This window comes from Diadema antillarum, unplaced genomic scaffold (assembly GCF_040938485.1).
Source record: "Diadema antillarum isolate AM-2024a unplaced genomic scaffold, OU_Dant_1.0 scf00000027, whole genome shotgun sequence".
Taxonomy (NCBI): domain Eukaryota; kingdom Metazoa; phylum Echinodermata; class Echinoidea; order Diadematoida; family Diadematidae; genus Diadema; species Diadema antillarum.
The window spans coordinates 1368185-1480539 of NW_027270916.1; the positions used below are offsets into that span (position 1 = coordinate 1368185).

Here is a 112355-nt window from a genome sequence, read left to right on the forward strand (position 1 = left end):
AAGAGTGTAGGTTAACAGTTATGCTATGGTAAGTAGCAGCCAGAAAGGAGATGTCCCTTATTTTTAGCTGACCTGAAATCATTCATTTAGTTTCAATTATCTATGATGTGTTCAAATGAAAGTAAAACGTAAGAACAGGACCAGACAAGACAAAACAAAACACACAATGACAACAACAAAATGCAGGATGTCTCGAAACACAAGGAAATAAAAGATTATACTCTTGACCTCAGTGAATTTGGCTGTAATTATGGAGGAGAGCTTTTTTGTAACCAGATTTAAACGTATTCAAAGAGTAACCATTACGAATTGCACAGGGGAGAGAATTCCACAGGGTAGGACCAATGTAAATTTATAAAAAGAAGTACGAGATAGAGGTATGTGAAAATTATTCGCGGATCGCGTGCTATAGTTATGAATTTGATTATTAAAAGTGAAAAAATGTAAGAGAGTCTTAGGTAACAAACGATTTTTACACAAATACATAAAAATTTCAGCTTGATATTTGTACATATCATTCGACTGCAATATCTTTAGGGATAAAAAAAAAGTGGTTGGGTATGGGCAAGAAAAGTGGCATGGGAAATGATTCGTATTGCACGTTTTTGAAGCACTAAAAGTCTTTCAATGTAACATTCGTGAGCATTACCCGAAACAGTTATTCCATAATACAAATGAGGTAAAATTATAGCATTATAAATTGATTTTAAAACAGACTTTGGGAGAAAACTTAGTTTATACATTACACCAATATTTTTGATAATTTATTACAAACAAAATTAATATGATTCGACCAATTCAATTTATTATCTATATGAACTCCAAGGAATTTCAGTGAAGACGTCTGCATAATTTGAGAACCACACATGTTAATGCATACAGTGTCAATGTTAAATTTTTTCTTTGAAAATATAAAATTAGTGTTTGATATATTGATTGATAATTTGTTAACTCGCAGCCAATTTGTAATATAATGTAATTCCTTATTAAACATCTCCTGGAGAGAATCAATATTATCATGAGACAAAAATATACTTGTATCATCTGCAAATAGAATACATTGTAAAATCGTCGGCATTTTCACGAACCGACGCTATTTCGTTTTTGAGCGAAAATGCAATTCTGAGAAAATCGCGTTTAAAGATCTCACAAGTTTTAGACAACGTTTTCAATGACTTTTCCTGTCTTGTGTGTGAAAATTTTGACAGGGTGATGAGAGTGGAAGTTGTTCTTCCTATCCATAGTGTAATTTTAGTGTGAATTCAAAAAATTTACGATATATCTGTCTTCAAACTCACTGCGTCGGTTCGTAAATCCATCGTTTCTTGCGCGCACCATAGGTTATGTACTTAAGCGCGGGTCTCACGAACCGACGTAAGTTGTATTACGCCGGTTCGTGAGACCCGCGCTGTAGGGCCTGTACAATAGGTAACGTGCAATACGCGTGTATTTACGAACCGTCGCTATTTCATTTTCGTATGTGTTTACACACAAATACTATTAGGGCTATACCTGCTTATCAACAATAACCTTATTAATTGAAATTAATTGTCATGTAATGATTGTTGTGATGATTACAATACATTTAGTGATAATTAAGATGATAATACAAGCCAGTTTCTCTTAAAGGACAAGTTCACCTTCATAAACATAAGGATTGAGAAAATGCAACAATATTAGTAGAACACATCAGTGAAAGTTTGAGGAAAATTGGACAATCGATGCAAAAGTTATGAATTTTTTAAATTTTTGTGTTGGAACCGCTGGATGAGGAGACTACTACAGCTTGTGAGTCATATGCGTACAACAGTATAAAGAAAATATAAAAGAAAATTCAACATATTTTCACTTTTTTCGCATAATAAAAGAGCAATTGACTTGCCTCTTTCTAAAGGCAGGGGGAATAATATTACCCATAACATTTATCGGTTACGAGGTAGGGGAATGTGTACTTTTTTCAAAAGATGGAATTTTGTGAAATTCTCTTTATATTTTCCTTATATTGTTGTACGCATGTGACATCTAAGTTATTCATACACTGCAGTAGTCTTCTCATCCAGCGGGTACTGCAAAAAAACTTCAACAATTCATAACTTTTGAACGGATTGTCTGATTTTCCTCAAACTTTCAATGATGTGTTCTACTAATATTGCTACATTCTCTCAATCCTTATATTTATGAAGGTGAACTTGTCCTTTAATTGTTCTAAAAAGAGTGTTGTCATTGTTTTCATCTTCATTTAGTTCACGCATGTATTGTTATTATAGCTGTGGTTGATCGTTCCAAAGATTTCTTTGCCCCCCCCTTTTTTGTGGATATATTATTATTTAACACTTTTGCATGTGGACATCTATCATTTGGTAATACATGTACTCGGTATACTGTGTTTCATATTTTTTTTACTTTTTACTATTTTTTTATAACTTTTTTAATTTACTTTTTTATTTTTTCACATTATTTTTAATTCAAATTCAGTTCACTTCTTTCATAATAATTATGAATGTTTGTTCTAAGATGAAGGATACCGCTAAATCTTGGGAAAAAGACGTGCCAGTCAGTAATAATTACTTGTATTTACTCATCTTTCATACTCATGCATGCACTCTGTTATTTCTTTCTCTGAAATAATCTATTAATTTCTTTATTTCTTATTATTCCACATATTTGTGACATTTACTTTGTCACAATTTTTATCAGTGTCATTATTGTCATTTGGCTCGCATGCGAATTCACTCATAATTCCTCATTTTCCATCTTTCTCTTTCCTGCTCAACAGATTCTATGATAGCTGCACCTGATCATATAAAAACATAAAACTCATCCTGCATGCACTCTTCGAAACTGATAAACTCCTAAAAATACATAAATATCAACACTATCAGAATTTCAAGCTTCATTTTAAATATATAATAATGGTCATGTTTTATTATGCCTTTTGCAGCAATATATTGAAGAGGTACATTATGTAATCGAAGAAACATAGGTCCTCAATAAAATATCAAATTTGAATTATTCAGAGATGAGTAATGACAATGGGAAGGATAACAATTGTGGAAGAGCTCCATAAATCAATACATATCTAATGGCAAATGGAGATGGAATCAAGATTCAAGAATATGTGTAATTCAAGTTCATTATTATATCTGTTCTTGTGTGTTCACAAAAAGAGGAACACAGTTCGAACATGCACACCAAATCTTACATCGTACATTTACATCTATAGAGTGCGGACGGAACATATACAAGAGAAAGAATAACATTCTCAAATTAATATATCAAGCATAACTATGTATATGAACACACAAAGATGTTGCTGCATATGCATGAAGCTTGAGAGTGCTGCAACACCCATATGCTCAGATAAAAACTTGATGTATATCATACAAAAGAGAAGAGGTACTGCATGTACATGTAGTTACACTATTCACAGGACAGTAGAGAAAAAGCACGAGAGAGAAGGAAATGGGTGTCTAAAATAGGTCGATGTAAGGAGTGCCAAGCCAATTAATTCTCTAATAGAAGTCATACATATATAAGGAAACAAATTAATCACAACATAAATGATCGTGCTCATGTTAACCAATAATTAGCATCTAAAAATGTGTGTAGAAAGCCCATAATATCAGCCTTTCGCCCCGTAGGCTTGTTACATATGAGAAAAGAGAAATTTTGGCCGACCCCCCCCCCCCGTGAATCCTTAATCCACCAGTACTATAAACACATTCTGAGAATGTGTTTTAGTACATGTACTAGCAATTTCACAAGAGGGGTGGGGAAATTCGGCCAAAATTGTGTGTGGCTAAAATAATTAAAAAGAAAGGTCATCAGCAAAACTACGGGGTGGATGCAGACGAATTTTCATGTGATGACTAAAAAAAATGCAGCTAAAGGAAAAAAAAAAAAGACGGCGGAGAGGGGCCAAGGCTAATTTGACTCCCCCCCCCCCCCCACCAAAAAACAAACAAACAAACACCACTGTTTTACAGCACCTTTAAAGGACTCTTAATTTTTTGTTTGTTAAAAACAAACGTCTCGAAGTAAAGAATTCCATATTGTAGGCGAAATGTAGACCGATACAGTGTATAAAGTATACATCCCAAGCTATTAAAGAAAAAAAAAAGATTATGAATATCATTTAAAGTAAGAATTTCAGTGTGTTTAATCATCTTTAGTTGAGTTGCAAATGACATGTACACATTTAATAAGAGCAGTAAACTTTGAAGCGCCCCCAAGCCCTTCTATACTTAATTATTCATGTGTAAAGGTAGCGCCAGGGCACTCCGGTGGTCTAGTGGTTATGACGCTGGTCTAGTAATCCAGAGGTCGTGGGTTCAAATTGTGCTTGGGCTGCCTGTGATTTTTTTTTTTTTTTTTTCACAGCAGCCTACAAACTGCACCCTGCAGTTGCGTGCGTTACTACGGATGGAGACAAATGAATAATCTATGATTTTAATATACAATGTTTGACATCCTTATTGCAATCACTTTCTTTAATTGTAAATTTAGAGACATAATGAATTATTATTAAAAGAAATCATATTTCTGTATTTTGTTGTGTTTGCATGGGAACATACACGTATCATAATTTACAATTTTAGTTAAATAAAGAACATCTTATAACAGAACTGTCTAGTGATGGTTGAATAATTATGTCAATTTGTTATAAGTCCTATCAGTTACATGGAGTGCATGTTCCCATGTTTATAAGAATCATAAGTGACACATTCAAAGTGGGTTGAAGACAACAAAATAATAAATAAAAGAATAAAGGAGAATAGAACTTAATCTGATTACAGCATCATCTAAATATTGCCAATGTGCACTTAGAAATCTATCAAGATTTATCACAAGGTTATGATTACCACACAAAACCTTCAAGATTTATTATCATGAAATACATACCAATGAACACTTAAAAAAATCTAACATTCCATATCCACATGAAGCTTTCCTTGATATAAATGTCTCTCTGTAGTGTTATTAAAGTGTAGCAAAATTGTAATTACGACATCACAGAATGGAATGCATTGTTTTCACCTTCAATCTTAGGCTCTCCTTTCATGTTTCCACTTCACAATCACATTTCACTGTAGATATACCGTACTTATGTTGTCGCCCTTCATCCCAATTTCTCCCTTCTATCCTATCTGTAGATTGTCTTCTTTCCTAAGCCATTGTATTCACATTCCTTGATGATCAGCACGATGCTGTACTTTTTTCTTCTCTGAAATAGTCCAGCTCTTCGCTACTGCATGGCATCAGTCATCTGAAAGAAAAGACAGAAATTAAGAACTTTCGATTAAAATCAAACATCATGATACAAGATACAACTTTCATTTTGAGAAAAAGAAATCAGCCAACTAAACTGTAGTTGAAATTATTTTGCTCTATTTATATTAAACATAAAACAAAACGGTATACAGGATCAAAGAATGTCAAAAAAATACTGCTGTTCGTCTTTGATGCATATTCAAATTGTCTCGCCTTTTACATATTTTAATGATGCAAGATGTTATGTCTAGCACTTAGTAAGTCTCATGTAGAATTTAAATTATTATTCACATGAATAAATCTACATGTCCTTGTAAACAAGGCATTGCTTTGAAAAAGCTGAATAATACTAACTGCATTTGGGAAACAGTCTACGACAATCAAACTTGTTTATTATCAGAGACTTTAACATCTTAATTAGACCTAGACTCTACATTACCATTGTATTCACATCCGTTGGTGATGTACACGACCCTGTACTTTTCCTTTTCTTTTCTGAGACAGTCCAGTTCTTCGCTACTACATGGCACCAGTCATCTGAAAGAAAAGAAAGAAATTAAGAACTTTTGATTAAAATCAAACATCATGGTACAAGATACTTTAATTTTTAGAAGAAAAAAAAATCAGCCAACAAAACTGAAGTTGAAATTATTTTGCTCTATTTATATCAAACATAAAACAAAATGGTAGGCCTATGCAGGATCAAAGAATGTCAAAAAATGCTGCTGTTCGTATTTGATGCATATTCAAATTTTCTCGTCATTTACACATTTTACTGATGCAAGATATTATGTTTAGCACTTAGTAAGTCTCATGTAGAAATTGAATTATCATTCACATGAATATAAATCTACATGTATTTGTAAACAAGGCATTGCATTGAAATAGCTGAATATTACTACTTGTACCTGCATTTGGGAAACAGTCTATGACAATCAAACCTGTTTCTTATCAGAGACTGTAACATCTTAATTAGACCTAGACTCTACATTATCATTCAGCTTTTAAAGGTATTAACCATTCACCTATAAAGCACTGGCATTGTCATGTGCATCATATTTCTTTGATACTGCACATATTTTCATGAAGTCTGTGCAAGAATGCAAATGAAACACGTCTGCTGTTTGGTATTTATGAAAAAAAAAAATCACTAACCCGGAAGTCCTTGGCCTTAGGAATAACACGTGGCGAGTTATTAGGAATTGACGTTAAAATAGAATAAGAATAGATCTACTAAATAGGCCTTTGCCTCATGAATGTCTGGTCTAATTATAGACTAAGTGAAGTCTAGACCTTTCACTTTTAAGTTACCAGTGGTACACAGAATTTATATTATAGATCTAGACAACATCTAGATCTAGACATCTAATACTATTAGATCTTGGCAACTTTTGTCTTTGTGACACGAAATTAAAACGTCACGGATGATATTGCGGCGATATCCAACAGGATGACAGTACCACTATTACTGAATCAGTAAGTTGACATAGATAACTAACATCAACTTGTTAACGTACGTTAGCGATGGCACCATATACAATAACCGGTGACACTGACACTGACAGAAACGACTACGTTTAGACTAACGTTAAAGAGTTAGACTCGCCATCTCAGTAAGTCGGCCAAAGACAAAGTCAATACAGGGCTAAGTCAGTGTTACTGTTATGTTAGGCCTAACAAACGTTAACGGTTACTCGGTTAGGTTAGGTTTACCAGGACTCAAGAGTCCTGGTTAAATCAGTCGAGGGACATTTCTTAGAAGTCCTTCGATTCCAAGAATAAAAAGGGTGAAAGAACAAAGGGGAAAAAAGGAAAGAAGAAAGGACAAAAGATTATGTATGGCTGCTGTGGATAACGACAGCGCTACTGTATCACTATCAATCAGGCGTAAATATGTAAACGCCATTTGGTTGGGCCGCATTCACAAGTTTTAGGGAAAAAAAGCCCCACCGCTGTGCTTCAAAGGTACTCCACTCGAACTAACGTTAGACATAACGTCACATATCTACACACAGTACGGTACTAGGGCTGAATTCACAAGTATACTATAACACTGCACTGTACAGGAAAGCCACCTAACCTGTAGAGTACTACTCGTAGTGTTTAGCATACTGTCATAGATGACATCTACACCAACGCTGCACACTGGCACTGGTCCGACGGTCCCTGACCAGGAAAAATCACTGTTGGACACTGACCAGTAACTTTTTCAGGAATGGACCAGTAAAAATTGGGGGGAAAATGGGTGGACTCTACCTACTATTACCACTAGTCTAGAGATGTAGATCTAGAGCTAGTTAATTTGACTTGGTCTTAGACTTCAGCTGATCTTAGTTTTAGTAACTGGTATTACAAGTAAAGTCTTAACTTAGACTTAATAGTTAAACTTGAAAGTTAAAGTCTAACATGTCTAACTTTATTCTTTACTCTTCCTTTGAGTTTTACTTTTAGACTTTTTACTTTTTTTTTTAGTTTAGTAGGCCTACAGTACTTTGTCAATCTCATGATTTCATTTTCAACTCAAGTCAAGGCATAGCAATGAGTGTCTTCGAGACTTTGACATCTTGCATGTCTTGCACACAGACGTTACGACTACAGTACTCAGTAGTCTCAGAAGTAACGACATAAGTCGAAAAGAAACTATAAATAATATGATTTGGGATCTAATTTGAAATTGGATGGCGTTTACAGACTAGGCTTCATAAGCATCACGCGATTGAATACATGGGACTACACTCTACCGCAGTTAACGGTTATGGTAGTCCAACTGAAACTGTTATTTTGAGCATGATTTTAATAGGATTATAGCTTACCATTCACTTCACTAGTGGACAGTGGGCTGGCTTAGGTCGTCATTCATCTTTCAGAAGGTTTGGTTCTCACTCTGAGATCTGGATTAGGGCCAAAACCTAATTCTAGGCCAGTAAGTTGAACAAAGCTCAAAATAGTGCAACCGCGACGGTTCGTAAAACCCGCATTGCTCTTGACCCTCGCAATTCGGGTTTCACGAACCGGCGTATCTTTACTGCGTCGGTTCGTGAGACCCGTTTTTCTCAATTTCTCGATATTTCGGGTACCGTCGTTTTTTTCTTTCTTTGATAAAATTAAGAATAATTAATTTTGTGATCTAAAATTTTGGGATTTGGTAGAGTTTTGAAAGCACTTTCATTTGGTACCAATATCTCGATTTTGAAAATTTTGACCAAAATCGAAATAGCGTCGGTTCGTGAAAACGCCGACGAAATATTAGAAACATTGGGTAAATCATTTATATACAAAAGAAATGAAATAGGCCCAAGGATCAATCCCCAAATCGTTGATTGTCTGCTTATTTCTCGCTTTAAAACGACAATGCTTATGTTAAACTACAAGCTTAAACATGAACAAACATCATGGAAACATTTTGGAGTCAGCCGTGATCTAATTTGTAATACAAATTATCCTGATTTATAAAGTGAAGGCTAAATAAAAAGCAAGAAAATATATATATTTCGACTTAAGATATGTTACCCTAATTCAACTTTGTACCTGCATTTGAATTAAACATAATGAATAAGTATTACACTTCTCATAAATAGCAAATGCCAGGTAACATCTCTGCTAGATTAAATACATTCTGGATCGGAAGAAGAACGCATGTGTGGTAACGTATATCTGACGCATCAAAAGTTCCGTTTGCATACGTTTCAGACCCAACACCAATCATGCCAATAAATTCATTTTAACCTGTAGGAACATCACAATGTGACTAAAGAATGATTTCATCATAGGTAGAAGATTAGATAGCTCTTTGATAAAACTGTGACAAATACGTGAAATATGAGAATCAAACAAACACAAATCTATGATACTTTTTATGGCTCCGCCACGAAGTGGTGCCGGAGGCATTATGTTTTCGGGTTGTCCGTCCTTCCGTCTGTCCGTCCTTCCGTCCGTCCGTAATGAATTTTGTGGACAGCGTAACAAAAAAAAAAAAACTTTTGAGGTATCCTCTTGATACTTGGCATGTATGTGTATTAGGGGGTGAAGTTGTGCCTATCAACTTTTGGGTGCACATGCTCAAGGTCAAAGGTCAAAAGGTCAAGGTAAAATGCTCAAAATTTCACTATTTTCCCCATATCTATGCAATGCCTGAAGATATTTTCTTGAATCTTAGTGTATGCATACATGTATTACCCAATTACGATTCTCTGGTGAAAGTTTAGGGTCACGAGGTCAAAGCTCAAAGCTCAAGTAAAAATGTTAAAATTTCACTTTATCTCCATATCTTGGAAATGGTTCAAGGTATCTTCATGGAACATAGTATATATGCATGTAATGACTGGCAGTGGTTATCTAGGGAATTTTGGATTCATGGGGTCAAAGGTCAGGGTTAAAGGTCAAGGGTAACACTTCAAAATTTTATATCCCTCATATTTTATATGCTATACCTGCAATATTATTTTCTTTTTTAAACTTGGTGCATGCATGTTTAACCCAATAGAGATTCTCTGGGAAGTGTGTTTTTTTGCCAAAAAGGTCAAAGGTCAAAAGTCAAAGATCAAGTGAAAGTGCTCAACTTTACTTCTTCCTACATATCTCGGAAATGGCTCAAGTTATCTCGAAACTTAGTACATATTTATGCATGTTCTGCCTGACAATGATTCTCTTATGAATTTTAAGGTCAAAGGTCAAGGGTCAAAGGCCAGATGAAAATGGTAACAATTTACTATTCAATACAGAAATTGCACTTTTTCCCCTTACCTTGAAAATTACTCAATGCATTAACTTATGAAAGGGGTCAAAGTCAAGTAAAAGTCCTAAAATCCCCAAATACATGCTCTCTCATTCATCCAATTAAACCTAGGTCAAGGAAGGTGAACATTCAACACATTTGTGACAAGCGTGTCATTTTAATATTTTGCCAATTTCGTGACAATGTAATCACACATTGTCCACATGTACTATATACCTATTAGGAGAATCATGCATTATGGCGGAGGCATACCAGTCGCCATAACGACATTTCTAGTTTTTTTCTGATATCCACATGTAGTTCCGAAATTTTGTAATTACACTGAAGACGGGATAAATATGAAGTTGGAAAAGATATGCACATAATACGCACGAATTCAATTTTCCTTTGTTCCTGTCTGTAATAAATTAGGTCTCACGAATCGAAAAACGATGGTATGTTTATTGATACATTTAACTACCGATTTAAATCAAACCCAGATCATTCAATCATGTGATTAAAAAAACCTGATGCAAAACGTTAGACATCAAATCCTATAGTCATTTTCAGAGCATAAACATGTAACCAAGGAAGTGCTCTTGACTTTAACCATAATACTGAGCGCATTTTATGTACATAAGATGCAAAATTATAATGAACAAAGGTATAGACCGTTCATGTAGCCTCGTTTGCTGTGAAGTTGACGACATAAGGTGGGTACCAGACTTCAGCCCTTAAAAGTCTTAAGTTGATTTTTACAGACAAAAATGTATTTTGATACAAAACACACATTCACAAAAAAACTCAACAAAGCAAAAATAAAATGGATTTGTAACGTATATCTGACGGTACTTTTTGTAAATGCCAGCAAGGGATAATTAAAGTTCTGGTTTAGATATGAGGAATCAGTTTTTAACCTTTTGCAAGATAATCGAAATCCACTTATTCACGAAATACTTAAAAGTTTATTTGATGAAAATCGGTTTAGAAATGGCTGAGATGTCCATTATAAATTAACAGAAAGATGTTCAAATAAAAGTAGATCGGCCATCACATTTTGTTAGGACCTCTTTCTTATACTTAATTTGGGATATCTCGGCCACTTTAAAACTGATTTTTCATTAAATAAATTTGATTCCTTTTAGAACTGCATGTTTTCTTAGCAAGTCATGTATAGAGCACGATGTCAACCGGATAAATCCTCGCACAAAAGCTCGTCGCGGTTAACTTTGCTACACGATTGGTAACGTATCTGACATGTTTGATGGTATAAACGTATTTTATGTGCCGTTACCGTTCTCACACTATTATTTACAAAAATATTCATTTTCTTGAGCAATTTCTGTTGTGTGAATAATCGTTCCCTTAAGTATTAAAAATTACCGAAGCTTTACTTTCATATATCAGCATATATAAAAATGATGCAAAGTTTAAGTAACGTATCTGATATCAGCTCATCGTAACATCAGGTTTCCACGGCTTCGGATCAGTGGGCCGGATGCATAAACGCTAGCAATTGCTTGTGGTAGGCTTTAACTCGAATCCGTATGCATAAAAACAAGCAATTGCTTGCGAGCAGAAGCTTTTGCTAGCAAGCACAAGCAATTGCTTGCTGCCCGCAAGCAATTGCTTAGAGACCAAACATTTAAAAACGTATGCATAAAACATACCTTTTGCCTTTTCTTCGTAGCAATTGCTTACGATTTTCCAAGCTCTGTAAAATGAGTTTGAGCTTTTGCTTAACTGGGACGTATTTTCATATTCATAAAAGAAAGACCACACTTGTGCAGGAGTGGTATAAATCTGCAAGAAATTACTCCTAAGTAATGTAAGAAACTTCTTCGTTTCAACAACGGGAATGTCCAGTGATTAGCACGCAAAATGTGATGAAAAACAGGTATATAGGATGTCTGACTTCGGTGGAGAGCAAGGAGACCTCTCTCCACGTGCGATTCTGGCAGATCCGGGCTACTATCACAGAACTCTTATAAGAGTTCTGTGGCTACTATCAGCAGTGATGGGAATCAGCCAGTACGTGTGTGTGCGTGTATAGATGTGTGTGTGCGTCTGTGTGTGCATCTATGAGTGTCATTCCATAGCTCTTCTGCTATGTCAGGAAATGTTTCCGCACACACACGCCCTTTCAAATACATGCTGTCACACTCGCCTTTGTTCTTGTGTTCGCACAGGCGAGACATCCCTTTTGTTGAAAACGTAAGCAATTGCTTGTGCGGGACAAGCAAAAGGTATAAACACAAGCAAAAGGTTATGCATAGATTATGGATTTAAGCAATTGCTTGAGCTAGACCTTTTGTTAGACGAGCTTGTGCTGTTGCTTGAAGCAATTGCTTGTTTTATGCATTCGGCCCAGTATATTTTTTTTAAAACAAGAGATTCCATGAATAAATCATGGTTCTGTGTAATGCGTGAGGTTGACTTTGTAACACGTTAAATTACACTGATATGCGGCATTACCTTGATCTTCTCTTAAAGGGCCCCTGAAATCCAAATGCATGTTGATTTGTGTTGATTTATGATACCCTCAACATCACTTTTGCGGTGAATTTTTTACGAATACCTGGAAACATTCCATGTATTTTTAACGATTTTGTTCTTCTATTTTTCTTCAGATTACTTGGGAACGCCTACAAAAAAAATCCTTCGAAACCAATATTCCTCAGATGACCTCATCTGTCAATCATTGCTAAAGTACTAAAATGTTTAACAAAAGATATTGGAATTCACCTTCCCCTCGACTCAGCAGAACTTGCATGTTTCTGTGATATTAATGTGACTAACAAAAGACTTGCGTATGCCAAGTTTCATTAGGATACCTTAAAAGAATAATTAAGTTATGCAGTACACAAAAATGATTACGGACGGACGGAACCCGAAAACATGCCTGGCGACTCTTCGTGGCGGAGGTATAAAAATAAACAACCCATAACTCTGGAGTGAATAATAAGAGAAGTTGTTCCAAAAGATGTATAAAAAGGATATGCATCCCAGCTAACGATTGGACGTTTTTTGAACGTTCTTGAAATGTTCCAAGTTCGTTATTCGGACGTTTTGTCAAAACGTTCTCACAACGTCTTTTTGTGGAAAGTTTTCAACGTACAGTATTAAAACTGTTTTAAATGGGACATTATTAAAACGTTTTTTAAACGTTTAAAAAACCAATAAAAAACTTTTCAGAATTTTTAAGGACCTGCAGAAAACCTTTTGGACGTTATAGACATCAGAAAACCTTTTAAGAATATTCAAAACGTTCTGTGGACGTTCTGCGGACGTCCAGAAAACCTTTGAAAACCGTCTAGAACGTTCCAAAAACGTTTTAGGAACGTCTAAATAAGTCTTATGACCCGTTCCAGAATGTTTAGAGAACCTTTCATATCCGTCTCAAACGTACAGAAAACCTTGTAAGAACGTCTATAATGTTTTTTTTTTTTCCTATGGGGCATTAAAAAAAGTATAGGTATGAGATTAGATACAGGCACAATCTGGGGCACAATGTACCCTATATAGGGCACAATATACCCTATCCTACATAATCCTATCCTAACCTGTTCCTAATATCCTGCCACCCATAGGCCTATACCTACTACATCATATTCCCAGTTGATGAATCTGTATCACATTCTTTTATATACCGGCAAAAATTTTGTAATGCATGAAGACATGGTTACTAAAATTAAATCACATAGACCTATTAACGTACGAAAATACCTCTTCATAACGCAATTTGAAATTGTGAATAACTGAACAGTAACGTATAGGCGCAATCTTTAACACAGAAAGTTTGAACCCAGCATAAATACTTTAGATTGAAATGTCTTATATCTAAACACTAAACAAAAGGTAAGTTCGCCCTAAAACGAAGGAGTCATCCCACAAGACCGACACCCACGAGTCATACAGCTCATGAGTTCGACATTGAAAAGAGGTCCATGAGTCATACAGCCCATGAGTTCGATACTAGGCAAATAAAGCCCATGAGTTCGACACTAGTATGTAAAAACAGCCCACAGATACAACACGGGGCTTAATGTGTCGGTCTCGTGGGCCTTGTTAGGACATTGTCAAACTCATGGGCTGTATGACTCGTGAGCTGTATAACTCATGGGCTGTACGAATCGTGAGCTCTATGACTCGTGGGTGTCGGTCTCGTGACGTGCACCCAAAACAAATCGCTGTAATTTTTTAATCAGGAACCTTTGAGGAAATCTAAAGACAGGGGCAAGTAGCTGTACTTCCAAGCTACCTATCATGTGGAATTCAGTGTATATCGAGTCACGCTTAAGTGAAGGCAAAATGGTCACTTTTTGAAGTTCACAAGCCGTATTTTATATGATTTAATGATATTGGAACAAATTTCAATTTTCCAACATAAGAAGGCATGCAACGCTCAATTTATGTGCTTCCTATCATACCATATGACTTGTGGGCAAAATTTCACGGTCGAGTGATCACTGGGTAAAAATTGCCAAAATGGCAGTTTGGTCATGTTTCCCATGGTACATTTGTACCAACAGATGGAATTTATGTTTTGGAAAGCTAACAACGACTTTTGCACACAATTTTGGTCAATTTACGATTGAATGAGCACATCATAAAACAAACAAAAAATCATATTGAAATTATGCAGGAGGTATAGTGCTTTGATTTTGAGCGTTTGAATCAACTGAGTGACATTTTTTTCATTGTGCTTAAGACCGATGTGCATGTACTGTGATCCTGTGGCATTTCCTTCAAGGACGTGTCACGCTTCAATGAGCACGTTGGGCTGCTGAGCCCCTTTACCTTATAAGTGGACTAAATTAAGGTCCTGTGTTGTGTAGACTTCAAAATTATTTGTGGCGAATTTGTGTAATTTCATGTTAATAAATATTCCGTTGTGTTATGCTTCAGTGAGCACAAGAAATGTGCCTATCAAAAGAATTTGTAAGGATTTGAAACTGCCACTAGGAACGGTTTTGGAGGTAAGTTCTTGGTTCTTGGTGACCTCAATTCATGTAGGCCTATCCAGTTACTCACTGTAGCATGAACACAGGCTGTCAGTACAATAAGTGCTACATTTCAGCATCAGTCTTCACCACTATTAAGAAAATGTTCTTACAGGTCATGTATGGGGAAGCAGATGTTTGATATAACGTCAGCCCTTTCATGACTGAATGACCTCAGAAAATCAAAATGGAAATGTCATTTAACTTTGCATTTCATATTATTCATGTTCAATAACTACCTTTGGTTGAGTATTGAAGCATTCTTCTATTCTGATCTTATTTGGATAAAAATTCCAGTGCGTTACTTCTTCACCATGGGAAACATGTCAAAACTGCCATTTTGGCAATTTATACCTCGTGATCACTCAACCGTGAAATTTTGCCCACAAGTCATATGGTATGACATGAAGCACAAAAATTGTGGGTTGCATGCCTTCTTATGCTGGAAATTGAAATTTGTTCCAATATCATTGAATCAAAGTTACAAAATACGGCTTGTGAACTTCAAGAAGTGAACATTTTGCCTTCAAGGCATGCTCACTGAAGCGTGACACGACGATATACACTGCATTCCACATGATAGGTAACTTGGAAGTACAGCTTCTTACCCTGTGTTTAGATTTCCTCGAAGGTTCCTGATTCACAAATGACGGCGATTTTGTTTTAGGGGGAACTTACTTTTTGTTTAGTGTTTAGTTTTAAAATTTTAGATTTTCTTATTTGAATATTCATAAATATGCATGAATATTCCTGATAAAGAAACCAATTACGTAGACGTAGCGGACCAAATAAAAACGTTTTTAAAAAAGTTCATTAAAGACGAAGTCAACGTAGCAGACCATAAAAACGTTTTAACGTCCATTACCGTTTTTTCAAACGTTTTCAAAAACAAAAAAAAAAAAAAAACCTGTGTTTTGCGGTAAATTCTAAGTCCCAACTTTGACGTTATATATTAGTTTTAAAAACGTCCATATGAAGTCGTACGGAACCTAAAAAAAAAAAAAAACAACAACCCCCCCCCCCCAAAAAAAAAACAACGTTTACGACACGTTCTGAAAACGTTATGTGTTTGCTGGGATGCGGGGGGCAACATGGGCGTCAATCCGAGACAATCAGACAATACTTGGTCGTTATAGGGGACGACATTTTTTTTACAACATTATGTTGCCCAACCAGAAGTACACTCCTGCTCGACTTACAAGCAATAAAGAAATGATGATGAAAATACTAAAGCCCAGCTCACACCTTTGCGGTTTTAGCTGCGTATAGCTGCGTTAGCCGAACGCAGCCTTAACGCAGCACTCCGCGGCAAAAATATTCTGTAGCAGTCACATTGTTACGTTGTAGCTCGTTTATTTTTTACAAAATGATTGCCTACGGTTGCCTTAGGTTGCTTTTCACCTCGCTCCAGCTCGCTTTTGCTCGCAACAGTACGATTCAATACGAAGATTGCGCTTGTACGTGTTGCGTACGTGTACCCGTTGCGCGTGTACCTCGTTCGTTACTCGTTCGTTGCTCGCTAGCAGCTCGCATTAACTCGTTTCTCCCCGTTTCACTCGCTTAACTAGACTGTTGCTCGTTCCGCTGCGTATCAGTTCGCCCCGCTGCGAGTGAGGTCGTAGAGAGTTGCACTGGTATAGGCTATAGGCCTATGTTTTTGACATTTTTACAGCCAGTGGGGAGTGGGGGGGGGGGGGGGGGGGGCACAAAGAACTTTTTGGTTCAAATTCTTCCAAAAGCACCAAATTTGGTACACATGTTGCCCTAACCATACAATTTCGATTTTTTTGATAGGCGCCAAGAAGGGCGCCATATTAGCCAAATCCAATATGGCGCCATCTGAAATTCAAAAGTCACTTACATCGTTTAAAAAGGTAAACATTTCACAGTCATTTTCAAAATCTGTATAAGAGGTTTTTCTGGGTCAACGAAATCGATTCTGATGTTGTTTTCATGGTCTGAAGTCAACTTTTCCTTATAGGGTCACCCTAAATGTCGCTTTGGGTCTCGAGACAATATTTTCATAACAGGTTATTTCAAAATGGCTTGCCTATATTGTCACTATAGCAGGAATGACAACCTTGCTAATAAGATTATACCTGCAGTTGTTGAAAACTGAACAGAGCATATTACTGCAGGTTTAAAAAATATATATATACTTGTCTGCGATACACGTGTGTGGTAATACAATTTGAGAAAAACAGGATTTTCCACAAAACCTATAATAACAGCGGGAAACTCAGAGGTGTTTTTTTAAAAATGTTTGGATCTGATGTTGCTGAAAAGCACACAATCATTACAAAAGCTTCATGATTTGATAAGCATGTTGTGTTTCTTACGTCAGCTAAGTGAATTTTAATAATAAATCAAACTACATAGATTTTGTTTTCACAGATATATATATATATATATATATACAGTATATACAATATACGCAGTCATAGCGAGCTAAAGCGAGCAGCATCGAACAGGAACAGGGAGGAACGAGGTAAGGCGAGGAGGAACGAGGGGGAGCGAGCGACGGACGAGCTAGATTCGCAATGTAGCGAGCAACATCCGCAACGGTCCTAGTCTTTTGGCAAGGCCTCGTGGCTGAAAAAGAGACTAACTGCGAGAGAACGGGTGAATGCGAGACCGAGCGGCGCAGCCGCGAGGCCTTTTGAAACCTGACATGAATTCTCTTAACTTGAGCCTTGTTTCTCGCCGATTCTCCTACCAAAAAGGGTAGCGGCCAATCAGCGACCGCATTGCTCACCACGCCGTCGAATCTAATGAATACGCATAAGCATGCATGCCGGCGGCTCGCTCATCCGTAGCTGCACGCTGCGTTGACACGTCCTCATTAGCATACCAATTGTGATCTGACTCATGAATATCTGAATTATTCGCACAATGTATTCACCTTCGTCGGGAGGCGGTAGGGGAAAAAAAAAACCAGGTTTCAAAAGGCCTCGTGGCTGCGCCACTCGGTCTCGCGTTCATCCGTTTCTCGCAGTGCTCGGTACGTGTGGCGAGTTAGTCTCAATCTTCAGCCACGAGGCCTTAATTGACAAAAGGCTACAACGGTCCTTGCTAATGCGAGGAGAGTACCAGGAATAGCGTGTGGTGATGCGAGCTAAAGCGAGGTAATGCGAACTAAAGCGAGGCTATGCGAGGTGAAGCGAACAGGTATCGCAACCATACGCAGTGAAACGCAGTTCAAAGTAAAGCTGCCTTTGGCCTGCGTTAAGCAGCTCGTTGTCGCTCGTCCTTGCTCGTGATTGCTCGCATTTGCTGGTTGCCCCTCGTCTAATGCCCCAGTTACACAAAAAAACCCAGGTTTCAAAAGGCCTCGTGGCTGCGCCACTCGGTCTCGCGTTCACCCGTTTCTCGCAGTGCTCGGTACGTGTGGCGAGTTAGTCTCAATCTTCAGCCACGAGGCCTTGACAAAAGGCTACAACGGTCCTTGCTAATGCGAGCAGAGTACCAGGAATAGCGTGTGGTGATGCGAGCTAAAGCGAGGTAATGCGAACTAAAGCGAGGCTATGCGAGGTGAAGCGAACAGGTATCGCAACCATACGCAGTGAAACGCAGTTCAAAGTAAAGCTGCCTTTGGCCTGCGTTAAAGCAGCTCGTTGTCGCTCGTCCTTGCTCGTCCTTGCTCGCAATTGCTGGTTGCCCCTCGTCTAATGCCCCAGTCACACAGTGCCTTACGATGGGTTACGTCCGCCGCGGATAGATACGCATGAGTGGACGCAGGGGGACGCAGCGTGGACACAGGCATCCGCAGGGTCGTATGTAGACGTAACTGTCCGTAACTAATCCGTAAAGAAACGCAAAACGACGGGGCCAAGCCTGCGAAACTTTGAAATGTTCAAAATTTCGCAGACGGACTCCACGGATGCAGACTTACGCAAGTAACCGTAACTAAGCGTAACTATCCGTAACTGAATGTAACGATCCGTAGCTTAGACGCGGACCATCCGCAAATAAGTTTACCTCCCGTCCATTTTGCGTTCATTCTCGTCTACCGTAAGTATCCGAAGTTAACGTACCACAACACTTTCGACCGCTTACGGACATTTACGGACAGTTACGGATGCTGCGGGACAATTGCGTCCTTTGGCGTTTTTCCATTTCCTTTCCCATGGGAATAGAGACTCATGGTAAACTACTAGTACACCACTCGTGTTGCTAAGCTGCAGCGCATTGTATATCTGAAGGAATACTGCAACACAGTCGGAGCGGTGGAGTGGCAGAACCGCTGCATGGTCGAGTTATAAATTTCTCCCACAAATGGTCATTTTAAGTGGCACCCATATACAAAATGACATTGTTGACCCTTAGTGCTGAACTTATTTTTCTTGCACTCTCTTAATATATGTTATTCGAAAAAGGTCAATATTTTTGGTAGAGAATGGGGTTACAGCATTTCATTTACTTTTCTGGCCGGGGAGGATGTGGGGCAGTGATAAACAGTTACTCTATAAAATGAGAACGTCTTAACCACTTTACACTTCTTGGAACGGTATTACATTTTTTTATTTTTTTTATTTTGGAAATGGAGGGGTATTCTAAAGTCCAGATGTTTATCTTTCTATATCTGGTAACTTATCGAGCATTACGGTAACTTTATTATATCAATCTCCTTAACATAACCCAGTAAGTCATGACTATCGATTACAATTACAGCTAAATCAAAGTTTGTCTATTCCATGACTGGATTTTTTCTCACTCTATTTTCTAACCTATCGATCTATATTATATTTCATTTATGGTATAATCATGCAACGCATACTGGACATTGATGATGTATATTCATATTTGAGTTGCACAAAAATCAGTTTAAACTTAGAGTTCAAAATTTCATTTTTCTTCTATTGCTGTAAAACAAATCAAAGGAATGCGAAAAGTCTTCACAAGTTGTACGTGACATAATTTCAGCTTTTCCCTAGTGTACAATATATTAAGACAGTCCGATATGTGATAACCTTAATTGTTGCCATAATACACTATAACTGAGCAGGGATCGTCAGAGAAAACCATATTGTCCATAATTATTCATAACAATCTGTAACTATCCGTAACTCACCGCAAGTATTCAGAAGTATTCGGAAGTTTACGCAAGTCGAAAAAACAACAGGTGTCAATTCGTAAGATTATCCGCAAGTGGACGCAGGTGTCCGCATGTGATCGTATCTGTCTGTATTACCTGCATTTTTCCGTATTTTTTTTTGCAAAAAAAATTCTCGTCAGTCTTGTGACGGCAATTAAGGGATCCGCGAGAGTCCGCAGGAAAATGACTTTTTTGGACGTGACTCCGGACGCATAGCATTATGTGACTAGGGCCTTAGCTCGTATGGATTTTTATCTTGCGGTCAGTTGCGGATGTTTGAAAAAAAAATCAAACTAGCGACCTAGAACGCAAAGCCTCTGCGTAAGTCTGCGTATTGACCTCGTATTAGCTCGTTTCATTGCGTAGTACTACGTTAGGCTGCGGTAGACTGCGTTCAGGCAATACGCAGCTGAACGCAAGCTCGAAACGCAAAGGTGTGTTTAGTAGGTGTCCAGCACATCGACACTGCACGTACAATGAAACCGACACCCCTCTGTTTATAGCATTGCGCGTACCAAAAACGCATGATGGTTTTTTAAATTCACAAAGATAAGCATGTCATACAATGATTATTCATGCAATGCTTAGAGAACTACATATTATACTTGCCATTACATCCACCTCACTGCAAACCTGGTGTTTGGCAATACGAATATAAACATGTTTTAATGCATTCAATACAAAACAAAGAAATGGATGCTTCCCCCGAGGGTTCTTTGACGGACCATTCTGGTCACCTGGTCTCGTTATGCAAGCAAGATAAACTGCTACGCCGGGCAGAAATACCGGTACGCATTATGTTGCTTTGTGTGCCTAACCAACTGAGAAAATAGAAAGGTCATTTGTACCAACGTGTACATGAGCTTATTAATGGCTAATGGCTTATTGCTTGTGCGAGACATGCAAAAGGTATAAGCACAAGCACAATTTTATGCATATGGACAAATGGAAGCGGGGGGGGGGGGGGGGGGGACAGAGGGGCACCTGCCCCTCACCCCCAATATATTTATATATATATATTTTTTCCGTACAGCGTCCCCTGTATAACAAATAGTAAATCAATTATCTTAAGACCAAAATGAACAATGAAGGCACTTTTCTTGTCTAAAAGTTGTCAATTTGTAACTGAAAATCATAATGCACTATTACATTATTATATCTATACACTAATATTAACTTATGAGTAAATTTAGTTTATAGATAGTAGCCTTGCGTCCTCGAGTGTGCCCCCTGAAAAAAAATACCTTTAGTAAACCTTACATTTTCCTTTTCTTTTATACTTTCTAGCGATATGTTACGACCAAAATCACACTGAGAATGATCGCACAAAAAGAAACAATCAACTAATGTTCAGGTGGTTTATTCACAGTGATATTGTGGGTACAGACTCGTAATCGGTTTTCACATCAGTACAATAATGATCAATAGAAACAGTTATAAATCGGTAATGGAATCACTTACACGTATTACAGCCAAATCTTAAATCACAAGGTCCATGTAATCCTCTGGGGAATGTCCAAATACGATGTTCGATGCACAGATGAATGGTCCTTGATGCACCGATGAATGATTCCTCCGACGTAAGCCCCCGTTCCACTATCACGATTTGGACCCCGATCTAGCAGATCGGAGAGAGAGCGGCAAAAGCGTACGGGGATCGGAAGCATCGTAGCAGCAGCGTGTGGAGGTCGGGGTTGGAGCGGGCAGTTTTTTCAGATCGGGAAGAAATTTTGAACCGGTCCAAAATTTTCTTCCCGATCTCCCCGATCAAAATTGACATATTTTTAATCGTACGGCAAGCGGGGAGAGCGTAGTGACAGCGTAAACGCAGCGGGGAGAGCGTAATGACGGCATAAACGCAGCGGGATGAGCGTAACAAGGTCTTTCTGAGCGTAGTAACATCGGCACAAGAACGGGAAGTAATTTTAGCTGTAATTTTCGAAGAAAAAGAAGAGATGAAGAAAAAGAAGAGAAGAAAGCAGCGAAGCAGCTACCCAAAAGGCGAAGAAAGAGAGACTGCACGTCATGCTGAAAGAGGAGGAAGAGGACATAGTAGAATTTTGAAGAATATGAAATCATCTACAACTGGAGGAAGACGGACTATAAAAGCAAGGACATCAAGAAAAATCCTTTGAAAAATCAGCACGTCCTTGTTTATACAATGCATTGCTGCAAAAGAACCGTGAGTTGAGGAGGCTCTTCAAGTTCAAGTTCAAGTTGATTTATTTCACTTCCAACAAACAAATAATAAAAAATACAAAGAAACGCTCATATACACAGACGTCATGAAATCAGTACCACAATGCGATGAACAGAATAACATTGTAAAAGAGATACAGGCAAATTATCAACAGAGATACAAATAACAGTTACGTCACTGTGGTAAATGCATACAAAATATTGCTGGAAATGGAGTGGACTGCTAAAAAGCAGAGCTTGTAGTATTAGAATGCAGTCCCCTCATAGAGAAAAATATATAATTGCAAAAAACAACAATAACAAATTTCCCTAAGCGGTAGCAAAAAAAAAAAAGACAGACAGAGTAATACACACATACATGCACACATACGGACGCACATTCACAAACACATGGCGGCTCTCTTGTAAGGAAAAAAAAATTGATGAGAGGATAGAAAGATATAGTAGTGAAGAAGGTAGTAAGTTCGAGGTGGACAGGGGGGGGGAGGAGGAGGGAGAGGAGAGGGAAATGGTGGGTCATAACCAGGGCACTGGAGGCACAGAAGCACGGGCTCGCTGATGAAGAAAGAGTAGTGAGAATAACGAAGCAACAACAACTTTGAAAATCAAAAGTAAAAAAAGAAGAATGAATCTTCGAGGTCCACAGTATATTTCTTCGGTTCTGCATGCTAATAAGTTGACTGACTGCTGACCCACAGTCGAATCGGGGTACATCGGGGCACATCGGGCACTTTTCAGCTCTCTGAACGGGGTAACAGCGTGATAAGATCGTATAGATCGTTCAGAGCGTAGATACAGCGTGCATTGATCGGATAACATCGGCAACATCGCACTGACAGCGTAGCTACATCGTTCTAAAGCGTACCGGCAGCGGCAGAGATCGTAATGTCTCATTCCCGATCATCGTAGTAAAGAGCGTAGCAAGCACTTGGTAGTCGTAACTGCAGCGTACTTAGAGCGTTCTAACATCGTACTGTGTCCAGATCGGCTCAGGTTTTACTCGATCCGTTCCCGACCTGAGAAAATTGTCAAATCGTAGCGAGAACGGCATAGTGGAACGGGGGCTTAAATCCAGAGGCGCTGGTTACGATAGTCCACGTTATAGATCCACGGTATATGTTCACGTTATAGATCCACGGTATAATGTCCACAGGGAAATGTGCAGAATCCAACGTTACGACGACCACGTCCAGTCGATGCGTTGAATGACGATTCAGCCAATAATATCTAGCTAGGAATCCAGCCCGTCACAGCTTTGCCGTAGCAATGTCCATTGACATAAAATGGAGTCTATCTCCAATGTAGGCAAATTAATTCTCTGCAGGCAAAATGTCTCCCAGGCCTTATACAAACATAAGAGGTCAGCAGGTAACACAGGACTGACTATAACAAGTCGTTTCAGAGCCAGAAGTGACGTAACTCTCAGAGCAGAGGTGTTGGGTACTCTGCCTACCTCAGAATTTCTCCGGCTTATATACTATCCATTCACCCCTTTCTTGAACATTCTGTAATTTTCTCCAACCCGGGGCCACACACTTGAACATACTAGCAAGTCCAAGACTGTTCCAGAAATCCTAGCTGACTCACTGCCTAACTTATATGTGCATAACATCCTGCCAAAAATAACTATCAATCACATTGGGCTACAGGGGCAGTGCATCACTCAGCCAAATATGTAAGCACTTGCTAGAACATTCTAGATTGGGTGAAATCATTCTAGATTGGGTGAGCTATAATGTATTAAAAAATTTCCTGTCACTGGCATGTACCGTAGCTACATTGTATACCACCTAGAAAATTCTCCGCTAATCTGGTCAGCCTGTATGTACTATATCTATATACCAAATAGAATGTTCTCCATTAATCTGGTCAACCTGTGTACATACACATTAAAACAACTATGCATACAGTACATCATACATGTACATAACTACTAGTGTGTACATTTGTGACACCATCCCCCAGGGGAAAAAGAAAGCCTTGCCGTATTAGCAAGGGTTTCTTTTACCTTTACAATTTCTCATTATTATTTACAACGAATGTGGGGTAAAATCCAAGTCAAGCAACAATAATCACATACTATCACTTGCCTTTTGAATAGCTGCATTAATTCCATGTTCTCTTTTCATGGATACCATTTACAATGATATTGCTTAGATTTTCGGAGCTTACACAATCATGTCAAACTGTTTTGCATACATTAATGGATTGAATATGCTAAACACATACATTTTTTACACTGTAAGTGATATGCGGTGAAAACTTTTCACCTTCGATACTCTCTTCGTGTTACACTCTTGACAGAGCGTCAGCAATTACATTGTTTTTGCCTGCCACATATTGTGTGATTTTGAGTGCGTACGGCTGCGTCATCATATACTCCATCTGAACAACCTGTTCCTCTTCATTTTGAACCGGTCTAAAAAGACCGCAAGGGGCTGTGGTCAGTATAGACCGTGATCTCCCCTTTGCTGTTTGTCAAATACACTTCGTATTGCTGGAGGGCAAGGATGAGATTGACAGCTTCCTTCTCAATTGTGGAGTACTTCTTCTGGTATGCGTTCAATTTTTTGGAATAGTAGCTAACCGGTCATTCAGTGCCTTCTTTATCTTCTTGGAGCAAAACTGCTCCCACTCCTACATCACTAACATCTATTGCCACCTTGAATGGCTTTGAGAAGTCAGGAGCTGCCAAAACAGGCTCATTAGCAAGGACTGCTTTTAGTTTCTCGAAGGCTCTTTGACACTCATCACTCCAGGTGTACTTTGCCTTGCCCTTCAGCAGGTTTGTTAGGGGGATGACTATGGTGCTGAAATTCGATATAAATTTCCTGTAGAAACCAGCCATGCCCAGAAATCTGAGCAACTCCTTCTTGGATTGGGGAATGTGGGAAAGCCTAACAGCTTCCACTTTGGCTTCTCTTGGCAATACCTGTCCCTGACCGACTACATGCCCGAGATACACCACTTTGGCCTTTGCAAATTCACTCTTTGCCAGATTAATCATCAATCCGGCCTCATTGAGTCGATCAAAGAGTTGCCGCAAGTGTGTAATGTGCTCATCCCACGTGTCACTATACACTATAGGATGTCATCAATGTATACTATACAGTTGTCAAGTCCGGCAATGATTTGGTTTGTCAACCGTTGGAAGGTGGTCGGAGCATTTTTCATGCCGAATGGCATTACTTTGCATTGGAACAAGCCATCTGGTGTAGCAAAGGCAGAAATCTCCCTGGCTTTGTCGGTCAAGGGCACTTGCCAGTATCCCTTTAGAAGGTCTAATTTACTGACATATGCAGAATTTCCGACCCTGTAAATGCAGTCTTCTAGTCTGGGAATGGGGAAAGAATCTGTTTTCGTCACGGCGTCTACCTTTCGGAAATCTATACAGAATCTTTGAGACCCATCCGGTTTGGGCACCATGACGATTGGGGAGCTCCAACTGCTTTTACTCGGTTCTATTATGTCATTGTCTAGCATGTATTGAACCTCTTCCCTTACTTTTTGCAGTTTGCTCGGGTTTAATCTGTAAGGGTTTTGCTTGATAGGGTCAGCATCTCCAACATCAACATCATGTACACCCAGAGGGGTGCAGCCTGGTTTGTCTTTACACAATTTTTTGTACTCATGTAACAGATTAGTCACATCTTTCCTCTGATTTTCAGGTAGGTAGTTCAGTGCCTCATCTACTTTCCCTAACATCTCTGAGTTAGACAACCTGGCACTAGAGGGCTCACTTCCACTCTCATCTTGAGCTTCTCCCTCTTTCTCTACTTCCACTTCTACCACCTGAGCCACGCCTACCGGCTGACTAGCCTTTCTCTCATAGTACTCTTTCAGCATATGACACACCCTCTGATCTTTGCGTCTGTCTATAGCGTACTGATCACATAGTTCACATCATTGAGTTTCTTTTTGACGCAGTATGGGCCACTGAATTTGGCTTTCAGTGGTTCACCTTGTATGGGCAGCAGTACAAGAACTTTGTCACCTGGGTTAAAGGTTCGTGCTTTGGCATATTTGTCTGCCTTTCTCTTCACAGAGTCTTGTGACACTTTCAAGTGTTCCCTAGCTACCTCACGTTCACGAAACTTTGACACATAGTCAAGTAAGTGGACCTCATCATCCTCAGTCATGAATTTCTCTTTGATGAGCTTCAGTGAGCCCCTAACTTCATGACCGTACACCAACTCAAACTGGGCTGAAACCCGTTGACTCATTTGGGGAGTCCCTCGTTGCGAACAGCAGGAAAGGGATGCCCTTATCCCAATCCTCGGGATACTCCTCACAAAATGCCCTAATCATTGTCTTTAGGGTCTGGTGGTAGCGCTCCAACGCACCTTGGGATTGGGGATGATAAGCTGACGACTTCAGCTGCTTCACACCCAAACGATACATCACCTCTTGAAATATGCCTGACATGAAATTTGACCCTTGGTCACACTGCACTTCCTTGGGCAACCCATACCTAGTGAAAAACTGCACTAGAGCATCTACCACAGTCTTAGCAGTGATATTTCGCAATGGGATAGCCTCTGGAAACCGTGTAGACATATCCATGATTGTCAAGAGGTACTTATGACCCGACCTAGTCCTAGGTAAAGGTCCAACACAGTCAACTAGAACCCGACTGAATGGTTCTTCAAGACGCAGGTATCGGAATCAATGGCGCCGGCTTCACTGAATGCTGTGGTTTACCAGCCACCTGATATGTGTGACAAGTCTTGCAAAACTCAGCCACATCCACATTCAACCCTGGCCAATAGAAATGCCTCATGAATCGATCCTTTGTCTTTCTGACGCCTAAATGGCCGCCAACAGGTAACTCGTGAGCAATCCTCAAGATCTCACCGCGGTAACAGGGAGGGACAACAATTTGACGGACCACTGTCCAATCCTCATCAGCTGGCCTATGGGGAGGTCTCCACTTCCTCATCAAAATGCCATCTTTGACATAATAGCACTCAGGGACCTTTTCAGCCTCAGCCTCAGAACATGCTGTCGACAAGCCTTTCAACTCACAGTCTGCCTGTTGTGCTTCAACCAAGGAAGACTTGCTAAACAGCCCATCACTGTTAGTATCGGAGCCTAATACAGCAACCCCATCATTCAAATCCTTGAAAAGGTTTCTGCCAACCAAACACCGGAATTCTCCTCCACATCAACAGAATTCGCATCATCTCGAACAGCTCTACGAGCCTGAGACCTAGTCACAACACAATCTGGGAAAATCCCAGGAAACTCCTCCTGCAACTGCTCAGTTTCAGCAACCACCACTGGCTTATCCGAAACAACTGGAGACGCAACCACCTTGTCCCCAGCCAAGTCATTCCCCAACAGGAAATCAATCCCTGCCATAGGCAACTCAAGAACAACTCCAACAGTGACAGGACCAGAAACTAGGTCACACTTCAAATCCGCTCTATACAGTGGCACTGACATATAACTGCCATCAACCGTCTGAATCAAGACTTTGGCATTCACTGCACTATCTGGTGGAAAAGTCATACCACCATCCACCATCAACGACTGAGAGGCCCCCGTATCCCGCAGGATGACCACTGGTTTACCTGCCTCACCAGAAGTACATGGGGTCACCTCACCATCAAACAAAAAGCTACGATAGCTCTCATCCACCTGCTTCAGCCTATCTTTGAATTTGGGAGATTGACTTTCAATGGCCTGTGTTTCACTGAACGGGACACTGTTTCGGGTAGGACACTTTTTGACATATGTCCTTCTTTGTTTTGTTTTGCAATTTCCAACATTGTGACTTTACATGCCCTGTCTTGTTACAATGAAAACATTTAATGACATTTGCACTTGTGACTGGACCCTTTGTCAGACTGAGGCTTTGGCGCCGATGAAGTTTCAGAACTCGTGCCTTTTTCAGAACCAGCGTTCTTTGGATTGCTCGATTGATTTTTGTCTCTCTTGTTTCCAGAGAAATTCCTGAAAGGTGGTCTGTTTTCATTTCTGTGGGTCAGCTCATAGTCATCAGCCATCAAGGCTGCTTTATGCAAACTTGTCACTTTCTGATCATCCAAATGCGACCTCACGCTGAAAGCAACACTCTTTTTGAATTCTTCCAAGAGAACAACCTCACGTAGGTTATCAAAATCCTGATCCACTTTCAGGGATCTACACACCACACCACCTATCAAACATCATTTCTTTTTCACGAGCAAACTCAACATGTGTCTGGCCTGGTTTGCGGTACGAATTTCTGAACTTGTGTCTGTATGCCTCTGGCACCAATTTATATGCCGTCAACACTGCCTTCTTGACTAGCTGTAGCATAGTCACGTGATTGCTCTTCAGAGAGAGATGAGTAGGCCTACACATCAGCTGCTTTGCCGACACACTTTGAAGGAGCATGGGCCAAAATTCCTGTGGCCATTTCAAACTGTTTGCCACCTTCTCAAATGACACAAAATATGCATCAACTCTGTTTTCTTCAAACTTTGGCACCAATCGAATGTTCTTGGCCAAATCAAATTCAGAGGGAGCCCTTCACGATTTCCAACAGTCTGTGCATGAGTCAATTCCATTTCACGCAATTTCAGTTGTTGCTCCACTTCAATTTTCCTTCATTTCAATTTCTTCCTCCCCTTCTCTAGCCCTTTCCCTTTCCTTCATTTCCATTTCTCTTTGTTCTCTTTCCCTCTCTCTTTCTATTTCTAATCTCATCTTTTCTTTCTCCATTTCCAATCTACCAAGCTCAAGCCGTGTTTGATCTGAAATTTGAGCTTGATCTGGAGTATGAATTTCTTCTTTGAGCTCCATGTGACCAGCTACTAAGTCAAGAATTGCTGCCTTTCTTACACCTTGTGGAACATCTAGATCCACATTCAAATGCTGTGCAATAGCAGTCAAATCACATTTGCGTAACCTTTGCAAATATTTGAGGGACAAATCTGTCCTCTGAACAAATGCCTGAACATCCGTCGTACTGATTGACATTGTCACAATGTATTAAATACAATGTACAATTGAACAATCAACTCAACTGATATTATATCTGTACCAATATTCTCAGTTTCGGAACGTTCCAAATTCTAAGTTTTGGCTTTAAATTCACTTCTCGGACACAAGCCCCCAATTTTGTTACGACCAAAATCACACTGAGAATGATTGCACAAAAAGAAACAATCAACTAATGTTCAGGCGGTTTATTCACAGTAATATTGTGGGTACAGACTCGTAATCGATTTTCACATCAGTACAATAATGATCAATAGAAACAGTTATAAATCGGTAACGGAATCACTTACACGTATTACAGCCAAATCTTAAACCACAAGGTCCATGTAATCCTCTGGGAATGTCCAAATACGATGTTCGATGCACAGAATGGATGAATGGTCCTTGATGCACCGATGAATGATTCCTCCGACTTAAATCCAGAGGCGCTGGTTACGTTAGTCCACGTTATAGATCCACGGTAGTCCACGTCATAGATCCACGGTCCAGTCCAGCAGACCACGCCAACTGCGGAATGGAGTTCCTCAAGGCTCTGTACTATCCCCCTTGCTCTTCAACATATACATCAGTGACATCCCCTTCACAACCTCACGACAGTATAGATGGCTATGCAGATGACCTTGCCCTTCTTCACTCTGACAGAGCCTGGTCAAATGTAGAGAATACCCTCACTGCAGATATGTCGCAAATCGCGAAGTACTTCAGGATCTGGAGACTCAAGATTAGCATGTCCAAGACAACGGTAACAGCCTTCCACCTGAACACCAAGGAGGCTAATCGGCAACTCAGTGTCATTCTTGATAGAACACCTCTTCCATACACTGCTACACCAACCTACCTTGGAGTGAAGTTGGATAGGCAGCTGACCTACAAGGAACAACTCAAGGCCATAAGTGCAAAAGTGTCTTCAAGGAACAACCTCCTTCACCGACTTGCAGGCTCAAAATGGGGTGCCAGTGCAACCACTCTCCGCACTAGTGCGCTAGCACTGGTATACAGTGCCGCGGAATACGCCTCCCCTGCGTGGTGTAGGAGCTCTCACACCAAGAAACTTGACTCAGTTCTGAATGACACCATGAGATTAATAACAGGATGTCTCCGGCCTACACCAACAGAATTCCTACCTGTTCTCTCAGGCATCGCTCCTGCCCCCATGCGCCGAGAACATCACACACATAGGCTGGTAACCAAGGCCTCCAGCAACCCGGACGACCTCCTCCACGGCGTAGTTGAGGGCTCTGTAACTCTGGGTCAGCGGCATCAGCGACTGAAGTCTCGCCGCCCTTTCTCCCGCCATGCAGCAACGCTGAGAGGATCAGACTTCAACATCTGCCAGACATGGAGAACACAAGCTGGGAAGACACCCAACGACCTGCCCAACTCGTTGTCACGCCCAATACATCTGTCCCCCCAGGAGCAAACCTCCCAAGGAGTGAGTGGGTGTCTCTAAATCGGATTCGAACGGGAGTTGGGCGTTTCAATGCAGCCATGCATCGTTGGGGGCTACGCCCGTCAGCAGCTTGCCAGTGTGGTGCACCAGAACAAACTGCTCAACACATCTTGAGTGAGTGCCCTGATCTCCGCCCTCCTGACAACATGGACCTGACACACCCTACTCCACAGACTGTAACTTGGCTACAACAATTGAGGGACATTACTTAGCTGCTGCTGCCTCATAAGCAAGAAGAAGATAGATCCACGGTATAAATGTCCACAGGGAAATGTGCATAATCCAACGTTATGACGACCACGTCCAGTCGATGTGTTGAATGACGATTCAGCCAATAATATCTAGCTAGGAATCCAGCCCGTCACAGCTTTGCCGTAGCAATGTCCATTGACACAAAAAAATGGAGTCTATCTTCAATGTAGGCAAATTAATTCTCTGCAGGCAAAATGTCTCCCAGGCCTTATAAGGCCTGTTATGTTTGTATAAATACAAACATAACAGGTCAGCGGGTAACACAGGACTGACTATATACTAGTAAACAAGTCGCTTCAGAGCCAGAAGTGACGTAACTCTCAGAGCAGAGGTGTTGGGTACTCTGCCTACCTCAGAGTTTCTCCGGCTTATATACTATCCATTCATCCCTTTCTTGAACATTCTGTAATTTTCTCCAACCTGGGGCCACATACTTGAATATACATGTACTAGCAAGTCCAAAACTGTTCCAGAAATCCTAGCTGGCTCACTGCCTAACTATGTGCATAACATCCTGCCAAAAATAACTACCAATCACATTGGGCTACAGGGGCAGTGCATCACTCAGCCAAATATGTGAGCACTTCCTAGAACATTCTAGATTGGGTGAAATCATTCTAGATAGAGTGAGCTATGTATTTCCTGTCACATGCATGTACTGTAGCTACATTGTATACCACCTAGAAAATTCTCCACTAATCTGGTCAGCCTGTATGTACTGTATATCTATACCAAATAGAATGTTCTTCATTAATCTGGTCAACATGTGTACATAATACGCATTAAAACAACTATGCATACAGTACATCATACATGTACATAACTACTAATGTGTACATTTGTGACAAATATAAGAATAATTTTTATTGCTCGATCAATGCAATCACGTGTAAGCTTTTAATGAATACTTTCAGATGAATGGCAAAGTGAAAGCAACATGGCTCACATAGCTCTGCCCGTACTTATACGGTGAAATAAATAGTATTAAAGTTATGATCACAGTCCTTCGCAGTGATTTTTTACTATGTTTAATTCCCTAGAAATTTGAATTAAAATGCTCTATAAACGCGATTCTTTAACTCTGTTTTTACAAAAAGCCACTACGGGGGGGGGGGGGGGGGGGAGGTACCCCCTCCCACACCCCCTCCCCCCCCCCCCAGGTCGCTTCGATCCCTCACCGAGGATCTCACACCGTGTCATAATGTACCCCGTATGTTATTATCATAATTATAGTCCTTCGCAGTGATTTTTTTTTACTATGTCTAATTCCCTAAAATTTGCTTTCAAATGCTCTATAAAAAACGCGACTTTTGTACTCTGTTTTTTAAAAGGTCTCTACCGTGGGAGGGGTGGGGGGGGGGGGGTAATCCCCCTCCCACACCCTTCCCCCGCTCGGTCGCTTCGCTCCCTCACCGAGGTTCTCACATAGAGTCCGTCACTTAAATGTGCCTCTGTCGAGATTTTGCCCCCCCCCCCCCCCAAAAAAAAAAAAAAAAAAAAAAAATCACCCGAAGTGTTCCGGCGCGCTTGAAATATCCTGACCTTTCCTCTCGAGAAAATAACAACTTTTGTTTTACTGACATTGACTTGGCGAGACCATAACTTACAGTATAGCCTATTCACTGAGAACATTTAAAGCTATAACTAATTCATTTTCGCTTATTGCTATCATAGTACTAGTATCAGCGTATCGTCTGCATACAGAAGCGAATAAAGTTTTAAAAGAACGTCTATGCCATTGTCGAACATGAGCTTGTTCATATAGCAGTTTTTGGTCACAAATGAACACCATTAAATCTCTCATGTACAATTCAAAATCGTTCAAATATCAGATGGCAAAGAGAAGAGGAAATAAATTCTCACCTTGTCTGACACCCATATTGCAATTGAAAAAAAAAATCAGACTTCTCATTATTATTTATCTATACGCAAGATTTAAGATGGGGGTACATTATATATCACTCTGAACACTTTTCCCAAAACGTTGTTTTGTATAAGCTTATACAAAAAAAACCCCACAAAAATACCACAAAAATATTCTGTCTATTCAATCAAATTATGCCTTTTTTGTAATCTGCGAAGGCGCAGTATAATCTTTTCTTCTGGGAAAGGTACAAATCTATGACAGAATGCGGCACAAATACGTGGTCAATTCATAGTGGAATAATTTTCTCGAAATCCTGCTTGTTCTTCACCAATAAGATCTAAGGAATTAAGATATTGATTGAGTCTTTCATTTATCATGGAAGAAAATAGTTTTTCAACACAACTTAATAATGAAATACCGCGATAATTATCTGAATCATCAATGGACCCTTTCTTTTCTATATAGATTGGACGAATATAAGACCTATGGACCATTCTGTTGGTATGATCCCTGTATCAAGAATGACATTAAACAATTTAGTTAACACACCTATCAATGAACCATTGCTATTTTTCAAACACTCGTTCACTATTAAATCACTTCCAGAGCTTTTATTTTTCAGTAGCTTGATATGCTTTACTATTATACTTCTTCCATTATAGATAGGCCTATTGGGTTGTTAAAAATGTCTGCCTTTTGAAGAAATTGAAACATTAACATTGCGATCAATCAGGTTACTAAAACTTATACTGTTTTGATTTGGTAGACCATTATCATTCAAGTTTTCAAAGTGCGCCTGGAATGTACCAATACTGATAGTGCAAGTATTTACTTAGTATTTTCTTTTTCTTTTTCGGGTTTAATATTTTCATTATACGCTGCCTGCCTAATTTCGAGTTTCTGGTTATAAGAAATGGGTCTCGATCGGTGCCCTTCAGTGAACAGTAGGCCAGCTATTAAGTCACCTCTGCCCACAGTTATGATAGATAGTAAAATATCAAGTCAAAGTATGATCTGTAATGAGGATTTCAGCCAGCGTGTTGGTTTCAGTACCAAAAAAAAAAAAAAAGTGAAAAGAAGAATGCATTATTAGAGTTAAATCTAAAGGCCGTGTCACACCATTCCAGGCAAGTTACGCGGGCTTGTGGCGAGGAGGTAGTTTCCAGCACGTAGAAGATTTTCAGCGGGCGAACAAGAATGTTTGCAATTTTCATTCATGCCTTGTCATACCGTACGGGGGAACTTCTGCGGCTTGACTTGCGGGGAAACAAATTTACTCCCCGGAGCTCTCCGCAGTTGGTCCGCACCTGACAGTATCTAGCGCGTAGTTGCCCGGAGGTGCTCACGCAAGTCCGATTTAACCGCAGCCAAGTTTTGCGAGTATGACCAAAACTTTTTCCGGGTGAGTCGCGGGAATGCCCGTAGAGGTCCACGCAGAACGCCAGTAGGAGACCCTTAGCGGCAGTACTTCCCAGGCAATTCCCACGCAGGTACTTCGCAGTCCCGTATGCAGCCAAGATAATGAAATTCTGTGAGATTTCAGCCATTCCATTAGAGGAATTCCTTCACTGAGTTGTCAGCCCCCACGCGACTGGTACAAAGGTCACACAGTACATATACTCGCAATTAGTATAACGCGTCCAGCAAGTAAGACACACGCGCTGACTCGCACAAATCCTTTTCCAGCCTCAGGAATGTTCGGTATATGCTAGAAAATCCCTACACGTAACAAGCCCGAGTAGCGTGCCCGGAAAGGTGCACCACAGGGCCTAAACACGGTTGCGGGTAAAAAGATATGCGTGCGCACCTCCGGGCGACTACTTTTGAGATACATGCCAGGTACTGTCATGTGCGGATCATCTACGGGGACCTCCGGGTAGTCAAAATCGTTCTTTGCAAGTCGCACGCAAGGCTGGTGTGACACGGCCTTTAGACGTGTCGCGCATCTTTTTCGGGGTTTCGGACAGGGTTTTTCTAATGAGCGCCATCTGTCGTACCAGGGAGGTTCCTCTCACCTCCCTGGTCGTACCTAGTTCAAATCGTCAGTGGTCCGAGCTTGAGTAGTATACTAGTAGCAGGCAAAATTTGGAAAAATGTGAAACTATGTTAATAGGATCTAAAAAAAGGTTAAACATGTGAATTTGAATGTGATTGTAAATGATGTTAGAATAACTCAAGTTCCTTATTGTAAATATCTCTGTGGGGGTTGGACAACTCGACCGCGGGATAAGTCGTCCCTGGACAAGTCGTCCCTACCCCTGGACAGCTCGACCGGGTCGAGTTGTCCAGGGTCAGGTTTGCGATTGGACAACTCGACCCAACTTTATTTGTGCCAGATTTTTGCAGAATGAAACACATTTTAGTCATTAAAATGGCATAGGTTAGTGGAATGATGTATGAAAAAATGTTTTATCGCATTTTTAAGGCAATTCCTATTTATTTTCTGATGCTGCGAAGCAATATTTCACGGTATCTTCCCTGCTCTGAGAATCTCGGTGACTGAGCTTTTTCTTGTGACGACAGCCTGTATGGTAAGGTGACATTTGTTGAGAAATTTCCATTAAATGCTTATAACCAGCAATAAAATATAGTATTTTACATAGTTATACGTGTTTTCTATCCTTAGTGACATTTTCATGAGCAGAGGAATCATTTCAGTATGAAAAATGAAACAAATGTCTACAGTATGTCGATTCGTCTTCGTTCGTACTTGTTCGGTTTCCATATCGTGGGACGCGCGCTGCTAGCTAGCTGCTAGCTGAGAGGCTAGGCTGAGCGTGGCGCTCGCTCGCTCCCTGGCCACCAGACCCCCTCCCACCGATACCAGCCCAACTTGTGACGACATCCTGTTTGGTAAGGTGAAATTTGTTGAGAAATTTCCCTAAGATGCTCATAACCAACAATAAAATATAGTATTTCATATAGGTGCATGTGTTTTCTATCCTTGGTGACATTTTATGGGCAAAGGAATAATTTCAGTAAGAAAAATGAAACAAATATATCTATGTCGAATCGTCTTCGTTCGATAGGTGTCCACACCGCGGCACGCTGCTGAGAGTGGCTCACGCTACCACCGATACCAGCAGAACGGGATACCGGCTCGCGGGCCCCGCGGGCCGTAGGGCTGGCAGTCGTGGTGCTCGCTCGATGGGTGGAGCGAGCTGTGTCGCTGCGTAGCTACGAAGTCGACCGTGATCTTTTCTTCGACATTTGGACTAAATTCCAGTCAATGAAACTATTTCATACCTTTCTCTTAACTTTGAACGATGTTATACTGACTAAATGGTTTGAAAAGTGTCTGGAATTCACCGGCACTGTATTGATTCATAAGTAAGTCATCAACAACATGACGACCAGGGGCCTGTTTCACAAAGGTCGCACTTAGTAAGTCAGACTTAGCGCTAGTCAATCTTAGTCTAAGTGCGACTTTTTAAGTCTGTTTCACAAAGTCAATCTTAGGCTAAGACTGACTTATTCGATTTGAATAATAATGTACGAGCCAAAAATATGCAAATTAGCCATTTGTTGTCTGCTGATGATTTTTGAGTAATTTCTGGAAGGGAAATTGCTTTGATTTTCTGCAACTACGATTCATGACATTACTGTATCATTCGTTATTCACAGTGCTCATTTACTGACTTATATTATTTCTCTTTTGTACATGAATAGCCGCTCGTTTGATGATTATTTTGATATAACAGATGTTTTGTGCATGAGGCCTCTTTAATCCAGTCCCACATGTATTGGACTGTGTGAAAGTTACGATGAATGGGGTTGCTCGCGCAGCTCGCAGCAGCTAGCTGGCACTGATGATATGATCTCTGCATTCTGTACAACCATTCACATTGCACAATTGGTAACTGTGGACCTTGGTAGAAGAGGATTCTGGCTAGCCTCTTGTTGCACACGAAGAGAAGTTTTCTTTTCCAACTAGCTAGGGTTGGTCGTAACTACAGAAGTGAGTGTAGCTTAATCTGTTACTACTGTTAGTCATTAGGTAGGTCCTTGAAATTATGTAATTTGAGCAAGAGATGATTCATCGAAGGTTAGGAAGGGACTGAATATTATGAACTCTGTGTGTGTTGTACCGATACTTTATTACTTGTATTGTAATTTGTAGAGTCTGCTCATTAGTAATATCATGTCATTAGACAATGTCTACATTAGCCCGACCAGACGCTGTTAATACGATGTGCGAATAACTGGGCTGTGTATAGTTATGTCTACATATAAACTCTTATCAGTTCTAGTATTAGTATGACTATCAATTAAACATGACTATGCCTAACAGTTAGTGTAGAGTCTGTGCACTGTGTTATTAATCAGGATAGGGGCACAGTGCCACATCTTCATGATTTTGAAGAAAACAAAGTGCATGATTGCCCTAGACTGCATGTATAAGGTTAGTTAGAACCATAATAAATCATGGCTATGGCTATCAATTGGTCGAATGTTAAAGTCCAATTGCTGGGCCCTGAGTTGAATTGGAAAGTAATTGATGAATTTATGCATTTTCGGATTTTGGAATGTGTTTGAGAACTGCATCAATCAAGATTAGGCATAGAAACTACTAGACCTCTAATGTTTTCCGTGAATACGTTTAATACTGTAGCCTTTGATGCGAGGCAGAGGTGACTGTCTATTGGCTAACCGTTTCCTCTAACTGACACAAAATGCTGGGGGGGGGGGGTTGTTATGTCTTATTTTGTTTTGTTTTTTGCTTCCAGGAAAAAAAAAAGCATTCATTAAGATGTAACTGGTACCGTAGAAATGGAACTTGGCTAATTTCATTGGCAGTCTTGTGTAGAGGTACTGTAGACCAATAAATCTGCCTCTTGTTGGGTAGCCTCTTTTTAATTGTATGATACGGTCGCTAATGCAGTCGACCGTATTACAGACTGTACAGATACAATTAGGCTACCAAACAAGAGACAAATTTATCGGTCTAACCAGTTAGTGTAGATAGACACAGCCCTGTCCTGTACACAAGAGGTATGATATTTCTAACAAGTATAGGTTTAACTAATTTGTTGGGTTTTTCTAATTTGTTGTGAATGCATGACATCTATAGTATAATAATAGGCATGCATTAATATTCATGGGTAAGCAGCTAAGAAGATAACACAGGTAAGAAAGGATTGGTAGAAATATAATTAATTTCCAAAGTCCAGATACATGTAGATTATATAGCTCTTTATGAGCTAAAATTTTGGTTTAACTTAACAGTTCAAACTACCAGTACATTTGTAGGTAGGGATCTATTTTTATGACTATTTTTAATTTGGACCATTGTTCAGTGAATAGTGTAGGAGTAGACCCTCTACGAAACTAGTGATTCTCTAGTTTGTTAAAAATACTGCCATCTCACTCAGGATAAGATAAAGTGGAAGAAATTAATGAATATTAGGAGTTGATTATGCTTTTGAACTTCCCATTTTGGAATTTAAGTCTGACTTTACGCATGGCTTCAGGCCATGCGTAGAGTTACGCAGGACTTGGTGGGACTTACGCATGACTTAAGCTCTGTGAACCAGTCTTATCTTGCAATCCCAAATTCTCTGTACTACCACACTACCCACAAGCTAGTATGGAGAACCCGACTCCATATTGATACACTTATTGTTTTACTGTACTGTCAACAAATAATGGGGAAAAAAATATAGTGACAAATAAAGGAAATAAAATTTCTCACTCTTTTTCTTTTACTTTTTTGTGGTTGGTTTGTTTATGTTTTTGCCAAAAAAAAGGAGAGTTGTTCTGCATGTCCTGCATGAAATTCATAAAAAAAAAAAAAAAAAAAAAAACGGGTGTAGGACCTACTGTAAAAGTGGATATTTTCGCGCGACTAATTTTTCGCGTTTGGCCGGGTCAGAAGAGTTTCGCCTGTTTTTAATTCCGCGGAATCCAGACATCATGCACAATAACATATGGCAAGCAAAAATATTTGCATGCTTTTATTTTCGCGCTAGTTTCTGGTTGCGCGAAATGCACGAAAATTTCAACACCACGAAAATTTCCACGTTTACAAATATTGTCTGAAAACTCTTTTCTTTTTTTTTTTTCTATGCACTTCTCTCCCGGTCTTTGCCGAAGATATTTTGAAAAAAAGAAAATGCCTACCGGTAAATACTTACACTTGAACACTTGTAACTTATATTTACTGGTGATTTCTGACAGTACTTTTCTGAAGTTGATGATATGATCTGAACTAACCCTTTTTAAGAAAAAAAAAAAAAAGGGATGAAAGGGGGGGGGGGGGCATCCCAGGCCTGCGTAGAACATCATTCTAATACCCTGGACAGAGTTGTGTTAGAAAAACAGAAATGTATAATTCTTAATTTCATTTTGTTACGTATGCATCATACAGGTTACAATGTCTCTCTCTGTCAAACTCAAAGGTATTTTTTTTTCTTAAAATAGAATGATGGCCATAATAAAAAAAAAATCTGTATGGTACGGTATATACTTAAACATCTGTCTTTGCCAAAGATATAACTTGCGAAAACTGTTTGACGTTACAGACACTTCACTACACATTAGTTACAGTGTAACATTATCCTAAATTCCTAAGGCCACGTTAAAGTCCATCAAACCATCCAGATCTCTCTAAACCTTAGTTTCATCACAGAAAACAATGTCACACCTTTGTAGCAGCACGTACCCCGTTAGTTTGACAGTAAGTCACTGGCCGAGAGAGGGAGCCATTTCAATCGGTAGTATAGTCATGTTACTCTCTCCGGACGCTCCCTGATGGCAAAAAGAAACAAAAGAGCTCATTTTCGCTGACCAGTCCTTTGACCACGGTTACGTAAAAAGGTACACGTAGGCTTATCCCATAATACTTGCCACGTAGCCCCTTTTTCCTAACATTAACCGTGGACAAAGCTCTTTTTCTCACTCTGGCTCCTTAACCTCCAAAGGAGATGGACATACAGTAGACCATAGCTCTCCTGCGTCCAATACAAAAAGGAGATGCAATATTACTTTCCAGAGTCACGTCCTTTCCTTATTGAGACGGTTTTGATAAATTCTCTAAGTTCATACATGTCTATTTTACACCACATCGGTGAGGTGCTTGGTTCCAGCAACATTGATTTGAAATAGTTTTGGAACAATTATTACGGAAGAGGAGTTGCCTTCCTGTCACACTTGCGGATGCTGCATGAGGCTATTGCATCAGAGCTCGTCTCGCATCTCCTCTCATTGTCAACCCTGTCATCAATGACTGAGGATGAACTTCATCCATTTCCAGCTCACGACGAATTAGCGCAAATGTGAATCTCCAAGCTGGGATCGCATCATTGACAATCGCATTAGTGTCAGCGCTAAGTGATGTGAGTGCCAGGCGACGACCAGGCGGCGAACACCCGTTCCAAACAGTGTACACGTCAGCATCTCGACCCGGAGCTCATCGTGGCAGTGCGCACTGCAGTTCGCGATCGCGATCGAGATCCTCTTGGAGAGTGACGTGGCCATATTTCACCCTTGACGCGACCTGGGACTCTGCTCGGACTGTCACGGTGGTTCTATGAATAAAGGGAGAGTAAAATAGTCCTATTTGGACAAGTCAGCCATTTACGAAAGGGGAAGGGTACATTAAGGGAAACAAAAAGAATACTACCTTGGTCAAGTCAGCACATTGCTGCTACTAACTTTTGTTTTGTCTCGATTCCACACAAAGACATAACATGGAAAATAACTCCTGACCAATCACACCACTATCCCTTCTTACATAACTTATGTTACTTCTTGTCTGGAGTGAGAAATAAAGAGTCGTATAGCATCTACACTTCTGACCAATCATAAAGAAGGTCATTCTTACATAACTTATGTTATTCATTGTCTGAAAATCTATTCAAAGAAACACAAAAGAAAATTACTTTTAACCAATCATCTCTCTGTCTGGACCAGCAATGTATATCTCTATTTCCTGCTAGCCTCCTACCCTAAGGGTTAAGACCACCCAACCTTTGAGATGTTTGTCCCTGGACAGGGGATTTATCTTACATTAAGCTCCTGGGGACTGCCACCTGTTGTGGTCTGGAGATGGGGATGTACTATACAGTGCTATACATTTAAATGTGAAATGGACACTACTGTACGCATGGGGTATTTCCCACAAAATAATTGGGCTGACGTGACTATTGTGTGCATCTCACAATTATCATAATCACTATTGCTATTGACTGACTGTGCACAAATTGGAAAAGAATTTCACCGCTCTGTCGGTATGGCTTCCTGATTTTGAGGCCATCAAAAGTGTGCTGTTACCATGACACCACACTTTCCTCTTTAAGAATGCATCTTGCACTTCAAATATCATCTTTTTTATGTGTCCTTTTTTCCTGTCATTTCAATAAAAAAAATGAAGAATTAAGTCTTATTTGCTAGTCCTTTACTGCATTTAAAGGGTTATGATTTGTTGTTGCCATGACAACACAGTTTCTACCACTGATTAAAATGTGTCTTTCTCTTTCTACCACTGATTAAAATGTGTCTTTCTCTTCTTCTGGCTAATGCAAACAGGACTCCACAGCTATGGGATGTTCAGTTGCAGGCGCAAGGTTAGCAGTGCATAAAAAAGGGACCCCCCCCCCCCCATGGATTCCTTGTGCATTTTTGTTGTTGTTGGTCTAATCAGCAATGGCCAACACAATTCTAATTATTGTCATAATTAGATATTTCTATATGGTAACATAGCATACAAAACTGTGTTAACCCCATTCATTTTATTCCAAGAAAGTGTTTCTATGGAGCTGACAGTAACAAACTGACAACCGATGATCATGGCATAAAAGGTGAATGCACCAAACTTTTTAGGTGACACTGATTAAATAGATGATGACTCGATCCCTTCACGCAGCAAATCGTCAGTGTAAACCATTAGGGTCAGGGTAAATAAAAAAATGCATAACATGGACAGATTGATGCAAAAGGACTCGTACAATCAGAGACACTTCCTCTACTTTTTTTCAATGACTTTGATCTTTAGTTTTGTCATGGATTCCTTGTGCATTTTTTTGTTGTTGTTGGTGGTCTCATCAACAATGGTCAACACAATTCTATATCAGGGATCCCTGTATAATTTTGTCAGGTAACTGGACAAACAGGTTACAGTTGGACTTTTTTTGTGATAGGTAACATAATAAATTGTATTAACCTTCCCCACCACCACCACCACCACCACCTCATCTCTCTTTCCAGGCTCTCTCTCTTGTATCTCTATCTCCCCTTCAAATCCTCCACTTACAGATTAAAATAGTTTTTGAATACCAATTCTGTGAGTTATAACTATGTCATTTTGGATGTCAGGTAGTCAAATCACATTCATTTGCAATCTTTACACTATGGATACATGATTGAGTTTTTTTTTTTTTTTTACTGTAATGTTCTGATTGTTCGACCGTTTCCCTCCTTGTGTGTGTGTGTGAGTGTGTATGCAATATGAACTTTAATGAGGAAAAAGATAGTAAAGTCAATGAGCCTGGTATGTTTGACATTTTTATGGGGGGGGGGGAGGGGGGGGGGGGGGGGGGGGGGGGCAACATGACTGTTATATATTCTGATGATTGAAATGATCACATGATATTTCTTTGCTGCTAAAAGACATTATGTGGTACACACACACACATGTGCATGCACAAATGAAAAAAAAAAATACCGTGACATCATAACTTGACCAAAAATTTACCATCTATTTTCAGCCTTCTTAGTTAGTTTTTTAAGAATACTGATCGTCTTTTAATCAGATTGTGTTATGTTATCAATTGTATGTGAAAACAAACAACCATATATGCCCTATGGGTTAGAAATGTGAAATTGCTCATGTTATAAAAATGCTTGTGTGTTTGTCCTATAGGCATCATAAAATGAAATGTTTTCCTAGTTCTACAGCATACTCCTACGTACACACTTTGTTTTTTCAGTGTAGCAAAAAAAAAAAAAAAAAAAAAAAGAGAGAGAGAAGAAAAAAAACAACAACTGCTGTTCAAAAACTGCTTAAATCCAATTGTGGAGAGCCAGTGGAGTAAAATGGAGTCAAATGGGCCTGAGCTTTCAATCCTAGCAGAATCTCTGTCAGAGGCAAAACGACAAACAGGCAGGGAAAGCAATCATATAATAGGACTTCACCCATAAAGAACAGTCAGAGACTCGCTAGGGACACAGAACAAGGAAAACAAAAGGGGAGGGTAGGAAGTCATGGGCAAGGAGCCCAACAGGTATAGGGAGGGGGATTAGAGTGGGAGGTTGACAGACAAAAGGCTGAGGAGGGTCAGTGATGATCCAGATCTGAGGACCAAAGGGGGAAACCTTGAAGGAACAGGATGAATAAGGAGGCAAAATCAAACAAGATAAAGAACAACAGAGGATAAAGAAAGGAAAAGAGTGAAAAGCATGGGGGGGGGGGGGGGGGGGGGGCTGAGCAAGCAGTGAGCCTTAATAAGGTGTACCAAGAGGAGGCAACAAAATGAAAGTGAGTGTCAACCAACCAATGCAAGTTCTCAATCATATCAAAGGCAATAATAATAATAATAATAATAATAACAATAATAATAATGATGATAATGATAATATTAATAATGAAAATGATAATAATAATAATAATAACAAAATAATAACAATAATAATAATAGGGACCTAATAATAAGAGTAATAATGATATTGATGAAAGAAATAAAAATGATAATTAAAAAAAATATGTATAAATATGAAAAAGGGAGGAAATACACAAAATCCCTGGGAGAGAAAATGCATTTTAGGTTGAAGCTGGCATAAATACGCATAGAACCACATTCAATTTCATTTCATGAATCCGGACTATCTGTGCAGATCAGACATCTCCCCTTTTGCTTTATATTCCACAATTTCTATCAAACTTTAGTGACCACTTCATTCTGAAAGGAGTTTGCCTGTGTTGCAACAATTTTTCCAATCAGGTCGTACAAGACAACAGCAATGTATTAGTTGAAAATGTGACAAGCATTATTTGAGTTTGTGTCTTTATCAAGATAATGCCGTTTCTTGAAGGTGTGGTGAAGGCTAATGAATTCATGATAATGTAAAGCTACATAGTACATGTATGTTCTTTTAAAAAATTAATTATGAATGTATTTTAATCTGTATTCATAGTTTTTAGGCAAATATCTCAAACTTTGGTACACATGATGACTGTGATATGAAAAAGTCCATGACACATCTTTGCAGTGTCCTGAATTGGTTGCTATGGTAATGGCATAGCAAAAATAAAGGATGAAGCATGATTATTAAACCTTATCACAGGATACCAGTAATTTTCATGAATTTTGCCACTATTGTTGGCCTCGATAAGAGAATGCAAGACACTAGGTTTCCTTGACATGGTCATGGCCTGTTGCATTATAACTCAGAGAAAACCTCCCAGAGAGAAGGAAACTGGATGGAGACAGGAGTACCTGTATACAAGGTAATCACCTTCATACAGTAATACCACATTTTGAGGTTTCATTTTGAGCAGAAATACTACCTGAAGCAAGAGGAATCATTCTGAAGGTTACAGCTCGTTATTCGAAAGGTTCGTTATTCCGAAGGCTCTTTAGTCCTAAGATTCGTTATTCTGAAGGTTCTTCATTCCAAATTTCATTTTCGGATTAACAAATCTCGGGAATAACGAACCTTCGGAATAATGCCACAAATGTTAAGACTAACGAACCCTTTTTCATTTTCGGATTAAAGAACCTCTAGGTATAGGGAATTTGCGAATTAAACGAACAGCACCCCATTCTGAAGCTGGTACTAAAAAAATTAGAGTACATGTAGTTTGATCCACAAGACTTTGTAAAGGATGGTCCATCGGTCAGTCCATTGCAAAGTCTTGTGGATCAAACTACCCTCATTTTTTTAGTAGTACTTGTACATTGTAAACCTAAATCTTGGCAGGTGTAGCCGCTAAATCACAGGCAGATATGCGCGACACCTTTTCCTCCCTATTAATTGATAACTGCAAACTTTATGAAAATCATGCATCTAAAGTTGTGGATTGAAATATATTCTCTCAATTGGCAATTCAGTTGTATGTTTACAATCAGTAGGCCTATATTTTAATGTGTAGTTGTGCAAGACACTTTTGTGTGAGTGTCAAAAGATGTCTTGCCACTGTAACAACATTTTTGTACAAATCATTAAAAATTGTAGAATTCTCAAACTACTACACTGTAGTATGCTGGTTTTCAAGAGATTCAAGCAAAAATTGACTCAATATAAAGTTGTGCAAGATATATTAGTATACAAATGCATTCGAAGGTGTTTGCCATGACAATTGTAAGCCCTACATGATGGCCCAGGAAATTACAAAAAGACTTACAGATCACACTTCTCCAGTTTTTAAGTGATGACATAAGTTTAATAGCACACATTGGTCATGTTAGGCTCAATGTAAAGCTGTGTATACCCTTAGGCTGCGTTAACATAGAAGAATTCAGTATTCGTTATTCCCTATGCGTCGTCAAGTCGACCCAGTACACCATCACCCGCACCATCCGAATGTCTTCCTCCTACACAACCATCCCAGCAATCTTATTAAAGGACAAGTTCACCTTCATAGACATGTGGGTTGAGAGAATGCAGCAATATTAGTAGAACACATCAATGAGAGTTTGAGGATAAATCGGACAATCCGTTCAAAAGTTATGAATTTTTGAAGTTTATGCTCAGTCACGGCTGGATGAGAAGACTACTGTAGCTTGTGATGTTATATGAGTACAACTATATAAAGAAAGTATAAAGAAAATTCAAGATATTCTCACTTTTCTCACATAATAAAAGAACACTCGACTTCTCTCTTTCAGAAGTCAGGGGGAATAATATTACCCCTAACATAAGTCAGTAACAAGTCAAGAAAATGTGCACTTTATTTAAAAAGTCAAGTTTTGTGAAATTCTCTTTTTATTTTCCTTATATCGTTGTACGCATGTGACATCATACACTGTAGTAGTCTTCTCATCCAGCAGTGATTGCACAGATATTTTAAAAATTCATAACTTTTGAACGGATTGTCGGATTTTCCCCAAACTTTCACTGATGTGTTCTACTAACATTGTTGCCTTCACTTAATCCACATGTATATGAAGGTGAACTTGTCCTTTAACAATTTCTAAACTGCATCAGAATGTCAGTCTATATGATTATTTTTGCTAAAGGGCTAATCGAGACCAAAGTTGTTACCATTTCAAAATCGAAAGACGGTATACGCTGCTCAAAAATCGAACAAGCGCGATTCCCACTATGCTTTACTATTCTGTGCTATTCGGCATATTCAAATAGTGCCCTCTTACCCGTGTTAGAAAATCATATCGTTCGATTCAAGCTATTCGCGTGCCCTCGAAAACGCGTACCGTACTATACCCGAATAGTATACTTCTATGTGAACGCAGCCTTATAGGCCAAATTGCATTTGGCCAAATTGCATTTGGGGGGGGGGGGGGGGGGGGGCTTTATGCACTGCTAGCCACCTTGCACCTGCAACCAAATATCCCAGCTGTGGAGTCCTGTTTACATTATAACATTTTAATCAGCACTGGGGAGAAAGTGTGTTGCCATGGCAATAGCAAATTATAACCCTTTAAGTGCGGTAATGGACTAACAAATTAGACTTAATTTGCCATTTTTTTCAATTAGAAATTACCAGATATATGGAACACATAAAAAAATTGATATTCAAAGTGCAAGATACATTTTTAAAGAGTAAAGTGTGGTGTCATGGTAACAGCACATTTCTGATGGCCTCAAAATGAGGAATGCCATGCAGGGTCATGAAATTCTTTTCCAATTTGTGCACATTCAATCTGTAGATATAGTAAGTGTTATGATATTTTTTTGAGGTCAAATAGGCACCAGTACTTCAAGAGGGGGTATAAATCATTTTGACAATGACATTTCTGGTTTTCGTTTATACTCCTGTCTTTAAAGGGCTATTCAGCAAAATTTGAGGTTGTTCTATCTAGATACCAGATAAGTAGATTGATGAGCTCACATCAAACTGGGACATATAAAATAAGACAAGGTGGAATTTAAAATGCACCTTTGTTTATGCCCTGATAAATGAAATGTGATGAAAATTAGTCATGTCCAGACCCAAAATATGTTGTGAAGAAAGGTGTGACATTGTTTTCTGTGATGAAACTAAGGTTTAGAGAGATCTGGATGGTTTGATGGACTTTAACGTGGCCTTAGGAATTTAGGATAATGTTACACCGTAACCGATGTGTAGTGAACTGTCTGTAACGTCAAACAGTTTTCGCAGTTTATATCTTTGACAAAGACAGAATTTTAAGTACCGTACCATACAGAATTTTTTTTTATTATGACCATAATTCTATTTTAAGAAAAAAAAAAGTACCTGTGAGTTTGACAGACAGAGACAATGTAACCTGTATCATGCATACGTAACAAAATCAAATTAAGATATACATTTCTGTTTTTCTGACACAACTCTGCCCAGGGCATTAGAATGATGTTCTATGCAGGCCTGGGATGCCCCCCCCCCCCACCCATCCCCCTTTTTTTTTCTTAAAAAGGATTAGTTCAGATCATATCATCAACTTCAGAAAAGTACTGTCCGAAATCACCGGTAAATATAAGTTACAAGTGTTCAAGTGTAAGTTACAAGAATTTTTTTTTTCTTCAAAATACAGTCAAACCTGCCTTAGCGGCCACCTCTCTATAGCGGCCACCTGTCTATAGTGGCCACTGAAAAATCCCCCGAGAGAAAAGCCATGTTAAGACTCTGTATATAGCGGCCACCTGTCTAACGCGGCCAGCGGCCACAAATTTTGTTTCCCGCGGTAGATTTTAACCTGTCTATAGCGGCCAAAAACCTGATGGAGCCGTAGCCGAGCTGATAATTCAGGGTGTTTTTCTGCTTTTTAGCCGTGCCAGTCATTTCTGGGCAACATTCAGTGATCGCCACCGTTGCATTCATCACTTATTCAGTCACAATAATGCACTAATTCATGACTGTGCACATGCTACATCTAGTGTACTGTGCAACAATTTCATAAACACCGGCATTGTTCTATGCATGATACACACGTGTGCATACGTACACACATAAATGTACATGTATATACAACGATGATACATGTACATGTAGGCAATGCACACAAAGTTGGATTACCTGTCTATAGCGGCCACCTGTCTATAACGGCCACTTTTTCCGTATCCCTTGGGTGGCCGCTATAGACAGGTTTGACTGTAGTATCTTTGGCAAAGACCGAGAGAAGTGCGTAGAAGAAAAAAAAAATAGAGGATTACATATTTGAAGTTTTCAGACAAGCTAAGACAGCCAGTACTTCATGTACTCCCTGTTCTTTTCTTTTTCTTTTCTTTTTTTTTAATGAATGCAAGACATGCAGGGCAATCCTTTTTTTTTTTTTGGCAAAAACAGAAATAAACAAACCAACCACAAAAAAAAGTAAAAGAAAAAGAGTGAGAAATCTTATTTCCTTTTTTGTCACTATCTTTTTCCCCCATTATTTGTTGACAGTACAGTAGTACAGTATCAATACGGAGTCAGGTTCTCCATAGCTTGTGGGTAGTGGTGTGGTACGTAGTACAGAGAATTTGGGCTTGCAAGACAAAGACTGTAGCCTGGTCGTCATGTTGTTGATGGCTTACTTATGAATCAATACAGTGACGGTAAAATTTCAGACACTTTTCAAACCATTTAGTCAGTATAACATCGTTCAAAGTTAAGAGAAAGGTATGAAATAGTTTCATTGACTGGAATTTAGTCCAAATGTCGAAGAAAAGATCACGGTCGACTTCGTAGCTACGCAGCGACACAGCTCGCTCCACCCATCGAGCGAGCACCACGACTGCCAGCCCTACGGCCCGCGGGGCCCGCGGGCCGGTATCCCGTTCTGCTGGTATCGGTAGTAGCGTGAGCCACTCTCAGCAGCGTGCCGCGGTGTGGACACCTATCGAACGAAGACGATTCGACATAGATATATTTGTTTCATTTTTCTTACTGAAATTATTCCTTTGCCCATAAAATGTCACCAAGGATAGAAAACACATGCACCTATATGAAATACTATATTTTATTGTTGGTTATGAGCATCTTATGGAAATTTCTCAACAAATTTCACCTTACCAAACAGGATGTCGTCACAAGTTGGGCTGGTATCGGTGGGAGGGGGTCTGGTGGCCAGGGAGCGAGCGAGCGCCACGCTCAGCCTAGCCTCTCAGCTAGCAGCTAGCTAGCAGCGCGCGTCCCACGATATGGAAACCGAACAAGTACGAACGAAGACGAATCGACATACTGTAGACATTTGTTTCATTTTTCATACTGAAATGATTCCTCTGCTCATGAAAATGTCACTAAGGATAGAAAACACGTATAACTATGTAAAATACTATATTTTCTTGCTGGTTATAAGCATTTAATGGAAATTTCTCAACAAATGTCACCTTACCATACAGGCTGTCGTCACAAGAAAAAGCTCCGTCACCGAGATTCTCAGAGCAGGGAAGATACCGTGAAATATTGCTTCGCAGCATCAGAAAATAAATAGGAATTGCCTTAAAAATGCGATAAAACATTTTTTCATACATCATTCCACTAACCTATGCCATTTTAATGACTAAAATGTGTTTCATTCTGCAAAAATCTGGCACAAATAAAGTTGGGTCGAGTTGTCCAATCGCAAACCTGACCCTGGACAACTCGACCCGGTCGAGCTGTCCAGGGGTAGGGACGACTTGTCCAGGGACGACTTATCCCGCGGTCGAGTTGTCCAGGAAAGTGTATATTGATCAGTCACTAGACTGGAGCCATCATATTGAATATTTGTGTAAACGCATTATCAGAGATTTGTATCTGTTAAAGAGAATAAGACATTTTATATCAATTGAAACAGCTGTTACATTCTATAAATCCATCATTCAAAGTAACTTTGACTATTGTGATGTTATATGGTCAAATGTTAATCAGAGTCACATTCAGCGTCTTCAAATTCTTCAGAATCGTTCTCTAAGAGCAGTGTTGCAGGTGAATTCGAGATACCCAACTAATTTGTTATACTCACAAATTAATGTTGACACACTTGAGATGAGAAGGAAAAAACATATGTTGTGCACAATGTATAAAGTCGCTTATAATTTAACCCCTAAATATATAAGTGAAATGTTTGAGTTGAAAATTTTTGATTATGATTTAAGGAATACAACGCTGATATTCAAGTTACCATATATCAAAACCTGCTTTAGGCAAAGGAGTTTTAGTTATCAAGGTCCAAAATTATGGAATACATTGCCAACATGCGTAAAACAGCAAACAATTTTTAGCGGCTATAGACGGAGTTTGAATTTGTATCTGACACCACAGTGATATTGTACCCATTCCCCATCTTTTTTTTTTTTCAAGTAAACCAAGCATGTATTTATTTTTTTTTATGTAAATATTTTTTTTTCGAATTTTGTTCTGATTTGTTTCATCTAATTGTATTTTGTATATATGTTTCATGTACATGTGTATATGTTTTGAAAAAAAAAAAGTATGTCATTTTTACCTCATGATGCACGGACATGAGGAAGAACAGCCGTCTGGCTGAATCATGTGCCGTGTTGAAATAAATAAATGAAATGAAAATGAAATGATAATGAAGGTACACTACATGAGCTCTGTCATGTCAAGCTGCTAGCGAGCTACCATACCCTACCATAGCCGTAGCCGTGCCGCCAGTCGATCGATCGGCGGCTGTGTCTCATTATTGTGCTAGATTCAGCAGAGAGGTCGCTGAACTGAGACTACTACGGTACACCGAAGATCTGATCTTTGCTATCTACACTACACTACACTACACTACCAAAGATTGTGTACGATCTTATACTGACTACTAGTACAGTGTACTATGAAGTGCTGCTAACTCCTCGAATGTCAAGTAGACAGGGACATAGTCTACTTCCTATTTCGCAATTCGGGGAGCCTGTTTGAAAGTGTATCATTGAGAACTATTCGTCATTGGGACAGGTATTTGGGGGAGTAGATCTACATGATCTCCTAAATCTACATCCTCATTGCTCATAGCATAGCTGGGGAAAGCGGAACAGCTGACATCAAGTTATAATACTATACTAGTAATAAGTCGCCCGTCACTGCTGCAGCGTGATCCTCCCCTTGACTTGGCCTAAAGCTTATCTGAGAGCTACGACGAGGAGGCGTGTTTGTCTTCGGCGGCGGTACGCGGTTGGGGCGGTATTAAAAGATGGCAACAGCAGCAGCAGCAGGTGGCTCTGCTAACGATAGTAACAACACAAGGGACGATCACGCCTTATATCGCAGGTAGTATTAAAAAAAAATAATTAAAGTGTATGTGACCCCCCTCATATTGTGTGACAATGAGCTAGATTTATCAGTTATGTGATACTATAGTACTGTTCACTTGCCTTTCATGCGCTACCTTTGAGGGTGTATTGGCATTTTTGCCACATCCACCGGCGAAGTGGCGAGTTGGTTACAGGTGAGTCGCCCGGCGTTGTGTGTGCGCCTGGCAGATGTGGTCATCTAATATTCATGGATGGAGTAACGTTAGGCTGTCTATGGACTTCGAGTTCGACCATCGATTGCATACCGCAGCCTCACCACAAGCATTTTCTGAAGCAAAAGTCATATCATGTGCATTCATTGTGTGAAATCATAGATCTTCTAGTCGTCTTGGCTGGCTGAAATTAAAAGGTAACGTTAGAGAGAGATCTGGACGTTTTACTTTTAGTGGACTCTCGTTTGACATTCAACTCAAGGATCACATTTGATAAGCTGTTGCAAAATCAAACACACTGTGATGTGTACTGTTCAGTGTTAAAGAGTTAGAAGGTCGTTTGTACATATCATAGGCCTACATTGGAATGAGGATAACGTAAGATTGGCATTATTGTGAAATAGGTCCCCACTCCATTCACCACCATTCATTTCGTCATAGCCAGGAACTTTTTTCAACCTCCATAGACTTTGCACGTAGTGGAGACACAACACGCAGAACGAGAGGGGACCGATATTACGATTTGGCTGTAGGACTTTGTATAGGCATTGTAAGACCTATCTTGGAATAAGTTCAGGTTGTATGGTCACCATTAAAGTAAAGTTAGCAAAGGAGACTCGAAAGTGTCCAAAGAAGGCCGTGGCCATTAAAATGATTCCAGGTATTAGACATTTGTCCTGCTTAAGTTATGTCTCTACGTCACCTATCCTTACCATCTGTCACTTACAGGCATAAAAGAAGGGACATGATTGATGTGTAGAATATCACACTAAAGTTTGACGTGTTGTGTTGTACAAAGTGACACTGATGGTAACTACAGCCCAGACGCTATGGCGTCTAGTCGGGCTACAGTGGTGGGAGGGAGAACTTCCGGTCACTCAATGAAGCTTGGAAAACATGTTAAATTGGATGCGAGGAAGTAGTAAATTGAAGTAAATTTACTACGCCATTTGTGAGTCTATATTTTGGCAAATCGGGAATTCCTGACGATTTCGCGAGTGGTTTAATTCGCGATCGTGGAGTCCTGTACTAAACGGAGAATTGTACATGCGCACGTCACATTCACATCGGGATCAGAGTCAATAAAATATGATTTTCTTGTCTTTTAAGGTAGAATACATTCAGAACTTTTGTGAAAGTGGATTTTTTTCATCTTCTTGATGCCAAATGCGTCTTATACTCCAGTATGCCTTGTATACAAGAAAATGTATTGTACAAGAGATCATGGTCTCTAGAATCAAAATGGTTCAGCAGTATCCATTCAGGACTCAGGAGGTGAAAACAATCAAATTGATTACTCTACGAAGTGTTTGGTAGAATGGGTATGGAACTTATCAATACATTATAAATTTTACATGTTAAAGGTAGGGGATACCTTTTACAGACCTCCCAAAATGCAGCAAAACATTAAATATGAACCTCGGGGGACTTGTTTAGGCCACTGCTGAGAAATTTGGAAGTCAACAGTTATCTACAATTTGAATAATGCACAAAACTCAACTACTCAGTAGTTCTGTGTGTCAGCCACACTTAAGCCTTTTTGTTGCAGTCTTCTGTATTTTTTTATCTATAAACACAAATCTAAAAGTATAAGAGCTGATGTAATAACATATAGAGTGTGTGGCAAGAATGTATATAGAAATGTTTGTAAGTTTTGATGAACTTTCTTCACAAAATATACATGATGGACACACATGCAGTACATGGGTCTGCAAAGGTAGCCTAGTAATGTACTGGAATTTATGGTGAGCCCCGAAAAAAATTCAATTCAAAATCTAACGGTCAAAAAAAGTGTACTAAATGTTACCTGTCACTTTCAATACTTTATGGGAGTTTCTAAAATGATACTCTCTCCAACATACCACTGTATTTATACAACTCTTCATTTAAGGCATGCAAATGGGATTCCCTACATGTACCTTTAAAGGGATCGTATAGTTTTGGTTGAAACCTAATATCAGGTTTCTAACATTTTTTGGTGAGATAATGAGAAACCTCATGAAATAAGAATGAGCATGTAATTCTATGAGGAATTCAATGTTTATTTGATGAAAATTGGTTTTGAAATGGCTGAGATATCGAAAAAAGATCGATTTTGATAAAGTGTGGGACCCACACTTTATTACGATTGCTTTGTTTTACTTTGTTTTTGGATGTTTCAGTCATTCCAAACCCGATTTTAGTCAAATAAACTTTGAATTCCTCTTAAAATGGTATGCTCTGTACTATATCATAAGTGTTTTCTTGGTATCTTGCAAAAAGTTGGAAGCCCAATTCTCATCTCCACCAATACTGTACCATCCCTTTAAAACATTGGAAGTTGAAACTTGAAGGCAAGATATCTTGACTGAAGTGCAGTTTGACTGTGATCTTGAAATGACTTTGCTCTCACCCTCAGATGACATTAGACTACATGTACAGTACTATTTATGACCAGATGTTTGTCTATTTTAAATATAATTCATCCCCTTGTTTGTTGTATGTGGAATGTACACTACCGGTACTTTGTATGTTAAGCAGCAGACCGCAAATTACATGCCCTTGACCAGACCAAAGCGTAGATTTTAGATTGACAGTACAGTGTGTGACAACATACAAAATCCTGGATCCTGTCACTTTATGATTACATACATGATGTACATGGCACATACTGTACCTGTTCTGGGCAAGCACAAAAAGATCAAACTTCATCCACTTAAAGGGATAGTACAGTATCGGTGGAGATGAGAATTGGGCTTTTAACTTTTTGCGAGATACCAAGAAAACACTTATGATATAGTACAGAGCATACCATTTTAGGAGGAATTCTAAGTTTATTTGATGAAAATCAGGTTTGGAGTGACTGAAACATCCAAAAACAAAGTAAAACAAAGCGATCGTAATAAAGTGTGGGTCCCACACTTTATTAGAATCGCTCTTTTTTGGATATCTCAGCCATTTCAAAACCAATTTTCATGAAATAAATGTTGAATTCCTCATAAAATTACATGCTCTTTCATATTTCATATAAGGTTTCTCATTATCTCACCAAAAAATGTTAGAAACCTGAAATTAGGTCTCAACCAAAACTATACAGTCCCTTTAATGATTTGGTGCTTTGAAAAAAAAGAATGCATCAGTTCCTCTGAGTCGCATCTTTAGCATCAAACATGTCTCTGGATCCGAGATGCACTGAATTTCTGCCAACTACACCACACAACTATCCTTCAGGAGGGTTTATATTATTTACAAAAAAAAATTTCCTGACCCCCAGAAGTAAGTCAACCATGGGAACCTCGTAAATGATTAATGATTCGTTGGAAAGCCAAATGAAAACATTCCATATTACTTGAATGCATCATCAGTAACTCCGGCTCACCTCTTTGCCTCCAATTGTTTCAGTTGAAACACCTCTGGGTCCAAGCTACACTGTACTACAGGTATCTAAAATCATGTTTTCAATCATACCTCCATAACGGAATGGAAATTTTCAGTGAAATTTACATGTCACATAGTTCAAGTCATGGTCTATCCATTCATGTTAGTAAAATTACATGTAACTCTACAGGGTAAACATGCGCGTACATACAGGCGTATGTACATTGAAATTTGAACATGCTCCAATCAAACTCAAAATTTTAGATTTAGAGGCATTTGATTAAAAAAAAAAAATCAGTGGACCTGTGCACATGCTCACGTTTATGCACGCGCAGCTTGTATGCAATAGAATTTTCCCATTTTTTTTAATGGGTTGGCTGTCTTATGACGTCAAGGAATGATTCTACCAAGTTTCAAGTCAATCCGACTCAGTATGACGTCAAAGTGGAAATTATGCATGTGCGTCAATGGTGAAATACAGTGCAAATACGCCCATAACTGCTGATTTTAAATCTGTCTTCGCTTGTTAGGATGGACAATGACCCCTCATTTTCTTTACATTCTGAAAGCTGATGAGTTGTGCATGTCATTTCATGGGTGGCTGATGCTGGCAAAATGATTGAAAGGTCTCAAATTCCTCTAAGATAAAAATGACCTCATCAAATTTCAAGTTCACTTGAGTGTATCTCACTTATCCTTGGCCAATTTTCACACAGATTTCAGTATGTTGCACCCACTTTAATTGTCTGTCAGATAAGTAACCTCAGATTTGAAATTGGATGATGTTATCACCTCAACAACAAAAAAATAGATTGAAGGTAACCTTGTAACATTTACCATTTTATGTGATCTTTATGGCAGTCCATTTTTTTCAGGAAATGCCAGCTGACTTCACTATATTCATTGAGCACTACCTCACTTATCCATTGGTGAATTTCTCCCAGATTTGAAAATGTTTTAGGACACTGGATGATTGGCAATTTGCCCTCTATTTTTTTACATGGGACGTAGGGATTATGTCGAAAAACTTGGTTGAAGTTGAAACTTTATGTAGCTTCAATGTAGGGAGATATTGGACATTATTACACACTACTCATTGTGGTGATGTGGCTCAATGGGTAGTGCATCGGACTCTGGATTCAAGGATTGGGTCTTCGATACTTGGTCTTGCCATTTTGTTTCTTTTTAAAAATCCTTACATTTTTCCTTTTTCGTTTAATAGTAATCATGTCTTATTCACCCTTCCAAACTCTATCTCTTTCGATTTATGTTTTTTCTTTAAAATTAGATTTCTATATGACACCTTAAATTATTTCTTTATTTTTCTTTCTTTCTTCCACTTTCTGTGCTTAAGAACAACAGGCTCTATCACCCCCATATTTTGCACATGTTTAGTCCATATCAGGAACATGATTTCATAAATAACAACTACTTCATCAAATACCATCATGGCTGTATGAATAACGTCAGAGGTCATAAATTCTTCATCCTGTATCTTTGTAAATTATTTCCTATTGCTCTCATATTTTGTATGCATGTTGACCATGTTGCAAGAATCATTGCAAATCATAAAATAGCAAGTCTCTGCTCAGACACCATCTTGGCTGTGTAAAGTGGGATAACAGGTAAATTATACTTTATTCTGTATCTTTGTTAGTATACGCGGTATCATTCCAATATTTTTCCCCATGTATGGACCATGTTTCAAGGATCATTTCACAAAATAACTACTTTTTGCTAAGGTGTTTTCCTGGCTGTCCAAGGTGGGTTAAAAGGTCAATTATACTGCATTCTGTATCTTTGTTAGTATAATATGCCGTATCACCCCCACATTTTGCACACATATAGACCATGTAACAAGAATTATTTCTTAAAGTACTACTTTTTGCTCAGACACCATCTTGGCTGTGCAAATTAGGGTCAAAGGTCAGATTTAAATCATCCTGCACTAAAACTAAAATTTAAATATGAATATTTCCTTTAAAGATAGTGAAAAATTGAAAATGAATTCTTTTACCCAATATCAAGGATAATGAATCCTAAACTGGTCAGAGCATCTCTTTCATTCGTGAGGAATTTGTGATATAGTCAAGATGACTACCAAAATAAATGCCAAACCAGAAACTCCCGTATATTTCCGTTTGAATGGTGACAAAAGACCAAGCTTGTCATAACTGAGCTCGTTATAACTGAGCTGGTCTGCCATAAGTTTACACGCAATGGAAAATGGAAACAACACAATCACCTCATTAAATGCGGTACTTCATTATACAATTAAATAATCTTGTTATAACAGGGTTTTACCATTGTGAGGAGCTTAGAGATTTCCCTTCTTCTGAAGTGGATATACACTGTATCAGTCTTCCTGTCTGATTGATTTTAACAACTCTACTTTCTTCAGCTATGTTGCAGTTGTATGATATTATACCTAAAGGAGATATTGCACTAGGTTTAGGAAATTTACTGATGTCTCAGCCCTTACCTTTTTCATTAGAAAGGCATTGTATATTCCAGAATGCTTCCTAAATAATGATATCATTATTTGAAATGACTGCAATAGTCTTTTATACATATTCATGAGCTCAGAATGCATGGTTTTCATTATAAAAGTTTGACAGTGATATTAAAATTGTACTTACATACATGTGAATCATTTTGACATCTGTTTGAAACATTATCTTTCATCTCTTTTGAAAGTGTTGAGGATATTCCAGAAAGCAAGTGGTTGACTTTATTTCAATGACCCCCAACTTGCAATGACTTTGATTTATGTTGAATTGCAATGCGAAGCAAAGTTTTACTCTATTAAGGCGTCACCTTGCAGCATGTTTGCAGGATGTTTGCAGGATGTTTACAGGATAGTCACGTCCCATTTTGTAGAAGCTGAGTGCACTTCTTTATCTTGTTACATGTACATGTATGTGGGTCTAAAGCTCTTTCAAAAGCACTGGAATTCCAGACAGTGGGCCATACATGTTGAAGTGCTGATACTTGTGAATATGATGAATAAAAACATCCTATCTCAGACTCTTGTGTTGTAAGGGCTGAAGACAATTTCATCTGGTTCTGTAGATGTTCCCAATGTTATAACATCACTTGGAGCCAAGGTTGTGTGAACAGCTGTGTGTATTTGTCCTGTGCAGATAAACATATTGAAGAAAAAAGTTTATAAGAAGCCTGTAGAGGCATTTTCAGATTTTTTTCACTCGTATTCACATGTTAAGAAAAGTTAGATTAGTACTTACAGGTAAGAAAAGTCAAATTAGTTAGGTTCACATGATATTCCTAACTTCCTAATCTTGTTAAACTTGGTTTTAGATAGTACTGTACAGTGTGGACACACTAAAAAATTATCAACATAACAAGATTTCTTGTAGTTTATGCTCTATCTATGCACTACAGGGAGTCTAAACAGATTTGAGCTATGATCATAAAACTCATACCATAGGTACATATCCTGTAAATGCCATTCAAATATGAATATAAGTGACATCTGACAGGTTTAGAGGTCAAAATGCCAATGAACCTTCCCTAATTTGATAAGCACGGTACTCACAGTATTGTGATGTACCCTCACTAACTTTCCACAGATTTGAGCTATGATCGCCAAACTCATGTCACAGGTACATAACTTAAAAATTCCGGCCAAGTTTGAATATGGATGATGTCTGACAAGGTTAAAGGTTAAATGGTCAATGAACTGATAAGTACTGTACCCATAGCATTGTGCTGTACTCTCAATAACTTTCAACAGCTTTGAGCTATGACCACCAAATTCACACCACAGGTACATCACCTAAAGATGCCAGTCAAGCTCAAATATTAGTGAGTTCTGGCAAGGTCAAAGGAAAAAATGTCAATGAACCTTCCCTGGTAAGCACTAGTGTGTGATATCAATAACTTTCCACAGCTTTGAGCAATGATCACAAAACTTACACCACAGGTACATCACGTAAAGATGCCAGTCGGTGAAGTCAGACATGGTCAAAGGTCAAAAGGTTAATGAACTATCATGTTTAAAAGCACTATAATCAAATTCTGATGTGTGGGGGAGACATTGCTTGGTGTTTGCGTTGTTTACATCAGGTGGTGCTTTTTTTGTCTTGAAGTGTCTTGTTATATGCACTGGCCTTTTAGTGTTCCATTTCTTAATGTATCACATTTGGAAGTGACCCATTTATCACCTTCATCCAGTTCAAAATATTCACATGGATTTTAAATTTTCAAAGGGAGCTGCACTACCTTGTCCATTTGGTGTCATGTCCATGGTGCTATCAAAAATATATTTTTCCCTCAAGCTGAAACAGAAATGCTGTACTTTTTTTCCTGCCTCTTGCTATATACAGTGGGTTAAATAATGTTCAAATGAATGGTGTTTCCTTTAGGACATTATACCTGGATTTCAATATTCCAGAGCTTTGCAAAGTAGAAATGTGTCTGAAGTGCCATGTTTTTGGCATGGAAATTCCCATATAAATTTGTATATTTTTGCAGAATACAGTGTATGTCATCTTTCATGGTACAATGTAATTGATTAATTGAACCCTAAAAGAAATACATGTAATTACCAGTACAATATTTTTCAGGTTCATAATCATAACTTGCTTTTGAATATCTTATTGTTGCTACCCCTTGTGAGAAAATGATAGCTAAAGGAAAGCATATGAATAAATTAAATTGAAGCAGTGATATTATCTATTGTATGAAGCTAGTGCAATCATTTGCTGTTAAAATGTAAAGTCGTTTCTGTCTACCTCAGCAATGAGTACCAACACCAAACAACCAAGAAACTATCATGCTTATTTCTTGCATGAATGATTTCAAGGACAAGTTCATCTTCATAAACGTGAGGATTTGGTGAATGCAGCAACATTTGCCGAACACATCAGTGAAAGTTTGAGGAAAATCAGACAATCCGTTCAAAAGTTATGCATTTTTACCTCATTGAGTGAGCTATTGCGATCGCTCTTCATCTGGCGTTTGGCGTCCGTCGTGCGTCGTCCGTCGTGCATAAACTTTTTACATTTTCATCTTCTTCTTGAGAACCAAATGACCGTTTTCCACCAAACTTGGCAGGTACATTGTAGCATCCCTAGGGGGATAGGATCTCAATCTGATTTTCAACAAACTTGGTAGGTAGCATCCCTACAAAATTGTAGGGGGATAGGATCTCAATTTGTTCAAATGGGCACCGTGGCCCACCTGGGGGGGCCCCCAGGGGGCCCAAACCCCCTAAAATTAAGGAATCTTCAAAAATCTTCTGGAACCAGAAGTGATAGGGCTTAGATAATACTATGAGTTAGTACATTGATGACTGTAGTTTCCAGTTTGTTCATGGGATTGGCGGAATCGGGGGTACCTCCCCCCCCCCCCCCCCTTGGGACTCAGGAGAGGGGATGGAAAGAAATCCTACAGTTGTAATGGGACCTGAATTGTACTTGTTCATCTTCTTCTTGAAAACCTCATGATGAATTTTGACCAAACTTTATAGCAGGTAGCATCCCTAGGGGGATAGAATCTCAATTCCTTCAAATGGGCACCATGTCCCTCTTTGGGAGCCCCTAGGGGGCCCCACCCCCCTCCCACATTAAAGAATATTTAAAATCTTCTACTCTAGAACCAGAAATGATAAAGCATGAGTTTGTACATTGATGACTTCAGTTCCAAGTTTGTTCATTGCAGATCCAGGGCTGCCTGCCCCCCCCCCCCCCACCCTGGAGTTGGGGGGGGGGGATCCATATGCAGACCTAAGTTTCCAATGTTCTTAGGTAAGAGTGTGCAAGAATGCATGGAAGGTGAAATTGCGATACTCAGGTGAGCGCGTGACCCCCGGGTCTCTTGTTAAAGTTTCTGCTCAGTCACCACTGGACGAGAAGACTACTACAGGTTTTGATGTCACATTGATTGTGTACAATGATATAAAGAAAATGATAAAGAAAAACATATTTTCCCTTTTCTCGCATAACAAAAGAACGCTTAACTTGCCTCTTTCAGAAGCAAGGGAAATAATATTACCCTTAACATACAGCGTACATCAGCACTTGACAAATCAAGGAAATGTGCACTTATTTCAAAAAATAAGATTTTAAAGGACAAGTTCACCTTCATAAACATAAGGATTGAGAGAATGTAGCAATATTAGTAGAACACATCATTGAAAGTTTGAGGAAAATCGGACAATCCGTTCAAAAGTTATGAATTTTTGAAGTTTTTGTGCAGTAACCGCTGGATGAGAAGACTACTGCAGTGTGTGAATAACTTAGATGTCACATGCGTACAACAATATAAGGAAAATATAAAGGGAATTTCACAAAATTTCATCTTTTGAAAAAAGTACACATTCCCCCGACTCGTTACCGACAAATGTTATGGGTAATATTATTCCCCCTGCCTTTAGAAAGAGGCAAGTCAAGTGCTCTTTTATTATGCGAAAAAAGTGAAAATATGTTGAATTTTCTTTACAGTTTCTTTAAACTGTTGTACGCATATGACTCACAAGCTGTAGTAGTCTCCTCATCCAGCGGTTCCACCACAAAAATTTTAAAAATTCATAACTTTTGCATCGATTGTCCAATTTTCCTCAAACTTTCACTGATGTGTTCTACTAATATTGGTGCATTCTCTCAATCCTTATGTTTATGAAGGTGAACTTGTCCTTTAAGATTCTCTTTATATTTTCTTTATTTCATTCTACGCATGTGACATCATACACTGTAGTAGTCTTCTCATCCAGAAGTTACTGCGCAGATACTTTGAATATTCATAGCTTTGGAATGGATTGCCTGATTTCCCCCAAACTTTCATTGATGTGTTCTGTTAATATTGCTGCATTCACTCAATCCACGAGAAGGTGGACTTGTCCTTTAAATGTCTGTTTCCACACTGCAAATATAAGTCATCCCATGTTGATTTGCCATGATCAGACATTTTGGAGCTTGGCATGTTGGAGCAGCTGTGGCAAGAAACAAGAATAAATATCTGTCTTTGGAATACAATGCAAGTGGGATTGTGGGATTTGAATGCTAATAGTGTTGTGGAATGATGTGAACATGTTGATAGTTCACAATTTACGTAGCATGAAAATAATTTTACGTTGTCCTGTGAAACACTGACAGCTTTGCTTTTGGGTGAGATCCTTCTTCATTTTCTTTTTGTCTGTATTCTCTAGTAGACCTGAATGTTTGATGTCATTCACTTGAGTCTGTAGAGAAATCTACAAATTGATGCATAATGGTACTATATGGTACCTCAACAATAATATATTCATATGAACTATTTCATATTTTGGTGTTTTAGTGAATACTGTAAAACATGATATATTCGCAGCATGAAATTTCACAAATTGGAGCTGATGGCCTTTTTCGTGGCATGAAATTTTCGTGAATTGCCTCTGGCGTTCAATGCATTGTAATAGTGTAGACAAGAACTTTCACGTGCATTTTAATTTCGCGAATCTTGGCGCTCGCAAAATTTGCAAAATTAAAATGCACGCTGACATTCCTCGTTTTACAGTATTGCTTGATCATGCCGTAGTCTCTCCACTAAATCTTGGTACAGAGGTTCACTGAGACAATTTGAGCAACATTCTGATGCTTTTATCCAGGATGTCCCTCTCAAAATCCCGTGGTACACTATGTTTTGGACAAACGGGCTACCTTGAGGGAACATGGTGTTAATGTGGCATTAATTTTGACTTTCTACCTGTGCATTTACTCCAACTGTTGTTACAATTTGTTCTTATCTATTCTCTGGTACAGTGAGATTGATGCATATGGCTTCAAGAGGCCTGAAGACTTTGACTATGAGACATATGAGGAGTTCATGAAACAGTACTTGTCAGTTCTGGCCAGGAGAGCCAGCAAATGGGCACCCATGATGAAGGGACACGAGAAAGTGCCAAAGTCCAGAAAAGGTATGTATCAGTTCTATGCCTTTTACCTTTGATATTGTGATGTTAAAATTCTCTTAGACTCACATTTTGTCCAGAAAATTTGTATAGTGATATAATATGACCTGTCACAACAAAAGAACCAAAAAGGATAGAATTAGGTTCGAAGTCAAATTGTTGAAATTGCTTCATGAATTTTTGTTTTTGAGATAATTATGCTATATGTGTGTAGTCTAATGCTTTTTCTATCTTCTGTCTAAATTTCATGACAAAATTATTTATGGAAGGGCAAAAAAATCCGGATTTTCTGTGGCATGTTTTCGGGGTGAATTTAGACCTTAATTGTTGCTGTTAATACTGCCCCTGGTGTTTAGCCTGTTGTAGGGTTCAAAGTCATATTTTGTCTGGATATCTTGTGTGTGTCAAACACATGCCATTTTTTTAACAGATATTGAAATTTTGCGTCAGGTACAGGGGCCGCGGAACGGGGGGGGGGGGGGGGGGGAGGGGGCTGGGTGGCTGCAGCCCCTCCACACTTTTGGTTTCATGAAAAAAAGAAAAAGAAAAAAGAAAAGGGCGAAAAATCGGGAAAAAATCATAGCACCCATGAATTTGAATTTCCAAAGATTCCGCACTTTAATACATAAAGTTACCATCTAAGCACCAGCATAGCAAAAAGGGGGGGGGGGGCTGGGTGGCTGCAGCCCCTCCACACTTTTGGTTCATGAAAAAAAAAAAAAAAAGAAAGAAAAGGGCGAAAAATCGGGAAAAAATCACAGCACCCATGAATTTGAATTTCCAAAGATTCCGCACTTACATAAAGTTACCATCTAAGCACCAGCGTAGCAAAAAGGGGGGGGGGGGGGCAATGGGGGCAGTCGCCCCCTAAAGATTCTGAATAATTCTGAGTGCATAAGACTTACTGACTTAAAGACTATCTGACTGCATTTGTAGACTATGGCTACACTTTGAGTTTTCCAAATATATGCCACAAAATGGCAAGGCTTGACCTTGACCCCCCCCCCCCCCACACTGAAAAACGTTCCGCGGCCCCTGAGGTACATGTATATATGACAGTCAAATCTAGACTACTGTGTATGCTCATGTTGCTCTTTGTCTATCCTCGTTTATAGGGTCATTAGGTCATATTTAAATTGCTGACTTCTGGCCACACCTGCCGACAGTTTTTATTCTGCTTTGATATACAGGTCAATCGACCATGCTATACTTATAATCTCTATACATTATGGCGTTTGTATTGATGCTGATCTCCATATTTTGCTTTTTTTATAGGGTCAAAGGTAAAATCGTTTTGTTGTGTGCACTCTGCAGGTTCCACTTGTTTATAGATTTTTGCACATATTTTGTAGACGTGCAATGCCTTTAAATCTACACTCCTATTGGTTGATTGGAGGATGCAAAAAAGACATTGGTCACAAGTTCAAGGGTGTGGTTTTGATGTTGCTGCACTATAAGGAACCAGACTTTCATCAAATAGCAGCGTAACAGGAAAGGACGATACATTTTTAGCTCACCTGAGCCTGAATTCTCAAGTGAGCTATTGCAATCACTCTTTGTGCGGCTTCCGGCATCCGTTGTGCATTGTGTGTGAACTTTTTACATTTTTATATTTTTCTTGAAAACCCCATGACTGATTTTCACCGAACTTGGCAGGGAGCATCCCTAGGGGTAGGATCTCAATTTGAGCAAATGGGCACCATGCCCCAACAGGGTTGCCCCAGGGGGCCCAAAACTCTCCAAATTAAGGAATCTTCAAATAATCTTCTTCTCCAGAACCAAAAATGATAGAGCTAAGTTAATACTATGAGTTAGTACATTGATGACTAGTTGTTCCAAGTTTGTTCATGGCGGAATGAGGAGTGCCCCCCCCCCGACACCCAGGGGAGGGGGTGAGGGATCCTAATGGTCTATTTTCATCTTCTTCTTGAAAACCCTGTAATGAATTTCCACCAAACTTGGCAGGTAATGTACACTGTAGCATGCCTAGGGAGTTAGGATAATAGAGAATATTTACAAATCTTCTCCTTAACCAAAAGTGACAAAGCAGAGTTAATACTGTGAGTTTAAAGTACATTGATGACTGTAGTTCCAAGTTTGTTCTTTGCAAATCCAGGGATGCCCCCTCCCCATTTGCAATGGGGGGGGGGGGGGGGGGGTACATTTTCATCTTTTTCTTGAAAACAGCATTATGGATTTTCACCAAAGTTGGCAAGTAGCATTCCTATGGGGCTAGGATCTCAATTTGGTCAAATGGGCACCATGCTCCCCTTTGGAGCCTCTTGGGACCCAAACTTCCCAAATCAAGGAATATTCAAGAATGTCTTCTCTACAGTCAAAAGTGATAGAGCTTTTAACTCTTAACGTGCCATGGTTGCCAAACGGCGACCATAGTCCTGACGTGCCATGGTCGCCGATCGGCGATAAAGAAGAGCGCGAAAAACATCGATCATTCAAGTTCTTGTGGTACCATAATTTGTTACACCAAAAAACTGGCAATGATATGTACTGGTAGCCGACTAGCATAGCCATCGTTTCCACTAAAAATATGAGTATGCTTACATTGGAAAATTTTGAGTAAATACGTTATTTTTCGGCTAGATGTATTTTTTTCGCGTCGGGAAAATCCGCAGCGAGCGCACCCTCTGCGAGATGTGTATAGATCAAAAGTCTCATTGGTAAACCATGCGTGTGTACGCTATTGAATCTGGGTGTATTGTCTATGCGGTTCCACTTGTATTGTTCCGCTTGGATGCTGTCCGGCGGGAAGCTGTTTTGATTTTGTCCCTCAAAGACGGTAAGCTTTCGTTTGTCAGTCAAGTCTTTCCTCCTTTTGTTTTGGTGGACTTCACTAATCGTCCCCATGCCAGCATACAAAAGAAGAAAACGCTTTTGTTCTTGTCTATGCACGTGTGCAGTGAACGGAAAGTTGACCTGTAAACTATGCTGCTTGGTATCACACGTAGTTCCTAGTTTGTTTTGGTGTGATCATCTTCTCCTAGTTTGAAGCGAAATGAAATTCAAAGTAGAAATGTAGTACACTGTATTTCGGAATTTTAGACAAAATATAGAGCGTAAAAGATGATCATTATTTTGCTTAGTTCAGTTTCAAAATTCTAGGCAGCGTTCGCAAAGCGCGAAGAGAGCTGTTGTTTTGAGCGACGACATGCAAATAGTACAAATACTAATCACTGGTTTTGACCCAAAACCGATTTTTTTTTTCTCAAACTTACGAAAGTGACTGGAAATAAACCTACCTAGTTAGTATTCTCTGTGATTTTGGCGCGAACTGGCTGTATTGGTTTTACTCCCCGGATATGAAAGTACATTATGGCGCCTGATTCTCTGTATGTGACGATGTGCATGTGAAAAGCAGTCAAATTACATATATTGTTTTCCATGTACTAGTTTTTTTCCCCGCCGAACGAGTTCGAGCAGGGGACTATGAAACGGGCTCCGTACGTGTGTGTGTCCGTGTGTCCGTGCGTCTGTGCGTCCGTGCGTCTGTGCGTCCGTGCGTCTGTGCGTCCGTGCGTCCGTCCGTCTCTGTGTGCGTCCGTGTGTGATCAAAATGTTCAATTTGCTACTTCTCTGTCATTTATGAGCCAATTTTGATTCTGTTTGCTTTATATGATAGCATTACATGGGAGCTTTGAAACTTCTACACAGAATTTCAGTTGTGACCTTTGACCTTGACCTTTGACCTATATTGCACGTTTTGCTACAAAATGCTACTCCTTCGCCATTTCTAACCCAATTTCGATTTCGTTTGCTTTATGTGATGGCACTAGGTGAGGGCTTCAAAACTTGCGCACAGAATTTTGACCTTTGACTTCTTTGACCTTTGACCTTGATTTTTGACCTATATTGTACATCGGCTACAAAATGCTACTCCTTCGCCATTTCTAACCCAATTTCGATTCCGTTTGCTTTATGTGATGGCACTAGGTGAGGGCTTCAAAACTTCTACACAGAATTTTGACCTTTGACTTCTTTGACCTTTGACCTTGATTTTTGACCTATATTGTACATTTTGCTACAAAATGCCACTTCCGGCGAGGACATATATTACACACCGCGAAATTTCTCCTTTTCCTTGTTTTTGTGCTTGCGTCCACCGTTGCATTTGTTTTCTTTTAGGGTTTCTCTTCAATTGGTCTTCATACTGTACCTCTTTCGGCGTGCCTTCTCTCTTATTATGTTGCTTCTTCTTTTCCCTATACATTTTGAAGAAAACTAGTTTTCACGCATTGTGCATGTCTCCCTATCCCTATAATTTGTCATTGTGCTGCCGTATTTTGGAGGATGTTTTGGTTCTTGTAGCTTTCCGGCTATAAATAGCGTGTAAATAACCTTGGCTATGGGAACAACAACTATACCCACTCTCGAATTAGCGACCAGAATCGTTGCGAATGTCAAGAATATATGTTTTATTTCTTTAGGCCAAAAAAACAAACAAAAACAAAACAAACAAAAAAGAACCATCGATAGTCGATTGGTGTATCATAGAAATTGTTTACTCAACCATGCAGAAATGATCAATAATTATTTATCATTTCATAATGACAAAAATCGAAGCAGTACCGTTTATCGCCAAGCGATGATGCAGACACAATCCCTACAGCACAGACTCGATAAAGTAGAACAGAATTCGATCAGTAATTCGTAGACAGTTGATATCAAATTCGCAAACGGGTTTTCCTGTTTGATTTTGATTTCAACTGTTTAGGAAGCTTGAAACCTAAAATTTGATAGGTTTCCAAACACTCATCGCTCGGTGAGACACAGAATTAAAGTATATTTACGTATTTATGTTATTTGTTGAGCTTTGCTTATCGTTTTATTCCTACCTCTTATCATAGAAACATGTTATTTTCCCCGAGTCGCAGGTGAAGAGAAAATGTTCAAACTCAAGCAAATCCTTCAAAATTATTATTGCGTAAAACTTTAGATGAGAGAGAGAGAGAGAGGGAGGATGCAAAGTAACGTCAAACTATTTGTTAGCATGCAGATCTTGAAAACTTCAAACTCAGATCCCGCTGTTCCTCCTTGGAGTAACTCAGTGTTAGAGATCACAAAAAAAAAGAAAGAAAGAAAGAAATGTCGGATGATGCTGCTTCATGAAAACTGTGTCACAGCGCAATGAAGGTAAATGATAGGTTTGAATTCAAGTACGGAACTAACATCCATCGGCTGTTATAAACCGATGAAGGAACTTCAGCAGTAGAGTGATGTTATAATTTCCATGAACGATCAAAATTATTCTGATGGTTACAAAGCGCTCGGTATAAATCCTATATTGGCAGGCGCTAGAGATTTCCGACGCCATGTGAAAGTACAGAATGTGCTGCTGAATAATGTCATATTCAGATAATCAAATGTGATTAGGGAATGAGACTAAAGACAATCAAAGACAGCAAACATTGAAAAAGCATACCAGCAATGTAAAACTTGATTTCATATTTGGGCAATTCCATGAGAAATGTTCACTTTGGTGAAAAAATGAAGTTTTGAGTTTCACTTAAGTTCTCAAATATTCTAAGAAAGTAACATATATATTTTCATTTTTCACTAGTCGCATCTTTGTCATTGCAAAATTTTGTATTTTTCTCAGTCAATGAAAATACTGTATGATGTGTTGCAATGACGCAAAAATTTGGCTATTTTTAAAGAGTTTAGTGTTCTTGTCTCTAAAGAAGGCCAGATATGTCCTAGAGGACTTGCTCAGCTTTTAAATTATAGTCCAGTGTATATATCAACGGAAAATCACAACCAACTCCCTTAGCATTCATCAGTTTTTGACCCATTGATCCTCAAAGTTGTGTGATTTCTATAACATTTGAAGCGTCATGTCTGTTACGTTTTTCACTATAAGTTTTCGTAGCCAAGAGGAAATTAGTGTAAAGTTGCTGTAAATTCATTTTCTATGTTAGGATTGAATCCCCTTGCATGTGTGAAAACCACTTTTCTATACCACTTCTAGTTTTCCTGTAAATGGCGTAACGGACATGACACTTTGCGTAACGGACATGACACCTCATATTAGACAAGTGGCAAAAATAACACTGTGGCCCAGTGAAACAGGGTGGTGATTAGTTTTAATTGCTTGAGGATAGTAGGACATTTCTATACTTTAGTAAATGATTAAGTCCGCACATCACTCAATAGAACAAAAACAAGCAGACTTTGCTTTCTGCCACTGGAAGACTGTTGATTTTAGATGGTCTTGCTACCCTGTTACACCGGTTTGATCCATTCCCACCTCTTGTAATCCTGACTGATAAACAGCAGCTGTCATTCTAAGGAGTATTTAGACAATGGAGTTTTCATTGTTGGCCTTCCCTTCAATACTTAAAATAAGCACTTTCTACATATAAGTACATTGTAGACCACATTTAACACATATCCACCATGGAGTCAACACAACAGCCAGGAACTCCTGCACACAGCGTCCTCGCCAGAAAATGAAGTACGCGTGGCGGAAAAGTGCCGTCAGGTAGTTTGAAATATTTACGCGTGGTGGCTCAAACTGAACACGTGGTCGGGTCGTCGGGGGAAGAAACGGCGCTTACACACCGACATGCGCGTGCGTGAGAAGCATGCAAAAGCAAAACAAAACAAAAAGAGAGAGAGAAAGGGACAAAATAGGTGCGGTATCGCACTGTCGACTCTGCGTTATAACGTTACAGCTTCGTAGCTAAAAAAGAAATGGAACTAAAGGAGTAAAAGTGTCCGAAATCATTCCTCCGTTTTTAACAGGTCTTATGCAGGACTCGACATTAACGGTGGCCCGGGGTCACCCAAAAAGTCGAATGTTTGCCTTTGCTTTTGGAAACGAACAGCGGTAACAATCGGCTCCATACGATGCCAAGATAACTGTCGGATGTTTGCTTTTAAATTTCGAAATGAATAACAGTAACATTTAGTTGCGTTCGATAGTAAATTCAATGTTTGATGTTTGCTTTGACATTCAGAAATGAGTAACAATAGTATTCAACTCCGTACGATGATAAAATGAATGCCGGAAGTTTGTTTTTACGTTCGAAAGTAAATAATAAGACTTAGCTCCGGAAGATACTAAAATAAATGTCGAATGATCCCTTTGACGTTCTGAAATGAATAACAATACTATTGGACTCCGTACGATGATGAAATAAATGTCTGATGTTTGCTCTTACGTTCGAAATTAAATAACAATAACTTTCAGCTCCGGAAGATGCTAAAATAAATGTCAGATGAGTTCTTTTACGTTCGGAAGTGAATAGCAGTAATATTCTGCTCCATACGATGCTAAAACAACTGTCGGATGTTTGCTTTTAAATTTCGATATGAATAACAGTAACGTTCAGCTGCGTTTGATGATAAAGTAAATATCTGATGTCTGCCCTGACGTTCAAAATTCAAAAATAGTATAACATTCGGCTCCGTACGATGCTAAAATAATTTACAGGCGATTCATTTCACTTTCGGAAGTGGACAGCAGTAACATTCGGCTCCGTACGATAATAAAATAAATGTCGGATGTTTGCCTTTGCTTTTGGAAATGAACAGCGGTAACAATCGGCTCCATACGATGCTAAGATAACTGTCGGATGTTTGCTTTTAAATTTTGAAATGAATAACAGTAACATTTAGTTGCGTTGGATGGTAAATTTAATGTTTGTTGTTTGCTTTGACATTCGCAAATGAATAACAATAGTATTAAACTCCGTACGATGATGAAATGAATACCGGAAGTTTGTTTTTACGTTCGAAAGTAAATAACAATAGAATTTAGCTCCGGAAGATACTAAAATAAATGTCGAATGATCCCTTTGACGTTCTGAAATGAATAACAATACTATTGAACTCCGTACGATGATGAAATAAATGTCTGATGTTTGCTTTTATGTACGAAATTAAATAACAATAACTTTAAGCTCCGGAAGATGCTAAAATAAATGTCAGATTAGTGCTTTTACGTTCGGAAATGAACAGCGGTAACAATCGGCTCCATACGAAGCTAAGATAACTGTGGGATGTTTGCTTTTAAATTTCGAAACGAATAACAGTAACATTTAGTTGCGTTCGGTGGTAAATTTAATGTTCGATGTTTGCTTTGACGTTCTGAAATGAATAACAATAGTATTCAACTCCGTACGATGATAAAATAAATGCCAGAAATTTGTTTTTCCGTTCGAAGGTATAAATAACAATAAAATTTAGCTCGGGAAGAAGCTAAAATAAATGTCAGATGAGTGCTTTTACGTTCGAAAGTGAATAGCAGTAATATTCTGCTCCATACGATGCTAAAACAACTGTCGGATGTTTGCTTTTAAATTTCAAAATAAATAACAGTAACGTTCAGCTGCGTTTGATGATAAAGTAAATATCTGATGTCTGCCTTGACGTTCAAAAATGAAAAATAGTATAACATTCGGCTCCGTACGATGCTAAAATAATTTCCAGATGATTCATTTCACTTTCGGAAGTGGACAGCAGTAACATTCGGCTCAGTACGATAATAAAATAATGTCGGATGTTTGCTTTTAAGTTTGGAAATGAATAACGTTAATATTCTGCTCCGTACGATGCTAAAATAAATAACAGATTGTTGCTTTTACATTTGGAAATGATTAACGGTATCAATCGGCTCAGTTAGATGCTAAAAAAAAATAGCGGATGTTTGCTTTCACGTTCGGAACTGAATAAGGGTAACATTCATGAAGCTCCGTAAGGTGCTAAAATGAATGTTGGTTGTTTGCTTTTAAATTTAAAAATCATTTACGGTATAATTCGGCTCCGTAAGGTGCTAAAATATTAGTAAATGTTGGATGATTGCTTCTACAATCAGAAATGAATAACAGTAACTTTCGGCTCTTTACAATGCTAAAGCAAATGACGGATGTTTACAAATGTCTGCAAATGATCCCACTTTCTCATTTCAAATGTAAGTTTTGATCACCTAAATAGGCATCAATTTTTATAGTAATCTATAAGCCTATTTGCTAAATCTTAGAACTCTGAATAACGGTAAGATGATTGATTTTTTAATTCATTTATTTCAGACATGGGTACCTGAATATCACTTCAGTCATACTTTCTTTTTATTTTTCTGTAGGACCGGTATCACACTGCAACGCTGCGTTTAGCTTAGCTCTGCGTCGCTGAAAATGTGACTTATAGTCTGCGAAATCATCTTTTCTTTTATGACAATAGTGGATACGTATATAACTTAATAAAGTATCGGTTTGCATCATTTTTTTTACACTTTGTTTTGCGTTTCTTTTTTATTTTAAGGATTGCACTGATTTGAAGAAAAAAAGAAAAAGGAAGAAAATATTGGTGCTACTAGCCTATAACGAAGCGTCAACCCACCATAAAAGCTGCGTTTACGTGAGCTTTGCGTTGCTGAAAATGTGACTAAAAGTCGTAGTAATTATCTTTCCTTTAATGCAATATTGTTGATACTTGTCACGTAATAAAGTGCAAGTTTGCATCGCTTTCATCCTTTATTTTTGTCCGTTTCTTTCTCTATTTCAAGTCTCACACGATTAAGAAGAAAAAATGAGCAAAGGAAGAAGTTTTGAAAAAGAAAAGAAAAAGAAGAAAATATTGATGCAAGTATAACAAAACGGCATCGCGGTATCAAAGCTGCGTTTATAGCTTAACTTTGCGGTGCTGAAAATGTGACTTCCAGTGTCCGAAATTATGTTTTCTTTCATCATACAATGACATAATTGTTGTTATTCATCATGTAACTAAAGTGAAGGTTTGCATCTGTGCACTATTTCCTTTCGTCTCATTTTTTTTTTCTGTCTTTAAAAAATCACGCTATTTAGAAGAATGTGGAAAGAAAACGAAGATGATGAAGAAGAAAAAATAGTGCAACTGTCGTAACGAAACAGCATCCATGCTCTATCAACACTGCATTTAGTTTAACTAAATGTCTCTGTGAAGTGACTTAAGTGTCCGAAATTCTTTTCTTTCATGACATAATTGTTGATATTTATCACGTAACTAAAGCATATATTTCAATCGCATTTATATAATTTCCTTTGTGTTTTTTATGTCAAGAGTGGCGTAATTTAGAAGAAAAATAACAGCTAGAAAAGATTAAAAGAAGAAAGTATTAGTGGAACTAAATGTGACTTCAAAAATATCTCCGAAATTATCGATTCTTTTATGACAATATTGTGGATACTTATCACTTAATAAAGTGAGGGTTTGAATTGCTTTCATACTTTCTTTTGCGCTATATTAAGTTATTTTAAGGATTACACTGATTTGAAGAAATATCGGTGCAACAAGATAACAGAAGCCCGGCATCCCGCTATATGAAAGCTGCGTTTTATCAAAGCTTTCTTGCGTCGCTGAGAATGTGACTTTTGATATCTAGAGTGTACTTTATTTTATCATTCAAGAATCGCGAAATTTAAGAGAAAAGAAAAAAAAATAATAATTTAAAAGAAGAAAGTATGAGTGGAACGAACTGATCGTAGAGTCCGTGACATCACACTATATCAACGCTTTATGTCACTAAAATGTGGCATTCATAGAGTCCGAAATTATGATTTTGTTTATAATCGTTAGTACTTATCAAGTAATAAAGTGTAGGTTTGCATCACATTTTATTCTTTCGTCAATTTTTCCATAATACTTCAAAGATCACGCAGTTTAGGAGAACATGCATACGTCTTCCTCTTATTTCTTGTCTCCCTCTTTTTCTGTATTTCTCCTCCAATGAATGATGAAAATAAAAATTATGTACATGTCTCCCTCACAACACAAAGAACCACGTGCTAGCAACCTTCGTGAAGTTAAATCTAACTGTTGATTGCCAGCAAAGAATAAGGGGGAAATACGACAACAAATAGAAGCGAAAGATTGTATAAGAGACGCTTGACATCCCCCCCCCCCTCGCAGAAATTTCCACAAAACCAGGTGCTAGACGCAGGTGCCAAACGAAAGAATGCGCACACTAGAATTCTGTTAATAAACAGAGTGTAAATAGCCTGGAAATATCGATCGAAGAACTAGCTCGAGAGTACAATTAAAGGAATCATTACAAGGATCATGATTCTATTAATTTAGTCTTTCTTTTGGCCCATAGTAGAAGCATCGAACAGTCGATCATAATCCGGGATAATAGTGTATACTTGATTATTTTAGATGTTCCTGAACTATAGAAAGGGATTGATCAATCACTCGATTTATTGAATCACAGAAAGACAATAATTATGAAAGGACACGTCTCGATTGCAGACAGAAATTCACTACGAGTATGTGATATGCAGCCACTACCCGATTAGACAGTAAAATCACGACAATTTCAGGCTCATTAAAACTGTGTATTACTTTTCAAAGTTTGAAAGAATTTCACCTATGAACTGTGACGGTCCACTACATACGGAGATGATTTGGCTATCAACATTCGTTTGTTTCTTGTTTTGTTATGTCTTGTCTGTTTGTTTGCTTGCTTGTTTTTGTTTGGTTTTGTTTTTGCTCGTGTACAAGACATGACGATTTCTTCGTATCGAATGTAAACTGTTACCGCAATCAAGCCATAAAGCGCAGCTGCGGCGCATTCGATTCATTGAACTTGAAGTAGCCTCAAACAAGGCAAGAGCACAGGGCACGTGTCTCGCACATCGGCACACCCACACACGGCGAGACATTTAGCAATCATCGTTATGGCAGACAGTCTGTTTTCAATCATGGGAAAAGAAATTGGAATACTTGGGAAAATGATGATGTTTAAAATCAAATAAAATAAAAAAAGCCTATATATAAAAACGTATGGCTTATTCTGAGTTCTAGGATTTAACATATTATAGGTTTAGAGATTGTTATAAAAGTTGATGCCTATTTAGGTGGTCAAAACTTACGTTTGAAATGAGAAAGTGGGAGCATTATTTTGTAGACATTAACACGTAAACATCCGACATTTGTTTTAGCATTGTAAATAGCCGAAAGTTACCATTTCTGATTGTAAAAGAAATCATCCAACATTTACAAGTATTTTAGCACCTTACAGAGCCGAATGTTATACCGTTAATCATTTTCAAATGCAAAAGCAAACAATCGACATTCATTTTAGCTTCTTACAGAGCAGAATGTTATCCTTATTCAATTCCGAACGTGAAAGGAAACATCCGTTATTTATTTTAGCATCTAACTGAGCCGATTGATACCGTTAATCATTTCCAAATGTAAAAGCAACAATCTGTTATTTATCTTAGCATGTACGGAACAGAATATTTCCGTTATATTCATTTCCAAATTTAAAAGCAAACATCCGACATTATCTTATTTTATTATCGTACGGAGCCGAAAGTTACTGTTGCCCGCATCCGAAAGTGAAATGAATCATCTGACAATTATTTCAGCATCGTACGGAGCCAAATGTTACTGCTATTCACTTCCAAACGTAAAAGCAGTAATCTGACATTCATTAATTTTTGGCATCTTCCGGATCCGAATGTTATTGCTATTTACTTTCGAAAGTGAAAGCAAACACCCGATGTTTATTTAATCATCATACGGAGTTAAATATTATTGCTATTCATTTCCGAATGTCAAAGGGATCATTCGACATTTATTTTAGCATCTTCCGGAGCTGAATGTTATTGCTATTTACTTTCGAACGTAAAAGCAAACATCCGGCATTTATTTTATCATCGTACGGAGTTGAATATTATTGTTATTCATTTCCGAACGTCAAAGCAAACATTCGACATTTATTTTAGCATCTTCCGGAGCTGAATGTTATTGCTATCTACTTTCGAACATAAGAGCAAACATCAGACATTTGTTTTATCATCGTACGGAGTTGAGTATTATTGTTATTCATTTCTGAACGTCAAAGAGGTCATCCGACATTAATTTTAGCATCTTACGGAGCCGATTGTTTGATACCGCTGTTCATTTCCAAAAGTAAAGGCAAACATCCAAAAAAAGGGAGGTTGAAACGTACGAAATAAAAAAAAAATACGAATTTTAGAGCTGCTGAGTACAATACTAGTTTGTGCTTCCAAACATTGGCAGCTTTGGTTGCTGGATCACTCGCACGTGCATGGCTCGATCTGCGATCTGCTGCTCCGGGGATTGCGCGCGTACACGTGTAGTAACAGTGGCAACTCACAGTGATCCATAGAGATGTATACTAATAATATACTAGAGCGCGGACTGCGTGTGGCGCGTACGCAGTGCTCGTGTGCCGAGATGAAGAGGCCGCGCGCCATCTTTGTCCGGGCAAAAACATCGCATCGGGAGGCGTTTTTTTTAAAGACGGCACAGATTGGGGCATGGCGCGTGTTAAACCTATGGGAAAAACGTTGGGTTAGGGTTTTTGGTTATGGTTAGGGTTAGGGTTAGGGTTAGGGTTGGGGTTAGGGTTAGGGTTAGGGTTAGGGTTAGGGTTAGGGTTTGATGGTTAGGGTTAGGATTAGGATTAGGGTTAGGTTTAGGGATAGGGTCCCCGATAGATTTTTAGTTTCCCCAATCTGTGCCGTCTAAAAAAAACACGCATCCGGGCAGCGGCGCAGTACAAAGTGGTGGACACGTGAACACGTATACAACAGGCGCTCAAACACGTATTGGCTTTCAGCAAGAAGATGAGGGGGTCGGAGATGAGAGAAGGAAACAACTCAAAAATTTAAGTTGCTAGCAATCTCTTATTATGAGTGGTAAAGAAAATGAAAATCAAACAAAATTTTACTTTATTCTCAATGAGGTAATACTTTCAAGCCGACCAACACGACCATGGTCCATGCAATACAAAGGGTTTTCTTGGTCTCTATAGACAGCCGGATACCCCTTGTAATACAGTATACTTAGTACGGTACTGCGTCAATTTTTGTATTTTTTTTTTTGCAATTATATTTTTTCTGTATGAGGGGACTGCATTCTATAGTCGTATCTGTGTATACGAGTGTTTCATTGTATTTCTTCTTTTTTTTTTTTTTGGTGGTGGTGGTGGTGGTGGTGGTGGAAATGAAATAAATCATTTTTATAAGTACGTGTAGGCATATTGATTCCATGACATTATGTTCAAGCTCGAAATACTAATGTTGAAGTTTACATAAACCCTAACCCAAATCATAACACCTAACCCTAATCTTAATCCTCACCCTGCCTTGAACCAAAAGCCCAATCAGACCCATGATACTAATTCTATTTTCAGAAAGATATCAATGCCGGAGCATAAAATGTCCTGTCACCAGGCATATATTACGTATTCTGAGCTTTTCTCACACTATCACCATCGTGAAATGAACTGCTGGTATTACTGGTATAGCAAAGGGTTGAGGAACGATTTTTTTTTTTTTTTTTTTTTTGAGGGGGGGGGGGGGGGCTCAAGGGCCAAATAGGGCACTTAGAAAAGAGCACTTTTTAAACTTAAAAAGGGAAGGGTTTTTTTTTTTGTTTTGGAAATGGGGCAAATGCCCCTCCACCCGTTCCGCCGACCTTGCATATAGTTATGTACTGTATTAGCTATCTACAACAGTATATAGTAGCAATAGATCGAGAATAGCTGAGGGAGGGCGGAGTGCCCCTGACGAAGAATTTTGCAAGACCTTTTCTTTTCTCTTTCTTTTTTTTTGTTGTTGTTGTCTTGAATCAATCTGTTTAACACACACTATAAATGTAATTTTAGTTACTTGTGAAAGGAAACTCCGCTCCCCTTCTTTTCTCCTGTTTCTACATCCAAAAGCAGCACATGAACCAGGCATTTTGCAAAATAGATCTGTGCTACTTTAAGTAGAATTTGCGAATTTAAGAACATTTTCGATTTCCCAACTCCGATGGAGACCTCGACATAGATGCTAGCCTACTGCCGTTGCATCCCGTCGTCGATCTCCCTGCATGCTCTGCTAGCGCTACACGTTATCGGTACGGTCGCTAGTCGAAATTTGCCCGGACCAAAATGGCGAACGCCTCCTTCTATCGGTCACAGGGATTTTAAGGAGTCCGCCCTCTAGTGTTCTTAGTATATATCTCTATGCAGTGATCGGAGAGAAGCGCCCGTAAATTTTCTGCACCGGAATCTCGGTGAACGTGGTATAACACTGCGCTCACTGTGCACCTGCGTATGCTGGCAAGCAAAGTGGAATCGGTAATGGACTGCGTGCGATGCGGGTACATCGCACACGATCGACGATCTTGCCGCTAAAGCGAGCGCCGAGCAAGTAACTGTCGAGCATGCGTTCGAAGGAAACTGCAAAAGATATATATATTTTTTTAAATGGGAAACATTACAAAAAGGGGAAGGAAGATAACAAAAACTCTGAAAATTACGCGTGGTAGTCGAAATTTACCCGTGGCGCAAAATTGATCGCCACAATTTACGCGTGGCGCAAAATTGGCTGCCACAATTCACGCGTGGCGCGCCCGCCACGCGTAAAACGCCTGGCGAGAACGTTGCCTGCACAAATGGATCCTCGTGCATCCAATGAACATGATCACTGATGATACATCAACAAAGAATCCAAATGTCACCAGCATCAATGTCTTCAATGATGGTGTTGCCTCGTAATCAAAAAAAAAAAAAAAAAGAAGTTTGTGCTGCATCCATACATCAACTCTCTCATCTCTATGACTATATAAATCCACACCTTCAGTGGCACATTAATGAGATATCACTTGCCAAGAGGGCTGAGAATGGAATTGTTTGCTTTATTAAGCGTGTTGACAGTACATGTAGCTCTATCATCAGAGAAAGTCGGTCTGAATGCTGGCTATCCATTTCATCAATACAACTAAACTATATGTACCTCTATGCCAAGGGATATACTGGTATATATGACAGCGCACAGCATCGTACAAAAAGCACAATTTTGAGATGCTATGAGAAGATGTGTATCCACTGAAAGGTACACTGTATAATCATTTAGTTGGTACGGAAAGCATCCAGTATTTCAAAAAAGTCCTAACCTCACAAGCTGGTGAGAATAATGTAACCAGTACACCACTCTGGCAAGCCTTAAGAAGTGCCTAAGCAAGCAATAAGTTGATTATACAATTTGAACGAGTTGAATTTGCCGTGAAGAAAACAAGAAATACTTTGTTGCCCAGGTGACCACTCTACATGGAAATGGATTATATGTTGTGAAAATTCTCAGAAAAAAATAGGGGCTTGATCATTCACTTCTAGCAAAGAAAAGAAAGCATTTGTTGACAATGATAAAGTACTGGTACTAGCAGTGGAATTTTTACAATAGTCTATCCAAGATTGGATAACAGAGGATGATTCTACTCCAAGGATGACATTAATGCCAAATGAAAGAACTTTGCAGAAATGAAATTTTCATACCTTATTTCTTTCAGATGATGACACTAATTTGATAATGGTACCAAACAGTTTTGTGGTCCTGTTTCATTGCATAAAAGTTGATGCAATCCTGAGTGCATTTTAATGATGTTGTATTCAAACTTTTTATTTCATACAGATTTGGTTCGTTCTGTTTTCTTTGCCTATCCGCAGATATGGAGACATGGTCTTCTGTGTTGTACATGTATGCCATTGTGGTACTCTGGGCATTGTACTCCACTGTGCTTTAGAGTAGCTGTTAGATCACTGAAACCTGCAATAAAAGGACTTTTTGATGTTTTGTTCAAGAACATAATGTAGTTAGCAGTGTGCAGTTATTTTAATCTTTTTATTTTGGAACAAAGAAGTGAAAATATGGTTCACCTTACAAGGGTGTCATGTCCGTTATACATGACTAGTGTATAATACTAAGTATCAAATATTAGGCCACTAAGAGAAAAATAACCATAGTATAAGATAGTAATATGTCCTATTTTGCTATGGTGGGTGGTAGTAACTGGAAATTTGTCACTAATTGTAGCTAGCTGGTGCAGGAGCGAATTTGTTTTATATTTCTTTGTTTTGTAAATATATACAAAGACTAACCCCCCTAAAATGATATAAATATAAGAAATATTACATGATTGCAATTATGATGTGTGTCCCTATGTTCTAACCTTACTATGCAAACAATTGAATATCTGCTATACCTTGTAATAAAAAAATTCTCTTAGCTTAAAAAAGGTGGACAAAACTGTCATGTCCGTTACACTCGAAGTGTCATGTCCGTTACGCAATATTTTAAACTATCAAAAAAGAATGAACAGTAAAACTACTCTAAATTAGGACTTTATGAGTAAAGCATGACCTAAAGGTTTAATCAAGACCAAAACCAGCTTCACCTTATCCAAAAATTCACAGGAATTTTCATAATGGTAAGTAGATCAAAATGCCTTGTCCATTTAGTGTCATGTCCGTTACGCTCGCTAAAAATGCAATTTCTCAACAACCACTTCATAAATTTCCATGAAATTTTCTGTGTACATTACATATACTTAAATGTGTCTGATAAACTCAATTAGAATCTTTTGGAGACTCCCAATTTCATTGTGTGATGGTTTGAATCACAAAAAAGTGGTCTGAATGTCATGTCCGTTACGCTGGAATTGACCATTTGTCGTCTACGCATGTGTAGGCTAAATATATCTCCACCTACAGTTTTGTCTTCTTGTCACCAATTTTGCTATGCAGATCAGGCCTACTGTCAGGGGGCTTTTGATTCTTTCTAAGTGTTATTCTTTACCGTAATGGTTTTGTTGATGGTAATTGCATTGTTTGCCCCTTCGTCATAATATATGTGCAAGCTGCCTTTCTTTTCACTGTTTATCTGTATCATGTTTCAGTGTCTTGTCACAATTCGTTGTTATTTTCGCTGTTCTGATCTGGCTTTTGAAAATTTCAAATCTGACTGAATTTATTCGTTTGCAAGATTCAATTACTTCACAACTCTGGCCGCATAGTTCACAAGTACAGCGCTATTGAACTTTACTATTTCAAAGTGAGATGATCGTTTCGAGAATGAGAGGGCTCTGCCCAACGTAGCACTATTTTACCGAATCATGAAATGAATAGTGAGCTTTTTCAGTTGCACGCACGTGGCTTCAAACACCAGCGCTGGACTTGCAAGCACATGGTGTGCAGCTCCGAGTGACTGACCTCGTGGTGCTGAGATTGAACTGGTTTTGTAGGCAAACCCACTTTACTTTGATTTCTCTGGATTGGCAATAAACACGTAAGTGGTATACCATCGTGAAATAACTTTCTTATAATATTTTAGTACTGTTGTGATCGGAAGGACAGCGGCTGGCGATAGGTTGATCGGATCAACATTCTTGATTGGATACGGCGTTAGAAAAATTAAATCCGGAAGGCGTGTGCACTTTTATCAGTCAGATCACGGCAGCATCTTCGCTTTCGATCACGAGTTATGTTCATCCTTCAAGCTGCCCCTAGCAACCGCTAGTGTGTATTGTACTCAATCAGTACTCGGATTATCTCCGCCGTTACCAAGGAATTGCGCACGCACAAATCCCTCGCTGACAAAGGCCTGCCGATTTCAATAGAGTATGCCCGCCCGCAGTCAGCATAGACAAAAGAAGGATTAGTGGGTGCTTCCTTCTCAAGTGGACAAAAGACACTTTCCAGGGCCCGGGACAATTACTTTAGTTTCAAATACAGGATCTGGGACTAAAGGACTCAGATTTGGGAATAAATTACTGCGGCAGAAAGAGAAATTGCTAAGACAAAAAAACCCGCTTGTATCTTTGAAATCATACAATTCTAGAAGACAATTTTGCTATCATTTGAAAGGGGAGATCTAGCTCTAAAACTTTCTCACAGAGTCAAGGGAGCGTTCTATTGAAGAAAAACCACGACTGACTCTTTCTTTTCATACTACACAAAAAATTTGGATAATTTTTTGATGATATTAATCATTTCTGCAATATTTCAAGTTCAGATAGATATTACGGCAACCTGACTACATGGCACGTAAGAACAATCATTTCTTGATATTTGTTGTGTAGAACTCAATTCAAAACAGTCGATAGTTTCAAAGATATCGCAGTTTTAAATTACATTGTCAGTCCAGTTTTGAAACATTCTGGCGATAAGTAAAAATCTCTGGCACGTTAGGGGTTTTGGGCCTGGCACATTAAGAGTTGAAATTCTTTTTTCCCCAAAAACTGCATAATCAAGCTTTTTTTTAAGTACAATGTACTTGGCAGGTATTTTTACTATTGCGATGGGATATGGAAATGGACACCATGGCCCCAGCTGTCAAAGCAGCTTTCCTCCCCAAGTTTCCATTGTTCTCAGGTAAGAGTCTACAAAAATGTGTGGAAGGTGGACTTGCTATACTCAGGTGACCTGTGCTCTGTCAAAGGAAAGGTCCAGAGGAGCGTTTAGTGTATGGCGTATATTTTGCAGCGAGAAACTCTCTGTTGTATTCCATCAAATTACCTTCAAAAGGTACAGCCCACATACTTTCTCCTCCATACCTTACTGGTACTCTTTAGGAGAGGCGAAATACAAGTTACTTGAAAAACTTGAATTGACCATCAAGTAGCTTCCCACCTCAGAACATTTGCAAGTTGTTATACCTTCTCTGAGATTTCAATGCTCTGATTAGCCCAAACCGTGTATCCTGGCCCAGATGCTTCAGCTGCTTTGATGTCAGCAAACTCGACAAGAACAGGCCTAGACTCCTTGAACTATGCTCCCTTCATGACCTCTGCATCACAAACACATTCTTCTCACAAAACCCAACCACAGAGTGTCCTCCAGATCACATCGCTGGCACCAACTCGGATAGGATATAAGATGGAGGTCCTGTGTGTGACAGAGGCGTGGCTCAAGCACTTCAAAGATCCCTCTTCATTTATTCAAGCAAAGAGCAAGGTGTTTATCCTGGTAAAGTGGTCCTGCCTTACATCTAAGTGGACCCCATGGAAAACCAGCTAGTGCAGCTGAATATGGGCTATCCAGCCATCTTCTCAGATGGAAATGAAACAAACAAACTGTATGTCTTCATCACTCAAAGACACTCTCTAACAGCGTTGTGTCATTACTTCTCACAGCTATCAGTAGAGTTGACTGTGGCACTGACCGCTCTGTGATTGCCAGCAACGTGCATGCTCAACCTATCAACCCATTGAGGACAAGTCCCGAGTGTATTCGGGGCAAGTGTCTATGGGAAATGCGTGTTGTAGCAAATTCAGTCCATCCTCAATGGGTTAAAGCAAATCCTTAGATCAAAGAAGGGCAATATCCTCAACATCAACGCAGCCATGTTTACAGTCACTGAACTCGATGAACACTGTGCTTGATGCCATACTGGAGGAGTTGAGAAAAGAGATGGAACCACCTACAAACTTGTATTCCATAGGAGCTTTTGAAAAAAAGCAGAGAAATCCCAACTGGTTTGACACTGGAATTGTGGACCTTGAGCCAGCCATTTCATCCAAGAGAACTGCCTCATTCAACTTCAAACATGACCCCTGTGATAAGACAATTGCTTCCCATGGGAGACCTAGGATGCCAACAGATTTGCTGGACAGTGCATCAATACCATTGGCAGAACCTGCTGGAGCATCCAGCTGTCCACTGATTGTGGCAACATTTGAGCTATTTCGAGGATATGAAAGTGGCCTTCGGCCTTTGTGGCATCAAGATTGCCTTGCTGATGTCTACCACAGGCAAACTTATCTCTAATCTTGCAAAGTAAATGGCAGAACACTAGCAAGAGCTATAGGCCTACTCGAGACCCGGTCCCTTCCCCCAGTCATAAAAGCAGTCAAACAGCCCAACCTCCTTGATCATTTCCACAAACACATGCTATCGTGCTGAGAGGAAGTTACTGCACCAGGACATTCATGATGCCAACATCATCATGCTGTTGCATACGTAGCTTGTTCTCTGTTTGTTTGCTGTGCACTAGCCACTTGTATCTGTTGGTCTCATTGTGTCTCACTGTGTGTTCCCTTGCTTTAGCTGAAGCAAGTCTGTGCTTTGTCCTGCTTCATGCCAGCTCGCTGTAAAGCGTAACAGCTGAGCTCATCTGAGCTGTGGCTGCATATAAATACAAGCCATTTCGCAGAACTTGGCACAAACATCTTATCTGCTGATGAGTCTACCCCCCAAAAAAAAAACCAAAACAAAACAAAAACTGAACGATAATAATGATAATATGACAGCTTGTACAGTCAAACCTCTCTGTCTAGCGGCCACCCAAGGGAGGTGAAAGAATGGCCTTTGAAGACAGATGACCGCTATCAATAGACAGGTTATCCAACATTTTGTGTGCATTGCCTCTATGTACAGTATCATTGTATAGGGGCATACATTGTACATTCACATACTGTAAACGTCAATATTTTCGCGCGATTAATTTTTCGCGCTAAGCGGCTCGAAAACATATTCGCGGGGTCTTAAATTCGCGCTCCGCAGCGGGTTAATACACAGTCGCTGTTATCATCCAGCGATGCCGCCAGCATATGAAAAGCGACATAGCGAGCGGCGCGAGTGTGAGTACAAGCGCTCAACTACGTAGTACACTGTACATGTATTTTACTCGATACATGTACTGTAGTACTAGTACTGTAGTCGCGGAGATGTAGCACACCAATCGGCCGTGGGCTCGGTGCGTGCGGTGCGTGCGATGATACTGCTATATGCGTAAACATGTCTGTACTACGTAGCAGTATCATCGACGAAGCGCACGCAATTCAGGCCTTTCAAAATGTGCATAGAAAATTGCGAAGATATATTCGCGCGTTTTTGAATTCGCGCTAGCAGAACGTAGCGCGAAATCCGCGAAAATTAATGTACCGCGAAAATTTCCACGTTTACAGTAGTATGCATTAAAATGTATGTATGCCAGGGCTCGACACTTTAATACCCTCTTTGTCTGGTGGCCCATTTGGGCTACCAAAATGTCTAAATCTGAAATATTTTTGTATGTAGTATATGTAGTGGCCTGAAATAAAAGCAAATGTATCAATCCATTTGGAATCTGAGTTACGTGTAACCACCTGATAAGGCCACCAAAATCTGGGGGCTTGACACTGACCCAGGCCACCTGGCCACTGCTAATGTGGAGCCCTGTGTACGTGCACATGTCATATGTGTTTCATGCATTGAACAATGCCAGCGTTGATCAAGATGTTGCACAGTAGGTGTACACCAAGCAAGTTTTTCATTACCCGGTAATGCATTCCTATGACTGAACGGCAGCTGAATGCTGCAGTGGCACTGCAGTGGCACTGAACATTAGCCACACTCTGACATATGACTGACATGGCTGCAGAGCAAAAAAACATCCTGAATTATGGGCTCAGCTGTGGCTTCGCATGGGTCTGGTTAAAATCTACCGTGGGAGACAAATTTGATGGCTGTTAGCTGTGTTAGACAGGTGGCAGCTGTACAAAGGGTCTTTAACATGGCTTTTCTCTTTGGGTATTTTTCAGTGGTTGCATGCGGCAGGTGGCCGCTAAGGCAGGTTTGACTATATTGTCTGTATTGCTCTTTTATCAGATATCTAATTTAATCTGAACTTGAATGTGAGGGAATGCAGTTAATAAGAAGTCACTCCTGGCATTTTCCCCTGGCCGGAGTGACAGCTTTCACTTTTCGATTAGAGATGGCAAAGTCGAGTCATGTACTATGTTGCAATCGCATAAACTGCCTGGGCTTGTGTGGCTTTGTTGGAGAACTTTTGTTTGTCATTATTTTTATGCCTCTGCCACAAAGTGTTGCCAGAGGCATTGTTTTCGGGTCGTCCGTCTATCCTTCCTTCCGTCCGTAATCAATTTTGTGGACAGCGTAACTAAAAAACTGTGTAAGGTATCCTAATGGAATTTGGCATGTGATATGTATGAGTGGGCGAAGTTGTGCCTATCAACTTTTGGATGCACATGCACAAGGTCAATGGTCAAAACATCAAGGTCAAATGCTCAAAATTTGACTTCACATCAGGCCCATTTACACTTGCTTGGAAAAATCGCGATTTTTCTAAAATCGCGACATTTGGGTGTAAGTTGCTAAGCAACTACACCCAAACGCCCTCGAAACATCGCCAGAAAAATCGCCAGCCGGAGTGCGATTTTTTGAAACATCGCGAAGTTTGAGGCGAAGTTAGCTAGTGTAAACCCAAGTCGCAGAAATATCGCGATTTTTCATCACGTGACTCTCGGTATCGGATTGCACCGGGAGTTTACGCGCGCTCCCGATCCCTCTTTGGAACGTGTAGAGAGCAACGGTATAGACAGCTGTGTACAGCCACAGGTCCTAAACGGCCGATCCTCGGTCGGCTCGTGGTCTCTCACCTCCCCCTCCCTGATGAAACTAGCTAGTACACTGTACGTGAAAACTACTACTGGTAGCAAACCTGAAGTTCTCCAACCACATATCATCACCCCATGACAACTTAACAAAATAATGTTCTCCCAGAAATGCGTTGATTCAGATTGTGGGAGTGCCCGTACTGCTCTCGATAATTATATAAGTTGTTTGTGGAATACAGGACTCAGGAGTACGTCACAAGTGTAAGTTCTTGCTGTCGCCTGATAAAATACCAGTCCTAACTTCCAAGTCTTACTTCCCACTTTCGTCATATCGGCGAAATTTCATGATCCTCCTGAATGCTGCTGTAGATGAAGTTTTACACACCTACTACGTATGTGATCTAATGTAGCAAGCTATATAGTTTTACCGTAAGTAAACAGTCTCGAGAAGCACTAGGATGTGTGCATTGTACTGATAAAAAGCCCTGGCTCAACGTTCCAACCAGCCAGCTGTGATCAAAATATACTGCACTGCAGTGAAAATGAATAGAATAGCGCGCGCTTCCATTCAGCTACCGTGTTGAAAACAGGTAAATTACGCATGCGCACTACCGACCAAAAAATTGCGATGCTTCGTGAAGCTCAAACTTCGCGTGCTTTTGCGCAAGTGTAAACGGTGGAACCAAAATATCGCGATTTTAAAAATCGCGATGTTAGTCAGTGTAAATGCGGCTATCGATGCAATGCCTGAAGGTATTTTCTTGAAACTTAGTGTATGCATTTACTACCAAAATTCTCCAGAGAGAGAGAGAGAGAGAGGGAGAGAGAGTTTTGGGTCATGAGGTCAAAAGTCAAAAGTCAATTTTTTTCTCCATATCTCGCAAATGGTTCAAGGTACAATTGTACCTTAATGGAGACTTTGATAGTACATACAGCTGTATGCATGTACTGACTGTCAGTGATTATCTAGGGAATTGGAAGGTCATGGTTAAAAGGTCAAGGTCAACTCCTCAAAATTTCACTATTTCCCTCGTATTTATGCAATGCCTGCAGGATTTTTCTTGAAACTCAATATAATTATAATGTATGCATTACACAATAGAGATTCTCTTGGAAGTGTATTGAATTACCAAACAAGCAAAGGTCAAAGGTAAAAGTGCTGAATTTCACTTCTTCCTCCATATTCTGAAAGTGACTGAAAGTATCATCATGAAACATAGTACAGTATTCATCGCATAATCGGGACAGGTTGGGAGTAGCAAACACGGCCCCTTTAAGCGAGGTGCCCGATTTCGCTATGAGCACTCACCATACACTAACGGCATACGACATACATGTAGTGCGCACACACACACACACACACATGCATACTGACGTACTGTACATGCAATACACAACCACGCTACCCCTTGGCGCGACCCTCTAGCTCATTTACAATTGAGGAAGATTGTGACGTACACACAGATCACAGTGTATTGAAAGTTGAAACACTCAGAGACGAGAAATTTGGAATTTGCCCTCAAAGTGTATGACTGAGAATAAACAACGTACACTGCCTTAGCTGGGTGAGCGAGGCGTGTTTTTTATTGGATGTGAGTAGGAATTGCAAGCGAGCACACGGCTTTGCTTATGTAGGGGAGAATGTTCACGAAAGCATGTGTTTCGCAATGGCATGGATACTTACCACGGCGCTTTCGTGGCTATGCATGTACGTGTACTGGATGGACGGAGGTCAAAACACACCAGTCCGAAGCTTGCTTTGTAAGTTCGATGTAAACGACAACTGATTAGGAATCTTTGAAATATTGTTGTGGTATTTTGGTAGATTTTTTTGTGTAAAATATCAACAAAATCAAAGATCGCTTGAAGAAAAATTGTCCCTTTTATCAGAGGTCCCCGCCCGATTATCCAGTGAAAATAACATGCATTGGAAATGTTTCTGGGAAGCGTATGTCATTTAAGCAAGGATCCCGATTATCAGATGCCCGATTATGCGATGAATACTGTACACGGTATATTTATACATGTTCTACCTGACAGTGATTCTCTTGGGAATTTTAGGGTTATAGGGTCAAGCGTCAGAGGCCAGGTTAAAATGCAAATATTCTGCTATTCAATACTGAAGTTGCATTTTTTTTCTCCAAACCTTGAAAATTACTCAATGCATAAATTTATAAAAGGGTCTAAAGTCAAGTAAAAATCCTCAAATCCCTATATATCCGCACTCTTAGACAATATATAGCCATTCATCTAATTAAACCTAGTTCAAGCAAAGTGAACATTCAACACATTTGTGACAAACCTGTCGTTTTAATATTTTGCTAATTATGTGGAAATGTCATCACACCTTGTCAAGATATTGTACTATAGACCTATAGTATCCCCTCATGCCTCTTGTATCCCCTCAAAGGTGATTTAACCTTGCGATTGCATGTGATAGTTCAGAGAATTTTTAAACAAGCGAACAACTAGTGCAGACCTATGTTGATACAATGCGTATTGTGTATGTAGTGAGCATGCTTAATTGTGCTTTATTGGGTATGACTGCATATTTGTATGTGTGCTTTCAGGAAATATGCAACAAAATGCAAGCCAAATATGCAAAGGTAGCATCAACAACATGCACTGGGTACATTTTTTTGTTGTCTTTGCAGTGAAGCGCTATGTAAGGAAAGGCGTTCCATCAGAGCACAGGGGACTGGTGTGGATGAATGTCAGTGGGGCAGCCAAGATGAAGAAGAAAAATATTGGTCTTTACCAACGGCTTCTAGAAGAACCAAAGGATCCAGAAATTACAGAAGTTATCAATATTGGTAAGAAAGTTCAATATTTTTTTTCATTGTGCTCACGTTCTGTTTGTGATTTCATTTCTTGAACATCAAATTTCATAGACAAACAGCATTCAGTCATGTGTGGTAAAAGGAGTTCCACTGTAAAGGGAGTTTACACCATTGTATGAATGTAAAATTGGGCAAATTTAGGTTGAGTTCACACATCTGCATATTACTGCATAGCAAGAGTGTTGATTTATTCTGTGTGAAGTACCGGTATACATTTTCTGTAACTACAATTGATTATGTGTGCTAGGATGAATTTAGTGTGAATTATGTCAAATTCCTTCCCATTATCGTAATTTGCATACATACGCGTAGGTAAACTTACGTTGTAATATTAGAGAAAGTACTCACCAGGGTAGGGTACTTGATGCCATCACTTTGCTGTATATGTGTTGGAGGAATGTCACGATGTGAAATCATAACTTCTACCCAAATCAATAGCAATGTAAATCTTTCCCAGATATACTTGGTAACGCAGCAGTTTGAGAATTAAACATCTTATTACATACATGTGATTGAGTTTGTAGTGTAGACATGCTGAGAAGAGCAAGATGTTTGGAAATTGTGCTAAATCATCAAGACTTATTTATAAATGTGTTTAAAGAATGCAACTAATGTGAAATGTTTTAGCTGCTGACACTTCTAGATTTGAACTACAAGTGGTGCATGTAATTAAAGCAATTTGTGTGATGTTAAATCAGATATGAGATATTAAGCTTCCCTTGTAGAGAGTTTGTTGAGCTTTGAATATAGAAACAAATGTAAGGTAGGACTGGCTGTTCCAGCTTTTTGTGTGGAAAAGAGACTGGATATTCAATGTTGCACACATTCACTGTTAAAGTATGGTGAACGAGACATTAAAATCAAGAAAATCATATAAAAGAAGGTGTCAAAGCAGAGGGAAATGTCTCCTAAAACAGATTTTTAATGTGACTTATTAAAAGATATTCGTGCCACTGAGAAATTGCGAGTTAAAACTGACTGATTTGCTTCACCGATATTCGCTCCGGAACAGCAGTTTTTTTCGAGCCCTAAAATATGACAGCATGAAATGAACAAAACCCTTATACGGGTGCAGCGGGACATCGAGGCCGCCATTCATAAAGCATGTATTTCATGGTGAGCGGATGCAATATCAGGCCTGTCTTTAGTCGCATCTGCTTTCTTGGCTGAGACATGAAAACGTCCAATTTTTACCTTATATTGTACAGAAAGACTTTGAGTTTCATGTGGAGAGTGAATTGAGTGATGACAGTGACAATGACACTGATATTGATAGTGGCAAAGTTGGGGTGGTAGATGAAGCGAGGGAGAGGCGACAGATATGGAAGGCCATTGCGGACATAATTCGTTCATGGGGCATACGTATGGAAACGGGCATACAATGTACGTGTGCAACTGCCTTTTGCAAACGTTTGCTAATTGACCAATCAGCGAGTGTTGTTCAGCAAACGTTTGTACGGTGTTTAGCAAGCGTTTGCATGTTATCTGTCATACATTGTACGTATGCCCCATTCCATACGTATGTTAATTTACTGCGCACGTACATGTATGCATGCAATTGATCGACCAATCAGGTACTTCGTTTAATATGCATTTGTATATATATGTGTGTATGTTGCGTGTGTGTATGTAGTGTGCATGGTAGGTACTCATGCCCGATCTGAGCAAGGAAGAACTAAGTGTACGTATTATATGTGTATGTGGAAATCTCACACCGTACCTTGTTGATAGTTCTTCAACTGGAACGTGGTTAAATTCTTCAATGAGCTGAAGATGTTTTTTTTTTACTTTTGCACTTACCGCAATTCTTTTCCACTTGAGTTCTTTTGGCCATACTGAGTTGATCTGAGCAGTACTGAGCTGTACTGAGCTGATCAGCTGGTTCAGCTAACTTCATTGGTTGGCTGGAAAATCAATTTACTGGCATTCTGTGCATACATATAAAAACGGCATACGTTTGCTAACAAAAAAACTTCCAAACGTATGCTATCGCACCGTGCAAACGTTTGCCAAACAACACTCGCTGATTGGTCAATTAGCAAACGTTTGCTAAAGGCAGTTGCATACGTATGCCCGTTTCCATACGTATGCCCCAAACGAATTATGTCTGCAACGGCCTTCCACAGACGGAGCCCACTGTGTGGATGGAGTGCGTAGCACAGCGCACATTTCGTGACGTCATAATTTTGGTCACCAAAATTTTGCCGTCAGATCGGGTTCAGGTGATCTAAAAAGGGTCTCAAAACACCATCTCTCCATTGTTCTGGAGACGTTTTTACCTTCTGAAAGTTGATTATTCATATTCCTAGAGACATAAGCTTTCCAGAAATGTATAAATCACCTTGTTTATGAATATCATCCTTTTTTTCTCGTTCACCATACTTTAAAGATTACTTAGACACAGTTACAGTGAGAAAAGGACGGGCCGAGCCACAGCTGAGACTGTATGTACCTCCAGAGCTTGGCCAAACGCGCTGCCGATTTTGGTACTGCATTTGGCCTTTTGCGTGTATACAGTGAAATGAAGGCCGGGCTCGGCCACAGCCGATCCCAGCCCTTTCACTCACTTTCACTCACATGTCAAATGCAAGTATGACTTTTAATATTTTTTTCTCTTCTTCTTATCTCCATAGATCTGCACCGGACATTTCCAGATAACATCTACTTCAGCAATGATGCTCAGTTTAGCAAACGTAAATCATTGGCCAATGTACTGTCAGTCTTTGCCCACTACCGTCCTGAGGTTGGCTACTGCCAAGGACTCAACTTCATTGTTGCTCTCATGCTCCTTGTCCTGCAAGATGAAGAAAACTGCTTCTTTCTGCTCTTGGTCCTAACAACAAGAATTCTACCAGGTACTGTGTTGCCTTTCTAAAAATTATAAGTAATGATAGGTATAATATTTCCAGCCTCTAAAGTGATGGAAAAGAAGAATATCCTATATTATCTATCTGTTGTTTGTGGTCATAACCTATTACATGTTTATCTTCTTTGAAAGAGACTGGTTAAGATTTCATTCAGAAGAAGGTTAGGAAGTTGGTAAGGGTGAAGCCATTGACCTTTACATCCTCTAAAGACTTTACAATCAGATGTTATCAATGTTTAATAGGAGTCATTACAAGGGGCAAGTAACTCAAATGATAGTGGCTCATGCAGGGGCTTCAAAAATTGTTCCAAGGCACTGACAAACAACATCTGATAGAGGTCGTATAGCAGTACTGTAAAGGAAGATATTTTTGTGTGAGTAAATTTTTGCGCTTGATCGGGTAAGATGAATTTGCATGTCTTTGATTCTGTTGAATCAAGACATTTAATAGTGATGCATATACCAAGCAAAAATATTCACATGCTTTTATCTTCGCCCTATTTCAAAATCCTTTCGCTTGTTGGAACGTGTTGACTCTTTCGTGTCTTGACCACAAATGTCCTCAGCGGCTTTGTGCACTTGCATTTTCAGATCTGCATTGACATCATGCAGTCCTAAAACATGCCGGGTGTCTTCCGCTTTCATTTGCGAAGCTGCTGCACCGCAAGGATTCTTTCAGGATCATTTACAGAAGGGGGGAAGTGTTACGGACAAGCAGGATGTCCTGACTATGTCCTCACAACAAGTTGCTAAAGGTGTCAGGAAGTTCATTGCCGCATCTACATTTTGGTCTCGATCAAAATTTGGATGCAAAATTGTTCTCTTTCCTGAAGGTGCGGAAACACTGGGACACGTTTAGGAATGATAGAGACTGTGAACAGACTCTTTCAAGAACATGTGGAGAGGTTGCCGAATGAATGCGAAATTACTAAATTTGCTTTCTGCGTCTTTGTCCGCCCCTAGGGACACCAGGTTTTAAGGACTACCTATGTTGTAGTGCATTCATGACCTGTGCATACAATTTGTCATGACTTCTTTGAAGTAACGTGTTAAAGGGAGAGGTTAATCTAAAGACCATGAAACAGAGAGAGAGAGAGAGAGAGATGCATTTGAGGGATGTTAGCAGGAGAGCCTGACCCTACTCCTTCCCTTCCAAGAACTTGTTGGCTGTAAAGGGTGATGTAACCTGTTGAGTAATACTTGCAACCTGATGTGTCCCCACAGATTACTATGTACCCCATATGAGTGGGTTGAAAACAGACCAGGAGGTACTGGGAGAGCTCATCAAGGAGAAATGTCCTGATGTTGCCAGGCACATGGAAAAGGAGCAAGTGCCATGGTCTATTCCAACTACCAAGTGGTTCATCTGCCTCTTTCTTGATGTCCTGCCCATTGAGGTGAGGTCTTAGCCACTGCCTGTGTGGTATCAAGCAGGGTTAAAACCTTTCACCAATTTTGCTTGCCCTGTTTTTAAACAACTGTCAAGGATTTTTTAAGAATGACTATAGTGGTATGAAAGGCATCTCATCTGAGATTAACTCCTTGTTATGGCAGGGAGATACTGCATCCCTTATTTGGGTGTGTTTATGCTCAATTTGCGAAGGCAGAATCAGCATTGTGAAATGCCAATTCAAAACGCTGATTCAAATCGCCGTTCTCGGGTACACTGTGTATGCTCACTTTCTTGGAGAGAGCCTTTACGATTGCTTCGTTGACCTCAGCAGAGGCAGGACAAATTGGGGTGCGCGCTTTTTCGGAAGTTCTGGCCCGAGTTGGTGCATAGTTCACGTTTCAACTGGCCACGTATTTTAATAGCATGTCTAAAATACAGTATCATTTCAATTATTTCAGTAATACACATGTACGAACTGTAGACAATGATAGGAAATACAAGTATTTGTTTTATCGAGAAAATTGTTGACAAAATTGGATAGTATTGTGAGCCATTCATGCATTAACGCGTTCGTGTATGAACAATATACAAATGTACCAACAGGGAGCTCGAGCTAAAAAGCACAACACATGCAGATTGTACATAGCGCAGTTACAGTAATTGAAAGGTCGGCTGGCCCAACGCGCACATTTTCACGCACACTGGAAAGGCGATGAGATGACGTCATTTTAACGCGTACACGGGTAATTCTGTGAAGTTGGGGCACAAAGTGTGACATTTTAGCATAACTCAATACTATACATACATGTATATCGTTTATAGGCTTTACATTATATTCTATTAAGACCATACATTTTCCTGGAAATTTTGTGCCATTCAGACTCAATTTTGATGAAGTTATTAAAACGATATGTAACGGTGTCCTGTAGCATCGTGACGTGTCCATGTAGCATCGTGATAGTTAAAATCTGGTCCTAAAAGACAAATTAACGCAATTAGCTTGACAAAAATTTGATATACATATTCATGATTACTAGATTAGTCAGATAGCTAAATATCTTAACTCTCCTTTCCACAGTTTTACTTTTACAAGGAAATTACACAATGTGTTGCTATGCTACGCGGTGTCCACCAAATGTCACAAAAAAGGACACCGCATAGCATTGTGATATATTTTGTAATTTTTTTAAAAATTAAAACTGTGTACAGGAAATTTGAGATATTTAGCTATCTCATTCATATCTTGTAAATATGCATATTGCATCAAATTTTGGTCAAGCTAATTGCCATAATTTGTCTCTTAGGACCAACTTATAAAATATCACGATGCTACATGGACACGTCACGATGCTACAGGACACTGTTACATATTGTTTAATAACTTCATCAAAATTGAGTCTGAATGGCACAAAATTTCCAGGAAAATGTGTGGCCTCAATGCAAATGTAAAGCCTACAAACAATAAATGTATAGTATAATTAATATTGAGTTATGCTGAAATGTATTTTTTAACCCTAATCAGGCTGGGGGGGGGGGGCGGAATCTGCCCCCCTCGACGTTTCGCACAATATCTTCGCAGCGCGATAAGCTCCCGCCGCGATGTTCCATGACTTTTTTCTTTCAAGTATCGCGCAACTTTTGAGACCAAAATTGTTGCGCCCGCGCGTACCGTTTTGACGCGACGCCCGTTCGAAAAAAATTTGTCAACCCCAAAATTGCTCCAAAACTTTATTTTGTGTACAAATCCAATGCAAATTGTGTTTTTTCAATTAATTCACATAAAAATTCATATCTTGACTTAGAATGGACGAAATTAATTTATAATAAAGCTTCGAAAAATGTCTGTGACAAATTTTGGCCAAAAGACAAACAAAAACAAAAGGTCGAAAAACGAAGAAATACATAAGAAATTCAAAAAACAATCAAATACATAAGAAATTAATTTCGATACAGATTTTTTTTTATCCTATGTCTCAGGAGAATGATGCAAGAAACATTTTTGAAAAGAAATTAGCTTAATTAGAGCATTAATAAGTGATTTAGAGCCCAAAACTGATTTTATGCATAAATTCCAATAATTAACTCTTTATGTGCCACGTTCGCACGTCCGACTCAGTCGGCGGCGTGCCAACTTCGCGTATTCTGCTCAACAAACAAAGCCGCCAAGACCGATCGATAAACCGCTAATTACTGCTAATCCCACGGCACAATGAAAGCGTTTCTTGTGCTTTTGTTCCTCTCGTATACGACTTGCATTCTATGTGGTGGTGGACAATCAATCGATGTTCCCAACTAGATTTGCTCATACATTCTAAGTTTCTGTCACGGTTTTATGTGCAAAAGTCATGTCTTTACAGTAATGTAGCAACTGGTCATTCAAACAAAAAATTGAAAATAGATTCGTCATACAATTTATATTGTAACAAAGTTTGGCATTCCTCCTTGACTTTGCCTACTATTATGCCCATCTTAACAGAAATTTGTAGAAGTTATATAAATCGGAAAAGCAGAATTCTTTCTCAATTCTGACTACCTTCGTGTCTCAGAATAACGTGGCACACCGGGGGTTTCCACCATGGCACATAAAGAGTTCATTAATATAAAATATAAGAAAAATTTTTCGGAGAAAGCAACCATACATTTTGATAGCATACGTCGCGGGCGTCGCCTGTGCCGATTTTCGGCGCGATCACGCATTTTATAGGCGAGATCTGAAGGGGGGGGGCGAGATCTGACCCCACTAGGAGCAGTAGATGGCCTGTGTATCATGCCTTGTGAGTTCTTGTTCATACTACTTATACATCATGCATACACACTTTATGTTTTATGCTCCTTGAATCTTTTTCCCTTTGCTCATATTTGTTTCATTGATATCAGACAACCTTGAGGATATGGGATTGCTTGTTCTATGAGGGATCCAAAATTCTATTCCGTGTCTGCCTGTCACTCATTTTGAGGAATCGGGAGGAGATTCTTGCTGCCAGCAACATCTCAGCTCTGGTTGATATCTTCAAACGGGCAACAAACCAGTCTGCCAACATCAACTGCCATACGTTCATAGAGGTAGTTTTTAAAGGGAATCACTGCATGTGCATTAAATTTCCATTCTACTAGCCTATCTCTTTAACCCTTTCACGACCACATTCTGTTTCACATACCCCACTGCCAGGACCACTTTAAATTTGTGCAGCAGCGTGCTCAATGCAAACTGCTCTTCAATTTGAGAATACATCTTTTCACAAGCCACGACTGAGAAATTTTCCTGTATAAAAGATGTTCTCTGATAATTGTATTTTTATTCTGTCAGCTTCGTGTTACCCTGGAGATGATAGAAAATTAATATTTAGTCTAGAAAACTAGAATTGATAGCTAAACTTACAATACTGTAGCACTCCCATAGACACACCTATGTAATTATTCACTTGCGAAGCACAGCAAGTCTGGGCTTGCGATGAATTCGAGTGGAAGGGGAGCTTTGTTGACCGAATGAGAAATCTTCCTGAATAAAGGATGTTCTCTGATAATCATAGTTTCATGCTATCAGCTTTATTTTGCTCTGGAGATGACAGAAAAATTAATATTCAATCTAGCAAATCAGAATTGATGGTAGCTAAACTTAAATATTGCAGCGCTCTTATAGACTCACACGTGATCACTGTATACGCTGAATTTTTCTCAAATTTCGCAAGTTAGGTGCTATTCGCGAATTTAAAACATATTCAATGTGACGTGCATGCATACATACCCTTTTCTCCGTTCCTTGTGCACTATACTTCACAACCTCAAATTTAACCACTTGCGAAATTGTCAGGAACTCAGACCCGCTAAATGTGTGGCGTATATAGTATGCAACCCTCGCTAAACACGGGGATGCATTAGAATGGATGGAGAGCTTCGTTATAGCAATTTTCGCAAGAATTTTCAATGGTATTCCCTTTCATATTTGGTATCTACATAAAGCAGATGCAGCAAACGAGCAAATGGCACAATTTTCACCGTGCAAGGACAGCATACTGAGCTTTTATTCACGATCATAAACAGGTGTGCATTTCGGCAAGTTAACTTGCCGTTGGGCTGTAACGCAGTGCGAAGTGCGGCGAGTTAACTCGCCATTGTTGATTGCCAAAGGGTTAATAGTGTGGAAGTGAAATATCTCATTTATGTATATTTGTATGATTTCACCACTTTCTCCATTATGTGCCAACAATTCAAGACGCTGAGTTGTGTTAAACTTTTCAACCTATTTAGTATTTCCAGGGGAGTTTTTTTTTTTTTTTTCAGTTCGCCAAAGGCAAAGGAATAAATACAGAAGATGGAAGGCATGGCAGGAAATAGCTTCTTTATGAAACGTTTTTATGAACTCTCCTAGATGTTATTTTCTTAAATTCATGTCTTCCTTATTTTACAATAAACCAACTCAAAGTGAATAGAGAGTAAGACCTGAGGGGAAGTCTCTGCTTTGCAACAGTGCTCTCCTTTCTACACAGACAACAGACTACTGTACAATACAGTGTACATACAGTATGGCATGTCTCATAACTTGTCACAAAAGCACAATTCAATGCAGAACAGAGTGAAATTACATACAGTTTCATACAATTAGTATTTTACATAAGCTTGTATGAAAATGGACATTCCAAAGTGGTCAAGCATATTAATTTACTTTCATAATTCTGTGGTTTATGTGTACATGGGTGTTACTCACTATGTCTATGACACTATGAGTATTAAAAAGATACACTTGTAGCCCAAGATATAGAGACAAAGATGAAGAAGAAGGAAAGTAGTTTTATATCTCGTCGCTGGGGTGACAAGACCTTGTATCTGCAATTTTGGTGAAAATGACTTTTTTTGATTAATGGTCAAATAATCGGTTAAGTGATGTCCTGTCCAAATCCTAAGTGTCTTAACCCAAAAATGAAGTCACCACATTATTTCCAAGGAAAAACTATCCCATTCGCTGTAGTTCTTTGGCCACCATGATTATACCCCCGCCAAACGAAGTTTGAAGGGGGTATATAGGAATCAGCGGACGGTCGGGCGGTCGGGGGGTCGGGCGGTTGGGCGGTCGGTCGGGCGGTCGGTCCGTTGCAAATCTTGCGTCGCGAAGTACTTCCTCAGTTTTCAACCGATTCCCATAAAACTTGGCACAGATGTGTGCCTTGGGTTGTAGATGTGCAAGACGTATTTTTTGACAGTACCCAAAAGTACGTTGCCATGGTAACGGCATATTATGGGCAAAAATGGGTACAAATCTTGCGTCGCGAACTCCTCCCACAGTTTTTGATCAATTTTTATGAAATTAGGTACAGATGTTCATCTGAATATGTTAATGTGCAAGACACATATTTCCGCAGTGGCAAAAAGTGCGTTGCCATGGTAACGGCATGTTATTGGTAAAATATAGGGCAAAATGCTTCATGGCAAAACTGCTTAATCAGTGTTCTTCCAATTCTCATGGAATTCATATTGAATGTTTGTCTTAGGATATAGGTCAGCATGACACATTTCTTGACAGTGACAAAAAGTATGTTGCCATGGTAACAGCTCACATATTATGAGCCAAAATGATGGAAAATTTTGTGTTGCAAACTACTTCCTCAGTTCTTGCCCAATTTCCATGAAACTTGGTACAGATGTGTGCCTTTGGTTGTAGATGTGCAAGACGCATTTTTCGACAGTACCCGAAAGTACGTTGCCATGGTAACGGCATATTAATGGCAGAAGATCAAGGAAAGATCTTGCGGATTTAACTACTTCCTCAGTTTTTTGACCAAAGCTTATGAAATGTTGTTTTGACCAAAGCTTATGAAATGTTGTTTGGCGGGGGTATAACCAGTCGCTGTAGCGACATTTCTAGTTTTTGGCTCCCTTGAACATTTGACATTTTGTAGATACGAGGTCTTGTCGCCCAAGTGACGATATTTGAGATTTAGTAGAATAACATATAAAAACTGGTGTAAATACAGGTGTACGACTGTACACGGTGAGTGCATTGTTAGTTACCTGGAGAAAAGTACTACTATTTGAAATTCATACTATGTTCGGAATAGCAAAATATATTGGCATTTCATGGTTTGGGGGTAATAAACAATTGCTAGGGATTAATAGAACCTTTAACATTTCTTAATTTGTTTTTCCTCTTCTCTACTGCTCAGCATGTGTTTGAAGACTCTCAGCCATTAAAGCGTGGAACCATCGAAAAGCTCAGGTACTTATGCAGGCAGAGAGTGGAACAGGGTCCTTAGCAAGGTTTGGTGCTTTATGGTCAGAGGTTTGATCCATAGTAAAAAAAACACTTCAAAGAACAAAATGGACAAAAAATGGTTTCTTGCAGCGCTATGTGATGATAGAAGGTTGTTCCAGAGAGCCCAGTGGATCAAAATCAAGTTTACTTCAATGTTGTTCTGAGGTCACAAGAAGTTCTGGTAATTGATATGTGTTGTTTCATGTTGGTACGTATAATTTGTGTGAGATGATTGATTGTCTCCATAAATGTCTTTATGATATGTAATTCTTAGTAAATTTGCAACATTCCATGTGACATATATTTATAAGGTTGTACAGATTGTCAAAGAGGTTAAGATACCGGTATATTTAATTGGTTGTGAAATGTATTAGCGCTCCTACCAATTATTTGCACATCTTGGGCAGAACATAACAGCTAGTATTCTAATGACTTTTTCCCCCCAAGTGTGCTATCAGGTATAAAATGTCTTAGATCAGCAGGCCTGAAATGAGAATGAACTTTGTGATACTCAGAATAATACTTCTATTCTTGTCCATTTTCACATGAATGGAAATTATAAGATACAGAGGGCAAATACAGAATTTATGTTCATTCATTTGAGGCTCAAGAGCAAAGTCCTTGAAGTGCATAAAATGTTCTAGTCTTTGTATGGTCAAAAATATAGTTAGACTTCCTCAAAGGTTTGAGGAAAAAGTTAATATTCAAGAAAAATAATTTGAATGCACATACATTATATTAATATATAGATCCTGCTAATCCATTCCTTGTGTGTAGGCTGAACTTGGTCATGTCTTGTATCCAGAACTGCTACCCCTCAGACCCCAATATTTTAATGTGCTGTTATATATACAAATTTTCCAGTTGAATATAATACACAGAGAATATGAGTCATACAGCATTATAATGTGTGAAGTTTACCACATTGAACGTAGTTAAAACTGGGTTGACTCAAAGTTGGACTGAGGCTTTCAACTTTTGATTTCACCTTTGCTTTTTATAGTAATTAGTTTTAGTAATACTGATTAAAAAATTCAGCCTCTCCATAGCTCCCCCTTTTTTAATTCAAAAATGTAATTGTGCATAAGGAAAACAAGACAATGTGATGTTTTGTGACTCTCAAGTGACTAAACCTTGCTGGTGTAAAATGTGTGATGAGTTTTATTAGATGGCTGTATCAGGTTTTGCTGGAAATTGTCTTCAGTGGTTATCTTTAGTGCTCAAATACACCAGAAAATCTAATGATTGTTACTGACATGCTTTGTTCGGAGAGCAAATATTATGATATTTGTCGGCATGCTTTTGTAAATCTGTAAGCAGTCAGCTATTCAATCAATCTGCTAGTAAAAGTATATTACATGAACCTCTTTAGCTCTCATGCTATCTGTAGAACAGCTTCCACACCTTGCTTAAAATGAACAGTTCAAAGAGCACCTCCTTCCATATAGGTGGTACAGTCAACTTCTTGTGAGTTTGTAGTTATGTTCTCTATAACATATTGGAGTTGATGCTTTTTAGATGTGTGATGACAGTGACGGAAGCATTTATCCGTGCATCTTGGACTGCCAAAGTGATGGAATTGATTATTTCACATAATTCACTGTAGCATCATGTCATATTAGAACATGCAGTCCATGATATTGTCATTTTTGTTACCAATAAGTTTATTATGCACTGTTGTGTTGCCAAGACAGTGCTTACAGGTGCTGAGCTAGTGTCGGATGAATTTCTTTATATACCCGTATGTTGCCTGAATAGGTGCCTTCAGAGGTTTGTTTATGGTTTACTTGCCCCCCACCCCACACACACACACTCACACACAAAAAAGGGGGGAACTTTCATCAGTCCTTGCCTTAAGGAAAACAATATGTAAAGTTAGTCTCCACACCCCCAGCCTGATTTTGGACTGTTTCATGAACAGTTCAAGTCAAAGGCATCCAAGTGTGCTTCATATTTCCAAATATAGAATAAAGCTAATTGATTCCACCCAATATTATGATCACCCCTTTTTGAGTTTTCAAAAAGAAAAGAAAAATCTAAGCAGCATATAATATTTAAAGGAAATGTGTTTTGTTACAATGGACACCATAGTTACGTTGATGATGAAGTGAATGAGAAATGTGTGTTTGCCGTGTTTGATATTTTTCCATGTTTTGTAATGAATTGCTACTTGAAGTATGAGTAACATGGCTCAGTGAATTACCGATTGATGTTAGGCCTGTCTTTTCACATTTGTAATAAAGTATTTGATATGCCTACCTAGTGTAGTGTGTATTGCATGTAATTAGAGATTTTGCACATATAAAGTCTTTTGTATGAGTGATAATCAACATCTTGACCAACCAGTAAAACACAGGGATTTGATTGCACCAACTCACTGAAGACCATTTATGCTACAATGTAGCAGCGTAGTCATTGCAATGGAAGTGTTTCAGAAATGTCCAAAAAAAAAAAAAAAAATCCAAAAACATACCCAATGTTTTGAAAATTACTGTACCTAATGAAGCTACTCCCCCCCCCCCCCCCCCCAAAAAAAAAAAAAAAAAAATCAAATATCAATCCAGGTACATGCCATAAATGTGTGACTACACTACCAAAGTTGCAAATGTGACATGTGTGTATGTACATGCAATGAAGTATTGTTCTTTTGTAGGCAATATTGATTGGATTTCATAAAGACAATGAACTATGTACATGTATTAGTGGGCATAATTCATTCTGTCATACCTCGTCATAGATAATAACATATTGTCAAAACCTCACAGAAATCCATGTAGTAAATCCATGTAAATCCATGTTTGGAATGTATGTACATGCATAGTACAAGTAAAAATTATTAGATTTGTTGGGTCTAACTTTTGCCTAGTTCACCCCAAGATCTATCATTTGTCATTTAATGTTTAGGTTTTTAACACATTACTATCATATGGAACATATGTATTCAGTCCTCTATACTTTATTTGAAATGAGCATGTTAATTTTAGCAATCACCACACAAAGTATTAGTGCTGCACTAGAAAAAGAAAGAGATTACAAGGAATGAAGACCACACTGTTCAGAGCAAGGAAATGGGAAGGAAATATCACAGGACAGCAATACCTTGAATAATTGTGGGATACACAGTAGGCCACATATGATGGCACATATGTGTATATAATATATTTATATATAAACAATTTGTCTCTGTAATCTGCATATCGTGAATTCATGCAACCCACCGGTTTCACTGTATTTATTTGTCCCATGGTTGAAGGTCCATGAATCATAATAGGTCAGAGCCTAGATTTGGATGACTTTGTGCCAATTACCAGTTGGTTCCTAGGGATTATTTTGTGCATTTTTTTCTTGATGCAGACTAAAAATGAAACAATAGTGCATGTGTGTGAACTGATAAAGTAAAAGAAACATAAAAAGGCTTGTATGTTGTTGAAACCATTGCTAAAAGTAGGTTTCACTAATATATGGTTCTAATGCCCCATGCTTTGACAGATAATACAAACTCTTTTTTCTTCTGATTCTCTGTCTGTCATGAATGTGAAATTTAACTTTAGAGATTGAACAATATGATTTATCACTCATTATTGATTGGGTGATGAGATCATTCACAAGCCTCGTTGCTCCTCAAATCTTGCCAATTACGCTGATGATGAGTGGGGAAAGAAACATGCAGAATGTTCCATTGAAGGGGTTCAAAACAGTATTGAGTGAAGTGTAAGTCTTACTATGAAGATGATGGGGTTTTGACATGTCATTAGTAAAGTACTTTCCAATTTCATTTTGTGCTGCTTCCCAAATCAAATTTCTATATGTGTACCAAATTATCAATCACTTAGTTTTTTGTTTTTAAAGCATTACAATACCAATATATAAAAACATTGTCATATTATCAGTATGACAATATGAAAACAAGGTATTGTTTGCATTTTGTTTGCGTAAGAATATTCTCCCATAAAAGACTTTCCCAGAATGTTCTTGAGTGTTAAGTTAATGGAGCTTTAAAGTGCTCCACCATAACGTTTAGGCAGTTATTGACTGGTCATTGACTACTTATAAATCAGGTTATAATCTGCATTTAAGTGCAGAGAGATTGGCAGGTTCATAGAAACTGTAAGTGCTGAATCTCCACACCAAAGCATCCTCTATAGCAGCCATCAATTGATGGTGTCATATTGCTCTGACAATAAAACAAATGCATAGAAGTAATGTCACTTGCACCTTTGGATGAATAAAAAGGCTATTGCAAGACCTATATTTGTTTTGTAATGGACAACACCCAAAATATAATGCATTTGATGCTTTAGCTCATCTTAAGCTGGTACAGTTTGCATTGCTAAATTGCAGTCCCATGGTTGTCGATAGAACATTCATCTAAGTTTCCCCTTTTTATAACTTTCTTACATGGTGAGCTCACCATATAGACCAGTTTGGTTTGGGTACTGTCTTTTATGGTAATTTCTAACTGGGGGCTTCAAGTATGCCCAACAAAATATAATATAAGTACTGACATAGCAACGCCTGTGTCTCATTACATAACCCATTGAAAGTGCTTTTGTTCTTTATTTGAAGCCCCCTAGTTATGGCTGCCATAAAGTTACAGTGCTCTGAAGTCGGATTCTTCTATAGAGCCTAGCTAATGTCACAATTTCATCAACATCGCTGTTGTTACTGTTACAAACATTAATTGATTCAAATCTGCCTTAAAAATGCATTTCTTTACAGCGAACATGATACACAGAACTGTTGTATATTCAAAAGCCTTACTTTTTCTTGAGTGTATGGTCCCCATACACTGTGTTTTGTGCTCTATAGGCATTGTTAATCATTATTATACAGTTGTATTACCACCATTTTCTTTAACATCACTGTTGTTGCCATCATTATGTTGAAATCTTCACCAAATTCATCATCCATACATTTAGATCACTCTTATCTCTATGTGAAAGGATTGCCATCACCCTTTTCTTCACACCTGTCATGCTTTGTAATGCCATCACATTGCCATTGTTATCTAGTGCTCCTATGTGTATCTTCATATCCAGTGTCATGTACGTAGGTCAACCCCACCAATACCACTTCTACAGCACCTTGTTGTTTATCACAACACAACATGTGGCATTTTACAAGTAAATTTGTCTATTTGTTTTTTGGTAATTCCAAGAAAAAGGTTTTCAATGATACAAAATGTTGCTATGCTTTCTGTGGGTTATGATGATTTGTCAACTAGCAACTTAACTGATGCCTACAAGCAACAAATCATGCACTTGTTCCGATATGTATGAAATATGTCCTACATTTAGTAAAGACTTTATGACACGGGACTGAAAGAAAATTTAGAGCAGTTCTTGTGGGATCTATAAATTCCACCTACAAAATGGAAACACTGCATATACATGTACAATCAAAATCTGCAGTGGAGTGCAGCAAAACTTATTTATCTTTTCGTCAGTATTGTTTTACCAGCATGCCATATGTCTCATGAGTATTGCAAAAGAAGGAAAAAGGTTAACCTTGCATAAAACATGTACATGTATTTGTTGAAATGATGTGCACTCATGAAGGAGTATACTGTTTGTTCCTCATGCCTCCTACTTACATTGAACATGTTTGCATTTGTGTAAAGTTTAATTGTAAGATTTCTCAAAAGAGAAAGTAACAATCAATATTTTTTATTTCAAAAGAACTTCAATGATTCAAGCAGCAAACAGTATGCTTGTATGGACCTGTATATATTCTTAAGATCTATATATTAAAGTGTACATTTGTTGATATTGTAAATCATGTAAAACATTTATCAAATTTTGATCATTCACTGATGGAAGTATTGTTGCAAACAAGTAATATGTACTGATGAATGTGTAATAAATGCTCCAGTAACTGCAAACTTTTTTGTTTGTGTAATGTTTGTGTCATTACATAGTTTTAGAGACAGGATACAATCCCCTTATAACGAGATCAAATACAACGAGAATCCGCTTATAACGAGATAAATCGTCCAGTCCCAAATAAATTTGCGTGTTAGCCTATGGGGATTTCGGAGCTCCGTTTAGTGCGAGATAATTTTCAAGCCTAAAAACAAAGAAAAACAAAGACGAATTTGTGTGGATATAACGATTTTCTTTTTCTTTTTAAAGAACTAAACAACGGGAAAAATCACGCACTATTTTAAAACCAAAAAAGGTTCATTTTCCTCGTAGGCCTAATTGTCCAAATTATTGTTGCGTGCAAGCAGAGACTAACATCTGCCAGTGCCGAAAAGAACGCAATCAAGATGACGTGCCACAAGCTCATAAAGTCTCTTATCGAGGGCCGTGATGGAATAAAATCAGAATGTTTAGAAGTTGTTACTTTCGCTATTAAAAAGAATATGTCTAAATGTTATCACAAACGCTACAGTTCGAATTAGTGTTCTTAAATGGGGCACATATATTTTTGTATGTATCCAAAATTTTAAGTTAACCTTTCCAAAGATACATAAAGGAAGTACGTCTAACAGTGAGTGGCAAATGTTTGCGAATGTAGCGAATTGTAAGTTTGGGAGAAATTTTGAACAAGTTCAAAATTTCTCTGTGATAAGAAAAACTGGTTGCAAAAATGAAAACTGTTTTCAAGTTTGATTACAACTGTTACCGAACCCTGACGAAATAGCATTATTTAAAATCTGCTATTATTCGCTACTCTCGCAAACATTAGCTGCTCAGTAGATATCCCATTTACGTAACTTACCAGGTAGGCCTACTGGTTTTTATTTACGTAAACGGCATGCACCCGTCAATAAAACATGCACGCAAAGCACGCATTCAACCTGGTGCTTCGCAACAAGCTGGAAGCGCAGCACATGGCGCTCTGGCAGTAAAAGTCATCACGCGTTTTGCGCATCGCACTTTACAGTTATAGCGAGAGAAAAATACGATGTTGGGCACGGTGTCCTGAAAGGAAATAAAAAATGAGAGTACAAACTATGATGTAAACTTTCACCATAATACACATAATTTACATCAATAATTTGCCATAGAATGAAAGATAAATTCTGACTTCAGTCACAGCTTTCATCCGCGCGAAGTTCCGCGAGTTACGCTAAACGCAGCTTTGATAGCGCTGTCACATGCAGGGTTATACACCAGATAATCACACATGCCACTTACTGCGCTATCTTAACCAAACTGTAGCGTTTATTTGGACATAACACCCTCAGTGCTTCACAACTTCAAAACATCTTAAACCACATTGAAATATATTCTATCTCAACTTATCTCTACGGAGTCCCACATTCGTGTACACAAATTCTGATTCTCAAATCCATACAATATTGGATACCTCAGGTTCCTGGAATGAACCTGCTGTGATATCTGTACATCAACAGCCACTCCGTCGCCATTACTCCTGTTGTATTGGTACAGTATGTTTTGCACAATTTCCGTAACTCATCTCTCATTTAAAGGGTAAGCATGGGACCTAACTAATATGGGTTAGTATACTCACATATAACACCATTTACTAGCACTCCTAACACTTCATCTGAAAAGGGGGGGGGGGGTGGAGCAATAACTATAACTATAACTTTAACTGCACACTGGTAGTCGTCACTCCATCTTCATACCCCCCGCTTATATGGTCCTAGCGGTACGCCCGACGCCACTAAATATCCCCCTCAAAATATATCATTGAGAGTTTAACTTCTAAGCAATCGGTGTCATTGAACCCACAAAATCTTCACTCAACCTCCTCCAAATGCTGCAAAAAGAGCATCAAATGTTCGAAGTCACTACAAGGGTCCTTAAATAAACATCCAGGTATGTATCATGCACTCACAATGTGCCACAGTTAGGAATGCATGTAGGTGTACGTGCAAGGGGCGTAAACTCAACAACCCCTTGCCGAGACAATGATCATTCTGGCTTTTTAGCCCTTTATCTTGTCAGACACACACATACATGAAACATCTCATGGACGCATCACATCTGGTAAAAGATGACACCAATACATCAAAATCATTGTAATGTATCATAGTCACTAATTAATGAACATCTCGCTCGATCCTCTCCAATTTGCGAAGTGTTGAGCAAACTCAAAGATAATTGGACGTATATCGTCAGGTTAATTAGGTAGTTTGGCAACTGTCCCTACAAGTACATGAAACGTTCAGTTTCATGCCGCCACTCAGAAATATTTTAAAGTATGTGCTAAACTGGAGCTGCCTCACAGATAGGAAGACAATTGATTCATGTGGCATTGCATCATGACTCGTCACTCTCAAAGGAAGATATGTCTTTATGATGGTAATTGCTTTACGCCGTCCCTTCTTAGAAAACAAGCGGCACATTAATAGTACAGGCAGTCAGGGCTTTGGAAAGGGCTTTGGAAAGGGCTATGGAAAGGGCTTTCGAAAGGCTATCGAAAGGGCTATCGAAAGCCGTTTAAACAGGGGAAAGTTGATAAACGCAGCCTATGACTCCTCCTTCGACCACATCCCTGCTCAGTCTGCCACACCCTTAAACTTTCCTTCCCCTATTATGTACAGAACTACTACAAAAAAACCCCGGACAGCTCACCTGCGAAATCTGGCACCAGTGGAAATTATTTTCCTCTCTTTTGTCCCATCACTGCTGAACTGCAATCGCATTCCCCACACAGCTGTCTGCAGCGGGCTACAGAAAACACACTCGTCATTTTGTTCAAACACGCTTCATCACATTTCAGCACAATTACCTTATACCAGCAATGGCAACTGTTCCTATTTTATTCACTGGTATTTACTACTGTCCAAAAGAAAGAAAAAAAGAACAAGAAAAAAAAAAGAAAAATACATTTCCCCTGTAAGAAGCGCGTTGACCTTACCTACAGTAGCATGATTTTTTTTCTTCATCTCTCTCTTCTTAGATGTGCAGAATGATTAGCAAGTGGATAACTAAAAGCAGGCCCCATCTACGACATGATTACATGATTTGTCAAATCTGAACATTTGACGAGCGTCGATAAAAAAAAAAAAATCATTGTAATTATCGCGCGAATGCTCTCACATTTTCCAGTCACATTTCCTGTTTTTCTGTTCATCAAAATAAGTTGTCATATTGTTCGATGCATGTAACCCAATTTCAACATAGCATGTTCATATAATGTGTACTTTCCAAAAGTGTTTGGATACGAGGAGAATCCGGATGTAACAAGAAAAATCACTTGGAACCAACGATCTCGTTATAATGGGATTCCCCTATTTGTCTTATGCCTGCTAATGAGTGAGTTCTTGAAGTACCCATACAGTAAATAGCATATTGCCCTTTGACCTTGAACTACCCACAGCTGTCTCTGTTGCTGTCTCTGTTGAAAGACACTTTACCTGCCTGAGGTTGTTCTTGCATTTGTGTGTTGTGGGTAGATATTCATGCCTTTTGAGGAGTGCATTGAGGCCTTTTGCAATCTATGAAATTGACTAAATCTTGAGAATGATGGTCTTGCTTGCATTTTATGTAGGAGGGATTTTCATTGACGTTTGTGGCAAAGGCAGTCTAGCCCGTATCTCAAAAAACAGGGTTTGGCAACAAACTAAAAAGATGGGAAAAGTTCATGTTTGGTTACAAAAAAAAAAAAAAAAAATAGACTAAGCTCATCACTTTACTTCAGGAAGATTCTAGAATGTAAGTAAAAATGAAAAACATTTGGCAGGAACTACAGACCATAATTGTCATGGAACAGTGAGATTATGGAAGAAAGGAACATACGGTAAACTACACGTGTATGAGATTGGTGATGTGATTTTTATTGCATAAAACAAAATAATTCATCCTAGCAATAGCTTTTGAAAAGGCATTCAATTCAGTTTTTTATTGATTTTAGCTCACTGAGCCACTTGGCTCTCATAAAATGGGTATGATCATAATGTATCATGCATTGTGCATCATGCATTGTTATTTTCATCTTCTTGAAAACTGGTAGCTTGGTTTTTACCAAACATGGCAGAAATCAACAAAGGGGAGGGATGGAGGAAATCACAATTTGTACGAATGATGGTATAATAATAATAATAATAATAATAATAATAATAATAATAATAATAATAATAATAATAATAATAATAATAATAATAATATTATTATTATTATTATTATTATTATTAATTATTAGTATTATCATTATTATCATCATTATTATAAAAAAAACAGGTCTTCAGTTTTATTCTTTTCTTCTTTCTATGTAGCAGTCAACCATACACTTACACACATACATGTCTACTGGTGACTCCCATTGTAACAGCAGTTTTCTATCATTATATCCAAATTTGTTATAACTGAACAAATAAAGTGTATGAAGATAATTTTGGGCCCTGAACTTGACTTCATGCCAACTCTGAAACACAACTTCAAGGAATTTTGACCAACAAAATATACCTCTCAAAAATTTCTTAATATTTAACTTCTGCTTCTGCTGGTCAAATATGAAGTTTGTTTTTAACTGGTTGGTAAATTAAACTTCTGAAAGTGTAAAGCTGGGATATATGAGTGATAGTGGTGATTGCAGTCAAAATCACATGAGCTGTGGAACAAGCCAGATCTTCACATCCACGATAGCTATCTTAAATGTCCAATATTACTTCAATATTATCACCATAAATGTAAGATTGTTATCATGACTCTGTCACCATGATCACCGTCATCAGTCTAGGGGTCTCTCATGGCACCAAATCACTACAAGCTATTGCAACAAGCATGGACATTCCCAAAGAGCTTATCAAGAAAAGGTACTTCCATTTATTTCACCAAATACTTGTTTGCATGTGCCTCTTTTGCACAAGGGCGTTATCTTCAAACTCATTTACAGTTTGACCATTTCTCACACTTGCTTCAGTGAGAATTTTCATGTTATTCCACATTCATATCTTTAATACGTTTTTTAAATACAATTGCAAAACAACAACCAGTATTGGAAAGGTACATTACATAACACACAGCTAGTACTTGTTACTCTTCTATTTATGTTAACAATTTCTCTCAATGCATTTAATGCTTGTGAAAAGCATCTGACATTGTTTGATCAAGAGACTTTGTATATAAATTCAGAATATCATTTGTTGATATCATTCACATTGATAACTTGGTACTGCTCTTCTTCGTGTATTTTTTCTTAAATCCAAGTTGCTCCTGTTCTGAGAAGATTTTCTGTAACACAACAAAATAAATATCAAAACTGCACTTAATGCATCCTTTTATCCTTTTAACATATGATTACATAGGCACTGTGAAAGGAAAAAAAAATCAATAAAAAACAACAATCCAATATCTGCTGTCTTCATGATGAATATACAGAATATAATACAAAACATATACCTGCAGTGATTGACAATTTCCACTTGGATACCTATCTCACTAGATGGTCATGTGCACACAAGAAGATAGCATTGTAAGAACATTTGTTGTTTTCAGTCACATCCGATTGCTTTTGTCACAATTTGTAGATGAAATCTTTTGCCAGTTGATATAGATGGCAGATTTCTACATCACCACTCTGCTTTCTCATAGTCTGTCATTTCCTAAATGTGGGGTTAATATCAAATCTTGAGAAATAGAAAAGTTACTCCTCTCTGTTTTCTTTTTTCAAAGGTTAGAGTACTAATGTTGCATATGGTACAATCTTATCATTTTTTTTAACTTCTCACAGTGCAAATCATTGTAAAATAAACACACCATACCAGAATTTGCACACTCCTTTGGTTCTCAGAATTTGGGCAATAACTTATAATGCACACTAGTAATCTTAATCAAACACTAGTAGTTGAATACTACTTTCAACGCACAAAGTAATCTTACACTGAGTATTCTACATCAAATGAGATGAAAAGGATCATGCAATCAAGGTCACCTCATCTCACCAAAACCAATACAAACCAGACAAGAATATCACAGCTTTCAAGCATTCTCATCATATCAAAATGTAACAGCAAAATGGCAAACTGGTGAATCAAAAGTTAACTTGAAAATATGGAGATTTAGATCAATCCAAAGATTAATCCCAGTGTGTGCTAATCTTACATGAGGGAAAAAAGCATGACTACTTAATGGCAACAATTTGCACAGGAAAATTGTATCCATAATTTGCTTTAGATTCCACAATCACATGTGTTCAACCTTGGTATACATTCTTGCTCTAAAATTCAGGAGATCTACAAGTTGGTGCTCTGATAATGGCCAGCAAGGCTGGGCTGAATTCTGTCAGGCATTTGCAAACCTGGGTGCGCTGCCACTATATATGAAAAATGAGGAATGTCCACATACATTCTAATTTCGCAAATTTTGTGAGAGCCAAGATTCGCGAAATTAAAATGCACCGGAAAGTTCTTGTCTACACTGTATGCACTGTATACCAGTGGTGATTTGCGAGCCATGGACAAAGTTGTGGACTCCAATTTGCGAAAATTTCATACCACAAAAATATTGTGATTTACAATAGTCAAGACACACAATTTCAACGCAGTAAAAACCCATGCTCCTCCACCTCCCTATAATTTTTTCTTTGCCTCTTCTTTTTCTTCTTCTTGCCTTGCTTCCTTCTACTCCTCCATTTCTTTTAATCACCTGAAATCATGATTTACATTTCCGGGTAATTTTTAAATTCACTCTGAAAACCGAATCTTTTCAAAAAACCTGCATCATTGTGGAAATATGATTCAGAATCTGTATATAAAGGCATCCAGTCTTTGACACTGATGGAATACAAGTGATAAACTCTTGTCACTTTATTCATAACATACAATGTAAAATTACAGTTTGTCTCTTATTATGGGCTGTTTGTTAGAAATGATTTTGAACCACAATGCCATTGACAATGAAAAAAAAAGTCTATGTACAGCAACAGCCTGTTTCTTAAGCAACCTACTTATAACAAACAATAATGCCACAGTGTACTGTAGACAAATTTGAACTAAGACTAAACATAAATTGTGTCTATTCCTAATCATTCGTATTCATAGTGCAAGACAAAAGCCTGATCCATATCTAGATGTGTGTGTTGATCATATACTTCCAAAACATCCTCACAAGAGACATCACAAAGCCTCTAAGATACACCGGCAGAAACTGCATCAGACAGAGACAAATGCAGGCTCTTTATAGTGACAAATCAAATTGTTCACTCATCCCTAATGTGATAACTGCTCCCTTTCTTCTACTTGATATCATATTAAAGCGGAACTCTAGCTGATTTTCAGACTTTTACATTGAAACAACTATAATTGGTTATACTGGGTACAGAGTTTCAAAATTTACAGTGATT

General features: G+C 38.8%; 1 protein-coding gene across 1 annotated transcript; it reads left to right on the forward strand.

Annotated features, from left to right (window-relative positions):
- The first annotated feature begins 50801 nt into the window (after positions 1 to 50801).
- On the forward strand, positions 50802 to 96112 carry LOC139735364 (growth hormone-regulated TBC protein 1-A-like). The gene is made up of 6 exons (XM_071646118.1): positions 50802 to 51157; positions 62468 to 62622; positions 88404 to 88562; positions 91223 to 91444; positions 92680 to 92852; positions 95726 to 96112. Exons 1-6 carry the CDS (start codon positions 51081 to 51083, stop codon positions 95960 to 95962), a joined length of 1023 nt encoding a protein of 340 aa, XP_071502219.1. The 5' UTR covers positions 50802 to 51080; the 3' UTR covers positions 95963 to 96112.
- Positions 96113 to 112355: the final 16243 nt, after the last annotated feature.

What these genes read in the sequence shown, in the direction of transcription:
- LOC139735364 (XM_071646118.1), top strand. Translation starts at nt 51,081, where the DNA reads ATGGCAACAGCAGCAGCAGCAGGTGGCTCTGCTAACGATAGTAACAAC. An exon ending in GATCACGCCTTATATCGCAG is followed by an intron (nt 51,158 to 62,467) that starts GTAGTATTAAAA and finishes TCTCTGGTACAG; the next exon opens with TGAGATTGATGCATATGGCT. An exon ending in TTGATGTCCTGCCCATTGAG is followed by an intron (nt 92,853 to 95,725) that starts GTGAGGTCTTAG and finishes CATTGATATCAG; the next exon opens with ACAACCTTGAGGATATGGGA.